Below are 116433 nucleotides of genomic sequence, written 5' to 3' on the forward strand. Positions count from 1 at the left end.
TAAGAGATATGATCCTAGTGCTGCATTGCTTAACGATTTGGCTTGTGAATATAACCTTGTGGATGTGGGGCAGGAAAAAGGCGACAGTATTCATTTCACTCATTTTCAGTTCTCCTCTAATGCCCGCCTTGACAGAATTTATGTTTCTGCAGACATGTTAGCAAATTTGTTTGGTTACTGGGTGCGGCCCATCTTCTTCAGTGACCATTGTATGGTGTCTCTTCAGGTAGGGAGGTACAGTCGGCAGATACTTCACCCTCGGTGGGAACTGTGGAAAATGAATAATTGTCTGCTCTCAGAAGAAATCTTTAAGCGTGCTGTACCTACTTGTTTGAAAGACATATGGTCACGCCATGATCTGTCAGTTTTTCAAAAATGGAACTTGTTCAAACAGGAAACCAAAAACTTAGCAATTGAAGCCTCTGCAAGAATCGCGTTCCTAAAGAGACACCACCTTCGTGAGCTTGGGCGCACTCTAACTGAGCTCCATGAGCTAGAGAGGGTTAGCCCGGGTGCCTATGTTGAAGAAATTAATAACGTAAAGGCAGAGCTTCAACAAATTGGGACGGAAAGATACAAGGGGGCCCTAATAAGATCTAGGACTCGAAGGTTTCTTGACGAGCAACCTTCACGTCAGGCCCTCAGTGATGAAAGAGAGAATGCTCTTACGAAGGAAATATTGGAAATTCAGTATGGTGGTTGCACATATAGTGATGCTCCTAGTATTCTTGCTGCTTTCCATGATTATTATCGAAAGCTGTTCGGCAGTTGTAAAGATCCAAATCAGGGTTTCGATTATAATTTCTTACTTGAGAACTTTCCTCGACTAGACGATGAGAAATGTGCTGTAGTAGAGGGACCCATCACTTTGGAAGAAATTAAACCAGCCATTTCAGACCTTCAGAACCAGAAATCTCCTGGCCCAGATGGTATTACTAGCGAATTTTATAAAACATTTTCGCCTTGCCTAACGCCTGTTTTGATGCAAGTCTTCCAAGCATCTTATGATGTGGGTTTCCTGCCTCCCACTTTCTATTCAGGCCACACAATATTAATACCCAAAAGCAAAGATACTAATCAGTTGAAAACTGTTGAAGGATATCGTCCAATTTCTATCTGTAATGTTGATTACAAAATTTTTGCCAAGGTCCTTTGTTCTCGTTTGCAGCTGGTTATCATGGACTTGATAGGTTCGCATCAGGTATGTGGTATCAGAGGGCGCAGTATTCAAACACACATCCATATTGCACGTTCAGTAATCGAGACAGTATCAGATGAGACAGGCCAAGTAGCTCTGATTCAAATTGACCTGGCGAAGGCGTTTGATAAAGTTCGGCACAATTTCTTGTTCGCGGTCTTGGAGAATGCAAACATTGGTGACGTTTTGCTCAAAGGCATAAGGCTGTGCTATATGAACTCGTATACAAGACTAATTGTTAATCAGGAGCTAACGAAACCAATACCACTGGAATCATCTGTTCGTCAAGGATGTCCACTGTCTCCACTATTGTTTGGCTTATATCTGGAACCCCTCTGTCTCAGTATAATTAACAGTGCAGCCATCCGTGGTTTCTCTCTGGCTCAATGTGAAGTTAAGATTTTAGCTTACGCGGACGATATCGCCCTCTTTTGTTCTGACAAAAAGAGTGTACTTGAGGCTTTACACTTGACTGAACAGTTCTGCGATGTATCAGGCGCGGCGCTTAATTTAGATAAATCCAAAGGTTTTTGGTTGGGACACTGGGGCACTAGACCAAGCCAGTTTGGAGGCATATGCTGGGACTGTAGTCCTCTTCAGTACCTAGGGGTTCCGCTGCAACAAGTTCGTAACAGCGCAGCCTACTGGGATTCGCAAATCGTGCCTATGCGGCGACAAACGCAGGCTTGGATGGGCAGGGAACTCTCAGTGTTTGCTAGGGCACAGGTCTGTAACATATTTTTGTTTGCAAAGCTTGCGTATGTCCTTCAAGTCCTGCATTGTGCGAGGAGCAAAGTACAAGTTATACACAGAATATTTGCAACATTTGTGTGGCGCTCTCAATGGGATTAATACCGTTTCTTGGGCTAGTTGGTTCATATTTCTATTGTGAAAAACTGCGACGAAATAAACACACCACAAGACAGAGGACGTCCTCTGTCTTGTGGTGTGTTTATTTCGGCGCAGTTTTTCTCAATGGGAGCCCATGCGGCGCGACAACTTGTTTCTTCCCTTAGAGTCTGGTGAAGTGGGCCTTGTTCACTTGTTTGTGCATCAACTTGTCTCCCGTTTTTTCTTTTTCAAATCGGCAAACCATCCGTTTCTTGTAACTGTGCTCATTAGGCGCCTTAGTCCCATTTGCCTTACTTATTCGCACCAACTGGGCAGGCTCGTGAGGGGCGTTTATGGGGATTCCTTAAGGAGGTTGCTGACACTTTCAATTTTCTCACTGTGCGTTTCTCTGTAGATTACCTGTATAGCCTCTCGAGAAAGCAGATGACCCAGGCTCTCACTGAGTCTTTGTTCCCTACACCGTTGTATCGGCAGCCTTATCTGGGGTTTTTGGACACCACTGTTCTAAAGCGTGTTAGGCAAATGTGCATTCAGGCAGCTGCAAAAACGTTCTTTTTCAAATTACATACAGCGACGTTGCCTGTCAAGACATTTCTTCACAATAAGGAGATGTTTGTGCCCTGGTCGGTAAATTGTCGTCTCTGTAACGTGCCTGAGACAATTGATCATTGCTTTATTCTGTGCCGTGATGCCATGTTCTTTTGGGACATACTACAAAGAACTCTTAAAAAGGACATTGAAATTACGCCTTATACAGTTAGATTTTTGCCTCCTGACAAAAACTCTGTCGTGCCTTACGATCTATTTGTGTTGATGGGACTGTTCAGCCTTTGGAAAAGCCGCATGATCGACAGGCATGCAGAGCCACCAAGATCGTCGAAATCCGTGTTTCGGGAGCAGTGTGCTTTGGTGAGAAGTGTATATGCTGCAAGTGAAGAACCTCCAAACTGGATGCCGTATCTAGACGCATGTGTATGTCTCCCAGACTTTTGATGTTCTGATGATTGTGCATGGTCGGGTTGAGGATATGACGGGCTCGTATTAAGCAGCCCGGTAACTTTAGGCATGGACATATTTAAGTAAGTGTTGTTGTTCCTTTTTACGGGTTCTTTTTCATGCAATAAAGAAAAAAAAGGCGCGGCGCAGCCGAGCGGTTAGCGCCGAACGTTACGGAGCAAGCAGTAGCGAGTTCGAGTCTTACCGCTTCTGGCGTTGTTTTTTTTTTTTTACAAATCGAATTTTTTTTTAACCTTTTGTAATGTATTTCTGGTGCTTCGTTATTTTTAGTTTTTACTTTTTACCCAAGGCCCTTTTTCTCGCCGGGCGCCGAGCGCAATATATCGACGCTCTCCTTGGTATGAGCGGCAAGTATGCCCCTTTTGTTTACGACGCCTGCAAATAGTATGTTGAAGGTCTTGTTGACGCAGTATATGTTGGTCAGATGTGCCATGATTTAGTGAACAATTGAATGATAATGCGTTTTTTCCTTCAGTACTTAGCATATGTATGCTTTTCGTGGCGTACGTAGCTGCAGTCAAGCGGTCAGGTCGCAGTCGAAGCGGCAACGGCGGCGATATGTTGGCGCAGAAGTGTGAACGAAGGAGTGTGTCGGCGGTAGCGGATTTTGCTCGCTCGTGCCTCCGAATGCTCAAATGGGAACCATCAAGGCGCATCTTCTGCTCCAAGCTCGTAATTCAGGCGCTGCAGGTTCAAACAAACTATCCGAGTGCGCACGAAATGCCTGAGCCGAAACATAACCAAAACTGAAGTGGGCGCCTGTGGCGCCTCCAAGTATATTTTTGTATTTGCCTTGCAACGTTTGCGTTGCCTTTTCGCCGTCGTTTACGTATGATAAAAGCATGTTATCATGTTTGAGAAAAAACGTACTACCGCATTCAAACATGCAACGTAATTCGCATTTGTCAGCCTCCGGAATCCCTAGCGCGTCACGTGATTTGTAGTTGCGAGCCTCGGCCGTTTGGCTGTGGTGGCGATACCTGTATTTCTGTTATTCTTTTTTACTACCTTATAACAGCTCTGTTTTCAGTAAGAGTGGTCTTTTTGTAATCAGGAACTGGCATTCTATCGATGCAAACCCACTTCCTTTCTCTCTTTAGTGTCCCTTTAAAGTAAGCTCGCATTTTCAGTAAATAGCACTTTAGTGGATAGAATGTAGTAATTTATAATAAAAGACAGCTTCAGCTTGTCCTCAATGTCCTTTTATTACCCTAAAGCTGAACATGAGCTATGATAGACATCATGATGCAGAGCCCTCTTCCACAAAACTTCTTCAAGCTATGCAGTGGCACCAAATGTTGGCAAATTTGCATTTTGCCTATATCAACAGGCCACAGGCACCATTCCACTCCGCCTTCTCAAACTCAACAGCCAAATGCCATAGCCAATAAGCAACGGCAGCAAGCAAAGAAAACGCTGAAGAAACCTAAATGTCAAAATAAACATGAGGGGTCACAAATGCAGTAGTGGGTTAGGCAAATAAAAACTACACATGCTGAAAGATGTCTTCAGTACTTACATCAATGTCCTGCTTCTTGCCCACCACAGCACAGCACAATTCCGGCAAAGGGTATAGAGCTTGAAGGAGCCATTGCTTACGAAGCCACATGGAACTTGCTGCAAGGTAAAAAGTACCATGACCCAACAAATTAGTGAAAGCGTAATATGGTGCAACACATACATGCAGAGGCTTTGTGAGCAAGAAATAAAGGCACAGAGTAGGAACACCACAATACTGTTTTTTTTTCTAGAAATGATGCACGACATGCTGGTGCAGGTCACTGCATGAAATTTGCCTCTGCCTGCTAAATAATCTTAAATTATTATTTTTTAATTTAAAATTTCACTTTGGGATTCAATTAGTTGAAGGGCGATTGCCTACAATGCCAGAGAAGAAACAATGTTGACATCACCTGAGACATACCAACAGTGAAATAAAATAGCTCCTTTCACTCCATCTCGTCGCCAGCCTGGCAAAAGAGCAAGTCAGGCATCACAGTGCCCCTAGTTGCAAATAAAAAGCATTTACTTGACTTTAACTGCAAGTGCATTTTAACAGCCTATCCATAATCCACCAGTTCCCACTAGGTTCGAGATCAGACAAGCCCTCCCTTTTTTATGCTTTACATCGAGCGAGCACCTTAATTCGTACTGCAGGGCCTAATGCATGCCTGCAACTACAATATTACTTTTCTAAGAGATGTGGAACATCATTAAAATTCATTTTATGACCGAAGTACCAAAGATTGTATTTTATCTTGAAAGAAGCAGCAAGAAAAAACAAGGGTATGAAAGGAGACAATACGGGCACTAGCTTACAACTAATGTTTATTGAAGCACACATGAAATATATAAAGAAGTCGAGCAACAACGCAAACCACTCACTCACTGATAAGCAAAAAGAAAGACATGAATCACTAAAATTTAAGAACAGTTCCCTATCTAGATAACCCAACTCACTGCATGGTAACACGATGGATGGCTCACTAACACATTCATTACCTAGTTGTAAAATGTGTCTAGCTTCAATGATTTCCCAGCTGATTTGCAATGGATGACAGCCAGAATGTGCACAGCAGAAAGAAACTGAAAGCAACCAGTGCATTCTTTACAATGCACAGCCAAGTTGACCTCTACCTATATCTACTCAAATGGAACCGTTCAGAAGTTTTAGTGATTCATGTTTTGCTGTCTACGTATTGGTGATTGAGCGGTTTGCGGTGCTGCTTGGCATTATATATTTAAAATTTGCATCAATTTACTTTAGTTGCGAGTTAGCATCTGCTTGCTTCTTTTCCCGTCCTTGTTTTTTCGTGCTGCTACTTTCAAGATGACACCTTACCAACTAACCCAAATTGCCATCCTTATGATAGCATTTTAGTCAGTGAAATTTTACTTCATGTGACACTAATCAACACACATGACCACGTTTCATGGAACTTAAAGGCAATCAATGAGAGCCTCATCATAAAGCATGAAAGTTGGCTCAGATATGCAGCTCTCCATGCCAACACAGCTTGCACAGACATGATTTTCTGTGGTAAACAAAACACTGGGCTGCTGCAAGGGTGGTACAGAGCAAGCAGAGGGTGCTCTGACACTGAGAAGAAATGTGGCATTGAATCTTGCTGTACATGGGGACAATGTTTTGGGGCTATGCAGCCGAGTCTAGGTACGAAAGAAAAGGAGAAAAGTTTCTGTCCCCTTGCCGTGAAGAGTGGTTTGCTCACTATTTGGGCTAGGAGTGAACTGAGCTGAAGGGAGGAAGTTGGAGAGTTAATGCAAGGTCACTAGGGCTGAAGTAACCCACTCTACATTGCAAGGCGAAAGAGGTATGTTGCCTCCTCCTTTCTGCCTAACTTCAGCTGCATAGCCACAGTTATCCCAGAGTATATTGATGTGCTACCGTGATCAAGACTTGTAGAACTGAAAACTGAAAGTAACAAAGGAGTATGGCATGATTAAAATATCTATGGTGTCCAGGTGAATAGCACGCTGCACTCCAGTGTTGTTGACGGCGTATTTACTTATTTTATATAAAAACAACAGTAGTTAGTGAACCATAAACATAATACTTCTGCTATTGTGAGGATTCCACATCTATGTAAACTGAATGAAGAAAGTGAAACTATCAATAGCTTGCACTGACAACTCACCAGGCACCCACTGGTGAAATAAGTGGAGCAAAATGTCACCTGCATTCACCACATTCATCATTAAGGTATTGCAGACACTAAGCATAGTTCACCATCATAGCACTTCTGATATCATATCCAAGCCATCTATAAAGCTACCTAGCTTGTCGCATGAACATTTCAGCAGATGACTTTTCCATGGTCATATGACTGAACCAATTCTCATGAAAAAAAATGTTTATGACCAAATCAGCACTTTTCTCAGAGTTCACTGCATGGGAGTGAGTTCGTCAACTGCTAGTGTTTAAGAAAAAGGGGTCATCAAACTGTAAGTAACCTGCGTTGAGTTGCAAACAACGAAATTTCGGAGAATGGTGAGGGGCAGACTTTGTGGCATTACGAAAGTCTCGACTAACGCTAACAGTAGGCAGCCTTGATTTGATGATAGGGTTCAACATGCCAAAGAAACTTAGACAATGAGGGTCAGCAATAGTAGGTAGCTCTGGATAATTTTGACTATCTACACTTCTTCAATGTGCACTGACACTGTACAGCACATGGGGACTTAGGGTTCTTGATAAAACCAAAATGTAACCACCCCAGCTCGGACCGAGCCCGCGTCACCCAGCTCACTAGTCAAATGCCCTAAACACTGAAGCCACCACAGTAGGGTGCAGGCAGCCTTGAAGAGGGTTACATTTTCAGGCATGTTTTGTACAAGCCAAGCTTATATAAGCTGGGTATGGCCAAGCTGCGGCTAATGAGTAACACGAGGCTCCTTGCAAAGTGCAGATCACGACAGCTTGGCACCTGTCCACCACCCACCATTTGCAGTATTTCTGCCTCTACAGCCAGCTTCTCTGTACTTTCTCCTTTAAGTTCCAAACCACCTATTGTTTAGAATTATTTTGAACAATGAAACAATAAGCCACCCTTATGGACACACATCTAACAGAGCTGCTCACAACTGCAACCATGCTCATTCGGGAATTTCAATATGCTTGCTTTACAAATGGGGCAATTGAGGCATATTAACAGTCGCAAGTAGGTGGTGCCCTTGAATTGACAGAAGAATTGCCCGTTATTCTGTGTACTAGCCCGTGCTTCGTCTACACGTGCCAGCTGTTTTTAAACTGTAATAGGTCTGCATTTCTCCTGCTGCTTCTTGGGATGGCATTGACATCCACAGTTTATGCCATTCTTTCGTATAGCAGAGTGCGGGCAAACAGGGCAAAATTTCTTTGGCACTATTCTCAAATAAAAGGAAGTCGCAGTTCACAATTTTCACTGTTTCAAAGTTCAGGAATGGCTTTAAGATCATGAATAGCACATAAAGATGGTTTCTGCACAAAGTCTTCCAGTCACACTCCGAGCTGAGGTCTTTAAAAAAGATTATTGCATAATACTACTGCTCTTAGACTTGCTGTCCTCAAGAGTAAGCACTAGTTCATGACAGCAATTTTCATTCATAGAAGCGGCAGGTAATGATCATCTATTATGGAGCACAGAGGGCACAGTCAGCACAGCAGAGCATGCTACTGGAAATGGAAGGTGCAGCTCAACAAATACTCAAACAAACTTCTGGCCGGTTCTGTTGATTTCGGCAGAGCAATCCACTGCTCCAGGGATTGATCTTGGCTCAGCAATCGCTCCCCATCTGCATTGGGAAGATGGGACCTGCGTTCTGGATCTGCATTTGGAATACAGTTACTCCAAAAAGAGCAGAAAATAATGTTCTGTAAGTCACTAAGCCCTGTGATTGAAATTGACCATTAGTAAAGTCTTGTCATCTATCACCTCTATCTGCTCATAATTTAAGTAGCATTATAAAAGTCTGCGATTCTGCAGGAACCTCTGATCTCACACCAAGAATTCAGTGCCCATAGCAGGCACAACGCCCATCTAGAGATGCCAGGTAATGTAACTCGTAAGAAATGTTATGCTAACTCTTCCTTACATACTAAGAGAGCAAACAGTATTTCTGTCGCCGAACCTTCTTTTAAACACTATTTCACGGCAATGGCAAAAGGCATTTCCAGTCTAACCTAGTACAGTGGCGATGAACGAGCCCCTGAGCCTGCCATATGCCAAGGCGTAAATGCGCTTCACTGCAATGTACGAGTAAACAAGTGGAAGGCTGGAAGCTTGAACAATCTGTTTCCAGTAAACAGTCACGTTTGGGTGGTTAGTTTTGAATACCAAGCAAGCACTCTGCCCATACCTTCATCTACTAGATTTCCTCTCAAAGGTATAACCAGCAATGTCTGCAACTTAAGCCAGGAGTACAATTCTAGCATGTTCTGAATGTTCTAAGACTTCGATCATCACACTGACTTTTTAATCATGCCAGTCACCTCAACATCAAATCAAAGCAATATATGTGGCAGCTTATGGAACCTTCGCACATACAAAACACACCGAGAAATGCAAGCCAGTCAGTCTAAAGGCAGCCTATCATCAGCATATTGTTCATGGCCTTCACAGTGACACCACCATGTTTGCTCCCTCACCACCCTATAAACATGCAGTGTTTGCACCCCAACTCAGGTTACACAAAATGTGACGGCTCTTTAAACGAAAGAGGAGCAGTCCACCAAGAAATGCAAAAGTTCGTCCCTAGCTCCCATTATGTCAACTGAAGAATGTGCAGAGTCGGACCAGAAATATGGATTTCTGAAAACATGTATTCTGTATAGAAATATGAGTGATATCTAGGAATCTAGGAAGATAGTGGTACCAGTGCAGTAAGCAGTCTGCCCCTTGTGCATCATGAAGGGCCAATGCTCTCGAACTTCCAAACCTTTTATCATGCCAAAACATGCTCACCCGATCAATTATGAATTGTGAAAGGCTACACACTCTAAAGTGGAAACACTTCCATGCAAAAAAGTAAAAAGAAGCCAAATGCAGAATGTGATGTGACTGTTCAAACAATGTCTGGAAGTGCATGTGGCAACCAAGAAATTCATAAATGTGGTAGCCATTCATAATCTAGATTCAGACACAACACTAATTCCATATCAACATCTACCGTTGCTTCTACAAAACATGCATAAATTTAAACAAAAACACCACAACTGAATGATACTTTAAGAAGCAAAGGCTTGTTTTGCTTGGAATTCTGCATACACTCATTTTGAAACCTGCCTGAATTTCATATTCCCACATCTGTGATGAATCAGTGGTATACTGAGTACGGAAAAACTGCACACATTTTGATTCACATTTCATATTAGAGAAGATTCCAATGGGGCATCTCAGCCCTAAGTCAGAATTTTTTTCGCTTCATTTGTAAATAATTAAACAAGAAAATCAATACTATTGGTACTGTTGAATGCATAATTACCTCTACACCTTACTGACATTTCTGGACTGAAGGTCTGAGTTTGGTGTCTGTCATTAATATGCGCTTAGTAGTTTTTGGGGATTACTTCAGTCACGACCAAAGTATGAAAAAGAAAATGTCAAGCCCAATACAGGTGAAAAAATTCAAAATAGCTCAAAGTTTTTTTTTTCCCCCTTCTACGACCCAAGGCTCGACAATAGATTTTAAGTACGGTTGCTGCTGAATCATACTGCCGTCGCATGTTCGCCGGTTCCATATCTCATAATCCGCAATATTTATGGAGCATATAATAATGATCTAGCCCTGTTGTAACGCAAGTAGGTTTTACCGTTTATTCAATCCGTGTAGTTGCAACTGCACAAGCGCCGGATCTTCAACTGCTGCGCAACATAAGGCTGGGGTCGAGGCACTTGGAACTGGCCCATTCTAAATTCTTGCAGAAGGCTGAATTGCAGTAGGCGCCAGCATCGTGCACCCCGCAATGGTATTACGAGTGATGATTTGTACGGCATATTCTACTCTGAGCGTGCAGCCCCTCGAACTAACTGCCTCTTTTCCAAGGTACTGCAAACGCATTCACCCTTCCCTCATCAAAAGCAAACTACCGTATGTTATAATGACATGCGCGTCTTGATGTTTACGAACTAGCGCTGTGTTGGCATGCATCATCAGTTCTGCGCAAAGTTTTTAGGAGAATGTACAGGGAAGATGGAAATTAACTTACCTCCGAAATGTCAAATGTATGCCGGGTGGTGTCCGCCCTCCAATAGTCCCGTCGTCATCGTAGTGTTTGCAGTGAGAGCGCACAAAAGAAACGCACTACCTGTCGGGCACGCGAGCACTCTTTTTGCACAGGTATGCACACAACCTTACCACGCTTCTGCACATCGCACGAGCTATTTTGTTGCGCTCTGTGCCTCGTATATCTCGAAAGAATGAAGCCGCAAGGCCCCCAGCAGCACACAAGAGAAAAAGGCGCGACGCCACCAACTCATAATGGCTACGGCTAGCACTTCGATCCGCTTCGGCTGCCTCGTCTGGTTTCGACTTGTTTCGGTTTCGGAAGTCGCTTTAACTTTGCTGCTCGCCGAATAGTAGCAAGCACGATGTCGGGCGTCTACGCGCTAACGCTGCATGTTTGTCGTGTATGCGCGCCTGTAGTTTGTACATTCAGAAATGTAGCAGTGCTAGCGAAAGACCACCGTGAGTTTCGCTTTTCTCTCTATGCTGGACAAACTAACTGCGTGCTTTGCTTGTCATGGACGTTAGGTTGAGCGCGGTCTTCGGCGAATCGTTGCTTTGGCCCAAATTCATTGCCAAGTTCCTTGCGAAAACTCCTGTTCATAAACAGTTACAGTGGCAATTGTTTGTTTGTTAATATTGGAAGACTATACGGCGTTTTACAGATCAAGGGATTTGTTTGGAAACAGAAGATGCTGAATTGTGCTCGCTCATAAAGAACAGTGGGCGAGCCCAATTCGGCTCGCCCGCTGTTCCTTTATGGGCGCCACATCTATGGCTGTCACTTCAAACTGGTCACCTGAGAGCGATCATTTCTTGTGTGATATGTGCCTCACTACTTCAGTGTCTAACTCTGAAATGGTGACGAAATTTTTTAATGCCTGTAGCTTATAGCAAAAGCAAGGACAGTTGGGTGAAAGCCTGAATTCTTAGTCAGGAAAGATATGTGATATGCAGAAATCGCTTACCGGTCAAGCTTCAAGTGAAGGCAGTGTGGGGTGTTTGCATGCTCTTTACTTCAATTAAGAAACTGACCATACAAATATTTCAACTTATCTCTGTGGCCTACAGCATACAGTAAAGAAGCTAAAGCAACCAAGCTGCTCTTTCCACGCAGCATAATGATTATGCACTGCTGGTGGAAACTGCACAACATATATTCGTGGAGTTACACGTGCAGCTTTCCTCAATGCATGTCGCGTGACGCAGCCTACAACACTGAAAAATATGCCATCTAAAAGACATTTCCTTGCAATATGATGATTCAGCATATATGTGCATAGTGTGCATAGCTTCAAGATGCAATACATACTGTTGGTATCACCTCTCATAAAGTACCAGAATTTGTGTATCTCTTCATTAGTCTAAGATCACCGATTCAATCCTTTCTTTTTTTTCTTTTTATTTGACAATGAGACGGACAGCATTTGCAAGTGTCATTACGCAGCAGAAAGCTTCAATTCAAAGTAGTGCAGTTCAGCAAATGTTTCCTATAGTCTCAGGAAACTTAAAAATGGCGTATATAGGTGTAGATATGCAAGTCAAAACTCAAAAGGCTGTAGGAGCTGTTTTGCTCAGCCTATCCTTGTGCTGAAAAAGAGAGTCAGGCTGGTTGGTTATAATGAGTCGATTGAGTGAACAGTGCTCTAAGACAGTAAGGGAGATAAAGAAGCAGAATTGTCATCTTCTCTCCCATCCCATCTGTTAGTGCTGTTCAGTCATTTGAGAATTGTATTTTTGTGGTCATTACAAGTGAATATGAGCACGTGAAGTTCAGTACTGGAGTTAATTTTCACATTTCTGCTATCACATTTACTTTTCCTTCTACAGATGAAACCCCAAGCCAGTTCTTCATACAAACTTGTGATGCCTGATGGTGGTAAAAGTGTGCAGTTATAGTGCGTTGCTTCCATTCATATGCAAAACACAATGTAAGGGAGATTTTGATCGCCAGTTTGACCGTCATGTACTTGGCAGGCAACACATCAATGTTGTGCACACAGCCTTTGTCGTGCATCTATGGCTGCGTCCAACTTTCAGAAACGAATGGTTGAAAGAGAAGCAAATGATGCTATTAGATCTAGTTGAAGTATCTCGCTTTTGACATTGTTTTACAGTGAGCTCGATATGTCGAGCTGTTGCTCAGCATGCATGTTGTCATATAAAGATTTCTGCATAATGAAATTAAGCAAGCACTTTTCTACTAATGTTGAAAATGTGCTGTAAGCCAAGACCAAAATTGTGAAATATGAAAAAGTGTACCTGTCGCAAGTTATAATGAAGTAATCATTAGATGAAAGCTCTAACTTTGACCTCTTTCATATTGGAAGGATCTACACAGTCTCAACGACTAAATTTTTAGCATGCAAGCATGTACATGGCCACATAGTTTGCATGCTCTCTTAGAGCATCTGTTCACGCACTGGCTCCATGTGCTTCTACAAGCTCGCACAAATACGTGACCAGCTCATTCTCATTCAATCTTGCACAGTAGCTGTGCGTTCTTCTGTGAGCTCGCTCATAGGCTCATTCAAACTCACAAGAACTTGTACAATCTCATGCGTTCCTGCACAGTGGCTCTACATGCTCTCATAAATCCACGTTTAATCTCCCAAGAACTCACATATTCTTATAGATTCTCATTCACTCTCACACTTTCTTGTACAGTTCACATACAGTTTTTTCAGTTGGGAGTGGTTTGCTCACTATTTGGGCTAGGAGTGTGCCGGGTTGAAGTGAAAGGAGGAAGTTGGAGAGTTAATGCAAGGTCACTAGGGCTGAAGTAACCCACTCTACATGGCAAGGGGAAAGAGGTATGTTGCCTACTCCTTTCCTGCCTAACTTCAGCTGCATAGCCACAGTTATCTCCTAGTATAGGGATGCGCTACCGTGATCAAGACTTGTAGAATTGAAAACTGAAAGTAACAGAGGGGTATGGCATAATTAAAATATCTATGGCGTCCAGGTGAATAGCACGCTGCACTGCAGGGTTGCTGACGGTGTATTTACTTATTTTATGTTTAAAAAACAGTAGTTAGTAAACCATAAATATAATACTTCTGCTATTGTGAGGATTCCACAGCTATGTAAACTGCATGAAGAAAGTGAAACTATCAATAACTTGCACTGACAACTCACCCGGCACGCACTGGTGAAATAAAAGTGGAGCAAAATGTCTAATCTGTATTCACCACATTCATCATGAAGGTATTGCAGACACTAAGCATAGTTCACCATCATAGCACTTCTGATATCATATCCAAGCCATCTAAAAGGCTGCCTAGCTTGTCACATGAACAGTTCAGCTGATGACTTTTCAATGGTCGAATGACTGACCAAATTCTCATGAAAAAAAATGTTTGTGACAAAATCAGCACTTTTCTCAGAGTTCCCTGCATGGGAGTGAGTTCGTCAACTGCTAGTGTTTCAGAAAAAGGGGTCATCAAACTGTAAGTAACCTCAGCTGAGTTAAACAACAATATTTCGGAGTGGTGAGGAGGGGCAGACTTTGTGGCATTACGAAGGTCATCGAGGCATTACGAAGCAGGGTTTCGGAAACAGTACTCTAATATCGATCATATCCATACCATCAATCAGGTGATAGAAAACTGCTCGGAATATAACAATCCCTTATACATACCATTCATTGATTACGAAAAAGCATTTGACTCGGTTGAAACCTCGGCGGTGATGCAGGCATTGCGAAATCAGGCGGTAGACGAGCTGTACGTGAAAGTGCCGGAAGTTATATATAGTGGCTGCACAGCAACCATAGTAGATCTGCTTAAAGAAAGTAACAAAATTCCCATAAAGAAAGGTGTTAGGCAAGGAGACACAATCTCCCCAGTACTATTATCAGCTTGTTTAGAAGAAGTATTCAGATACGTGGAATGGGAGCAGTTAGGGATAAGGGTAGATGGAGAATACCTTAGTAATCTTCGATTTGCTGATGACATTGCCTTGCTAAGCAACTCGGGGGATGAACTGCAAATAATGATTGATGACCTAGACAGGAAAAGTAGAAGGGTAGGCTTGAAAATCGATATGCAGAAGACTAAGGTAATGTTCAACAGCCTCGGGAAGGAACAGCAGTTTACGCTAGGTAGCGAAATACTGGAAGTAGTAGGGGAATATTTATTTATTTATTTAGTTCAGTACCCTCAGGGCCCGAGGGCATTACAGAGGGGAGTGGGTATAATAAAAGAAAAAAAAGGAAAATAACAGCAATCAGTAATAAAACAAATATGAACAGTAGTATGGCTGGCACACATAAGAAAGTTACAACAATATAAGAATACAAATTATTAGCTGCTGACACAGACATATGAGCGAATTATGTAAGCACACAAATATACCACGTGAGCAAAACATACAATTTTACTAGCAGGCAGGAAACAAAGTTGCTGAAATATACCATCATGCACGTAATCAGCAGCACAATTCGGGGGAAAAAGAGAAAAATAGTTTATAAAAACAGCAGATGAATTAAAAACAACAAACAAATGGCAGTGTGGAAGAATTCAATGTTTTATGTTAACATCAGATTAGCTAAAGCAGATTTAAACGCAGAATGGTCACTCACTTCAACAACCGATGGGGGAAGGCGATTTCATTGTGCCGATGTGCTGGAGATCAATGAGCTGTAGAAGTGATTTGTTTGGCACGAAGGAATACCAACTTTATGACGGTGATCGATCCGAGCAGACATGTAGCAAGGTGGCGTAATGAATTTTCGCTTAAGGATGGGGTTATTATAGTACATCTTATGGAATAGACAAAGACGGAATATATTTCTACGTTGAGACAGTAGTGACAGTGATAAGCTTGATTTCATAGCACTGACACTAGAATTACGATGATAGAGAGAATGAAACGGGCCGCACGGTTCTGAATAGATTCGAGTTCATAGATTAGTGTCTCTTGATAAGGGTCCCAGATGGATGAAGCATACTCCAGTTTACAACGAACCAACGATTTGTAAAGGAGCAATTTTACGGAACTGGAGGAAAGACTAAAGTTACGACGTATGTAGCCTAGCATGCGATTAGCGTTGTTGGTTATGTGATCTATATGAGCCTTCCAGTTAAGATTATGGGAAATAAATACACCTAAATATTTATAACAAGGCGCAGACTCAACGCTACGTTATTAAGAACGTATGAGGGTAATGAAGAGTTACGACGAGAGACACGCATATATTTTCATTTGTTAATATTTAGTTCTATGTTCCACCTGTTAGTCCATTCAAGGGCATGATTAATATCGGATTGAAGGAGAGCAACGTCAGAATCACTGTTAATTGCACGGTATATGACGCAGTCATCTGCGAAAAGATTTATTGTTGAACATAAGTTATCAAGTAAGTCATTGATATATATAAGAGAGAGATGAGGCCCTAACACAGAGCCTTGTGGCACGCCTGATCGAGCTGGAGAAGTGAAGGACGATGTGTTATTAGCAGTGACAAGCTGTGAACGATCTGTAAGAAAAGAATGCAGCCACCCGAGAAGGTTAGGGTCAAGGATAAGTTTACTTAGTTTCAGAAAAAGCAGTTGATGAGAGACCTTGTCATAATCCTTTGAAAAATCAAGAAATATACAGTCGACAACGGAACCCCTGTCAAAGAATGAATTTAGATCATGCGTGAAGGTTAAAAGCTGCGTTTCACAAGAAAACAACTTTCGAATCCCATGTTGACTGTCAATAAAAAAATTATTAGAATCAAGGAATTATGCAAGGTGAGAGGAAATAACATGCTCCATGATTTTACACGGAATGCTTGTTAGTGAGATTGGTCGATAATTATGTGGGGAATGTTTATCTCTGGACTTATCCAACGGAATCACATTCCCGACCTTCCAGTCCACCGGCATGCAGGCTGTTTGAAGCGATTGCTGAAATAGGTTAGATAGTATTATTGCGCTGTACACTTTGGTTTTAATCAAGAACTTGGAATTAATATTATCAACACCACATGATGAAGAAATGTTTTGTTTTTCGATTATTTTTTCCACACCAACAGAATCAAAGACAATACAATCCATTGGGGAAAAAGTCAGCACTGGTATATGCAGGGCTTTCAGAACGCCCATATTTAGAAAACGCTGAAACGAATACACTGTTAAGGACATTTTCACGCTCATTTGGGTGGATTAGCTCGTCACGAGAGTATTTAAGGCTGATGGATGAAGTGTCGTTTTTGTTAACTAAGCTCCAAAATTACCTAGGGTTATTGAATAAGAGGGAAGGTAATGTGTCATTAGAAAAAACATCCTTGGTGTTCTTGAGTGCAGTTTTATAATCAAGGGCCGCGGCCTGATAAGTAGTCCAACGTTCTTGGGAACCGGTTAGTTTTGCAGAGCGGAAAATGCGTTTTTTCTTATTGCAAAGCCGTTTTAACGATTGAGTGAGCCATGGTGATTGTTGATTAGAGGTGATGGCTAAACGTGGAACACATTTTTCAGTGAGCGCAGCAACTTTTTTTTTAAACAAGCTCCAGTTTGTATTCATGCAACGATCGTGAAAGCTTGGTAAGTAATCATCTAGAAAAACAGCGAGTTCATGGTTAATGGCATCAAAGTCAGCCTTCTTGTAATTACGGATGTGCTTTTTGTGGTTACGTTGATGGGGAACAGTGCAGGTCAACGAAAAATGAAGCAGAAGGTGATCACTTAACCCTGGCAAGTGAGATATGGGCTGGAAAAGATCAGGCGTTGTGGTGAGCACCAAGTCGAGGATATTAGAAGTAGTAGGCGAAATTCGAGTTGCCTGCATTACAAGCTGGGATAAGTTGAAATCACTGCAGAGATTCAGAAATATGTCACATTCGCTCGAAACGGGATCACAATAAGAACACACATTAGACCACACTATGTTGGGAAAATTAAAATCACCCATTAAAATGAATGGACTGTTCGGATAACGGACTGTAATCATATGGATGACGTCATGAAGCTCGTTAACGAAGGTGGGGGAAGCAGACGGCGAACGATAGCAAACGCCCAATATCAATTTCTTAGAGCACTTGCGAATTTTGACCAGCACAAGTTCTAACGCGTTTACAAAGTGAATCGGGAAAGACATAACAGTATCTGTAACAGCTACAAGCACTCCTCCGCCACATCTAGACTCCCTGTCGCACCGATAAATGCTTTAGCGCTTCTTACAGGTAAGAACCTCGCTGCTATCTATCTTTACCGATAGCCAAGTTTCAGTGTGGCATAGGATGTCAGCACTGCAAGCATCGATAACAGAAGAAAGATCATCGCGTATAGGTATTAAGCTACGAATCTTTGTGAATAAAAATGAAAAGGGGGTAAAGACCGGGGACTTCATTCCACTGCCCCTCGCGCAATGCTATTCAGTTAGAGTATCAATCGGTGGCCCAGAGGCACTATGGGTTTCATCCACAGAATCCTCAGAACGTTCGGTCGGTAATGGGAAAGGGCTCCGGATTTCATGGACGGAATCGTCAGTGTGGTTGTAAGCGTAGCACTTGTTATTTATGAAGAGCTTATTGAAAAGAAGCTTGAATGTTAAGGGCTGGGGTTTGCCAAATTCGACCAGTTTTTTTCCTAGCGTGACGAGTGGCGGGAGAATAGTTCTCACTAAACGTAATTTTTTTGTCCTTGATCTTAGAACTATTGACCAGTATTTTCTGTTTCATCTTGAAAGATGAGAATTTGGCAATAATCGCTCTGCATTTATCTGATGCAAAACCGCCGAGCCTGTGTGCTCTTTCGATCAAAATTTTAGAGGACGGAATTGCCAAGCAGGATGAAAGAACACTAACTAGTTTTTCTTCTGACTGAGCCCAGGACTCTGACTTCGTGTCCGATATACCATAGAATAGAAGGTTTTCGCGTCGCTGCCTGTCTTCGAGCTCAGCCACGCGTGCGCGCAGTTGGGAGTTTTCACTTGAAATGTGGTCAATTAACTGCTGAAAAGGCTGTACTTCCCGCTCGACTACACCAACGGCAACCGTTCTGCGCTCAACTTCCGTTAGTCTTTTGTTCACTTCTGTCAAATTTTCTTCTAATTTCAGCTGGAACCTTTTAGGTTCATCAACGGACCTAATAATTACGCAGTGCGCTTTTTTACAGCTTCTAACAATGCAAGCATATCTTCCAACTGATTAGACAGGGCGCCAGGCAGAGGGCCCTGTGTCTGGGCCCTCGTGTTAGGCCCAGGGTTCCAGGGTTCAAGGCCCTGAGTTCCTTGCACTGCCAGAAGATCAAATCAGTCGATATTGTCGACCATAAACCCTGACTGCTCATTGGAGGGTCAAATTCTAAAGTTAAAGCTCAGCTACTTTGGTCATTTGATGAGAAGAGAGGAGTCGCTGGAGAAAGATTTGATGTTGGGAAAGGTTGAGGGTCGCCGGAGAAAGGGTAGGCAGCGAATGCGATGGTTTTATGGCATCTTCGAGGCACTGCAGATGAAGTTATGTGATGTTAGGATGATAGTGAGAGACCGGAAAGAATGGCGTGACATGGTCCATAGGGTCACGAAGAGTCGGCCACGACTGAACTGAACTGTTAGGCCCAGGCTTGAGCTCGACTTCCCCAGACAACACCAGCAGTTAGTTTGCAATATCACAGCACCCAATCAACTCAGAAAGTAGGACTCCCGGGCGTGGGAACAGCAACAGGCTTACGTCATTTGACTTTTTAGCGTACAGGGAAGTAACCGGACTAACCTGGATGAAGCAGCAGAGCGGATTAGGAAGCCGCATCCTTATGCTATTCTCACGCCCACTAAGGGCGCCAAGGTACTGCCAGCTCTTCATATAGGCAGCAGAAGATGATGTCGCTGTTGATCCGCTTCTTTCGCTTGATTCAAGGACGGCCATGACAAGGTGCTTGTCTAGTACGCACGTGGATCCAAACGTCTTGTTTAGGTGGCAGGGCAACTTGCTGATGTCACAAGCAGATGACAGCGGCGCGGTGCTGAAGGTAGACCATGCCGTAACCTGGACGAATAAGCAGAGCGGATTAGGAAGCCGCATCTTGATGCTGTTTTCACGCCCACGCCCCAAATAGTTGCGCCGATGTGGCAGTGATTCGTTCCGCCATCGGGCAACAATAAGCCCGCCTCGCGCGGCAAAAGCACATTATGTGGCCCTTTTTTCGGCACGGCCATTGCAGGCCATTGTTGTTCGAAACTAAGCCCTCGAAGGAGCATAGCAGGGTTAGCAGAGCCTCTTCCAAACGCACACCCCTGAAAGAGCCGGGCGCCGGGCCGGGGGACGCATGTACCCAATTTTACCGGTGGGTGTCCGGCGGCAGGTTTCGAACTGACTACCTCCCGCAGCCGAGACGGGCGCGGTTACTACCTGTCTACTTAGGACAGGTAGTAACCGCAGATCCGGACCATGAAAAGGAAATAACAAGAATAAGATTGGGATGGAGCGCATTTGGCAAGCACTCGCAGATTATGACTAGCAGCTTACCGGTATCGCTCAAGAGGAAAGTATACAACAGTTGCATCTTGCTTGTAGTCACCTATGGGGCTGAAACGTAGAGGCTAACCAAGAGAGTTCTACTTAAGTTGACGACAACCCAAAGGGCTATGGAACGAAAAATGGTAAGGGTAACATTAAGAGATAGAAACCGTGCAGAGTGGATCAGAGAAATAACTCGTTACCGACATTCTAGTGGAAATTAAGAAGAAGAAATGGACCTGGGCAGGACACGTAGTGCGAAGAGAGGATAACCGATAGTCGCTGAGGGTAACAAACTGGATTCCAATGAAAGGAAAGCGTAGCAGGGAGCGGCAGAAAGTTAGGTGGACGGATGAGATTAAGAAGTTCGCAGGGGTCAAGTGGATGCAGCTAGCACAAAACCGGGTTAAGTGGAGAAATATGGGAGAGGCCTTCGCCCTGCAGGGGGTATATTCAGGCTGATGATGATGATGATGATCAAGGTCATCTACTAACGCTAACAGTAGGCGGCCTTGATTTGATGATAGGGTTCAACGTGCCAAAGAAACTTAGACAATGAGGCTCAGCAATAGTAGGTACCTCTGGATAATTTTGACTATCTACACTTCTTCAATATGCCCTGACACTGTACAGCACATGGGGACTTAGCGTTTTGCTACCACCGAAATTTAACCCCCCCGGCTCGGACCGAGCCCGCGTCACACAGCTCACTAGTCAAATGCCCTAAACACTGAAGCCACCACAGTAGGGTGTAGGCGGCCTTGAAGAGGGTTACATTTGCAAGCATGTTTTGTACAAGCCAAGCTTGTATAAGCTGGGTATGGCCAAGCTGCGGCTAATGAGTAGCATGAGGCTCCTTGCGAAGTCCAGGTGCAGATCACGACAGCTTGGCACCTGTCCACCATTCACTATCACCATTTGCAGTATTTCTGCCTTTACAGCCAGCTTCTCCGTTCTTTCTCCTTTAGGTTCCAAACCACCTATTGTTTAGAATTCTTTTGAACAACGACACAATGTGCTACCCTTATGGACACACATCTAACAGAGCTGCTCACGACTGTGACCATGCTCATTCGAGAATTTCAATATGCTTGCTTTACAAACGGGGCAGTAGAGGCATATTAACAGTCGTGGCATGAGTTCTTCGCAGTGACCACCAGCTTTGTTAAATGAAAAAAAGTCATTCTTATCATTTGTTTTGCTCTTTGTAAAATGTTGCCTTTTTAGTCAAGAGTTCTCCTTAAAGGTATAGCAGCAGTTGCTGTAGGCCCATAGCTAAAGAGCTGTCTGACATATGCCTGCATTGCACTAGCTTGCTTGTACATGGAACTGAGCCTTAGCAACCTTCGCGGTGATGCAAAGAGAAGTTTGCTCATGCTAACATCTCGGCATTTCGATAATGGTGCAGATCAGTGTCGTCACTCCTACTTGTGCTATGAGCATTGCTTTCACTAGAACATATTGAAAGTAAAAGGGATGACAGCAGGCAATGCGACATATGCCAGCAGAGACACGTTCACCTGCTTTTCCTCTGCACATACAGTGAATTACAATCCCAGAAGTAAAGTGGTTTGCCTGCCCCGCAAAAGAGCACCTGCGTCCAGTATAAATTGTGTCCCGACTGCGTTTGTAACTCATGCCAGTGCAAATAGGTGGTGCCCATGGACGGACAGAAGAATTGCCTGTTATTGTGTGTGCTAGCCCGTGCTTCGTCTACACGTGCTAGCTGTTTTTAAACCTGTAATAAGTCTGAATTTTTCCCGCTGCTTCTTGGGATGGTATTGACATCAACAGTTTATGCCATTCTTTCATATAGCCGATTGCGGGCAAGGAGGGTAAAATTTCTTTGGCACTATTCTCAAATAAAAAGAAGTCGCAATTCACTATTTTTACTTTTTTAGAGTTCAGGAATGGCTTTAAGTTCATGAATAGCACATAAAGATGGTTTCCGCACAAAGTCTTCTAGTCACACTCCGAGATGAGGTCTTTATAAAAGATTATTGCATAATACTGCTGCCCTTAAACTTGCTGTCCTCAAGAGTAAGCACTAGTTCATGACAGCAATTTGCATTCATAGCAGCGGCAAGTAATTGTCATCTATTATGGAGCACAGAGGGCACAGTCAGCACAGCAGAGCATGTTATTGGAAATGGAAGGTGCAGCTGAACGAATACTAAAGCAAACTTATAGCCGGTTCTGTTGATTTCGGCAGAGCAATTCACTGCTCCAGGGACCAATCTTGGCTTAGCAAGCACTCCCCATATGCATTGGGAAGATGGGACCTGTGTTCCGGATCTCCATTTGAAATACAGTTGCTCCAAAAAGAGCAGAAAACAACGTTCTGTAAGTCACCAAACCCTGTGATTGGAATTGACCATTAGTAGAGTCTTGTCACCTATCACCTCGATCTGCTCATAATTTAAGTAGCATTAAAACATTGTGCGATTCTGCAGGAACCTCTGATTTCACACCAAGAATTCAGTGCGCATAGAAGGCACAACGCGCCTCTAGAGATCCCAGGTAATGTAACTCGTAAGAAATGTTATGCTAACTCTTCTTTACCTACTAAGAGAGCAAACAGTATTCATGTCATCGAATCTTCTTTTAAACTCTATTTCACTGGAATGGCAAAAGGCATTTCTCGTCAACTCGAGGTCTAACCTAGTAAAGTGGCGATGAACGAGCCCCTGAGCCTGCCATGTGCCAAGGCGTAAATGCACTTCGCTGCAATGTACGAGTAAACAAGCGGAAGGCTGGAATCTTGAACAATCTGTTTCCAGTAAACAGTGACGTTTGGGTGGTTAGGTTGGAATACCAAGCAAGCACTTTGCCCGTAGCTTCATATACTAGATTTCCTCTCAAAGGTATAACCAGCAACCAATGTCTGCAACTTAAGCCAGGAGTACAATAACAGCATGTTCTGAATGTTCTGAAGACTTCGATCATCACATTGACTTTTTAATCATGTCGCTCATCCCAAAATCAAATCAAAGCAATATATGTGGCAGCTTATGGAACCCTCGCACATACAAAACACACCGAGAAATGCAAGCGAGTCAGTCTAACGGCAGCCTATCATAAGCATATTGTTCATGGCCTTCACAGTGCCACCAAGTTTGCTCCCTCACCACCCTATAAACATGCAGTGTTTGCACCCCAACTCAGGTTACACAAAATGTGGCGGCTCTTTAAACGAAATAGGAGCAGTGCACCAAGAAAGGCAAAAGTTCGTCCCTAGCTCCCCTTATGTCAACTGAAGAATGTGCAGAGTCGAACCAGAAATATGTATTTCTGAAAATATGTATTCTGTATAGAAATATGAGTGATATCTAGGAATCTAGGAAGATAGGGGTACCAGTGCAGTAAGCAGTCTGCCCCTTCTGCATCATGAAAGGCCAATGCTCTCGAACTTCCTAACCATTTATCATGTCAAAACATGCTCACCCGATCAATTATGAATTGTGAAAGGCTACGCATTCTAAAGTGGAAACACTTCCATGCAAAAAAGTAAAAAAAAGACAAATGCAGAATGTGATGTGACTGTTCAAACAATGTCTGGAAGTGCATGTGTCAACCAAGCAATTCATAAATGTGGTAGCCATTCATAATCTAGATCCAGACACAACACTAATTCCATGTCAACATCTACAGTTGCTTCTACAAAACATGCATAAATTTAAACAAAAACACCACAACTGAATTATATTTTAAGAAGCAAAGGCTTGTTTTGCTTGGAATTCTGCATGCACTCTTCATTTTGAAACCTGCATGAATTACATGTTCCCGCATCAGTGATGAATCAGTGGTATACTGAGTACGGAAAAACTGCACACATTTTCATTCACATTTCATTTCACAGAAGATGCCAATGGGGCGTCTCAGCACTAAGTCAGATTTCTTTTCGCTTCATTTGTAAATAATTAAACAAGAAAATCGATACTATTGGTACTGTTGAATGCATAATTACTTTTACACCTTACTGACATTTCTGGACTGAAGGTCTGAGTTCGGTGTCTGTCATTTATATCCGCTTGGTAGATTTTGGGGATTACTTCAGTCATGACCAAAGCATGAAACAGAAAACATTAAGCTAAATTCAAGTGAAAAAATTCAAAATAGCTCAAAACTTTTTTTTCCCCTTCTACTATCCAAGGCTCGGCAATGAAGTTTAAGCACGGTTCTCGCTGAATCATACTGCCGTCGCATGTTCGCTGTCTTCATATCTCATAATCCGCAATATTTATGGAACATATGAATAATGATCTAGCCCTGTTGTAACGCAGGTAGGTTTTACCGCTTATTCAATCCGTTTAGTTGCAACTGCTCAAGCGCCGGATCTTCAACTGCAGCGCAACATATGGCCCGGGTCGAGGCACTTGGAACTGGCCCATTCTAAATTCTTGCCGAAGGCTGAATAGCAGTAGGCGCCAGTATCATGCACCCCACAATGGTCTTACGAGTGATGATTTGTACGGCATATTCTACTCTGAGCGTGCAACCCCTGGCACTAACTGTCTCTTTTCCAAGACACTGCAAACGCATTCACCCTTCCCTCATCAAAAGCAAACTACCGTATGTTATAATGACATGCGCGTCTTGATGTTTACGAACTAGCGCTGTGTTGGCATGCCTCATCAGTTCTGCGCAACGTTTTAGGAGAATGTACAGGAAGGATGGAAATTACCTTACCTCCGAGATGTCAAATGTATGCTGGGTGGTGGCCGCCCTCCAATAGTCCCATCGTCAGCGTAGTGTTTACAGTGAAAGCGCACAAAGGAAACGCACTACCTGTCGGGTACGCGAGCACACTTTTTGCACAGGTATGCACACAACCTGACCACGCTTCTGCACAGCGCACGAGCTATTTCGTAGCGCTCTGTGCCTCGTATATCTCGAAAGAATGAAGCCGCCAGCAGCAAGGCCCCCAGCAGCACACAAGAGAAAAAGGCGCGACGCCACCAACTCATAACGGCTACGGCTAGCACTTCGATCCGCTTCGGCTGCCTCGTCTGGTTTCGACTTGTTTCGGTTTCGGAAGTCGCTGACTTAACCACTTTGCTGCTCGCCGAACAGTGGCAAGCACGATGTCGGGCGTGTACGCGCTAACGCTGCATGTTTGTCGTGTATGCGCGCCTGTAGTTTGTACATTCAGAAATATAGCAGTGCTAGCGAAAGACCACCGTGAGTTTCGCTGCTTTTCTCGCGGTGCTGGACAAACTAACAGAGTGCTTGTCATGGACGTCAGGTTGACCGCGGTCTGTGGTTCGGCGAATCGTAGCTTTGGGTCAAATTCATTGCCAAGTTTCTTGCGAAAACTCTTGTTCATAAACAGTTACAGTGGCAATTGTTTGTTAATATTGGAAGACTATACGGCGTTTTACAGATCAAGTGATTTGTTTGGTAACAGAAGATGCATGCTCGCTCATAAAGAACAGCGGGCGAGCGCAATTCGGCTCGCCCACTATTCTTTTATGGGCGCCACATCTGTGGCTGTCAGCTCAAACTGGTCACCTGAGAGCGATAATTTCTTGTGTGATATGTGCCTCACTACTTCAGCGTTTAACTCTTGAATGGTGACGAATTTTTTTAATGCTTGTAGCTTATATCAAAAGCAAGGACAGTTGGGTGAAAGCCTGAACTGTCAGTCAGGAAAGATATGCGATATGCAAAAATAGCTTACCGGTCAAGCTTCAAGTGAAGGTAGTGTGGGGTGTTTGCATGCTCTTTACTTCAATTAAGAAACTGACCATACAAGTATTTCAACTTATCTCTCTGGCCTACAGCATACAGTAAAGAAGCTAAAGCAACCAAGCTGCTCTTTCCATGCAGCATAATGATTATGCACTGCTGGTGGAAACTGCACAACATAATTCATAGAGTTGCACGTGCAGCTTTCCTCAATGCATCTCGCGTGACGCAGCCTACAGTGACACTGAAAAATATGCCACATAAAAGACATTTCCTCGCAATATGATGATTCAGCATATATGTGTATAGTGTGCATAGCTTCAACATGCAGCACATACTTTTGGTATCACCTCTCATTAAGTACTAGGATTTGTGTATCTCTTCATTAGTCTAAGGTCACCGATTCAATACTGTCTTTTTTTCTTTTTATTTGACAATGAGACGGACAACTTTTGCAAGTGTCATCACGCAGCAGAAAGCTTCAATTCAGAGTAGTGTAGTTCAGCAAATGTTTGCTATAGTCTCAGGAAATTTAGAAATGGTGTATATAGATGTAGATGTGCAAGTCAAAACTCAAAACGCTGTAGCAGCTGTTTTGCTCAGCCTATCCTTGTGCTGAAAAAGAGAGTCAGGCTGGTTGGTTATAAAGAGTCAATTAAGTGAACAGTGCTCTAAGATAGTAAGAGAGATATAAGAGCAGAATTGTTGTCTTCTTCTCTCCAATCCCATCTGTTAGTGCTGTTCAGTCATTTGAGAATTGTCTTTCTGTGGTCTTTACAAGTGAATATGAGCTCGTGAAGTTCAGTACTGGAGTTGGCTTTCACATTTCCGCTATCACACTCTTTTTTCCTTCTAGAGATGAAACTCCAAGCCAGTTCTTCATACAAACTTGTGATTCCTGATGGTGGTAATAGTGTGCAGTTATAGTGCGTTGCCTCCATTCATATGCAAAACACAATGTAAGGGAGATTTTGATTGCCAGTTTGACCGTCATCTACTTGGCAGGCAACACATCAATGTTGTGCACACAGCCTTTGTCGTGCATCTATGGCTGCGTACAACTTTCAGAAACGAATGGTTGAAAGAGAAGCAAAAAATGCTATTAGATCTAGTTGAAGTATCTCGCTTTTGACATTGTTTTACAGTGAGCTCGATATGTCGAGCTGTTGTTGCTCAGCATGCATATTGTCATATAAAGATTTCTGCATAATGAAAGGAAGCAAGCACTTTTCTACTAATGTTGAAAATGTGCTGGAAGCCAAGACCAAAATTGTGAAATATGAAAAAGTGTACCTGTCGCAAATAATCATAAAGTAATCATTAGATGAAAGCTCTAATTTTGACCTCTTTCATATTGGAAGGATCTGCACAGTCTCAACGACTAATTTTTTAGCATGCAAGCATGTACATGGCCACATAGTTTGCATGCTCTCTTAGAGCATCTGTTCACGCACTGGCTCCATGTGCTTCTACAAGCTCACACAAATACGTGACCAGCTCATTCTCATTCAATCTTGCACAATGGCTGTGCGTGCTTCTGTGAGGTCGCTCATGGGCTCATTCAATCTCACAAGAACTTGTACATTCTCATGCGTTCCTGCGCAGTCGCTCTACGTGCTTTAAAAAATCCACGTTTAATCTCCCAAGAACTCACATATTCTTATACATTTTCAGTCACTCTCACACTTTCTTGTACAGCTCACGTACAGTTATTTCAGTAGGAGACCCATGCGTCACTGCTGACTTCGCACTCATATTTATTTTAGCAAACATAAAAACTAGCAATGTTGAGAGATGTGCAATCATAGACACCGCTGAGCAATCAGTTCCCGAGGATACAACGTGACAACTACCACCCGTTAAAGACAAGGATTTGAGTACGATTGTGAGATATACTGCGCACATTGTTGCAAATCACTGTCATGAAATCGGCGCATATTTCATTTAACTCAGCTCAGCGCGAAGGAACCGCGCGTGTGGCGCCGCGTAGAGGGTTCCAGAATATTGGAAAAACTTCTCTTTTTCAGTGTGATAAGGGCTTGAAGCCTTGCACGAATCGGCCACACCCGTTCCTCATCACTCGGCAGGGATGAAAACTCACCCGGCCGGAGAAGCAATCGGATTTCTCCAGAAATTTTGGCCCAGCCGACCAATGAAGATGCGCGTCTCGGCGGGAGGAAGAGAGCACGCGTGCATATAGTGAACGTTACGCGTATCTATGAGCCTACCGTGCCGCGTTGTACAGAGAATGGCGGCGCGCCCTCTTCATTTAGATCTCGTCGCTTCGGCAGGTTAGCGAGCTCGACAGAGTGAGAGCCAGTGTTGCAGCGAGTCTTGCAGCGATTATAAAGTGCTACGGATTGGCTCCAGGCGTCAACCCCCTTTCGGCAAGCCCAGTAATATGCGAGCGAAGGGAGCACGTCTACAGGGCGACCAGATCGGGATTCTCCGGATGTCGGTCTACTACAATGTCCGGTGAATAATTTGGTGTTTATTCATTCGGCCTTTTTCTTGATTCGTTCAGTGTTGCAAAGCCGATTTCTTATATTAAAGCCTTTTTATTTGCATCATTTGCATTGTCTTTCTGTGAATATCTTGTCTGCATATTTTAGTGTTAGCATGAATTCCTTTGTATCGTCTCTTGATGTATAAAGCTTGTTTTGCTTGTTATTTGTGCCTCCGACTCTTACCTTGGCTTGAACCGGCGAAAGCCGGGCACCCAACGAATACCCCCTTCTTTCACTACAGCTAGCTGACGTCCGGCTGAACTTGCCACGAAAGTCGAGGGCATCTTCGTTGATATTGGAACAGCTACCCCCTACACTATAAACGTATCTGTGAGTGCGCGCATCAATAGTGGCGCCTAGTTAATAAATTGTATTATTAACGGGTGGCAGTGGCATAATTACAATGCCCCACAATATCAGCAGAACCCAGGTGCATGTTGTGCCTTAAATTAGTGCGTCTAACTTGGAATAGAAGTCTCCTTGAAGGATTAGTTGTGATCGAAGCCTCCTATACCACTGAGTGGCGAAACCCGAGTTGCTAGTGCCTGCCATCTCAGTCATCACATGTGTTCCGCTGGCAAGGAAGCCTAGACGTTGCGAAAAGATTCGTTTTCACAGAACTAAGGAAATGAGCTTTCCCACTACTTAACTCACCTAGGCAGCTCCGTTATTATGCTTGGTTACTGACCTGGCGTTCCCGAGTTTGAATCCAACCGAAGCTGCCGCGATTCAGTGGAGGAAAAACGCAAATGCCTTCATTCGCAGTCCTGTCTCAGTGCACGTCAAGGAACCCCAAGGGGTCGAAATAACAGGAGTCCCCGAATATGGCGTGCTACTTTGAGGTACTGCTTTGAGGGGCTATTTCATATAAGCCCGCTATAAATCATCGTCCCGCCGCTTTGAGGGTTTGCCATCTTTACACCACCTAATTCCTTTTCAGCTGCACCATTGCGATAATGGGACTATGGCAATCATGCAGTGATTGAGCGACCGTATCTTTTTGCCAACAGTTCATTAATATCCTGGCTGCAGCCAAACACCACCTAAATATTACAGGCACCGGTGGTAGTTGTATGAAGCATATCACATTGTCAAGCAAGAGGTGCAGCGGTGCCGTAGCGGTAGAACATCCGCCTCGCACGCAAGAGGACCGGGGCTCAAATCCCGGTGCCGCGCAATTCTCCATTGGATAAAAAAAATGAAATCCGCTGTCGATGGAATTGCATAAACAGGTTTGAGGTGCGACCTGATGCCGATGAACACCTCCGGCAACGCTCTTCCTCACCAGAACAGGAGTTGGCCACCTTGGTGCAGTAACTGGGTACAACCGCTTATGATTAGTTCCATAAAACTCCGGCCCTCAGTCACCAGCGGCTGCGGAACAACTGGCCACGGCGGCGGTCAGACCTGTGACGCAGCAGGGGGTGCTAAGAATTCCTGGCTCCGCTGGACAGGCCACCATTAGAAACTGACCCTGGCAACGTATAACGCTAGAACCCTAGCTAGTGAAGCTAGTTTAGCAGTGCTGTTAGAGGAACTAGAGGGTATGAAATGGGATGTCGTAGGGCTTAGTGAGGTTAGGAGGTCGAATGAGGTATATACTGTACTAAAGAAGGGGCATCTACGGTGTTATTGAGGTTTACCGGAGAGGCGAGAACTAGGAGTAGGTTTCTTTGTCAATAAGTATATAGCGGGCAATATTGTTACGGACAACAGGGCTAGATGTGACTATTTTGGTGTCGGCGCAGGGTATCGATCCCAGTATATGTCCCGAACTCCTCCGCATACCCAGGATTCAGGTCCTGTGCCAATCGACACTGCTGTTCACCGCGCTAGCCGGAGGAACCTAGGCCTACCACCTGAGCACGGGCCGTTGGAGTTCAACACCGCAGGCGCCCCTCGACCGGCTATGCAAGGAGCTCCAACATACTACACCCTGCAAAATCCACGACTGCCTCAGCCCTTCCACGGCAGTCAGAGCGAAGACGTCGAAGACTGGCTTATCCAATTTGAACGGATCGCCTCGTTTAATCAGTGGGACGACGCCGCCAAGCTTCAAAATGTCTTCTTCAGCCTGGAAGATGGCGCTCGTACTTGGTACGAGAACCGAGAAGACGCCCTAACATCATGGCGTGAGTTCTGCCGACGAATTCGTGAGACTTATACCAGCGCGGATTGGCGAGAACGCGCAGAAAGGGCTCTACAGTCTCGTATACAGATGCCAAATGAGACTGTGACCATGTATGTGGAGGACATGACCCGGCTCTTCCGACGTTCTGACCCGGCCATGACCGAAGACAAAAAGGTGCGACACCTTATGCACGGTATTAAAGGGCAACTGTTCGCTGGCCTCGTGCGTAATCCACCAAGGACTGTTGCTGAGTTTCTTTCGGAAGCTGTCACAATAGAGAGGATGCTCCAGCAGCGGTCCACCACTTACGACAGGCCGGGGGTCGCCGCTTCGGTTGTGGAGCCGTTTTCGACCTTCGGGGCTACCCCGAACCTACGCGACATCATCCGCTCAGTTGTACGCGAAGAGCTCCAGAAGCTTTTTGGTGCTCCACAGCCGATGGTCGGCTCTGTAGCTAGCATTGTCCGCGAAGAGCTTCAAGCGTTGAAGCCCTCGGTAGCGTCCGCTGATCCACAACCTTTCCCCACGGAGGGCCTGCGTCCAACTTATGCAGGTATGGCGCGACGCCCTGCCACTGCTTCGGCGCCATTACCGCCACCCGATCAAGGCTCACTGCATTCCGCACACACTGAGCCGTTCGTCGACAACCGACGACCACCCCAGCGGAAGGCGGACCTGTGGCGCGCCCCAAATCGCCAGCGCCTGTGCTTCCATTACGGGGTGCCAGGTCATCTCTATCGCCAGTGCCCCTATCGACACCTTGGACTTCACGGATTTCCCATCGACATGCGTCGCCATCCAATAGGCCAAAGACCCCGGGAGATTGAAGACTACTTAGCGCAGCAGCGCATGGCGCCAACTTCTCAGCGGCAGTCACGATCCACGTCCCCACGCCGACCATCGCCGCAGCACGGGCCATCCTGGACGGCGCAGCGACGCTCGCCATGTCCCCACCGGGAAAACTAAAGACAGCGACCTCCGGGGGCGAGGCCGCTTGCAATCGACGTGATGAAGACCACCTGACAAGGAGACCTGTGAGCGACCTGGATTTTACGGCACCGACGACAGTTCCTACGCATGAACATCGACTCTCGCTGGACATACCCGTGCTTCTCGACGGCCATAAGGTTAGCGCATTGGTGGACACTGGCGAGGATTTTTCGATTATAAGCGGGAAGCTAGCAGCGCTTCTAAAAAAAGTCATGACACCATGGTCGGGCACGCAGATTCGCACCGCTGGCGGACATGTCGTAACTCCTAGTGGCCTGTGCACGGCACGAGTTCAAATTCGCAGCTCCACGTTTATTGTAAGCTGCCTCGTTATACCTGACTGCTCACGTGACGTTATTCTTGGGGTTGATTTTCTCCGAGAGTATGGAGCTATTGTCGATCTCCGAAAGCGCACAGTGACATTTTCAACCGAGAAAGCTGCTGATACTGACGTCAAGAATCGCCAACGCCGCGCCGCCCTTCGAATTTCCGCCGAGAGCATTTCGATTCCACCACGCGCCAGTGTTTTTGTGACTGTTACTTGCGACGAACTGCGTGACGGGCATGCGGTCGCGGAAGGCAACCATTCACTTTTGCTCACCCACGGCATCTGTACAGCGCGCAGCCTCATCCACCTCCGCGACGGCCGGTCTGATCTCCTGGTGACTAACTTCACCACCGAACCCCGGAATCTTTTTCGTGCTACTGCCATCGCGTTTGCTGACTCCTTAGCGGATGTTTCTGAATGTTTTACGTTTGGGGCTGTTAGCGCTGTGCAGCCCCCACTTGACCGTCTTAATATTAGTCCGGATCTCTCGGACACACAGAATCGTGAGCTACGTGCCCTCCTACTAGAGTTCAGCTCTTGCTTTGCGTCCTCATCGAAAGTACGGCAAACGCCTCTCATGAAGCACCGCATCATTACTCCTGATGACGCCCGCCCTATCCGCCAGCAGCCGTACCGTATCTCAACGACGGAACGTGAAGCGATTCAGACACAAGTTCAGGAGATGCTTTGTGATGGTGTCATACAACCATCCAACAGCCCGTGGTAATCCCCTGTCGTGCTGGTAAAGAAAAAACATGGGACCCTTCGCTTCTGTGTCGATTATCGAAAGCTGAATGCAATCACTAAAAAAGACGTCTACCCGCTGCCCCGTATCGACGATTCGCTCGACAAGCTTCATCGCGCCCAGTACTTCTCCTTCATTGACTTGAAGAGTGGGTACTGGCAGATTGAAGTTGATGAGCGGGACCGCGAAAAAACAGCTTTTGTCACCCCAGATGGACTGTACGAGTTCAAAGTGCTGCCTTTTCGCCTATGTTCAGCGCCGGCAACTTTTCAGCGCATGATGGACACCGTCCTCGCCGGCCTCAAATGGCAAATCTGCTTAGTCTATCTCGACGACGTTGTCGTATTCTCTGAAACCTTCGAAGAACACCTCGAACGCCTGCGCGCAGTATTAGATGCCCTCCGGTCAGCTGACTTGACGCTCAAGCCCGAGAAGTGCCACTTTGGCTACAAAGAGTTGAAGTTTCTTGGTCACCTTGTGAGTGCCGCAGGCGTTAGGCCAGACCCCGACAAGACTGCTGCTGTCGCCAAATTTCCCGTTCCTGCAAACAAGAGAAGTTTGAAACGCTTCCTGGGTCTCTGCACGTACTACCGCCGCTTCATCGCCGATTTTTCCAAAGTTGCCGCCCCCCTGACTCGCCTCACGCGCGATGATACACAGTTCGTGTGGGGCGCCGAGCAACAAGAAACTTTTGCGGAGCTGCGCAGCCGACTGCGAACAAGCCCTGTTCTTGCGCACTTTCATGAAGACGCCGACACCGAAGTCCACACCGACGCCAGCAATATCATCCTTGGCGCTGTACTCGTTCAACACCAAGCTGGCGTCGAAAAGGTAATAGCGTATGCCAGCCGCACCCTCTCCCGCGCCGAGACAAACTACTCCACTACGGAAAAGGAATGCCTTGCGATTGTGTGGGCAACCATGAAATTTAGGCCTTACCTCTACGGCCGCCAGTTTAAAGTTGTCACCGATCATCATTTCTTGTGCTGGATGGCTAACCTCCGCGACCCATCGGGGCGCCTAGCACGATGGAGTCTTCGCCTCCAAGAATTTGAGTACACCATTGTGTATAAATCTCGCCAGAGGCACGAAGATGCTGACGCGCTGTCGCGCGCACCCGTCGGTTTAGTCGATGAAAGCACGGACGATGAGAGCGGTTTTCTTGGACTGGTGAGTGCTTCAGACATAATGACCCGACAGCGAGCTGACCCGGACCTTCGACCTGTCATTGACCACCTGCAGGGTCGCGCTGCTGATATCCCTCGGCAATTTGCTCGAAACCTGTCTGCTTTCTGTGTCCGGAATGGCGTTCTATACAAACAGAACTCCAGCACTGTTGACCGAGCGTTCCTCCTCGTAGTGCCAGCCGACCTCCGTGCCAATATCATTTTTGCCTGCCATGATGAGCCCACCTCCGGCCACTTGGGCTTTACACGCACACTCGCCCGAGTTCGTCAAGCCTATTATTGGCCTAAACTCGCTGACGCCGTTCATCACTATGTCAGAGGCTGTCGTGAGTGCCAACGTCGCAAGGCGCCACCTCTCAAGCCAGCGGGTTTGCTCCAACCTATTGCGCCTCCCCGAACATCGTTTGACCAAATCGGCATCGACCTTCTGGGCCCATTTCCGCTGACATCGGTCGGTAACAAATGGATTATAGTCGCGACCGACTATCTCACACGGTATGCGGAAACCAAGGCGGTGAAGCGTGGCACGTCATCTGAGATCGCCCAGTTTTTTATGCAGCAGATCGTGTTGCGCCATGGCGCACCGTCCCAAGTAATCACCGATCGAGGCACGGCGTTTACGGCACAACTTATGCACGACGTATTTGAGCTGAGTCACACGAGCCATCGCAAAACCACTGCTTATCACCCACAGACGAATGGCCTCACGGAGAGACTCAATAAAACGATCGCTGACATGATTGCAATGTACATAGACTCCCAGCACAAGACCTGGGACGAGATTCTCCCGTACGTCCCAAATGCCTACAACACTGCCATCCAAGAGACTACGCGTTTTACGCCATTTCGCCTGCTCTATGGACGCGACGTTCAGACGATGTTAGATGCCATGCTTCCGTGCTGCACGGATAATCCTCTCATCCCAGACGCTGAGCAGTTTGCTCAGCGCGCCGAGGAAGCACGTCAACTTGCCCGCATCCACATTCAGCAACAACAGGAAAAGGATGCGCGTCGCTACAACCTCCGTCATCGACACGTCACATACCAACCAGGAGAGCAAGTTTGGGTGTGGACACCGGTGCGCCGGCCCGGCTTGTCTGAAAAACTGATGTCGCGATACTTTGGACCTTACAAGGTTCTGCGCCGTGTCACAGAAGTGACATACGAAGTCCTTCCAGCGGGTACTGTGCAGACCTCGCGTCGGCAACCACGCTCCGAGGTGGTGCACGTTGTCCGCATGAAACCGTATTTCACGCAGTAATGTGCGGTGTACTATGCACTTGTTTAGTTGTGTAGGGCACCGCCTCTGTTTTATATTCGTTTTCTGTACTGACTTGCATCGCCCATCGCTCGCGCCCAGTCTGTGATTTCGTTTTTTTTTAGGAGGGGGAGTAATGCCACCTGGTGTCCCAGATGTTTTTAGGTGGCACCTGGAAGAAAAGGACGCCGAAGTTGTCTCGCGTGCTGTGCGCGGAACTTTGCCTGCTGGTTGAGCTTCGTCCCGTCGTCTTAGTCACACCTAGCCCTGTTGTCCGTGATAATATAGATGAATTTTATAGTATTAAGGAGCAAGTGGCAGGCGTCGCATTTAGGCATAATAAGTGGTATAAACTGAAGGTTGTACAGGCCTATGCACCTACATGCAGGTATGATGATCAGGCAGTTGAAAGTTTCTACGAAGATTTATGATCGGCAATGCGAAAAGTACAGACGTTGTATACTGTACTAATGGGCGACTTCAATGCCAAAGGTATAGGGAAAAAACAGGCAGGAGACCAGGCAGTAGGCGACTATGGCATTGGTTCTTGGAGTAGCAGGGGAGAGTTACTAGTTGAGATTGCAGAACGCAATAACTTACGAATCATGAATACTTTCTTCAGCAAACGGAAGAACCGGAAATGGACATGGCAAAGTCCTAATGGGAAGACCAAAAACTAAACTGACTTCATGCTGTGTTCAACCCCAGCCAATATGAAAGACCTAGAAGTAATTGGGAAAGTGTGATGGAGTGACCCTACGCTGGTGAGGTCCCGAATCAGTCTAAATCCTAATAAGGAGCGCAACAGATTAGTAAGAAAGAAGTCCATCAACAAAATAGCGGTGCAGGGGGAGGGCAGAAGATTTCAGGATCTCGCTACAGAATAGATATTCAGCTCTAACGGAGGATGGCGACATTACCTTAGAAGCAATAAACAATAATTTCAGAGATATTGAGTATTACTGAGTGCGCTGTAGAAGTGGGCGGTAGGATAGTTAGAGAGGATACCGGTAAGCTTTCTAAGGAGACGAAAGATATGATTAAGAAACGCTAGAGTTTGAAAGCTTCCAAAGCAAAAGACCAAATAGAATTGGCCGAGATATCACAGCTAAACAATAAGCGCAAGGTGGCCGATATAAGGAAGTATAACATGGAGAAAATGGAGCATGCTGCAATGAACAGGGGAAGCCTTAAAGCGGTTAAGAAGAAATTCGACATAAGCAAAAAACAGACGTATGCGCTAAGAGACAGGACGGGCAACATCATAACGAATATGGACAAGATAGTCAGATCTCTACAGTAGCCAAAGTAGTCAGGACCGTAATGAGATTGGCGGTAGGGAAAAACACTAAGGCGGTCCAACAGTACCGACGGACGAGGTCAAGAAAGTATTAGAAACTATGAAAAGGGGTAAATCAGCTCGAGAGGATCAGATAACTACAGATATGTTGAAGTACGGGGGAGATATAGTGCTAGAAAACCTGGCCACCCTGTATACGCAGTGCCTGGTGTCATCGACGGCACCGGAGCCATAGAAAAACGCATCATTACCCTCATTCGTAAGAAAGGGGACGCTAGGAACCTTAAATATTACAGACCGATCAGCTTACTGTTTGTCACGTATAAGGTATTTACTAAGGTAATCGCTAATAGAATCAGGACAACCTTAGACTGGAATCAAGCATAGGGTCAAGAAGCTTTTCGGAAACGGTACTCTACTATCGATTATATCCATACCATCAACCAAGCAATTGAAAAATGTTCGGAATATAACCAGCCCTTATACATAGCAATAAATGATTGCGAAAAAGCATTTGACTCAGTATAGACCTCGGCGTTAATGCAGGCATTGCGAAATCAGAGGGTAGACGAGCCATGCGTGAGCAGGAGGAGGAGGAAGATGAGGAGGAAAGGTAGGGAGGTTAACCAGTAAAAGCAACCGGTTTACTACCCTGCACTGGGGGAAGGGGATTAGTGGATATAAAAGTTGTGAGAGAGGGATAGTTGAAGTCAATACAGTCACATAACAGACACGTGAAAGTGCTTGATATGTATATATAGTGGCTGCACAGCAATCATAGTTCTGCATAGAGAAAGTTACAAAATTCCCATATAGAAAGGTGTTAGGCAAGGAGACAAAATCTCCCCAGTACTATTCAAAGCTTGCTTAGAGGACGTATTTAGAGACTTGAAATAGGTGCAGTTAGGGATAAGGGTAGATGGAGAGTACCTCAGCAATCTGCGATTTGCTGAGAACATTGCCTTGCTATGTAATTCGGGGTATGAACTGCAAATAATCATTGATGACCTAGACAGGAAAAGTAGAACGGTAGGTTTGAAAATCAATATGCAGAAGACTAAAGCAAGGCTCAATAGCCTCGGAAAGGAACAGCAGTTTACATTAGGTAGCGAGGTACTGGAAGTAGTAGGCGAATATATCTATTTAGGACATGTAGTAACCGCAGATCCGGATCATGAAAAGGAAATAACAAGAGGAATGAGATTGGGATGGAGCGCATTTGGCAAGTACACGCAGATTATGACTAGCAGCTTACCGGTATCGCTCAAGAGGAAAGTATACCAGAGTTGCATCTTACCTGTACACACCTATGGGGCTGAAACGTGGAGGCTAACCAAGAGGGTTCTACTTAAGTACAGTTTGCGAAAATTGACACCATATGATGGTTCCGAACTCCGTGGAACCAGTGACCTCCCTCTGCGCCCTTTGGCGAAGTTCACCATACCAGTTGTAATCGACGGCGTCCGCCATGATATGCAGTTTGCTGTGCTCACAGCTTGTGCCATCTGAACATTTTGGGTGGGATTTTTGTCAAACGCTTCAGCGTTAACTTCTTGTGGCGACCATATCATTGATATGAGAGACAGTGATTTTTATGTAACTTTTCAGAAGGACATGATCCTCTCATTTTTTAGGCCGCTGATACTGCTTTGCCTCCTCAGTGCGAAAAACTACTTACTGTTGTTTCTTACCACATCAGTGACTGGGACGTACTCATCGCACCATTTTATTGTCATCTTGGACGTGGCATTGCCTTCCCGTCAAGTTTTGTCCGGTTCCACAACAGCTCAGCGATGGTAGCGGCCACTAACACTTCACGTGAATCCCTCGTGCTCCCAAAAGGAGCTTCTCTGTCTTGTATGGTGGATGCTCAGCCTTAGTCCTGATGGTGCTCCCACCCCTCTGCCTCAGCAACGTGTTTTTTAAGACGTCTGTTTTCTTGTTCTCACAAAGACTATTAATTTGTATCTCACGCCGAACCTCGCCAGGAATTGCTGACATTGCTTCGACGCCACCAAGTTGTTCTTGGCGCCACTTGCCCACCACTGGGACGGACTAGTGATGCACACCACCGCATCTTTACTGAAGCTAACTCTTTCGTTCGCCGACGGCCCTATTGCGTTTCTCTCTGAATGAAAAGTGAAGAAAATCTAAATGACATTCTCCGTCGCAATATTATTCTTGCCTCAACAGGACTTTGATCATCACCAGTAGTGCTAGTAAACAAAAAGGTATGGTTCAGTACGCTTGTGTGTTGATTATCGCGCAATCAACAAAATTACCCTCCAAGATGTATACCCGATGCCGCGAATTGATGACGCCTTTGACTGTCTCCAAAGCGCCAAATATTTCATGACCATGGACCTCCACTCTGGTTATTGGCAAGTGCCTATAAAGAAGAAGGCATAGAAAAAAAAAACGCTCTCGGAGCTCCCGACGGACTTTACGAATTTAATATTATGCCTTCCGGCCTTTTTAAAGCACCAGCGACATTTTAAAGAAAAATCGTCACCGTACTTTGTGTCCTAAAATAGAGAACCTTTTTATGTTACCTGGACGACATTGTTATCTTTTTGTCAACCTTTAACAACCTTCTTACGCGCCTCAATAAAGTTCTCACGTGTCTCGCTACGCCTGACCTTCAACTCAAAACCAAGAAGTGCCTCTTTGTACAGAAGGGAATTAAAATATTGGGACATATAGTTAGCCACGATGGCATTCGTCCGGTCCCTGAAAAAATCATTGCGGTCCTGAATTTTGCTCGTCCACAACAACTGCATATTTGCGCGGTTTCCTCGGACTGGTTTCCTCGGACGACACCGCTCCAACCTTCCTGTCGCGGTCTCGGCTCTCTACTTCTGCAGCGCGAAGCAACTTCCCGTGAGAAAGTGATTACCTTCGCCAGCCGGACAATAAAGAGTTTTAGTTTAGAGGGGTTTACGGTGATTGCGGGATTAGCGGAATAGCGGAACGGAAATGCGCATGCGCTGAACGCTACCATAGAAATAGCGCTATCGCGTTCACGCAATTTTGAGAATTTAGCGATCGTCTTTTGCGCATTTAGCGCGAAAACATGGCGCCGTTCATGGATCGGGCAGCCGTCCGCTTCAAACGAACAAATAGTCGTTGCAGTTCCGGTTGGCACGTTTACGGACAACTACTGGTACTGGTAGTAAGGTGGAAAGTTGGGCGAGTTGTACTGGTACTGGTACTGGTACTGTCATCATTCGATTTGACTGATCTTGGTTCGACGATCATGTGCAGGGTGTAAAGAAGCTTTGTTGTGGAGATTCGGTCTGGAATCTAATGCTCCTAGGCCTAATGGGGTCGCCTGCGACGATGCATCCACTCTGAACGCAGCGAATTGATTTAAAGCCTCGTTTTGGCGGTTACTATATTTTATTACTAATTTTGGCTATTATATAATTACATATTTTATGCGAGAATATTGAGCTCGTTGTGAAGTTTGCATTGCATCTTTTCTACGTTCAAAGTCTCACTTCAAGTGGGCATGCAGGCGAGGTTCTTGTAGCATACGTCCATCAATCTGCAGAGCAGACGAAAGCAGACGACAAGCGCCGTAATCAAAATGTCCAGTGCCAGAGTCGGAGCACTGTGCAACGTAAATATGCGTATACGGTTCACTGCTCATGACGACGTCGCAATGCTGCGAGAAGTACGGAACTTGAATCCGTTTAGGGACTCGTCGCTATGGCCAGAAATTGCGAGCAACGTACAACAAGCTAGGGAGAAAGCGTTCACAGCTCGTGGTATCAAAGACCACTGCGACTTGTTGATGGCTCAGTTTGTAAACGAAGACCGGGCGAACATCCGCAGGTAAGTTATTTTTGTTACTTTTCAGCGCTACGCGATTCAAATTATACTGGCTTTTTCTTATAGATCGAGGACTGAAGAGGAATACGATGAAAAAGCGCATTTGCTGCAAGAAATCATCGATGTTTCAAGAGAGTTTGGATACAGGGTAAAGAGCCGAAAGCAACTAGCGCGTGTTCAAGTTCAAGGAGGTGCATCTTCTGCCGTACGTTGCGTACCTCCTAACGCACCTGGTGCGCTCGAGTCTGCCTACATCGATATCGAGAGGGCGACCATTCCTACTGACTGTAAGCCATTCATTGTGAAGACTTAAAAAATTCTCCCACCTCAACCGCTAGCATCGTTTGGTATGAAACTGGCGCAGAGCTCGCGCACTGCAATAACTTTTGTCCCGTAGTAAGTTTGACAATCTCACTTGCCTGGTTCGGCCGCGCTACTTGGAATCGTCTGTATTGAGCTCGAAAAAGCGAAAGCTGGCAACGCAGCGTGGCAGCCAATGGGTGGTGCTAGTTGGTAGACAGTTCAGAAGAGGCGAACCATCGCGCAGAAAGCGCACGCAATTGTTCGTCTGCTTCCAAAAGTTTCGCTTTGCTCGCGAGTTGAAGATGAGTTCGTCTCGGCTCGCTGCGGCTCAACCTGCGGCTCCGCCTTGTTTCATTTCAGTCAACACTTTGCTACCAGGTAGCGCTGGCAAGCACTTCGAATATATCCTCAGCTGTTGATACCTCCATACAAAATAGATTGTGTGGCGTTTGCTAAACGCTATACTAAAACTCGGTCCGACAGGGAGTCGTTCGCGGCACGCTAACTTTATATCCGTTAGCACCGCTATTTACGCTAACGCTAAACTAAAACTCTCTAATGACTCGAGCTGTGCAAAATTATGTCAGTACCGAGCAGGAATGTCTCGCCTTCGTTTGGGTGGTCCATAAATTTTGCCCTTATTGATATGGTCTCCATTTCACAGTTGTCACAGATCACTATGCTCTTTGCCGGTTGTCTTCGTTGAAAAATTTGACAGGCCGACTTGGTCTTTGGATTCTACGCCTGCAAGGGTACCAGTTGGACGTGGTTTATAATTCGGGTAGACGCCACCAAGATGCCGACGCGCTTTCTCGCTGCCAACTTTCGCCATCAACCTGTTTTTTTTTCTACGCAATACATTTCCTTCTCTGACCAGAGCCGACACTCTCTCCATCCGACCCATATCAAGCAGCTTTTTTTTTACGCCTCTGACAAAAAAGCTCTATTCTCGCAGCAACTAGCCGACGCCTACTGCCGTCCCATCATCGATCGCCTTCTCGGCCTTTTAACCCACTCAGTGCTAGACTCCACCGAAAGTTAAGCAACATGAAGCTCAAAGAGGCCCTTCCACTCCGCTACGTGTATCATCCTGATGGAATCCGCTGGATCCCAGTCGTTCCGCGTGGGCGTCGCGCACCTATCCTTGTGACTCTACACGATGACGCTACTACAGGTCACCTAGGTTTTCTCAAAAACTACGACCGCGTAATGAGACAGTTCTTTTGGTAGCTAAATACGTCGCTTCCTGCCCCCTGTGCCAATGTCACAAAAGGCCGACGTCTCTACCGCTGTCGATGGAATTGCATAAACAGGTTTGGGGTGCGACCTGATGCCGGTGGACACCTCCGGCAACGCACTCCCTCACCAGAATAGGAGTTGGCCACCTTGGTGCAGTAACTGGGTACAACCGCTTATGATTAGTTCCATAAAACTCCGGCCCTTAGTCACCAGCGGCTGCGGAACAACTGGCCACGGCGGTGGTCAGACCTGTGACGCAGCAGGGGGTGCTAAGAATTCCTGGCTCCGCTGGACAGGCCGCCATTAGAAACTGACCCTGGCAACGTTTAACGCTAGAACCCTAGATAGTGAAGCTGGTTTAGCAGTGCTGTTAGAGAAACTAGAGGGTATGAAATGGGATGTCGTAGGGCTTAGTGAAGTTAGGAGGTCGAATGAGGTATATACTGTACTAAAGGAGGGGCATCTACGGTGTTATTGAGGTTTACCGGAGAGGCGAGAACTAGGAGTAGGTTTCTTTGTCAATAAGTATACAGCTTGTAATATAGATGAATTTTATAGTATTAAGGAGCAAGTGGCAGGCATCGTATTTAGGCATAATAAGCGGTATAAACTGAAGGTTGTACAGGCCTATGCAGCTACATGCAGGTATGATGATCAGGCAGTTGAAAGTTTCTGCGAAGATTTATGATCGGCAATGCGAAAAGTACAGACGCTGTATACTTTACTAATGGGCGACTTCAATGCCAAAGGTATAGGGAAAAAACAGAAACGGGCAGGAGACCAGGCAGTAGGTGACTATGGCATTGGTTCTTGGCGTAGCAGGGGAGAGTTACTAGTTGAGATTGCAAAACGCAATAACTTACGACTCATGAATACTTTCTTCAGCAAACGGAAGAACCGGAAATGACATGGCAAAGTCCTAATGGGAAGACTAAACAATATTGACTTCATGCTGTATTCAACCCCAGCCAATATGAAAGATCTAGAAGTAATCGGGAAAGAGTGGTGCAGTGACCCCACGCTGGTGAGGTCCCGAATCAGTCTAAATCGGAATAAGGAGCGCAAGAGATTAGTAAGAAAGAAGTCCATCAACAAAATAGCGGTGCAGGGGGAGGGCAGAAGATTTCAGGATCTCGCTGCAGAATAGATATTCAGCTCTAACGTCGTACGGCAAATGAGTAAGATATCGTCATAAAAACACTTTTAGAGGTGGTGTTTTAGAGACTGAGTGCTCAGGAATTGCGCTTTGAGGGCCGCCATGAAAAACAATTCTAGAGGGTACTTTGGACCACTAAAGTGCAATGAGGCACCATTATAGCGCGGTGGATCTTAGCTCTAAACTACGATCTCACTATCTCCCTCTCTTCTTTCACTCGCACCTTCCTCCCTTTCTTTTCGGCGTAGTATCTGTGTCGTCCATGGAGAATTGTGATAGATACTGCAGTTTTTCTATCCAGTAAATCAATTAGAAATGCCGCTCACGCCTGTTGTATTAAAGCCTCCTAGACATCTGGGTCTGCTCCTGTTTTCTGTGTGGTGCGGCGTTTGAGGAAGCAGCATATGAAAGACTCCTTACGGTCGCCTGGATCGGACGCCCGGCGGGGTCGGCTTCGTATATGCATGAATTGCCTGGTGACGTCTGACCTGTCGTGAGGGTACATCACACGCCCCTTGCGAACACAAGCAGCATTTCATTGAACGCATCAAAGTTCACCGGCGTTCTGTTGTTGTAGCGGTTATTTTATTATATATACAAAAAAAAAAGGGACAGATGTTTGCCAGCTCCTGTATCTGCTACCTGATATTTGAAGTACCTGAACTGGGATGGCGGAAATAAATGGATAACGAGGATGGGGTAGAGGAAATCAGAGGTGAGCCATAGGGAGAAAGGATAGGGTGTATAATTCGTTCACGGGAAAGGAAAGGCGCGCTAAATTGTCCTCGCGGAATCCCGCTATCCTGCTCGCGGTAGACAAGGAGAATTACAAAGAGCGTTTCACGGTTCGGGGCATGGCGCAGTTGGTAAAGCACTGGTCTGGGGATGCAAGGGATGGAGGTTCGGTTTCCGGTGAAGACAACGCTAATTATTTATTTTTAACACTCGCTCTCGAAAACGCGATACCTCTGCTGACCACCTTCTGTCGACAACGATGGGTCATTAAAAGCTTCCTGAATTACAGTGTATACCTGAATATATTGTCATAGCCGGTGCTATCTCTGTTCCCATCGCCGTACCATTAATTTGAGGGTAGTGCCTTCCTTTCAATTCGAAGTTATTATGAGTAAGCACTAGTGTAAGATTAGTGGAGAGGGTTTCCTTATCCCGGAGCACCGGGAGTCCGTCCTTCGGTATGCATCGACTGCCGCATGTCTGAATGGGGGATATTCGTGTGCAAGGGATGTTATGTCCATTGCGACCAAAAAGCTTTCCTCCGGAATTTCCTGGTTGGACACGAACCTGAAGAAATGATTTTTGTCATTATTGTAGGCAGGGATAGTTGGTATAATGTACTTAAGAGGAAGTAAAGAACGGCGGAAATATTTTGTTAAGTATACCGTTACTTGATACAATTGGGTACCCGGAAGGGTTGGGTTTGTAAATTTTCGGGAGGAGGTAGAATCGCCCAGGAATTGGTTTATGAGCTTGATTGCTTTAAATAAATCCTTGGTTATTTATAAGTTTTAAAGTTGAGATTATAAATGATTGTTGATTTTAGTCTGGAAATCTCTCGTGGAATCGGTAGCCAATTTAGTGTAAAAACTGTCATCTTCCAATTGTGGGAAACGTTCTGTTAAATATTCCAACTTGTCCATATATATTTCTGGCATTGTGTAGTCATGGGCAAAATTTTGCGTTATGCCGAAACACTGTTAAAAACAGCGTTGACGTCACTAGGCAGCGTTGGGGTAGAGTCGAGGTTATGCTTGGTGATGACTATGCTCATGCGCGTCCTATATTTGCCGACTGGCTGGCATGATAGCTCATTTATCGTGGGCAACTACGTTTTCTGAGCTTGGCCGCGGGCGGCAGCTTTTCGCCGTTTTTACTGGTCAGCTGCCATTTGGCCGGCATTCACTGCGTCCGGCCCGGCGTCTGCGATGAGGGGAGCACTGATGGCGGCCGTCGCGTTAAGGCCTGCTTTTAGGGCGATAATTAAGCGCTGTTTTTTCTTCCTAATTGCAATCGTAATCGAGGGCAAAACATGCCTACTAAAGCTGACTGTTTGCAAAAACCCGGCCTCACACAAAGAAAGAAGTTCAAAATGATTAGCGAAATTTAGTTCCTAAAAAAAAAAGGTTGAATACGATCGGCGCTATGAATGCCTCTGTCATCGCAGTAGTTGGGCCGCGCGCTAAGTACAGCGGCCATATGGCGGTTGACGAGCGCGAGCCGCGAAAAGCGGCCGTCCACTGCCAAGCTCGAAAAAAGCAGCTGCCCACGCGAAACGAGCTATCAGGCTTTTCAGGCGGGCGAGTATAGGATGCGCATGCGCCTAATTCTCACACAACGTAGCCTCGATGCTATCATATCGCCGCCTAGTGACACCAACGCGCAGTTTTAAAACGGTGCTCCGGTATCTCGCAAAAGTTTGTTTATGACTCTGCAAGATCTTCGATTTTGTAGACATTTTCGAAATTAACGACAGTTCTCATATATGAATACATTATTGCACTACATTGCCATTCTTTTTATTCCAGACACTCTTTGAAGTGTTCTTGCCTTATTTCACTTCATTTTTTATCTTTGGCAATTCACAGGCGTCGTTTTCCACATGTTTCTATTACTGCTAGCATGCTGTCGATTTCAAGTGATATGTCCTGAGTATGCTTGTGTAATGCATATTTTTACAGGAAACGCAAAGGATTTAAAGTCACCGCAATCTCTGAAATGGCCAGAACTAGATAGATTAAATATTAGATGACAGTTTTTTATCAGTAACATGTTCCGAGTGCCTGCAATTGTTTCCAGTATAATGAAGAAGCGGATTCTTAATTGTTTTTATATTGACTGTGACAGTCACGTGGAAATAGTAAGCTGCCAAAAAAATTTATTCTTCGCGCGATACACAACACGAGGCTTCATTTTGACTCGATAACAGTATCACATTTTCCTTGTTCGCAACAAGCTTTGGGTTTCCGTCGAATAAACGTAGAATCTATAGACGGGAATATATGCTACACACACAAAGGAGACAGCACCTGTCAGTTAACTTGTAAGAGACTCGTCATGCGTCATCGGAATTCATGCGTCCACACTCAGCAGGGTATTTTGCAGTATTGACATAAGCTCAGTTTTGGCATTTATTACTGCTATAAAAGAGTCGTTGTAGGCGGTTATGTGCGCTGAAATATTCACGCATCAAGGAAGGAGAACATAATTGGCAACATTTTATTGAACAAAGACATGCAGAGTGAGTTTTCGAGCCCATCGCTGGTAGTGTGATGAGCTAGTCCCAGCGCCATTTTTTTTGTTAGCGCACTGCAGGATATAGGCTCCGCTTGGTGATGTTCCTTTTTATGCAGGCTGTAGCAAGTTAGCCCTCAGGCAATAGTACAGGGGACAAGTGCTTCTGTCAACTGTATCAAAGCTTGGCGAAGTGCCACTCGTGTACCAACAGGTCTGGTCTCAGGTCCTCCAGTGACCGACATCCTGCAAATGTGGAAAAATCAGGAAGTAACGCCTTAATTAGTATTACAAATTCCGAGAATAGCCTGATAACGGAGCACACTTTGTCATTTTATTTAATGAAATAATCTAAATAGCCATGCGATTACCAAGAGCGCGTGCGAAGCAATTAATGGTACACACATCCATGTCACTGAGCACACTAGAAGCATTCTTTCACAAAATTATTCATTATATTCCCGTCACAATTATTATTCTAATGTAGACCAAACACTTTCCTTAGTGTTTGTGCACGCTTCAACCATTTGCGCGACTAATTTGCCTGCGGTGCTGCCTTAACTTGACACCTCCAGCTCAAGGGTAAATTTCTGAGTACGTTATCCACTTACAAATTACCTGAATTTGTGCGCAGCGAGGAAATTTCCGTCGCTACCAACTATTAGCTTTAAAATCCTTTTGTGTTTCATTTTGCGTTCCCATCAGTAGAAGAAGTCGGTTGTACACACTTCAACTGTGAGAAATCGGCTATTGCAGAATATTTTTGCCACTATCAAGAACATCGAAAGTCCAAATAACTTTTGCACAAGAAGAACTGAGGATAACCAATTCTTCTTGTTACACAAATGTTTCAGCGCGTTAAGTTGGAAGCCTATTGCGCTCCATATTGCCACGTTTCATAATACGTCGGTTAACATCCTTCACGTTGCGATCCACTGCTTAGCCAGATAACGTGTTTAACCGCGAGGGCGGCAGCCACACTTCGATAATTTATTTATTTATTTATTTATTTATTTATTTATTTATTTATTTATTTATTTCCAAATACTGCAGGCAACAGCGCTGCCCAAGCAGGAGAGGGGTTACATGTTCTGCAATAACAGTTCAGCAAACATATTTTCATTGGTGCATTCAACAATAAATTGAGGCAAACGGTTCCACTGATGCGTTGTGAGGGGAAAGTATGAATTCTGGTAAAGTTTGGTCATGGCGAAATATGGGCTTACTACTTTGGAGTGGTTCAGTCTAGTAGATCTCTGGGGTGCAGCAAAAATATAGGTATCACGTGAGAAACCAGACTTGTTACACAGCATGTGAAAGAATTTCAGCCTAGAGACCTGACGGCGTACTTTAAGGGGTTCTAGCTTAAGCTGACTCAGCATGTTAGAGACCGAAGATGCTGAACGGTAATCAGAAAAAATAAATCTGGCTGAAAGACGCTGGATGCGCTCTAGTTTGATAATATCTTTATTACAGCAGGGGTCCCAAACTACCGAGGCATACTCGAGAACTGGTCTGACAAGAGAGCGGTATGCTTCAAGTTTGACGCCACGAGTAGCGCCTTTTAATTTTCGGCGAAGAAAACAAAGCTTATTGAATGCCTTCGTGGTAATATTGCCAATGTGGGTGTCCCATTTGAGGCTGTCTGTAATCGTTAACCCTAGATATTTACCAGCTGAAACAGAATTAATAAACTGATCCTGTATGTGGTAGTTGTAACCAAGGGGCTTCTTCTTTCTTGTTATTGACATAGATACAGTTTTTGCAAAATTAATCTTCATACCGCTCTCCTCACACCAGTCCGCAAGTTTACAAAGGCTTTCATTCAACACAGTTTGTTGTGAAGCACTGTCTATGACACTGTACAAGACACAATCGTCGGCAAACAATTTCACGCTTACACTTTCATCGACGTTTTCGGCAATGCTATTGATATAAATTAAAAATAACAAAGGACCTAGCACAGATCCCTGAGGCACTCCGGTCAGTACATCAGAATAAGCAGATCTATATCCTGAACATTCCACAAATTGGGTTTTATTGCTTAAATATGCCTGTAACCATCTAGTCAAATTGTCTGGAACCCCTGCTTGTTTTGCTCTCTCAATAATCAAAAGGTGCAACACGCGGTCGAAAGCCTTTGATAGGCCAAGAAATACGGCATCAACCTGCTTGGCACCGTCAACGGCCGAAGCAAAGTCATGAATGACCGATAAAAGTTGCGTGACGGTTGACACCCTTTTTCGAAAGTCATGTTGATAGGCGACGAAAAAGTTTTTTGTTTCGAGGTGGTAAGATATGTGATGGGCTATAACGTGTTCTAGTATCTTACAGCAAGAACATAGTAAATAGATTGGTCTATAATTAGCAGCAATAAATTTATTGCCCGATTTGAATATCGGAATTACTCTAGCTGTTAGCAGTCGGTTGGTAAAGAACATTGCTGAAGAGATGCATTAAATATAACAAAACGATAATGAGACATTATTTCAGAATATCTTTTAAGAAATGCGTTAGGTATGCCGTCAGTGCCGTGTGACGACTTTACTTTCATATTTAGCGAGAGTGAAAATATCCCCTCACGACTAAGCTCTATGTCGGGCATTACAGCAGTAGACGGGAATTGGACAACATTCGGGGCTCGCACATGCGAGGAGCCTGGTCCAGCAAGGGCGAGCTGGAAGCTACTGCTCAATTCATTAGCAATATAAGTGAGGTTGTCAGTTATGCTACCATTTATGTTCAGCTGTTCCACACTTCTTTTGGTTTCAGAGAGGAAGCGCCAGAACTTTTGGGGCGACTCTTTTAAGAAATTTGTTCACGTTTGGCCATAAAACTTGCTGTGTGCATTCCTTAATTTATTAAGCAGTTCGTCCTTAAGGGCAACCAGTTCAGTGGAAGCGTTTCCCTTCGTTTTCTGTCTTCGTTCAATACGGCGCTTTAAATGAATTATATCGCGGTTAATCCACGGATTGCGACGTTTTGCCGTCTTATGACGTAGTGGAACAAAACTTCTGATGCAGGATAGAATTATTGCTTTAAACTTATTCCAAAGATGCGAGACATCTGCTCTCTGGCCGACTTCAGAAAAGGAGAAGTGTAAATTATCAAGAATGGACTCATCGTCGGCAGCTAAAAAATTACGAAAGGTTTCGCTACAATGCATGGGTTTTTTACTGTCTAATTTCACATTTACGTGAATGAGCTTGTGGTCCGAAATTCCATCTGTAGTACTAACTGCGTAGTCATCGGGCATGTTTTTGAGAAATACAAGGTCAAGAATCGAATGCGTCGATTCAGTAATGCGTGTTGGGTCATGTACAATTTGCTTAAGATCATGAAAAAAATATGGTGTCAAGAAGAAGGCATCTTCGGAACCCGAGACTGAAAAACTTTTCCAATCTATGCCAGGTAGGTTAAAGTCTCCAGTAAACACTAGCCTATGATTAGGTTTGAGCGTGGGCTCTAAATATCCTGCCAGTGATTCAATAAACGATACAGCACTCTTAGGAGGGCAATAAACCACGCCGAGCAAAACGGAAAGATTTGGAAAGTTGATTGTGCACCATAAGCTTTCATGACCGGCGATTCCTTCCAGCTAAACTAAGGGTATATCTTTTTTGACTATCACAGCCACCCCACCTCCTCGTCCTTCGCGGTCACGTCTGATCATTTGTGGGATGGTGGAATAATTTCAAAATCAGTAATATTAGATGAAAGCCACGTTTCCGTGACAGCTATAATGTGCGGATCATAAATAAGAATAATCTCTTCTAAGTTACCTGACTTATTGACAAGACTTCGTGCATTAAGCAAAATAATGCGCAACGCTCTCATTCTGCGTCAGCAATATTCACCACTTGGTTTGTCGCGCGATAGCTGAACTGGTTGCGAGCTAGCCTCGTCCCACGTATATATGGTATCATCCACGCGTAGACGATCGTAGTCCAGTGTGATCTTTTTGGCCTTATCTTTGAATTGCTTTCCAAATTTCCACAAGTTAGAGCGTCTATTTAGTGTCGCTTTGCAGTAGTCTTCATTAACGGAAAAGGCTGTATTCTTCAACTTATGACAGTTACGTAGTACTTCTATTTTCTCATTAAAATAAAAAAAGTTAAGTATTACTGGTCTGGATTTGTCACTCCTTTTTGCTCCTATCCTGTGTACTCGTGCAACAATTTTTGCCGAGACTCCAAGTTTTTCTTGGAATATGTCATCTAAAACCTCCTCTCTCAAACTCGTTGTGTCCTGGTAAATGGTAAAACGCCAAAGCATCCGTGCACTGCGTGGTATTAATCTTCGCCTGGACACAGACGAAGACATGTCCCTGTCGAAGCATTGGCTCGGTTTCGGAACTGAAGCTCCCCCTCAACCGTAGTTCAGTTTATTGGTCATTCAGGTGGCCGAAATTATTCTAGAACAGTCCACTAAGGCGCTGTTCATAGTGAATACCGATTTCGTGCGTAAAAACTCATACTTAAGAATCCAGTGCCAAATATCATACATAGCGTTTATTCCGGTCGACTGCTATGCGGCATCAGCATCCTTCTATGCTTCGAGCCATATTATCGGCGTTTTCTACTTCTTTATTTTTAGTGCAAGACTTCCATCGGTTCAAAGATTAGTGGCTCATGAAAACATTTACATTTAAATCGGCAAAGACCAAGAAGCATGACACATTCAGAATAGAATCAGCAAAACCACTTCTATAAAGGCATTAAGGTTTTATAAAATTGTCTTCGCTGGTATTTCTTAAGTAAGGTAATCATTTTATTACCTTACTTTCTTGAGCAAAACCACTTTTAGCTTTTAACCAAACACGACCGCTCCGAGAACTTAAAGGTTTATTTGCTCAGCAGGACCAGGCTTCAATCGCGGTTTGGATAAATTGTATATTTAATTTTGGCTTAACGCGGCCTGAAAATGCTTGTTCGTTAGCTACTGCTTGACCGGATGTAGCAACAGTGTGGAGATATGTTGTAATCCTTCTTTTATAATACATATGAAATATTTCTACATAATATCGGTACAATTTGAATTTTATTGCAGAGATTTTCGGCTGCCATGCAGATACGGAATTTTCGCTTCAATACGCACGGCTGTTACGCTTTGTGTTCCGAGAGAGCTATAAATAGCTTAACTACCACGCTTCAGACTTTAAAATTTTCATCTTTCAGGGCAGGCACTCTTGTTTATTATTTAGATTATGCTTGCGTGCTCAGTGGTAAGCCTTACTGATGATTTGCAATTGGTTAGTGATATGTGACGGAACCATTGTTAGTATGCGATGAAGAAACCCTAGCAGTTAGGACGTAATGTTTCATGAGCCCACCTCCGGCCACTTGGGCTTTACACGCACACTCGCCCGAGTTCGTCAAGCCTATTATTGGCCTAAACTCGCTGACGCCGTTCATCGCTACGTCAGAGGCTGCCGTGAGTGCCAACGTCGAAAGACGCCACCTCTCAAGCCAGCGGGTTTGCTCCAACCTATTGCGCCTCCCCGAACACCGTTTGACCAAATCGGCATCGACCTTCTGGGCCCATTTCCGCTGACATCGGTCGGTAACAAATGAATTATAGTCGCGACCGACTATCTCACACGGTATGCGGAAACCAATGCGGTGAAGCGTGGCACGTCATCTGAGATCGCCCAGTTTTTTATGCAGCAGATTGTGTTGCGCCATGGCGCACCGTCCCAAGTAATCACCGATCGAGGCACGGCGTTTACGGCACAGCTTATGTACGACGTATTTGAGCTGAGTCACACGAGCCATCGCAAAACCACTGCTTATCACCCACAGACGAATGGCCTCACAGAGAGACTCAATAAAACGATCGCCGACATGATTGCAATGTACATAGACTCCCAGCACAAGACCTGGGACGAGATTCTCCCGTACGTCACATATGCCTACAACACTACCATCCAAGAGACTACGCGTTTTACGCCATTTCGCCTGCTCTATGGACGCGACGTTCAGACGATGTTAGATGCCGTGCTTCCGTGCTGCACGGATAATCCTCTCATCCCAGACGCTGAGCAGTTTGCTCAGCGCGCCGAGGAAGCACGTCAACTTGCTCGCATCCACATTCAGCAACGGCAGGGAAAGGATACGCGTCGCTACAACCTCCGTCATCGACACGTCACATACCAACCAGGAGAGCAAGTTTGGGTGTGGACACCGGTGCGCCGACCCGGCTTGTCTGAAAAACTGATGTCGCGATCCTTTGGACCTTACAAGGTTCTGCGCCGTGTCACAGAAGTGACATACGAAGTCCTTCCAGCGGGTACTGTGCAGACCTCGCGTCGGCAACCACGCTCCGAGGTGGTGCACGTTGTCCGCATGAAACCGTATTTCACGCAGTAATGTGCGGTGTACTATGCACTCGTTTAGTTGTGTGGGGCACCGCCTCTGTTTTTTATTCGTTTTCTGTACTGACTTGCATCGCCCATCGCTCGCGCCCAGTCTGTGCTTTCGTTTTTTTAGGAGGGGGAGTAATGCCACCTGGTGTCCCAGATGTTTTTAGGTGGCACCTAGAAGAAAAGGACGCCGAAGTTGTCTCGCGTGCTGTGCGCGGAACTTTGCCTGCTGGTCGAGCTTCGCCCCGTCGTCTTAGTCACATCTAGCCCTGTTGTCCGTGACAATATTTTGAAGTCGTCTGTCTTGTACTACATCGGTTATCGAGTGTGTGTTAGCGTTCTACATTTTGGACCAGCGATGTTTTTAAAGGATGAAGTGGTGCTGCAGGTGCCAGTGAGTGAGTGAGTGAAAAAACTTTATTAAGTATATTTAAGGGAGGGGGATGTGTAGGTGGGGTCCCTAGTCCGGGACTCCAGCGGCTGCCGCTGCTACCCGCGCACGTGTCACGAGGGCCCGTTGGGCCTCTAGTCCAGAGCTGGATAGGGCAGCCTCCCACCCCTCAATTGTTTGCACTGCATTCGGATCATCTGGAGGATTGTGTGGGCAGGTCCACCCCATGTGGTGCAGGGCTGCCTTTTCCCCGCAATATTTGTATTTGGGGTCGCAGAACCCGGGGTGTATTGTGTCAGTGAAAAGCGCCCTGTCCGGCAGCGCCCTCATAGTTGTCTGGGCAGGGCGTTTCACCCTCCTATCGAATAGTTGTGCCAGTAGGTCTTGGAATGGGTCAATTCTGCACGTATTCGGCTGCTGCCGCTCTTTCTGTATTCGCGTGCTTTCTTCCTCGAGCGTTAACTTTTATACGTACGTATGCTTCAGAAAATTAGGAAAATTTCGTGGCGCAAATGTGAAAAAAAGAAAAAAATCATTGCATTAGTTCCAGTCCGTGAAGAAAATTGACGAAAGTGTCATATCCGTAACAGTGCATTTAGTGGCGGAAGTAAGTGCCAAGATCCTTTACGACGTGTAATTCGATGTAAATATCTTTTTTGACATAGTCATCTCAATATTTTTTTTTTACCAGCCGCCGGCATGTGGTCATGTCACTGTAATTGTAGCGCATGAATCGATTATATATACTTTTTTGTTCATTCTCGTTGTCGCGATAAGCGACTTTATCATTTCCTTTGTTGCAGAAGATGCTTCAAATTGTATTTCAAAAGATTTCAGCCACGCGCGTATGTACAATGTTCCAGGTTATGCTAGCCACCGTTTGCGGTTTTATCTCGTCGTAGCTGCCTTTAAACCGAGCCCTGTTGTGTGAAACCGGCATTCGTAGATCGACGACCGCTGAGCACAATTGTTGTTATCGCCACCGCCGATTGCTCAGTTCTTTTGCGGGCGCAAGTCAGCACAAAACAGAGTTGATTCCTGTGAAAATCAAGTCTTCCCTGTAATTGTAAACAGTGAACAAGAACAACAAAGACATGCGAACGACACGTTTTTGTCCACCGTTGTTCGCACTGTTTTGCAAATATTGTTATCAGCAAACCCAAATCAACATTCTGCAAGTGTCCTCATTTATTGTCAATGTCAGTGTCAATACCACGTGACAATACGAAATTAATTATTCCTTGGCTCAGTCCGGTGTAAGCAATTTCGCCGACCGAATAGCCTGAATTTTGACACTTTTTGCTTCGAATAAGAATGAAAGTTATCTTGAATTGATAAGGCGATATGCGAAGCTAAGAGAAAAGAAGAGACCATCCAAACATTAGGCCAACTATGCCTACCAGCTGAACGCTCATTGTTAACAGAAAAATACCGTATACTTGGTTATTAAGTATCATATAGATAAGCGGCTTCTTATTTATTTAATGCTAACGCAACGCACACGTATCCCCAAAACAACGTGTTTGCAAATCATAGTTGATGTGCAAGGAAACATTCTCATATTTAACTTTTTTTTTCTGAGATTCGGTCGCATCAACAAACAGCACAAAATAACGCTAATACGGAAATTCCTAACTTAATGTTGGTATTTCTGGCAAAAGTTTGATAAGTACATATGCCTGGAATAAACGATGCCTTAATTTTTTATTAGGATTTTTTTAACGTTCATGACTGTGCCCTCTAAAGCAACAGCTTAAAGAAGCAGTGAAAAATGCACTTAATAACAATTGGTTCACAGGAAGGAAAAGGGAAAGCATCTGCCATACTTGTTGTTGTGGACACCTAATTTGTGCAGTAAGGGGAGGGAGGAAGATGGAACTGATAGCAGATACAGAGAAAAAGGTGCAGTAGAGGAGGGCTACGAACGAATTTCGAGCACCTGGGGATCTTTAACGTGCGCTGAGATCGCGCCGCACACGGACGCCTCTTCGTTTCGCCTCCATCGAAACGCAGCCGCCAAGGTCGGGATCGAACCCGGATATACTCCCGCACAGTAGTCTGGTAACCACTGCAAGTTTGCAACACCGCGGCGGGGAAGAAATGCACTAGCAAGGCTTCCATGCTGTCATACTTCAAACCTGCTGCTGTTGTGCGATTTCAATAAAAAGAACCAAAAGTAGCCGTTGCGCACCCCCCATGACACAATACCTTCCCTCTCTGAACGCCTTGGAACGCCAGCCAAGCAGGCAGCGGCCAGAAACATCTCTTCTATGCACCTGCCAGTAAGATGGCGCGTGCACATTAGAAAGGAGAGGGTGCCAGCAGCGCGCGTACCAGTCGCGACGTTAGTGACTCAATGCGCTCTGCCTTCAAGTGAGTGAGTGAGTGAAAAACTTTAGCTCTAGATTGGCTTGTCTTCTGCGGTTTTCAGATGGCTTCGTCCATCTTCTAAGACAAAGGTCGGTTGCCCTTGGTCCAGGGCTCCGCTGGATGTTTCTGCCAGTTGTGCTCGCCGAATCAGACCTTCTTGGTCGACTCGGCGATCGCTGGAGAGCACTCCCTCCCATTGCTCCGCACTCGGGTTTCTTATAAGGGTACCACGCTTATTTCATTTCATTTCATTTATTTTTCCCTTAAAGGCCCGAGGGCATTACATAAGGGGAGAGCAAACTCAATATACAATGCGAACAAGAACAGGAAAACATAAAAATAACAAGAAAAGAAAAGAAAACAGAAACAAGAGAAATAATGCAAGGGTTAGACGAAGTAATTTTTAAAAAACAAAAAGAACAAAATACCGTAAGTAAATGGCGCCGAATATGTTATACAAGAGAAAAACGCTTTCACGAAACTGGTGAAACTTGAGCCGGTCGGTACGTCATCGATGGCAACGTCAGCACAACTACACACACACGTAAAAAATGTCAAGACAAGGTAAGCGCTGCCTCCCCCGCGCGCCCACAATTCAGCCGACGTCATCAGCGATTTCTTTACGAAAGATGGTTGTTTAATTTTATCCTGAATGATTTGCGATCAGTGCATGATACGATGTTTGGCAGGGCGTTCCACAGTACTATTGCGTCCGGAAAAAATGAAGAATTTAATGCTAAGGTGCGACAGTTGATGCGTGCAATGCTATGATTATGGTTTAGGCGGCTAGATGTCCTGTGGGGGGGGGGGGGCTGTAGCTTTGCATGTCTCGTACGGGCATGATAATAGAAGTGATGTAGAAGACATAGGCGAGATATGATACGGCGTGACATGAGCGATGGAATGGCGATGGATTGTCTCAGTGCTGTGATACTGGTTTTCTTTGAATAGCAAGATGTTATAAATCCTCTGGCATGCCCACATTATATGGTACAGCGTGGGTGGTTCTTGGCACCAACGGCATTTGTCAGTGTACTGTGTGGGATACATTTTGTTGAGTACGTGTAGGTTCGGGTACGAGCCCGTTTGCATCTGCCTCCACGCGACTGAGTCCTCTCTGCTAAGGGAGTTGTGTGGTGGTGGGTACCGCTTTCTGTAGCCCTTGTAATGGTTTAGTATCTCCGAATAATCTTGGGGTCATGTTCGTTCCCCTCGAGGTCGCCCACGTTCCCTGATTGGGGCTGGGACAGATAGGGCACCGCCGCTTGCGGCGGGGGCTTGCTTGAAACCAAATTTTTATCGGTTGTAGGTCGTCATTGAACCCGCCACTGCTTCGGTGGTGCACGACGGCTGTTGTTGCGGCGCGCGTCTTTCTCTCCCTCTTCCTATTCTTTCTTTATTTTCTCTTCTGTCTGGCCCAGCCGGGGTGGCGCAGCGGTAAGACGCCCGACTACTGTGCCGGAGTACCCGGGTTCGAACCCGACCTCGGCGGCTGCGTTTCGATGGAGGCGAAACGAAGAGGCGTCGTGTGCTGTGCGATGTCAGCGCACGTTAAAGATCCCCAGGTGGTCGAAGTTACACCGTAGCCCTCTACTACGGCTCCTCTTTCCCTCTTTCCCCTTCTCTCCCACCTTCATCCCTTCCCTTACGGCGCAGTTGAGGTGTCCACAGAAAACAAGTGAGACAGTTACCGCGCCTTTCCCTTCCTATAAATCAATCAATCAATCAATAAATCTCTTCTGTCTGCACGAGACAGCGGAGGTGGCTCAGCTACAGTGCCAGTAGCAGGCCCGTGCATTTTCTTTTCCTTCTTCCTTCAGCCACCACAACGACGACGTCCCCGAATAGTAGTTCAGAAATTACCGCAAGGGGAGAAAGGCGGCTTTGGTGCAGTAGACGCTAGCTTCAGGAGCGCTTGCTTGTAGTGACAAACGTTTTTGGTAGTTATCCAAATAAAGGTTTCTGGCTGCTCTGAGCAACGCTTTATTTAGATGTGCAAGGTATCAGCAAAATAAAGCCGCCAAGGCACATGTACTGTCGTCGAACAATTTCGAAGCAGTTGGGGATGGTTGCGACCTTTTAAGAGAAATCTGGGACAAACTAGTTTCACAGCGAACGTTATACAGCCGCTTCCTGGTTGCACTATCGGTTTTTAAACACAAAGAAAAAAGCTTCGTCTGAAATTATAAATGCAATTAAGTTCGAATTGTAGTGTAGGCTCGCGCGTTCCTAAACCTTCTGAACTGCACAGTACATTTTGTCTCTAATATGCTAGAATCTTTTCAAAATACAGAAGAATATGAGGAAGAAACGTTCGTGCAACAGCTCTATCTCAATGGTTGCTTACCCAGGAGGCCCATAGCACGGTCGAGCTCCGAACGAAGAATGGCCAGTACATGGTCCACACCTTCCTTTCCCTGCAATCGACAGCCAAGACGCGTGCAAATTGGTGGCAGCTGCTCAACCCATTATATTTCAGTTGAGTGGCAGAAAGCGTTCCTTTTAGTAATGTATAGAATGTGTTCGGGAAAACAGGAGTAAAACGTGTTGTCAACGATGACAACACAAATTCAATAGAAACCGAGCAAGAGTTGAGTGGGAGACTCAGTCCGCTAGCCGACGTTTCGACGGGTTGAGGCCCAATTCTAACCTTGTTCGGTGTAGTTTGAGTTTGTGAAGAACAAAGAGTCTCAAAATGTCGCTTGTTAAACACAGTGCCATATATTTTACCTTTGTGTATAAAGGTAATGGAGGCCTATTCCGTGGTCATGTGTTTACAAAAACCAAAGTGATGTGCACATAATGAAACAATGTAACCTTCACATACTGTAAAACTATACTATAATCTTCAAAACTTGCAAATACACAGGAAGCTTAATTTGTACACGATATAAGGAAATGGTTTTGCTGCATGTTTCTTGGAAAGCAAAAGTGAGTCCTAGATTAGCCTCCGCAAGAGCAAAGAACAGACAGCTATAATATATGCAGCATTTGTAGTAATGAGACTATACTCTTCATAGTTCAAATAAGAAAACCTAAAGCAATAAGTCTTGTTCATTCTTGATAATATTTAAAATGACAGACAGAAATCGACTACTAAAATGGTAATCAAAACAGGAAATCTACTGCGCCGAATTGGAAACACAAACAGTGCAGAAGAAATTAGTGATGCAAAAGGCAACAAATATAAATCAGATTATCCATTTTTATAAATTGCTAGTTCCAAAATACCGCATTCGTTTCACAATTATTTATTTATTTTTGTCTCGGTGCCATATCATTGAAGGGAGGAGGGGTAAAAGTAATAGAAATGGAAAGAAGAGAAGCTGGACTTGTACAGGAGTACTACATTAGGAAGCAAAATATAAAGTGATATGATCGATGTTTTTTTTGAAAAGGCTTGGGACACATACATCCGCACTGCCTTGATTGCTTTACATGAGAAAAAAAAGTCTTACTTTAAATATCCTGTGTTTTATTCATAACTAGGCAGGTTTTTATTGTTGCTGGTTAATGCGTCTTACGTGTTAGATTAAATTTCATCCTCTTTTTCGCTCTTAGCCTTGTTGTCCGTCTGTTTACCCCTCCCGACTTTTCTTTTTCTTCGAATTGATTTAAAGTGTTATGCATTCTTAATTGTTGCTCTCGGTGTATTGGTTTTTTAAACACTGACCATGTCTTTTGTATGGAGATGATTTAGACGCCATATGCAATCCTCTATTCCTCATTCTTCATAATGTTTACATGCTCATCTTTCCTACAAGTATACGCTCGTTTCCGCCATTGCGATGGCAGGGGCGCATACCTAAACTCAGTTTATTGTCTTGCTTACGGATGTTATGAACCGCACAATCAAATGATATTTTTTTTTTCGACTATTGCAGTCGGAATCGCGGGTGCTGTCTTCTGTGTCTGTGTTTTTGGCGTTCTGAAAAGCTAAGATCTCACGGATTTTTTTCCTCTCCTTTTCTTTGGCTGTTTTTGTCACGTCTTGATTGCACCCGTCTTAAGTGTCTTTTTTTTCGGTTTCTAAAAACGATTAGGAGATTTTTTTTAGGCGTTCCCTTTTATTGCTGTGTGACTGGCGGTACTTCGTGGTTGAATGTAAACAGCCTACAATGTGCTTGTTCAACGTGGTAAATTGGGCGTGTTAGTACATGTCTTGAGCAAACATATGCAGCGCAAAGAGACAAGGACAAGACGAGGTGACAAGCACGGCGCTGAACTTCCAACTTTTATTGCCTTTATTGCGAACGAATCGTGTGAACATATATACGCTCTGAACTATTCGGCGTCATCGTCAATGTATGCCCAAATCAGTCAGCTTCTTTAATAGCTCGCGCGCAAATTAGTGAAAAGAGCTGAGTTACTTGCGCATGAGCTGACTTATTTGCACATGCATTGAGGATTTAGTAGCTTAAATCCCAATATCTGATTATTTCGCTGGGAAGAATACTTATTAAGTTTGGTACCGAGGACAACGCACTGTGAAAGCTTCTAAGAGGCGGGACAAAATGCAGTCGTGGGCAAAATGTTTATTGGGAGCGGTTATGCACGTTAATAAAGTAAGGACAAACAGCAGCTCTAGCACTAATTCGGCAGAAGATTATATATAACACCACAAAGGTGAGAACTACGTTTGTTAGGGGTTGCCTATATACGTGCACAGACAAGACACTTCCTAAAGTTTAAATTGTTCCAGTTAGATTTAAAATAGCTCAATTTAAGAAGGCGTTGTGTATGGTAAATGGTGGTAGAGTGAACTAAAATGGATTAAATAATTAATAAATGCCCAGTTTGAACGCAAGGATTTTGAGAAACGTTACGGCTCGGGTTCCATCTGAATAGAATTTTTAAAAGCCGCATTCCAGAATAAAACCGCTATTTCCAAGGAGAAATATAATGAGACTAAAAAGAACATGCTCCAGTTGGGTCTGCAATGAGCACTGCATGAATATCATCGGACATCACACAAACAGTGATCACGTTTCCCACTTTCTAGTCATCGCAAGTTCAGGACATTTGAACTATGCGGAGAACATTTAATATTAATCTCTAAATACCCAATTCGACGTTTTTCAAAGTACCTGGCTGCTATTTCGATAGCCTTAAAAGTGCAGAGCTGCATTTGATCAAGTATGCCCCGATTTTAATAAAGTCTATAATAGCACAATGTACAGTTTTGCATTAAAACCGTGAAAGTATTCTACGTATTATCGAGAGGAACGCTGCTCGAAAAAATATTAATGAAAAGACTTCATTTGATAAAATATACCAAATTTTAGGGAGAGGGAGACTAAAGTTTATTTCGATTTGAGCAATGCGTGTGCTTCTTGTCACCGTCGTGGCCATCCCCCTTAACATTGGTCGGGGTTTGAGGCTAGCATCGACAGCCACGTACACTTGAAACACGTTCATTTGACTAATACATGAGTTTTATTCCATGCCTATCTGTCACTATTTTAAGATGCGCTTTTTTCGCAATCTCGTTTCAGCATAATGTGTCGATTTGCAAGTTAGTCAAACTTTGGTTGCGGTACCATCTACAAAGCTATTGTAGTCTACGCTACAAGCTGCTTGTCACAAGCATTCATCTAAAGGTGCTTGCTTTCTGCCCATGCATGGGAGCACTTCTGGCGTACATGGAAGCCGAAAGATTGTCTGAACGAAAATCAAGAGCTATCCTTCCATATACTGTACACTTGTAGCGCCACAGACGCATTATTAGACAGCGGAAGACGACTAAAGAAAAGTCCCCTGGGATATATGCGTACAATAAAGGTCAAATGATTAACATTCTCTCTGCGTGCATATCATCAAATAAAAGAACTGCCTCGTAATACTTGCTTTAATATTTTGCTCGCTGATTCCAGGTTCATAACCTTTCTTATCAAGTTAGTGCATGATCCCTAGTTCAGCCGCATAGAATTGGAGCCAATCCGCACTGCCTGCCCAGCGGATTCGCTTGTCAACGTACCTTGTACGCCAGACCCCAAAGCACAGGCCTGCCTACGAACACAGCCCGAGCTCCGAGGCACAGTGCCTTTACGACATCGGTGCCGCACCGCACACCTCCGTCAAGGTACACCTCGCAGCGTCCGGCCACGGCGCGCACCACCTCGGGAAGGCACTCGATCTGCGTGTGAAAGGGGAGTTTGACAGATAGTTTCTATCTTGTTCTTTGCATACGAGAGAAGCAACTCACGGACGTCTACAAGAACTAGACTTCAGTATAGAGCGAGTTAGGTTATTTGTTCTCTGTGGTATGTTGTGGCCAGCCGTTGTGTTGTTAAACTCCCTCTGCGTGCGCTTTCCAGTGACACCGCAACGTCAACCCTGAAAAAGGTGTTCTCTACTGCCGACCTCAATATACGCTTGCGTTGTATACCAGATGGTGTAATATTTCGGTTCCTTTGCGTGCCAGTGAGATCATTGTATTTTTTAATTTTATGGCGACTATACTCTTAGCGCTAATCGTGGCATTTCATTCTCCACCAAGAATATCAAGATTCCGTACATAATAAGAGCTGAATAATCAATTTTCTTAAAGCGCTTAAAAAATAATTTTAAGTAATTTATATTGGTGACCGACTGTAAAAAAAAAAATATAACGGGTTTATAAAAAAAAAAAATAAGCAATATAAGCAACTGAAACGAGACTGCTACGAAAAGTAACAAATGAACATGTAAGAGCTGGGAATTCCTTTTTTATAGCAACTCACGATAAATAAGGCGAAAGCAATGCTTTTCAAAATAATACTGATTATCATTGGAGCCACCTTTTCCATAACTATTACGGAAGCTAAAACCAGAACTGCAAAGGAATTGAATAATTATTAATATGTATGATCCAGCAATAATCGTACTATGCTGCGGCGCCGCAGTATGGAAAAAAAATTGTGGAGTAAAGCTTGCATGTTCTAAAGGCGCTACTAAATATTCTGAGAGAAAATAAAGCGGGAAATTCGTATGATGTTTGTACAGCCGTCATTTCATGCGTATCGAAAGCTAACGTTTGCTTCTTAAAATGTCCAGCATACAGAAATTTTCCCAATCTCATGACGTGAAAGGGGGCGAGAGCGGCGTATCAGATCCGGACATGGCCATTAAGACATGTAGGCCAATGCCTACATGAGCGCTGCCGCATCACACGAATTTAAAAGTCATTTGTACGACTCGTGAAGGCCGTCACGAAAGAACCGCGTCTCAAAGCTGAATGCTCTAAAATGCATAGACTTGCGCTGAGGGCATATTTTACAGCATTAGAGCGATTTTTGTTTTCTAAACGCTAGTAACTTCCTTTTTGAAAATAGTCGCCGAAAAACTAACACTTTACCTTCTTCGAATCTCGTCAAGAGCTTTTTGGTTCGTTTCGAGCAACGGAGCGTGCACTAATGCGTAACAAAAAGACGGGCATTTAATTTTCAGTCCGATTGCCTGTAATATTTGCGCTGTCTTACTTCTCGTCAAAAAAAAAAAGTAGAGTTTTGTTCTCTATTAGGGCAGTGATTAATGTTCTGGAAAGTGCAAAAGAATTCTAAACGGGCTTCTTTGGTTCGACCTGAACATTTTTACGTTGCGAAAGTATGATACTAAGCTGTATTAACCTCTCTTTGGCAGTTGTTCATGCACATTTCAGCTCGGCCTTAATTTCAGTTCATCTGTGAAAGATGTTTACTAACTCCATTTTGAGACGATGCCTCCCTGGCATTGCACATTCTTTGAACCACAAATATGTTTTGAAGAATTCATATTCTTTTAGTCGGATACACTGATTACAGGAGACTCACTAAGATTGCATTCATTCACGCTGTTGCAGACATGGTCTTGTGTATGAAAAACGTTGATAGCAGCTTATTATTGCCTTATTACTTAGGTGCAAGAACCACGTTATTTTCGTTGGCTTGAAAATTCCTCCTTTCTGAAAATGTGTTTGCCTTGTTCATTTTCTAAATTGCTGGTGGACCGCCACAGAGAGGGAGCAGCAAAAAGCGTATTTCAAAACGTAACAAATGCGAAGCATAAAAAAAAAGAACATAATAGATTCCGTGTGTGAACTTGTTCAATCCCAATATTTTATAAGGAACTAGGTCATAAGACTTGGACTAGATTCTGTTGGTGTGCGCCGTAAGTTCTAAATTTCACGTGATCCCACTGTTTACGCCCACTTTGTTCTTTAACGTACAAGTTATTTTAGTCGATGGAAGCAGATAAGGAAACATTTTGCCGGAAATTGGGCCACGTCGATTGCAGCTCCTCTTTTCGAATTAGTCGCTCCCGGCAAGTTTTTTTTTTCGCTTCCTTTCTTTACATTACACATCGTTCATCCCATCAGAGCAATCTTGAAATCTTTTCAGCATGTTTTCAGGATTTTCCCCATATGGCGGTTGAAGTAGGCGGACACGCGTCACTTCGGCTCCGCAAATTTTGACCGATTTCACCGGACCAACGCTTTTTCGCCACCGGATTTCATTCGGAACTGGAAGACATCAAGATCCCCTAGATGCCATATTTCAAGCGGTAGGACCATTTTTGTCGGATCTTTACCGGGCTTGAAAGTTCTAAAGCGGGCGCCAGCCCGCTAACCATGACGGGACGCCCAGCACGACATCGAGAGAGCATGGGACGCTAGGCTTATTGACGACGGCGGCGCCTACCACCGACGCTTCTTCAAAGAGAGACTAAATGGCAGGGCCAAGCCGAGCCCCAAGTGCGTCGCCACAACCACCAAATGCCCTCCTTGACGAATTCCAAGGGATGGGTGAAGAAGACTTTGGAGACGCCGAGTCAGGAAGCGAAGACGTAATCTCGTCAGATTCCTCATCGGAGCGCGTCGGGTACAACAACGATGCCAGTTGGGAGCGTGTTGAATTCAAGCGCCAGAAAAAAAAAAACTTCAGAGACAAGGACAACGGAAAGGCACGGGAACCGGCCCGGACGCCCAACCTCATGATGGAAAATCACTGGGTAATGCGACCGGCTGCAACAAGACCGGACAGGTGGAGCAGAGGAGGCCTAGGCGAAGACTGCGGCCACTCCCCAAAAATGATATCAAAGTAATTTTTCGACCCAAGAAAGGACTCATGGTGAAATCACTCACCACACACCAAGTAGCGCGCGCCGTTATCATGGCGTGCGGCCAACAATACAAGGACGAGGACATACTTGAAAGGCTTCGTACAGGATCAAATATCATTATCGTTAGCACCCCACATGAAGAAACGGCTCACCTGGTGCGGCGCATTACCCGCCTTAAGTTCGCCGGAATGTCTTACGAGGTCAACGCTTACGTGGCAGCTCCGGAGGACGTCTTTCGCGGCGTAATATATGGTGTTGACCCAGGTACGTCTCCCGAAGAGCTGAAAGCACACCTACGAGTCAGAACTCAAGGAGTAACCATTCTCCAAGCAAGGATGCTTGGAAAATCCAAGACCGCCGTGATCACGTTCGACGGCCCGATCTTGCCGAAATTCGTAATATACTACTGAGGTGAACTACCATGCTACCAGTACCGCCCCACGAGGCAAGTGTGCTACGTCTGTTTCCAGCAAGGACACCGCTCCGACGTGTGCCCCACACCGGACATTATTGTGTGCGGACTGTGCGGAGATAAAAATCCGACGAAAGACCATGTTTGCGAGCTCAAGTGCCTAATATGCGGTGAGGCACATCGCACCAGATCCAGAGTGCCCCGAGAGACTGAAAAAAGCAAGACCAAAGCCCACCGGGGAAAGAGGGCGCAGTGGCCAACGCGGGCGACCACGCAAGCGATGGTTCAGCTCAGAGGGAGAGACCTCGAGGAGCCGATCAAGGTCCAATTCCTTCCCACCTCTGTCGCCGGCCGATTCACAGGTGGGGAACAAACAAGAAAAACAGAAAAAGAAGCTTTCCCAGAGAGGCGGCAGCAAGGTAAGCTGGGCATCTACCATTGATCTGCACTTGGTAGAAAATAGTAACACAAACAATACAAACAACAAAAATATTTATGTCAAAGGAGCTAAAGACGCGCGCAGTGATGCACTCAGACGTGAGCTTGAACTCGCTCGACTCAAACAAAATGAGCTCGAACGCAAGGTCGAGGAACTAACAAAAACACTAAAGCACAACAGCGGGAGCTTGAAATCGCTAGAGCCTTTCCAAAACAGCATCCAACAATGGAGAACTTGAAACACGAATGCAACAGTTGATGCAGCAGATGATGCAGGATATGATGCGACAAATCCAATCTCAAATGCAAGAGATACAAGCACAATTTCAGGGGCAGATCTCAGAATTCAAAAGTGCTTTTCGAAAACAAAGAAATAACGAAAACATTAGGGAAACAGCGTACAACCGTCCAGCGTTACCGGCGTTCGCTGTCGAACAAGGCAACAGCACGAACACGTAAACATGACCAAGACGCGTCAGCAAGACCAAGAAAAGTTAGAAATTTGGCAATGGAACTGCAGAGGTTACCGCAAAAAACAGGCCCTACTAAAACCATACATAAACACACAGCTTACACCCCCCGATGTGATTGCGCTCCAAGAGACTGGACCCAGGCCCTCTTTACAGGGGTAGGATGTTTACGAGAGCCAAAACGGAGGTAAAGCAGCCGTTCTAGTCATCAAAACCATCACCGCAATCAGGCACAATACTATCGCCGACACGGACATCGAGCACGCGCTTGTCGAAATCATTCCGAAAAAGCGAAAGGGAAGGAGCACATTCGTACTGAACGTGTACAGCCCGCCAAGACAAATAAAAGCAAAATTCTTCGAACTCTTCCACGGAGCGCACAAGCTGGCCAAAGAAAATGCACCCATTATTGTGAGAGATTTCAACGCCATAGACACGAGTTGGGGATACCGGAAACAAGATATCAAGGGAATAACATTAGCGGACGTTGCCGAATATTTTGGCTGTAAGCTAATCACAGATCCCGCGACCCCCACGAGAATCGGTAATAGTGTGAGCACGGACACTTGCCCGGACCTCACGTTCGTAAGGAAGAGCAAGGAGTCACAGTGGGAAAACATGATGGAAAACCTAGGTAGCGATCACTTTATCCTCCGGACGCGAATAGCATCGGAAAGGGTAAGATGCCGGATCGGAAAATCAAAACTCACGGACTGGAACGCGTTCCGCGGTGCTTGCAAAAAATCTGAAGGCGGCATTCAATCACTAGAAGACTGGAGCGGCATGTTGACAGAAACGCGAGACAAATCCACAAAAAGTGTAAGACGAACAAAAACAACGCCCGAAGTAGACGGGCACCTTCTGCGACTATGGGAAGCCAGACGCAGTCTCACCAAAAGATGGCGGAAGCAAAAACACAACAGGAAACTAAAACTAAAGATAGAAGAAGTTACGGCAAAAGCTGAAGAATACGCAGCGCAACTCGCGAGACAAAATTGGGAACAATTCAGCGACTCGCTTAAGAGAACCTTAGGCACGGCCAGAACTTGGAATCTCCTAAGAGCACTAATCGATCCGACCAAAACAAAATCAGAAAACAATAAAAGCATCCACAGATTCATCCACTCCTTCGAGGGTTCGGACACAGACCTTTTAGAGAAGGCACGAAAAAAATGTTTCGGTGATTTCAACCCCTCACGATACCAAGGAACCTATCGCGGAGCCGAAAACGAGAGACTCGACCGCCCAATAACTGTGGAAGAAGTTTATGCGGCCATAAGGAATACGACCAGAAACACGGCAGCAGGAGCCGACAGAATCGACAATGCCCTGATCCGAAACCTTAGTGACGACCTCATACAAGAGCTCGTAAGCTTTCTAAACAAACACTGGGAGGCGGAGACGGTTCCCGATGACTGGAAACACGCCGAAGTAATTATGATACCTAAACCTGGCAAACAGCTACAAATTGAAAATCTCAGGCCATTCTCGCTCACGTCGTGCATAGGCAAGCTTTACGAGCGGGTGGTTATGCTCAGACTGCAATATTTCATGGAAGATAATGAACATATACCCCATACCATGTTCAGCTTCAGAGCAAAACTCTCGACGCAGGACGTGCTGCTTCAAATACAAGAAGATGTGCTCCGCAACGTACCCGGAACAGGTGGAAATGTCATAATGGCCCTTGACATCAAGAGAACATTTGATAACGTCAGTCACAAAGCGATGCTTAGAGGCCCAGACGACCTGGACTGCGGACGCAGAATCCGCGGGTACGTCAAAGCCTTCCTGTCAGATAGAACTGCCACCATCGGCATGGGAGGCCTTCGATCGAACAAAATTCACGCGCCAAACAAAGGAACACCACAAGAATCAGTCATCTCACCTATCCTCTTCAATATAGCTATGATAGGTCTAGCACGAAAATTAGAGAAGATCGAAGGCATCAGGCACGCCATGCATGCAGACGACATAACAGTCTGGACGAACACCGGTTCCCTCGGGGAGAAGGATGAAAAACAACAGGAAGCGGCCTCCTGTGTACAGAAATATCTCGGAGAAAGAAGACTCGCATGCTCGACCGAGAAATCGGAACTGCTTCGAGTGTGGAGAGGCAAACAAAACCGGACCGTCCCAACCAGTGAGAACCTGAAACTCAACATCTACCTGGAAGGAATGCCCATCCCTGAAAAGACAACAATGAGAATGTTAGGTATGTGGGTTCAATCGAACCAACGCAGTAGTCACACTTTTACCATGCTCAAAACAAGAACGCTACAAGTGACACGCATGATCACCCGCATCACCAACAGGCGGCGTGGCATGCGCGAAGAGCACACACTAAAACTAGTTAGAAACCTGGTAGTGAACCGAATTATGTACAGCCTGCCCTACCAGTGCCTCAACAAGAGTGACATACAACAAGCGGATGCCCTGCTACGCAAAGCGTATAAGACGGCGCTCCGATTACCGCGCAACACGTCTACAGAAAAGCTCATGGCGCTTGGATTGCAAAGCACATTCGAAGAACTACGCGAGGCGCAGCTTGACTCGCAAAAACTCAGGCTGCTGCAGACAACAACTGGAAGAGCGCTCTTACAGAGACTCGGATACTGTGAGCAGATGCGAGAAATAGCGAGGACGGTAACGATCCCCGACGAACTTCGCAACTCCCTCAAGGTAGCTCCCATCCCGAGAAACATGGACCCTAACCTCCACCAAGGTAGAAGAGAAGCAAGGGCCGATTTTATTCAAAAAACATACGCTCCTCAAGACACGACTGTGTATGCAGACGCGTCCTCGAGAGGAGGACACAACAAAATTGCAGTGGCCACGGTGGTCAATTCGTCTCTACGCGAAGTGACCAGCGCCTCTATCCGACACTGCACAGTAGCAGAGGCCGAGGAAGTAGCCATTTCTCTAGCGGTGGCTTAGGGCTATAGAGCTGGGCGGTCGCTAACGATACTCACGGACTCTCAAACAGCCTGTCGAAATTTCATGAATGGTAGGATTGGTCGTCACGCGCTCCGTATACTCCTCAAAGCGAGCGACAGAATTAAAAACCACGAAGAAAACAGGACCAGACACAAAATTATATGGGTACCGGGGCACAAGGAGGTGGCAGGGAACCAGGAGGCTGACAGCATAGCTCGAGCATACACTACTTTCCGAGCATCCGACGGGTCCGCGGAACTTTTGCCAGCAGCCAAGGCATACTCAGCCAAACTAGAAAACTATAGAGGAAGAAGAATGCGATATCCCCCACCACACAGTTCTCTCACCAGATAGGAAACTGTCATATGGAGACAATTACAGACGGGTTCATACCCAAACCTACACATACTAAACGAAATGCACCCTACCATATACGCTGACAGATGTCCGTGGTGCGATGAAAAACCAACACTATATCACATCACATGGGCATGTCAAAACATAGATGTGGTCCCCAAAATTCGGAACCCGAGTGCGGAGCAATGGGAGACTGCTGTCCAGCGACCGCTGCGAAGACCAGCAAGGTCTGGTACCCAACGGGCGGCAGCAGCCAGCGGAGCCCTGGACTGAGGGCAACCGACCATTGTGAAAAAGTGGACGAAGTCGACGGAGAAGACTCTTGTGGATACAACAAGCAGACATATCTGAAGACGCCCAAAAACCGCCAAATAATATAGGGCTAAATAAAGTTTTTCCTACTCCTCCTCAGCATGTTTTCCGTAAGATGGACAGCGTCTCAATCCTAAAGTGTTCTTGTTTGTTTCCCCCGTACACCAACAGGTATTTGGTCCTATTAACGGGAGCTAATGTGTGCAACCCTCCAGTAAATATGACAATATTGAACACTTATTCACGATATTTAATGCATTGTTTCAGAGATACACAATTTAGCTCAAAAAGAAAGGCGTAATATCATATCACGACGAAGTGAATATTGTATACAGAACACTTGTACTTTGGTGCACAGTGATGAAGGCATTTTGTCTGATCCAGGGGAGCTCTTTTTCTAACCGAGGTACTCACAGTTCACCTGGTTTTCGGTTTATTATTTTATCATGATGTGCACTACATTTTATGGCTAATTTCTTGGCAAAATACATGCTGTTAAAAATTGGATAAGTAATCCGTTCTCCGCTGCAAACATACGCAGCGTACGGCTATGGCGAAGGCGTGATAAAACGATGGGGTTGCGTGTGTACCGCGGGTCGTAATAAGCATTAACATTATATTTCATAAGTTTTATAATCGTCATTATAATCGTCGGCTGCAGCAGTAGCCGGATTATACCTACAGCAGGGTAAGGCCACTCCCATATTACTCCAGCCAACCTGGCGCAACGCTAGCTGTATAGACTATACCCCGGCGAACTTCTTAACCTCATTCCCATCTAACAATCTTCCACCTCCTGCTATGCTTTCCTTCCTTTGTAATCTAAAGTGGTGCAGTGGGTAAGGCTCGACTACTATTCCCTAGAATGCGGAATCGAATGCCGGCCTCGGCGGCCACTTTTCTATGAAGGCAAAAAGCAAGGCGCACGTGTCCTGTGCGATGTCAGTGTACACTGAAGAACCGAATTAGGTCGAAATTCCGGTGCCTTCCACTACGGCGTCTCTCATAGTCTAAATCGCTTTGAGGCGTTAAACCCCGTAAACCAAATCACTGGCAATCATCGGCTGTCCTCTCTTCGCCCCACATCTCACTGCCCTGACTTCTCTAAATTTCTGGGCGATAGAGTTTTGCAATCTCCCTTTTTTGAGCTGACAGATGAAAATGAGGTGTACTGTATTTTAAAAAGCCTCAAAAATACGACAAGCTTGGACTCTTGCGATCTCCAAAGTCATTCAATAAAAATTGTCTTGCCTTTAATAGTTCCATGTTTAACGCACATATATAACACTGCGCTAATTACAGCAAATTTTCCTGCTGTATGAAACTTGCTAGGGTGGCAGTAATCTTCAAAAAGGGAGACAGAACTAGTTTGAGTAATTACAGGCCAATATCTGTCTTACCTTTCTTCTCCAAGGGACTAGAACGCATAACTCATTCTCGAACGCATAATTTCCTTCTAAAACACTGTATTATAAATGACTGCCAATATGGGTTTACCAAACATAGGTCCACGGAGCATGCATTACTTGACCAAAAAGAATATATATTGGGCAACATAGGATCCCAGAAGCTTACTCTTGGAATTTTTATAGATTTCAGTAAGGCGTTTGATGCACTAAATCATAATACCCTCTTTGCTAAACTCGAACATTGTGGTATACGTTGCCATATGCCCTCAACCTTCTCAAGTCATATATGTGCTCGGGATCCCAATATGTTGTTATCAATAATTATCGTTCCGATGTGCTACAAATTTCGAATGGCGTGCCGCAGGGCAGTCTTCTGGGTCCTATACTCTTTAACGTATATATTAATGATATTGTTAATATAAGCATCGAGATAAAATTTATTATTTACGCTGACGTCACCAGCTTATTCTGCTCCTTTACTGATAATAATCAACTAACGGACACTGCGAACATTGTACTCGCCTCTTTGAAGGAATGGTCATGCTTAAATTCCTTTACGGTAAACAAAAAAAAAAAGGCAATAATATTTAATGCTAAGGGCAAGCTATTAGGGAATGCGTCACCTATATTTTTCGGCGGCTAAAGATTCGAACATGTCCAATCATTCACATCACTTGGCATAGATTTTACACCCACAATGTCATGGGATACTCAGATAAACAAGGTCTGCACTAAGCTTTCTAAATTAATAGGTATTATCTCACGTAATAAATATATTCTACCAAAGAAAACGAAACTTGACCGCTACTATGCATTATTTTTCTCCTCTTAGGATACTGCTATTTGGTGTAGGGAAATACCACAATGTCCAATTTGCAAAACCTTTTTGTTCTGCAGAAGAAAATGCTACGCGTTATAACAAATTTCTCCTATGACGCCCCAACCCGTCATATACGGATGAAATACAAAATAATTCTAGTGCCTAAGCTGTTCGAGTACAGGTTTGCTTGTTTTTATAAACAGCATACCGCACGAAATCACCCCTTTTTGTCCCGCATTGTACAGCTGGTGCCACACAACACGCCCTATGCTACAAGAAACCCTGAAATGTTTGAGGTATCCAGATGTAGAACAAACTATGGTTTCGCTATGTTGAAATATATACTGCCAATATGTTTGAACGCTTTTCTTTACAGCAACATGAACAAAATGACTTTTGCTTTCCACCGAGAAGTGTTCACTGATTAGGTTGTATTGATAAGGAATGCGTCAATCGACAATTCATATTTTTACTTTTTCATTGTCACTGTATAATTTTTCTTCTGTTTCAAAGCACTCTCATTTTGTAACGCGTGAATTGTTCATTTTATATCGCACAAACTGCCGCTGCTGTTCATAATCGACTTTACGGGTGGCGATGCCCGTCAAGCGGTCACTGCGAACTGCTTTTTTTTTTCCTCACCCGCGCTTTTTGTACGACAAAAGCGGAAGAAACATTCATTCATTCATGTCCTTCCCTTGGATTTCCACTGTGATGTCAATAACTCGGGTTTTTTCTCTTACTCACTCTGCACGCTTCCTATCTTTTGACGCTACCCCTAGCATTTTTCGTTTAATAGCTCTCTACGTCTTCCTCAACTTACGTAGATCCCTTTTCATTAGCCTCAACATTTGAGCCCCGTATATGAGTAATAGGAGGCCCCTGTTACATACTTTCCTCTTGAAATATAACAATAGGCTGCTGTAAGCTGTCCTTCTATATGGGCATATATTTTTTATGCAGAGTCGTTATCCTCTATGCGTGCAGAAAGTTCATGCTTGCATCCTTCTTATGGTACTGGACACCTTGATCCAGGCACGCCTCTAGCGGAACATTTTACGGCACGATATGCATATTTGGCAACGTACTCTAAAGGCCATTAAAACACAAAGGCGACTGCAGCTTTTATTACCATTCCGTTGACACCGTTAGACAATGACGCCAGTTGTAGGCTAATACAAAATTTGCTTTCTTCCCCACGATTTCTGGACGTGTAAGTCTGAATAATCCTCTATTCCGAAATCGGCGGAAGTTTGCAAAGCTGCTACGACACCAAATAAAAATTGCCGCAACACTACAGTGAATTGGGAAGCATTCGTGAGATGTCTTCTCTTGACGTGTGGAGGTCACGCACCCCCACGCACAAGACACGGTCCTATTTTCAATTAGCGTGGTTACGGCCTGTGACGGACCAGCTAAAAAGCAACTCTTTGTTGACAAAACATCTTGACGTATTAAATGATGATGTGCGCGTCGAAGGAAGGGTCAAAAGAGGTTCGCACTCTGAATATTCCTCGTGTACCCACGCCTAACTTTGAGTGACGCGACCAAGAGACGCGGCGCGGACAACAAATAAAGCAGATACGCGCAGGAAAATGATATGGACGAACAAAGGCTGGACACGGACACGGACAAGGGTCTACGTGAAGTATGCATAAGCGCCTTGTCGGCGTCCATTCTTTGTTCATCCTGTTGATTTTGCGCCTTGTATCTACTAGTCATGTATCGACTATCCCAAGTTTCAATTCTTTTAAACTATAAATAAAGATCACCTAACGTCGCGCATCAGTTCATGCCGCAGTCATACTTATTATAAAGCCTTCTCCATAACTTTCTGTGTAAGCCTGCTAATAAAACAGGTATAGATCTGTGAGGCAGCGCTCGCTACTCTTAAAACCCTCTCTATTGTGACGCTGCGGTGCTCATACTGTTATAATAGCAGTAATAACAGTGAATAATTTGGAGTTTATTTTTTTCCGTTCTTAGACATTTTCACACACATTTTGTTAGACTGCATTAAATTTTCTACAGAGGGGTGGCTTACGTACTTTAGACCGATTGGTAAACATATTTATTCTGGATATTATATTGTAGGCTGGTACAAAGCAAGTAAAAAACAAGGGTGCCGAGCCGAAACCGGAAGAAGAGCCAAAACGGGAACCTTACCCGAATTCTTTCCGCCATTTGAAACTGAACACACACTGGACAAAAACGGGGGAACCGTTCTGAACAGGTTTGCGGTACGGTTCCGGCCGTATTTTGCTGGCAAATTGCATTATTTATTTTTTCTTTCATTACTGCTTGTAAAACACTTTCCTCTCTTATATTCAAAGCCCCACTTCACACCGCAAACATCACAACTATATTGAAAAATTGTCCGTTGCAAAAAAATGACAAGAACAGGGGAAAATATATTGCCGCCTGCATAGAACCAATCTCCCATCTCTGTCTATTGTTTCATCTCGAACACGGGTGGCTGAAGCACTGCGCAGTGGTGCCATTCATGGAGAGGCAGTGAAATATTGGCAGATAATTCGCAGATTAAGCTAGATATTCGGGTAACTAAGTATATTGTGGCGCCCATAAATAGAGACAAAGGAAGATGAGGTCGATGAAGAAGCCGCTTGTGCTGGGACTCGCAAGTGGACACAGCTGGGTCTTCGACGCTCGTCTTGCGTCAACTGAAACCTCGCTTGTAACATCTTGGAGAGAGGCGCAGGGTAAACAGTCCCCAGAAACACCCAGCTTGCACCGCGCCGAAGTCGCCGTCTTGCTGGCCTGCCGCCATCTGAGCCTACGATGTCTTAACAGCGTCGCTCCGAGGTTCGTGCCTAGCAGCTCATGGCAGCATTATCGGGAGCCGCGTTCGTTCACGAACTCATCTAGAGAAGACGTGGATGATTGGCTCACTGACTACCAAAGGGTGAGCCGTTACAATAAGTGGGACTCTTCCGCCCAGCTAGCTAACGTAGTCTTCGCCCTTAACGGCATAGCCCTAACATGGTACGACAACCACGAGGGCACTTTTACCACATGGGACCACTTTGTGGAAGAAATAGAAAAGTGCTTTGGAGATTCTGACTCAAAGAAGAAGCGAGCTGAACAAGCGCTCTCTCAAAGAGCTCAGCTTCCTAGAGAAACATGCACCAAATACATCGAGGAAGTCTTGAAGCTGTGTAAGCTTGCCGATTCTCTACGACTTAAGAGGACAAAGTTGGCCATCTACTTAAAGGGTTTGCCATATATATTTATTATTTTCCTTAACGGCAAATTAAGTCTTGATTCAGAGGCTGACATGATCCAGCATTGCCGCACGCTCGAGACGCTGAAAATGCATCGTTTAACACCGAAGTTCGGACGTTTAGCGGGTGTTACGTCGGTGGCCGCTGCTGACGCTGCTGACGTAACGTCGTCTGGCGATCTGGCTTCCACGGTCCGTCAGATCGTTCACGAAGAAGTGCGCCGGTGCCCAGAACTAGCTTGGGGCTCCTCAGCGCTGCCCCCATCGCATCCGCCGTGTCAGCCTCCTACAACCGCCTTTAATGCAGAGGACTTCGATCAATACCGGGAACCGCAGCAGCGTCGGCAGAGCCACATACCGGTAACACCCCCAAGGCAACAGACCCGCTACTTCCAGGCGACACATAACAGGTATGAAAGCAGTCGACGCGACGCTCTCAGTGGCGACTACTTGCCTGCGCCATCTTTTCGCAGACCTCCTGTGTGCTATCGCTGCGGCCAACCAGGCCACCTCTCAAGGTCACGTTTTCGCCGTCAAGCATCGCGTTACTACTGCGACTCCATGAACTACCCTGAGCAGCAGGGTTACAATCCTGGCTCTTCTCGTCGTTCTCGTTACCTTTCTGATTCCGGCGGCCCATGGCAAGCACCTTTGCGGGATATTTCACAGGCATCGAACAGAAGCATGACACCACCTGCAGCTTCCCGCACGCGCCGTTCTACATCGCCCCGTCGCCGCTCACCCTCGCAGGAAAACTAGTCGGCGCTACCGTGGGGGTGAGGTCGCTGGAGGTTCGCTGTTACCGTTGTTACCGCTGTGACGTTCGCCTGTGCTGATGTTACGGAACTAAGTCCACTGTTTAGTTGATGGTGCTCCTGTGATGGCTTTAGTTGATACCGGGGCCCCCATATCCGCAATGAGTGCTTCATTTAAGCGTCGCCTCAGAAGAAAAGTGTTATTTAGGTGGAATAAAAGTGTTCTGTTTTGTGGTGTGAGGGGCGAACCATTGCTTGCTGTTGGAGTGTGCAGTGTTAAAGTTTCCTTGGGTGGTAAAGTGTTCCGTACGGTAATGGCAGTGCTCGCCTGATCAACTCAGAACGTCATTCTTGGGCTGGACTTTTAGAAGATGTGTGGCGCCAATGTCGACTGCCAAACTGGCGAGCTTAGCGTCGGCAAATGTGTTACCTCTGGTCTAATGGAAGGCTGGTGTAGTGCTGTGAGTGCCTTTTGTGTCTGTGAAGATGACATTGTGCCTCCATCGTCGGCTATATGTGTACAGGTTTCCTGCCTCGACGCCACCCTCGACATTTCTAAAGCGACTTTAGAACCGGTGCGCCCCACCTGCATTAAGAAAAATGTCTTGATTTCTCATGCTTGGTGTCTGTTTCCAAAGGCCGCACTGCACTCTGGGCAGTGAATTGCTCTACGGAGCTTGTCCTTCTTCCCACAGGTGTGAAACTTGCATCCTGCAGTAATGACCCACCAATATCTGCTGACTTGATTACCGACTTCCTAGACAAAGTAGTGACTGATATCCACAATGAATCGCGATTGCTTCGCATCATTGTCTTCTCGCTCTTAAAGGAGCGCCGTGCACTGCTGGCTATTCTAGGGCGACACTCCTCCTTGTTTGACTTTTCCCAACCAGGTGGCCCATCTTTGATATGTCGCCGTCTGAACGAAATGCGATAAATGAACAAGTGAACGAGATGTTAACGAAGGGTGTTATCCAAAAGTCGTCGAGTTCTTGGACTGCTCTAGTGATTCTTGTCAGGAAGAAGGATGGCACATTGTGTTTTTGCGTTGACTACCGTCGTCTAAATGCAGTCACTAGGAAAGATGTGCACCCTCTTCCCCGTATAGATGACGCCATTCCCTGTCTTTTTTCTGCCTCCTACTTTGCCACCGTTGACCTCAGATCTGGCTATTGGCAAATACCTCTCGACTCGGCGGACAGAGAAAAATCTGCATTGATCACACCCGATAGCCTTTACGAATTCAATGTGATGCCATTCGGCCTCGCTAAAGCACCCGCCACCTTCGAACGATCCATGGACACGATACTACGCGGTTTAAAATGGGAGATGTGTGTGTGTTACTTGGACGATATTGGGATTTTCGGAAAGACGTTCAGCGAGCACAATGTACGTTTAGCTCTTGTGCTGGACTGTATGTGCAAAGCTGGCCTCATACTGAACTCAAAGAAGTGTTGTTTTGGAGCACGCCAAGCTCTACTTCTCGGACATCTTGTCGATACGGACGGCGTCAGACCTGATCCCGCAACAACAGCAGCGGTTGCCTCTTTCGAGCCACCCCAGTCCGCCAAAGAACTACGGAGTTTCCTGGCTTTGTGTTCGTATTTTCGCCGTTTTATTCACCGTTTTGCTGATATCGCACACCCCCTGACAAGCGTCCTTCATAAAGATGTAGCTTGCGAGTGGACACCTGAGTGCGATTCCGCCTTCCACCACTTGAAATTTCTTCACTTTGATCCTTCAGCGCCCACAGAAGTGCATACTGACGTAAGTGGTGTTGGAACTGGCGCTGTTCTTGTCCAGCGCCGCGAAAACAAAGAGCACGTCGTGGCGTACGCGAGTCGCTCCCTTAGTAAGCCGAAGCGCAATTATACTGTCACGGAACAGAAATGCCTCGCTGTCGTTTTCGCCATACAAGGCTTTCGCTCGTGTATTTATGGACGCCCGTTTACAGTTCTCACAGATCACCATGCCCTCTGCTGGTTAGTTAATCTCAAGGATCTGTGTGGCCGACTTGCACGATAGGCCCTACGGTTATAAGATTATGACTCTACAGTCACATACAAAACTGGCCGTAAGCCCGCTTACCTAGACTGTCTTTCGCGCTTTCCTCTTACGACGAAGTCTGACGCCGATGATTTCGAGAACTGCGTCGCGTCAGTATCAAAGGCTTTTCCTGACATCTTCACGTTTATAGAAGAACAACAAAGAGATCCCACCTTGGAACTTCTCTTTGCAGCGGCTCAAGATCGGTCAGGTGGACATCGATTTTGTGTGCGTGATCGCCTGCTTTGGAAGAAAAACTGTTCCTCAACAGGTCCTCGTTTTGATTACCATCGTCTAAATGGAGTCACTACAAAATATGTGTTGTTCTGGTTGTTCCGAGGAGCCTACACCATCCTATATTACAGGCCATGCACGCCGACCCTAGTTCCGGTCATCTTGGAACTGCAAGAACGGTCCACCGTACTCAGGAGCGCTTCTATTGGCCAAACATTCGAACAATTACTGAGCGGTACTTTTTTTTTTAATACACAGCGCAACAAACATAGGACAAGCGAGTAGACGGGAACAGCGCTGACTATCAACTGCATGATTTATTGAAAGAACACGAATATATGCAAAAATGCTCTGACAACCAAGTGCGCATGTTGGCAGATAAAACAACATTTCACTTTAACCAGTTTCGTCAAGATATGAGATTTCTCGAGGATGAATGATAACAGATGGGGTGCTTACGCATGTGTCAGAGTTCTTGTGAATGAGATAGGCTTCTTTTAATTCTCGTGTTAATTTCTCTGTGTTTGTACAACACTGAAGTTTCTTTGAACAGGGGAGTGCAAGGTGGATGCAATGGGGGCTTTTGGCTACATTCCTTGTGGTGTAGTGCCAGGTTCGATGACGGAGCTTTTTCTAGGGAGTTTTCATGTTCTCTTAGTATTATGTTAAGGCACCTTCCTGACTGACCTATGTAATCTTTTCCGCAAGTAAAAGGCACTCTGTATACCACTCCTTTTGTGCACGGAAGAAAAGCTACATTATGTTGTACCTGGCATCTCCCCCGGCCTCCGCGTCGTTTTTGTCTTTTATTTTTCGGTCTACTTTAGCGCAAATGCTGCCAGGTTTTATGGCCGCAGAAGAAAAAAAAAATGAAGCACCAACTAGCTCAACTCACAGTTCTTTTCCAACTGAGCGGTACGTCGCCAGCTCGAGGCTCTGCAGATGAAGTTATGTGATGTTAGGAAGGTAGTGAGACCGGAAAGCGTGGCATGACATGGTCCATAGGGTCACGAAGAGTCGGACATGACTGAACGATGATGGACAGTAATGTGTATTGCGCAAAAAGACGAGACAAAGAGGAGAAGGGGACAACGGCGGCGCAGAACTGACAACAGTTCTGACAGTTGTCAGTTCTGACAGTTCTGACAAGAACTGACAGTTGTCAGTTCTGCGCCGCCGTTGTCCCCTTCTCCTCTTTGTCTCGTCTTTTTGCGCAATACACATTACTGTCCATCATGGTTCACCAACTCGCCCAATCAGCCGTTCTTCTACATGACTGAACGACTGAACTGAACTGACGTCGCCAGCTGCACCCAGTGTCAGCGCTACAAACGTCCCACAAGCATCGCAGCGGGGCAACTTCACTCCATCACCCCACCCCATGCACTATTTGAGCAAGTGGGCGTTGATCTCCTTGGCCCCTTTCCGGTACCCCATAATGGGGACCGTTGGATCATTGTTTGCGTGGACTACCTCCCTCGATACCATGAGACGGCAGCCATACCCGCGGCCAACGCGTATCATGTCTCCTGCTTTATGTTGTGGGCGATAGTTCTTCGTCATGGACCACCACGAGTTATTATCAACGACCGTGGCCGCCAATTTACAGCCGACATCATGGAGGAGATGCTCCGTTTATGTGCCGGTCATCTTCGCCATTCATCACCTTTAAATCTACAAACCAACAGTCTAACTGAACGCACCAGCCGTACGATAACTAACATGCTGTCCATGTACGCCGACGCAGATCATAAAAACTGGGACAGTATACTACCGTTCATTACCTACGCGTTCAACACCGCCCGTCATGGGACCACTGGTGTTATTCGATTCTTTCTACTCTAAGCTCGCCACCCACGATATACCCTGGACATCATTCTCCCGTTTCCAGCCACTAGGGATGAAGATACCTCGGTAGCCGAGGCAATCTGCTTTTCGAAGAAACCCGCCGGCTTGCCCGCCTTCGCATCTTCGCGTCCCAAGATCGCTCGAAAGCACGGTACGATGGCCACCATCGTCACGCTATTTACCAGCCTGGAGATTCGGTCTTGCTGTGGCGACCTATCAGGAAGCCGGGTCTGTCACAAAAGCTGCTGTGCCACTACGATGGACCATTTGTCGTTCTTGCCGAACTTCGTGAGCTCATTTATCGCATCGCTCGCCTCAACAAGAGCGGCAGTGCTCTGCAAAACGTGAAGTCGTGCACGTCGTTCGTTTAAAGCCGTATTGATCACTCGACAATGCTTAAGTCGCCCTGCGGGCTTCAGCTGCATAGGGAGAAGTGTGGCGCCCGGAAATAGAGACAAGAGAAGATGAGGTCGATGAAGAAGCGGCTCGTGCTGGGACTCGCAAGTGGACACAGCTGGGTCTTCGACACTCGTCTTGTAACAACTGAAACCTCGCTTGTAACGATATACCCATGTTCAAGCAAAAATCTAAATGAGCGTGGTAGAAAATCTCACGTAAATAAATCATTTTTTTATCGTTCAACGACGTCGCAATGATTCATATGGCACATGCATAGCAGTCGTTCGCGATGCGACGCCAGCAGATGTAGTTAGGTTGACCGAGACTTCAGAATGATAAGCTGACGCTCATGGTGTCAAGGCCTCCTTAAGCAGCAGTTTAGCGGTCTCGTCTTGACTTATATCAGAAATTAGCCCAAAGATGATTGCATTAGTTTATTCTCCTTTTGTCTTCTCTATGGTTTTTCCTTAGTCACGACTGCTTGTTTTAGTTCCCTTGGCAAGTTAAACAGCGCCAGGAATGGACTTCCGATGTTCAAATTTAAAGGCTGGGTGGAGCAATTGATCGAGCGGATTAACCAATATGACTATTATTTCACAAACGCTATTTGGTGTGCTATCGTTTCGACCCGCACAACTATTTAGTCGAAAGAAAAATTGCGTTCCATCGCTTTCTGCACTCTCACTGATGCGAATACCGTACATAGTCTAGAAAAGTGCCACTGAAAACTACAAGGGCACTATTTGGAGTAGAGGGAAATTATTGTCTTCCACACACATAGGTACTTGTATATACACACACACGCACTGTAGTACATACATGGGAGGACAACGAAAGATGCGATACTAGCAACAGTCACATATTATAGTTATTTCGTGTTCATCAATGCAGAACATAAGCTTGAAAAAGCGTAACCAATGAGTAACCTGGCCTACACGTTGTGCGGTGACGAGGGTCGTCGGGAATTTGAGGGTCTCTTAGGTGTCTCTTAAGAGGAGAATGGCGAAAGCCTACCCTTTCTCTCCTATCAGTTGCCTCTCATTCTTTGTCTCTTATCGGCGTTCGTTGCAATAATACATATAATTATAATTGGCTTACAGGCAACAGAAGGCACAGTATTAGTCACGCTTTCTGCGGCAAGTGTGAGTTTGGACGGCACACCGTCACTCCTGTCGCGTGGCGTTCATTGGCGCTTCGTTTAGGCGTGGGATTTCAGCTGGCAGGAACGCTAGACAAGGAAAACACATCTCGCGCACAGATCCAACGCCTCCTAATAGCTGGGGGGTGGTGACAGAGTTCGCACACAAATATCGCTCACAACTCTCATGCACGAGACAATTCGCTCCATGAGCCTAGAAAGGTTTCAACTCAAAACCTTGGAAAGCAGAAAGAGGGACAAGGTCAAACTGACTGATGGAGCCTCCTGCTAGGTCCTAAGAAAAAAAAACTAAAGAGGGAATGACAGTAATTGGGCAACTGGTAAACTGCAGCGTGAGACCCTTGATATCATGCGATATTGACCAAGGAGGAAGGGTGCCGAGAAAAACAGCATTTGGTCACCACATGAAATTTGCTTCGTAAGATAGCTGGCAGCGATCAAGTACCGCGGCAGGATCTCCCCCTTAGAGCTTAGAAGCTGAGGATGAGCTTGAAGCGTTTCTTATGAAAAGAGAAGAAGACTGGCTGCATGGACTCGGAGACAGCGGCAGCTCTATCAAAACTGAAGAAGCACAGAGCCTGTTCTATGCATTTGAAAATGCTCCCAGAATAAGTAAACACTCAAGTGTTTTCAAAGTTTGGGAAGAGGCGAAGTTGAGACCAGAACAGTATTCACTAGCCTCAGTAGCGCTTGCTCTGCTACATCGACAACTCAGCGTCGAGAGAGCAATTTCTGGTCTAAAGCATATACTCTCTTGTCATCGAACCAGGATGTCTTCAACAACCCTCGACAATGTCCTCTTTCTTCGGTGTGTCTATGCTGAAAAATAAAAGTTGCAAAGCAGTTAATGAGCACATAATTATCTTTGAGCAGCCATGATGTCTTGGCATGGTTGGCGTAAATTAGTCGACTAAATATGCAGGTCTAGCCTCGAAGTGTTTCTAGAAGATATATAGTGCGCCTATGCAGCAACCATGGCGCATAGCGTCGCGCCCAGTTGTTGGACAATTAATTAATCCGGTTCTCTGGCGAATACAATAATGACTCCAACCCCAATATGTGACGGTAGGGACTTTTTTCAGCGCTTTTCAGACCCCAACACAGGGTTGCCTCTGCTTTTCACCTCCCCAGAAACGCGAAATGTAAAGGCGTCCACATGCTGTGCGATATAAAGTCACACATATGGTACATGCATCCACGGTGGAAGAAAGGTGCTCCGACGTCGCCGCGAGGAGCGGCCGCTTAGTGTGACTTTTACGCACGACGCGGCCGCCAGGGGCAGCACCAGTACTAGGGGCCTGTCTCGTCGCTCGTTTTGCTGTTTCCATGGGCGCGCCCCGCCGGGGTGTCTATAAACGTTGGCCGGGGTGATGCAGTGGTAAGACGTCCGACTACTGTGCCGAAGTACCCAGGTTCGAACTCGACCAAGGCGGCTGCGTTTCAATGGAGGCGAAATGAAGAGGCGTCCGTGTGCTGTGCGATGTTAGCTCACGTTAAAGATCTCCAGGTGGTCGAAATTACTCCGAAGCCCTCCACCACGGCTCCTCTTTCTATTTTTCCACTCCCACCTTCCTCCCTTCCCTTAGGACGCGGTTAAGGTGTCCACGGAAAGCAAGTGACACAGTCACCGCGCCTTTCCCTTCCTATAAATCAATCAGTTTCTATGAGCGCGCCTAGAACGGGCGCTCGATTTCCACACCTAGGGGCGTTGTCCTGCTTGAAACAATTTTTTTTGTTGCATGTATGTACCTTTATATTTCTTCCCATTTACTTGGTTATGAGATTATTTTATATTATTATTATTATTATTCGGCTCGGGGCCGCATGAATAATTTCTTAACTAATATGCAGCATTGCGGTTTACGACAAACACGAGTAATACAATATTTCCTGAAAGCACTTCTGTCAGCGGCGCTTAAAAAGCATCCAAAGGAGTGCAGTATGACTATGTATGCCTTCATAGCTGCCAACATGTGCAAAGTTTCATGTACTGCGGCGCAGAAAAAAAAAAAAAAACGAACACAGTTACGTTCGCGCCTCCGCTGTTAGAATTTCTTCTCGTCATTCTTTTTTTCCGGTTGATGTCAAATCCACGCTAATGTACTGATTTTTTGCATTACCGACAATTGTAGAAGGGTTTAGCTAGCACCCCAAATGGAAACATGACGCAAGAAATTTAAACAGCAGAACCCGTAAGCTCATCTTTGCTCCCATTTCTTTTTATTCCCATGTACACGTGCGTGTCGTGCATTACAGCACAATTTGAAGTTAGGATGCTACAGGGCGATCTCATATAAGATCAAACTAAGGATGGTCGGCCGACCCTATAAATTCATTTTAAAGTTTGATATATTGTTGCCCGATTACTGGAAAGAAGTTATCTGCAATTGGTTTAGCTGCCTTTTTTTTTTCGGGGCATAGGAAATTAATAATTACGAAGGTGTGGAGTGCCGCGCTTATGTTCTCAGCTGTTTTTGACAACTTTGGTTATTGATTACAGAAAGTATAATAAAGTTAGCTGAAAATGGTCTCACTAAAATCATGCATGCTTTTGTTTGTATACAGATAATTTCGGCCTTTTGGGAAGTGTAGATTTTTTGTATTTACATGAACAATAAAGGAGTGGTTGGTGCTGAATGGCAGTTCCGGCTACTCCTTTCTACCGAATCTATAAGAAACGCGTGGTCTGTTTTCATAAAAATTATTAAAGTGTAATAATTGATTCACTGGAAAGGAAAAGTGCAGTATCCGTCACTAATGTTATGTGGACACCTGGCCCGCGCCTTAAGGGAGGGTAGAAAGGTGGGAGTGAAAATGGAAAGAGCGAAAAGGGGATCTTTAACGTGCACCGAAATCTCGACACACGGGCGTTCTAGTTTTTCACTTGCTAGAGAAAAACGGCCGCTGCGGCCTAGATCGAGCTTGCATCATTTGGCTCAGCAGCACAAGGCCTTTGGTCAGCATTAAACATTCCAGCAATCAAAAAGTGTCACCAAAGTGTACTTGTAATCAAGCATGTGATCGTGATAAGCTGTCGTCCGTGCAAATCATGTGCGGATCTTCTTTATCCTTAACCTCCACAATATGATCGTCGAAGCAAAATGATAACAAATGGAAGCCAACGATTGAAGAACAGTGTGTCTGACATTTCAAAATGAAAAGAAAAGATATTCTTGTTCCAGTGCACTTTCTCGTCTTCGCCGTACGACACCATTGTGAACTCCTTCCTTGCGGCGATGCCTCTCTGATTGTATTTTTGACGCATAATAGGTACCTGCAAAGCCGATTGGAAATGTAGACAACGCATAAACGCCCACGGATAATTAGTTGGTGATTATTTTTCTATTAAACCTTCAAATAAAAGGATCACCAAACTGAGAAAGCCGCTCATGCATTCCGCACCAGGCAATCCCGCGACCGTAATACCCCAACATGCGCCGATTGGTCGTTTCGGTTTTCTTCCGGTATAGGACAGCACTTTGGTATAAGGCATATAGATTACGCGGCGGAGAGCGAGGATGCTTCGGTGCGTCTGGCGGACCCACATCTATGTTATGATTCGTGAAGCTCGACTTATCGGTGGCCCGTGCGGAGCTTCGCAGCAACGGCGATTCGGCGGCGCTGCTCGACGACATGGCGCTATCTGCTTCACCACGAATGCCACAGTTTGCATTATGCACTGACCACCGACGAGGTTAAATTTCGACGACATTCACCCAAGCCGCGCATGCCCTGTACACTTCAGAGTAGCCACTCCCCGCCCATAACAGCGCAACCCAAGGCGGTCATGCAATTAAAAATGATGGTTTACTTCTTTTTTTTTCACCTACTGCGGCCCCAATGGGGCTATAGCAGGGGTGGGAATATGATACAGTTTAACAGCAGAGAAACACAGCAACAGACATACACAACTAAAAAGGTTAGAACCGATAATATTGAAGTATAGACAAAAATTAGTTTAATGGAAGGGAACGATCGGCGCCAGGTTGCGAATCCAATTGTTTTGGAAAAAAACTGTATTTGAAGGAGTTTGTACACGGATAAAACGGTCTAACCTTAAGCGATGATATCTCCTGCTAGATGGTAATTTAGTGAAGGTGATATATCGGTCACTGGATAGGCGACAGGACGAGTGATGCGATAAAAATGTGAGTTGACGTATCGTTTTAACGCGAGAGATATGTGACTGAGCATAAAGCGCCACAGCGCATTTTTGCCCTTTATACGCACATTCTGTTTTAAAGGCGCAATATCAAAATACTGTTTTGAAAACTGTCGAAGTTGTGCTTGCCACATTAAGTGGTGAATTGCTTGAAAATGATTATTTTGTTTTTGTACTAGTCTGGTGAAATGTGAAAACGTCACTCATTTAAGTCTTCTGTACCTATGTATTCACGGAGAGGCATCGTATTTTGCTAAATTATAAATATGCTTTTGAAAAACTAGTTTACATGCTTTAGCAGTCATGCATGTAGGCACCAGTGGAGTGAGAATATGACAAATTGCTGATTATACATGAATATTTCTGTGTCCACTGAATTTTGGTTTAGGCTTCAGGACTAATCACTCTTTGTAATGTTTTTCCAGTAGATCATTTCCTGCAACTCAGTATGGAAATAGTAAGGTTGTGAGCATTGAAGCTTCTTGATATATTTGCGCTCAGATTTCAAAAAAATTATAATATTTCAGTGCAATTACGATCCGCTTTGATCACAATAAAATATGCTTGCTCTACATTCGGTTGTTTTACTTTATAATTAAAAGCAGGCGCCGAAAAATATGCATGCGCCATATATGCAAATGCCCGAGAAAGATCTGGTGACGAACGTCCGCAATGAATGTCTGTTCGCGGATGTTCATCGGACGTTCAGAACATCCGAAACTGACCTCCGTCGGCTGCGAGAAGGATATTCGTGTTTGCTTATAAGGTTAAAGTGCATAGTTTGAACGCGAAAGAGAACACACTCTCTAAATCGGGGCCGCTTTCTAGCACTACGCAAATAATATACCTGCTTTTTGAAAATTCCACGCGTCCAAGACATTTACTTTATATGTGTGATCTTGGCGTCCTGAAGCACAGCTCACAAGCATGCAATACGCTGTCCCGGAGCGCCTCATCTATTTACCGCACTGCATCTGGTCGTATGTATCGGACATCGTCATTAATAAAGGAATTATTTACTACGGTAACAAAGTTGGCTACCACTATACTTCACGTTGGTATAATGTTATATTACCAATATGACGCATTGCCAGTACTCACCGTTGATGGTTCTCCATCGATTTGCCGGGCGCCATGGTTGGAGACAAGTATCGCGGCAGCACCGTGGTTTACAGCTTCTACAGCATCGTCAGCTGGGTAAAGAAGAATGAGACGCAGATGAAAGGCGACTAATGTAAACGCATATGCTGTGTCTTCGTAAATTGAGTATGGACTTTCGCAAAGCATTTGGCAAGGTATCACATAAAAAAGTAATGCACAAACTAAACTATTATTTAAAACACGACCAGATACTTACATGGATTACGGCATACCTCTCGAACACGTGTCAATTTGTCACTCTAAACAAGACTTCATCTAACAGTACCGAGGTTGTGTCCAGCGTCCCCCAGGGATTTGTATTGGGTCCACTTTTATTTATAATATTTATTAATGACATTGTTACAGGTCTTTCAGTCAATGTGAAACTGTACGCGGACGATTGGATTTTGTACGAAGAAGTGTCTTCAGTTAATGGCCAAGTGTGTCTAAATAATGATTTCGCGAAAGTGATTGCGTGGTGCAATGAATGGTAGATGTGTGTAAATTTTGAAAAACAAGCAGTTTTTATGAAAATTACACATAGGAAAAGGCCTCTTCACTTTGTGTACTTTACTCGCAACATGTCATTGATGGAGGTAATAGAGTATAAATATTTGGGCCTACGGATTACTAGAAACCTTTTCTGGACAAAACACATAGATACTGTTGTAGCAAATTCAATGCGCAAACTCTTTTTTTTTTAGGCGTTCACCGAAGAATGCCGCCCCCAGTGTTCGTCTAATAACATATCATTTTCTCATCCGTCCACTCTTAGAATATACCGTAATTATCTGGGACCCTTTCACATTAACCAACATTCATAAACTAGAGCGAATACAGCACAAGGTAGTTATGTTTTTGTTTAACTCATACGGCTGTGCATCTGTCAGTGAGCTCGTAAAACGTAGCGGATTATCCCCAGTTAGTGAGCACAATTGTGTCTGCCGAATAAAGTTTTAATTTCAGTGCATAAAAGGTCACTATATTATTAATACTTCTGGTAATTTTGTTTACTCCTCAGGCTATAACACGAGACAAAGGCACGATCTGACAATAGCTCCCTTAAATACGCGAAATAACTGATTCCTCGGGAAATTGCTGAGTGAAAAGAACTTAACAGAGAGACTTACTCAGATTAGTGTAGTAATATTTGAAAAGTGCCTGCAAATATTATGAATTTTATGAATTTGAAATATGTTTATATGCTTGTATTTCATTTTTTCCCCAACCTGCTATGATCTGTTGGATCGCAGTGTCTATAAATAAAATAAAATAAAAATGTACACATAGTGTGCACCAGTAGCTGCACGAGAGGTAAACGTACATTTGAAGTGATGAACCAAAATCATCAGTCCGCTTCGTTGATACTTTCGGAGTCCCATCAAGTCTGGTTTGGTTTGGTTTGTGCGGTTAACATCCCAAAGCGATTCAGGCTATGGAGACGTCGTAGTGGAGGGCTCAGGGGTTCATTAACATGCACTGAAATCACACAGCACACGGACACCTTGCTTTTAACCTCCATCGAAAAGCGGCTGCCGAGGCCGGGATTCGATCCCGCATCCTTGGGCATAGAATTCGAGCGCTGCAAGCACTGCATCACACCGCCGGGACCCGTCATGTCTGCGTTTACTGATTATTTACTATAACATTGCAAACGCACTGCAGATGCGTAAGAATGCGCCATTGCCTTTGTCCTTCGTCATATCTCTCCTGAGGCTGCATCCGTTTCTAGTCGCCCATTTATGGCAATATATCGGCTCGTAAACAAAGGGCACTCAAGTGCCCTGTATTTTTAAAGCTTTACCCTCATCTAAGGCAAAAGATGCAGCAGGAGCTCACAGACAATTATTACTGCTGTGATATTCGGGAACAATAATATTCGTGTTGATATCAGTGTCCTTCATTGGCCCCTGGCATTGTGCTCTGGATTCCGGAAGTTGAATGATCCATCTTTTTTAATTCCCAGGGATTCCTAACTGCCGTCTCTACAAGGATACATCTCAAGGTAAAAATCCAATACAGAGGCATACAAAGATAAACATCAAGTAGAAGAAATGTCATTTCTAAAGTCACAAATTTCATGTGTCTCTACTATCGCTTTTCACAAATATCGCTTTATGTCACCTATGCATTCGTTGCTTGTGACAAAAAAAAAACGTCCTGACCTTATTCGCATTTTACGCGCATTATATACTATTGTTCCTCCATGATAGTCCATTGTACAAGGAGCGGTACCTCAAATTTTTTGCGCATCTGCTTTGCCGCTTTTGCAACACATTACTTCGCAACGACTGTTTTATGAATTGATAAGCGATATTAGGCGAACTGGGCGAGCTTTGTGCCACACTTCAGCAGGTTTAGAATCTTATTATAAGTCATTTTTGTCACTGTCCGCAAATTTATATTTAGGAAAAACTAGAAATCGTACACCTCTGCTGAATGCGCAGGATAGGTTTAAAGCAAGGTGGTCATGAAACACGCAATATAGCCCAGCGAGTAGATATAGATTAACTACAAGAACCAATCAATCTTTTATTGTCCGAGGACTAATATTTGAAAGCAAAAGTTTGGCCGTTGATATCGTCGGCGGTGTATCCCGCGTTTAATTTCTCGCATTCGACCATGCGGTTCAGAACATCGAATGTTAAAATACTGACATTAATCTCCTGATATTGTTATTCGTGACAAATATACCATATAACGGTTAGTGTTTCCAGCATAATCGAACACATAAAGCGTCTCTACGTGGTCACTAACAGTTCCCAAATGTACTCTTTAGTTTTACAGGTGCAATGCCGGAAAGCCAACTAAACGCCATTTGAAATGCATATTTTAGACGTTTGATATTTGTAACTACGAAAATTAAGAAACAGAACAAACAATTCCTCTATGACCGCAATAAATTTCATGATATTTGTTGCACAAGAGATAAGAAATAGAAAGTTGGCAGGTAATTTTTTGTCTATTACCGGTGGAACCATTGGGCTGTACTGTACGTTACGTCCGCGTTTTAAACCCTCGTGCACAGACTGCACAGATGCATTTGTAGCAGTTTAGCATTTTTTTAAATACAAGTTTGTAAACAGTTGAGAGATCGCCCGCTGTATCCTAATCATTATCAACGAAATGAAGTTCATATCGTGGAGACGCGACCCCTGAAACGTGCGTAGTAGTTTAGTTATTAGCGCATAATAGACACTGATGCATGTTTCATTATCATGTATAAACTATGATAACCTTATTATGACTTATATGCAAACTCAAGAGTACTTTATTGTTTTATTTGTGGAGCATGTTTGGTATGAATGTCAAAATTAGCCAAGCCTTAAAATAATACCATAAATGTTCGTGCCCACGGCCCAGACTCTAATGTGGCTTATATATAAGTGGTAATTCTACTGACAAACTTAATATATACGCGGTGAAAGTTCGGAAACGTCTGAATGAAAACGGCAAATGAAAATAAATGAAATGAAAGGCACCAAGCAAATGATCCGGATGCATATAAGTCAGGGTTTTCTTAACCAGACCAGCAAGCAGAGCGCGAGTTTGTAACGCACTTCTCACCATATCCAAACGCGTCCATAGAATTTTGCAATTTCAGTAGTTTTTAGACCACTTCGCCAATACAAATTATTGGATAAAAGCAACAAATCGCAATTTCAGAATTCTTCATGAAGAATAACGTACTTTGACTCTCCATACTTCCTCTTATTTTGGCCGAGGTATGTATACGCCGATAGCTGATGTTACGGCAGGAACTAGTAGCGGCCCTGTAACTTGCGAGGTGTCTCAATTAAATCGCCATCGATCAATTTGCAACGTCTGAGTTCACCTTCTGAGGGAGCGAACGTATTTGCTTCTGAAAAATATTTCAGTGTCGTAGAGGGAAACGATATATCCCCATTCGTAGCTCTGCTATAGCCCGCGTAAGAAATTGGTAGCAATGAAAACAATACATCTGCGTAAACTTTGGCAGTAGGCCATCCCTGAACAACTGAAATGTACTTGTAATTGGAGCGGGTTGGTGCATATTAAGGAAGATACGGGAGATTCAAAAACCTACACGACACAAAAGTGGAAGGGGATATACAAACGTTCTGAACCCCTGACTGGTTATTGTCATATCATTTCGTTATCGAAAGAATGTGAACTCCGTTTACCTCTCAGGACGCCTTTTACAACCACGGGCAGATGTGTGATGCTTCGTAGCCAGTCGAGGTCTTTCCATGTAAGAGACGGGTCGAAAAGTGTGGATGCGTAGTCCGCCAATCCGGAACCACCCTTGGCAGCTGTGACGTTCTGGAAACCGGCCTCATTGAAGTTCGCCATTCTGCGTTACACACGATTAATTAGAGAGGTATTTCCGCCGCCCTAATATTTGTGCGAATAAGCTCCTTGTAAACTATCGTCGCTTCAGTTCTCATCGACGCTTGCGAAGCTGCGTTTCTGTGCCACTTAGGTGAATGCTGAGCGCGAGAGCGCCCACAGAATTTGGCGCTGTGCCATCGGATGTAGCGGAGCAAAGTAAGTACGTCTGAGACGACTCCGTTACAGGCGGTAGTATATTATGTCTATAAAATTCCCTCAGCCATAACCAGCGATTTAGATCCAATGGCACATGTAGGTATGATCGAAAACATTTTGCGCATGCTTCGGCACTGTTTCTTTCTTATGCATTCAGTATATAGTGCACAATAAGCTTTTGTACATCTATACGCAAGCCCAGCATAAACACTGGCAGCATATTTATTTTACCTACTAAAATTGCGAAAGTAAATGTTTAAGAATCTTGATTGCATTAAGATATCTGTAGTGTTATAAACAGCAGTCTTCTTTTTTTCTTTCTGTGAGAGCCCCTTCTCTAAGATGTAATTAATGCTATGATCATCTAAGGAATGACAGGTGTTTTCATAGATTGCTATTTTATTTATTTTTATTATGTTTTTGTAGATTGCTCTTTTTTAGCTTAAGAAAATTCTCATTTCATTTTTATTGGGTTATATTTGTCTCTTTAGCGCAAACTAAGGAGAAATTTCGCCACTTTGAGATCTGGCGTTCAGACCAAAGCTAATCATTTCAACGTTGAACTGAACAAGTACCATAAATGTGACTCCGTAGAAGCGTCAAGCATAAAAGATGAAATCTATTCCTTCAATCCTTTTATTCTCTATGAACGTTTAACGATATCTTCTTGATCGAGTATGATTTTCTCTAAAGGCGTCTTGGAGCAAATTGAATCAATTACTGATTACTTTTGTGTAAGAAAGTCGTAACCCTTGTGCTGCAATACCATACCCTTTCCACAATGTGTAAGCGGCCCTTAGTTTGGCGGGTGCTTACATTATCTGTTCTTTTCGAAGCACTTTCGCCCTAAGTTATTAAGATCTGATGCAGAGATAAGATTTCTTTGTACGTCTGCACCGCAGATAGGAAGAAATAATTTTGTAACGCACGCTTGGACACAGCTTCTACAGATCTGCCGTTGGTAAAGTACTGAGCAGAGCCGTCCATATACCATAAATAAACGCCCGAAATTTTTGTCAAACATGAATGATTGATCAGGACTCGTCAAAAAATTTAAAAGGTTGAGAAATGAGGAACAGATAAGAACAGCATACGACCTAGATCAATAGAGACGTCATTTGAGCAGCCGGATTTGGTGCCGTTAGCGCATGGATGCACAAAAACTTACCAGGTAATAATAGCTTTCTTAATCAGCATCTCATAACAAGGAAAACGAACCACACTTTTGAATGTTTGTGGTTTATGTACAACTTTTTTAGAACCTCAGCTTCCAGCAGCACAGTCCAATACACCTGTGCACATGGCATACTCGATAGATCGGACAGTGACAGATGTTGCACAAACTATACCGAAAAAAGCCTCATTCCGTGTTTCATTTGTATGAACTGCTGACTGGTGAGAAATGAAATGACACAATGTGGCAAGCAAATTTCGTAAAGTTTTCTGAAAAATCTCACCGTTTATTTTTTTTTTTTGGTTCTATTCTGCGCCGAATAGTATTTTCATCCGCCGCATGCATTCTTGGCTTTTTATATTCTAACCTGTACCAGAAGACGTCTGTATTCTCCCTTTTTGCATCTCCTCCAAGATTACCAGTCGGAGGTTGGTGTCATCATCAACCCTGCCAATCTTCATGGCACAGCACTCTTGGAGAAAATGGCAATGAAGCTGAATGTATTCATCATGCTTTGTTTTGAACGCTTCTTCTCAACTTCAAAGTGATATGTTTTATTTATCAGATGCCACTACTTAGGTAGTTTTTTTCATTAGGCAAATACGTGATAGTTTAAATAAGTCGCCTTAATAATATTTGACTTAAAAAGGAGAAACTGAATCACTCTATATCTGACGGCACTGCTGAACTCATTTTTTTTTCCGAGACTTTCCTGCTCATCTGTTGAATGAGTGAAGTAGACGTTGTATGCGAGATAAACAGTGGGGACTCACTTGAGCCCAGGCGGCAGTTCAAATTTATTCTTGACGTCCGCCACCCGCTGGCCGAAGTAAGGCGTGTCCACAGTAAGTACCAGTGCCGAGTATCCAGCCTCTTCAGCGCGCCGGACCAGCCCGCGCGTGATGTCACGGTCCCGGTACACGTACAGCTGGAACCACCGGCGACCGTCCGGGGCTGCCTTGCGCACATCCTCCATTGACGTGGTTGCAATGGTGCTCAGGATCATCAGGGTTCCAGCGTCACGAGCCGCTGAAAGTGGTAGGTGGCTGTATTGGATATATTATGTATACTTGTGTCTACACAATAAGCGTCGTGTGCACGAACTTTTTATACGCACGGTGGTGATGTGCTCAATGCCGTTAGGGTTGTGATTTCGCCAGGAGCTTCGAGTGGTAGGTAGTGATAACACATGTGCTGAGTTCGCAAATCGCCATCCACCAAACGAAATCTTGGCTTCCACCATAAAATATTACAAATACCGGCTTGGAAAGCTAGTCAAAAACAAGCATACGGCAAAAGAAGATTCCTTTGAAAAATAGCTTTATTCGAGTATTATGTAAACATTACGAACCGCGTCAGTTCGAGCATCAAAAGGCAAAAAAAAAAATATAGAACAAAGTACAGCACGCAAAGTTTGCAAAACAATCTGTTAGGCTCAACAGTTAGATCTAGAAATACCCACATTGAGAACAAAACGTTGAAGGCATTATGTGATTTTTACTAGAGACAAGGTGATATTTTAAACGTTTGAAACTTTCATTTTTACGCCCTGCGACATAACATCTGGGCGGTAAGTGAAAAGTTTGTTTGTAGCAAGGTGAACATTATGCAGACAAGAGAGCTTATCGGATTGTTACTTACCAATAAATTGCTAACCAACTTTTCGATCTCTTTTGTATTTTAGGAAAATTTAACATTGGGCGATTGAAGGCTGACAGGTTAAAAAGAAAACCTAGATTTAGGGGTTCGGAACTGGCCGGGTGCCAGAAATGTTGAATTTCAAAATACGCAGTTTAAAGCGTATTGAGTTCGCTTTGTGGACTACGCGTTTATCAGCTTGCACCTGCAACAATATTTAAGCCTCAAATTATACGTCCTTTAGCATAAAATAAGTCCGGCGCAAAACACAGGAACAAATTAGAACAAATTGGAACAAAATGCTAATTAGAACCAACTGGTCGTATGAACTAACTGGCCCAAAGAGCTATTTTACGTCCTTTGCTGCTTCTTTCAACAAGGTAGCATTCGCCTAGCGAGGATACGATGCATAATGAAGTAACTTTACTTACAATGTGCGGGAAAGCACAACACATTGAGAGTTTAAATGTGCACCATCGATAGTCAATATTTACAACCTAAATGCCGAGCAGAAAATAAATACGAGGCTCAGGTGTGATGATAACGTATTAAGCTCGCTATAATTCTATATAAATTGCGCTAATCGTATAGAAGGCATTAATGCTACTCCTTCGTTGAAAGGTAAATAGGACAGTTTTTATGCGCGCAAAATGCCCGCCTGCGTTATTTATATACTATTTCCTTGATTTATTCTCAACACCTACTACCAACCCTGAGTCATCTCTATATCAATGCAGTTTTAATTGTTTGTTCTCATGCCTTTTATGTTTGGTTGCCAGTTATAATTTTTTTTTAATATAAAATGGCAGTAACCACCTGATTACCGCCCAACATCGCTTGCGGTTATGCCTTATCCAGTTCTGAGGCACACGACAACATCAATGTTTACTCAGTCTGCTGATTGTGTTTCCCCCTTCCTTAACCGTCGCAACCGCGGCATAGATCCATGCACTAAATAGAGCAGCGATGCGCAGATGTAACTAAGCCTGCAGCCCTCGGTCCACCTTCCAATTGCAAGGGCTTGTGACTAGCTCACTCCACATCCAAATCTGCCCGCTCCCTTAACGCCTATGACTACAGTAATTTTCTGGCCATGTGGCCAAGCAATGCTGCTTATGCAGCAGTTTTTGTCCACAACATCGTGCTTTGCCTGTTAAGCAGCCCCATTCACTGCAGTATGGCCGCCTATCAAACTTAGCGAATAGACTCACGAAACGCCTGAAATAACAGTGACTGATAAATTCTCCAGGTACGTAGGCCTGGCTTTTATCAGTACTGACATGTTGTCCAGCCATAAAGCACGTTTGCGTACAGTACTGCAGTGCAGGAAACGATCGGCCACACGCTTTTCTGCCTTGTCCATAGATGTGAAATGACCATCATGTTACATGCGATGTTTCTTCTGAAGGGAACACACGGCTCCATCTCGAAACGAGCACAATTTACGAAGCTTGCGAAAAATTCCATCAGCTGGCCAGGCTTTGTACCAAGATGCAACAAATCTCAGTGATACAACTGCGGTTACTGGGGTGTCGACAGCATCAATGTGACGATGTCTCGGTGTACACCCCCGTCGATCACAGATGTCATTCCGAGAGACTTGCGTTCATAATTTAGGCTTTATAGGTCTTTGTTAAATGTTAGTGCCGGGAATCATGATGTCATTCCTGGAAGGATCGAATATTACTCTTCTACACCACGCTCCTCAGCCTCACGTTACGACGTTAGCATGGTGAAACTTTAGCACTAATTTAAGTGCAGAGTTTATGCGTTCTCCGCTATGCTTGCTTTGTATTTCACCTTATTTTTGTTCTTCCCTCATGCTTACTATAATTTGGTTCAGTTTAGACTTGGCACGATTATTTTTCTCAGGAGGCGGGGATATCACATCCTTTCTGTGAACGTGGATGGTATCGGGGTTGCTTCTCGGTCTGAAGTCGAGAAGTAGAAAGAGAATTATTCCGCACAGACTACAAGCGAAACTAAATTATACACTTTGCTCGTGGAATATTATTCCCTCTTTATTAAAATATGATGGCCAAATAATGCTTTCATAAATATTTTACTAATTATAAACAATTATTACGAGCACGCCCTCCTTAAACCCTGCCGGCGCGACTCTAGCAAGGTGCCCCTCTTAGTTTTTAAAGCAATCTTTCTAAACGGTGAAACGATCACGCAGTAAAGTATATATCTTTATTATTTGTATCCCTTCTGTATATAAATAGTAGCCGTGTTTAACCGAAATTCAATAATGAAATGCAGTTTTTTGCTTTTCTTTTCTCGATTATCATACCCCTCATTACACATCTGCTGCAACTGGCTGCGTAAGCGTGGAATATGCGCGGCTTGCCGGGTTTGCATGCAGAAGACCAGAGTTTGAACTCCAATGCCGACTAATCTTATTCATTGAAGCATTGAATAGTCTAATCTTAAAGCAGCGCGAAAACACAGGACTAAAAGGAACAGGGGACGACACAAGCGCTTGTGTCGTCCCCTGTTCCTTTTAGCCCTGTGTTTTCACGCTGCTTTAAGATGAATCCTATCCAACTCGCCCAGTTTTCTATACTTGTGAACTACATTTCTAGTACAATGGGCTCTGTTCCTTCTCTATGCGCTTGTGTCGTCCCCTGTTCCTTTTAGTCCTGTGTTTTCGCGCTGCTTTAAGATGAATCCTATCCAACTCGCCCAGTTTTGTATACTTGTGAATAGTCTAAACGCCATCAGGCGTTGCGAACGCCAACAGCCAAGGCAAACAAGAAAAACGACCACACAACCATACTTTCTCATATTATGTCACGTACTGTAGTACGTAACGCGAAATAATGCGAATATATTATCACTTTCTTGTACTGCAGCACACTGAATCTCAGCACTTGTCGTATTAATTTACAGGGCAGAGAAAAAATGTTTCGCAGCAGAGAAAAAAACACGCTGTACTAAAATGTCATCATTCCAAAGCCACGAAATGGCATGCTTGGAGACTTTAACGGCAATAAATTAGAGGAGAAGGAATATACGAATAAAAGGCTTGGTGTTCAGGTTGTCTACGCAAACATACCAATCTGTCTAATAAAATGAACGCAACTCCTGCAATAGAGCCTCTCCAATGCTCATTAAGTGTCAAAATAATTCTATACACACGCATTCCTGCAGGACAACGCACAGATTTGATGTCCAATTGAATAGTACTATGTTTCTTGTCACTGCCTTATTGAACTGTAGTCTGGATAGGAGTGGAATCACATTTTTGAATTTTTGCGCACCTCAAAATCCTTTGCACTAAAATGTTTCCATCAGAACGCAAAGAGATTTTTCTGTTGGCAGTCCTTGTATATTTATAGGCGCCCGGGGAACAACAGTCACCAAAAATAAAAACCTTTCCTAATATTTTCAGAACAATGATTGTTGACAGTGCATCGAGAGGAGGCGCACCCGCAGTGAGCCATGAATCTGAAATTTAAGGGGGAAGGGGGGGGGGGGGGGGGGGGGGGGGGTCACTCTCGCTGAATATCACCATCAAGAAAATAGCGGGCGCTTAAGTTTCGCCTTTAAGAATCGAGCACCGTTCTTTGTTCTTAAACCCCAATGCTCTGAAGGCGATTAATGCATGTATAAAGTTTACTGGGAAATTTACACCCTAATAGTATGCTTGTTGAGAAATTACGCGAAATAGCGACTCTAATGTAGTTTTAATCCATTTACAACCTCTGGCTACTAGTCAATAGCCTTTACAAGTATTGACAAAGTGTTTTTCAGAAAACCAAGAAATAAAACGTAAATTTTAGCAGCTAATACATTTGTATAGTTTATGGGGCTTACATCCAAAACATACAGGATATGAGCGATGCTTTTGGGAAAGGCTCCCAGTTTTTCGAGTGACTGTAATTTCTCTAATGAGCTCTGATACTCACAGCATACGGGCGCCTTACTTTTCGCCTTCATTGAAAAGCTGCCGCCGCGGCGGTGGTCCTATCCCGTATCTTCGGGTACAGTAGCCGAGCGCCCTAACCACTGCACCAACGCAGCGGGTGATATTCAATTGAATTTTTAACATTCTCCTTCAAAACATGAGGTAGCCGTCAGTAAGCCAATCCAAAAACCAAAAACGTTTGAGAGTAAATTTTAAGTCTCAGAGTAGGCATGGGAACAGTGACACCGGCATGGTTCCAATGCTTCGTTTTTTCACCGTGCAAGCAGTTTTGTCGCTCATTGCATCAAAATGTTGGGCCACACCCCTGTGACTCGGCGCGTTTCCTTTGTCAGCCGGCTTCATTTCCCGAATTTTGCTACTCCGTCAACTTCAGCTCCGAGCCCGGTCAAGCTTTCGTTCTCCACGAATCGCTCAACTACAGTCGCTCAGCGTCATCGACAATGTCATCGACGTCGACCCCCCCCCCCCCCTCCCAAATCGGATTCAAAAAGCCAGCGCATCGGCCTTTTCTGTTCAGTGGACACAGAAGCAGTGACACCGGAATTTGCTCCGATGCTTCGTTTTTTTTTTCCGCGAATATCTTAAAGAAGCATTCTCTAACACGCAAAAAAGAGCGATGATCGCTGTTTATTGATTTTGCCGTTCCCACTGGTCTGCTTTGATATTGCTTGTGGTTGTGTTTAACTGCCTATCCTGTTGCTTTTTGGCGACACTCAATCGAACCTGGGTCCCCTTAAAACTCGCTCCGGATATCCATTGACATAGATAGCCTACCAGACGATACTTCCGGACATATGAAAGCTAGTTTCAGCTCCTTACATATGTATGCACTCTTGTACGCTGGCAAGTGCTAAATTCAGGCCAAAATAGCGGCTGATATAAAATTGATCAAAAATAGCCAAAAGCATTGAATCGAAGTTAGCTGGCACGTACAAGAGGCTTTGTGAAATCGAGGAAAGGGCCGTGAAGTTTGACAACATCCGCGAAGAGCTTTCATGTTTAAAAAGCGATGGAAAAGCAACGTACTAGAAATAATTTTCAGCAGGCTTGCCTTGACGAGGCTGGAGATAGATCACGGCATGAAAAATCTTTCATGGTGTGCCAGTTGCTAAAGAGCCTTGGGTAGACACCGAATCAAAACTGCTGAAGGCCTTGACTGGGGTCGTCGATTCATGCGCTGCTCTTTCCCTCCAACGTTCACAACGTTGGCGTTTTTTCACATGAATAGCGTCGTGCGATTATAGCCAACTCTGTTGGTTCAAAAATGGAAGAAAAGGTACTATGGCTCCATAATAAATTTTTGCCAAAAACATCTCTATCACCGAAGATTTCTCACCTTGAAAAAGAAAACAGTTTGAACACATGAATGACCACGCTGGCTCTCGCTCTTTCAAGATACAGTACGACAAGTTATGCTTCAATAACAAATGATTTATGTATAACGCTAGAACTGGCACTGTCGACAAGATGGAGGCAGGTGGCAAAACCAGCACGCCAGAAACTGTGATCACCCACACTATTGTCGAATCAGAGATAAGTGGCGAAGCCAGCAGTTTAGATCAGTCCTGTATCTCGACCTGAATTATAAGGAATCGCGAGGGGTAGTAGACAGTCGTTATCATCTGTGTCAGTTATTTTATTAACATCAGAAACCTTGTCAATAAGCATACTTCCTTATCTTCCTTATCACATTGTTGCATTAACAGAAACCTGCCTCCCATCGCATGTGTCTGAAAATGAAATCTTTCATGGCGCTCATCGTTAATCTGTACTGGGCGCGAGGAGATACCGTGGTGCCACCTCTCGGATGCGCCCGCGTGACGAACTAAGTGGGATAACGCGCATTGAACTGCTGCTGTAGGACGGTTTCTTAGAGAGCTTAGTAGCGCGTTAGTATTATGATAGTTATTTATTTATTTATTTATTTATTTATTTGTTTATTTATTTATTACACATCTCGGTCTAGGCTTTAAGAGCTTAATTTGAGGTACCAGAGCCACTCAATCGGCAAGAAAAGACTTCACGAAATCAGTTACCGAAGCTAACGAGTTTTGACGACGGCGGGCACCGGCAACAGCGTTGGTGTTCCTCTTATGTTAAAAAAAAAAAAAAACTGAAGCTGCCACAAAACCAATCAGATGTAAGCGGTCCTTGAACAGGGATTCATCCGCTAGAGCAGTGGAGCTATAAAGTGCTTGATAGATTCTGAGCGCCTTCTAATTGTGCCGGCGGAAGCGGCAGTTCTCCTGCTCCCTTGGAGGATACGTGGAGAATACGTGAATGAATTTGCATATAATGTGTGAACAAGTAAGTTCCATGCAGCGAATTCGTGCGCAATGCGTCATTGGCATTCTTGCTTCAAGAGGATGTTTGTTTTCACTGCGCAAAGTAGTTTTTTTTTTTTTTTGCGCATACCTAAACATACCACAACACGCACGTAATGCTCTATTTTTCATTTATTCACGTACACTGTCATTTGAAATCACTACAGTTCTGGATACGCTCGCTGCCTGAGACAACTCACTATGCATACCGCTTCCCTTGGCGTCAGAATCTTCTAGTTCATATCAGTGAAACTTCCGTGCAAACGCCTTCATTGTGAATAATTTGAGAACTTCTGGCTTTCGCACGATTTTTCGTTTTTTGGGAGAGTACTTCTCCGTGAAGGAGCCAGCATCGTCTCCATTCTTCCACCTATAGGATCCTTAGCTTCACAAGAGATAAGCAATAAGATGCGCGCGCTGTTCATCCTACCCCTCATCGATCTTTTTAGCGCCAAAGCCATGTACGACATCTTGCCCGCCTAAATGTGTGCTGCACACATTATAATGACCACTCGCTTCTTTTCCAAATCAAATTTTAGTTAACGAAGGTTATGTGAGCCGATTTTTTGGGTAGCACTGGGAGCTTTCGCCGTATTCCGGTCGCTTACATCGGGATAAAGAGTAGCAACGGACCGTAGCAACAGCTGAAGTAAACTTCAGCAGCCTCAGCAACTAGGCAAGATCAAAACGTGCAACGGTTGCAGTCGTTATACACCAAAACTACAAAAATAAATGCAACTGTTACCTTTAACGCACAAATTCAATCAAGCGTCACACGTGGTCCCACTTACTCCACTAGATGGACGCTGGTGCCGTTCGCTCAGGGCTGGCGTGCGCGCCCAGTATCATTGCAACAGAACGGCAAGACGTGATGGTGCTTTATTTGTCATTTCACGACACATTCCATTTTCATGCATGCAGATTAATATCGAGTTAGAACTATTTGTGTCAATAGTAATATATCACCTCAAAAAATTATTGTCGTCTGCTACCGTTATCCTACTTATTCTTCCACATTTACTAAAGCCCTTCACGATACCATCAACTTTGTTCGCACATGGTTCTCCTTATGTCCGGTTTTTCTTTTCGGAGACTTTAAATTCCCTAACAATTTGTGGACTGTCCAGCCAGCATATTTATTATTGCATTCATCACATTCATCATTCGTCGACCTGTGTACACTGTTTTCGCTAACTCAGTAACGCAAGCCACTAAGAGTGCAACACGTGCTGTGAGCACCCTTGATCTAATTCTATTAACTAACCCGCTGTTAGCTACAGAACTAACACATCTGCCAGGTATCAGCCATTACCTTCTGCTTAATTTCGGCATTTATACACCGCGTCTGAAAATGAACAAAATTAAGAAAACGATTTTAAATTACAAATGTGCTAACTTTTCCGCTATCAATAACGAACTATGTGCAATTATTGATTACTTTCTTAAAGATTTCGATACTCGCTCTGTGGAAGAAAACTGGGTATTATTTAAAACGAAGGTACTTACATCAGCTACCCGATAAGAACATCCCTAAGCGCATCGTGTCTTCTATTCCCCAAACACCTTGGTACAATTCTCAAATCAGGCGATTATCTAACAAAAAGAAACATTTATACCGCCTTGCTAAACTTTCGCCTTCTAGTGAGCGACGGACTACGTACAGATCTGCTTCTGATGAATATGTGAAATCGCTTAAACTCACAAAGAATACATTTTTGTCTTCCACGTTATCAACTATTCTGAAAAGTAATGGTAAAACGTTCTGGCGCGTTATACACATTCGCATATGATTTTTCGATTAAGTTGCTAGATACCTCCGATAACCTTATACCCAATGATCTTTTTGCTACTTTACTAATGAATGCATTCATTGAAAGCTTTTCCTCGAGTTCGAATAATCATCCTCCCAATAAAGAGCATAATGAATTCTCGAATATGTGTCCTATATATGTGGATGTACTTGGGGTTACTAGGTTAACTGAGTCTTCAAAAATAATTTTCCTCCTGGAGCTGATACAATAGTTCCAAGTTTTTGAACAGTACTTGCGCTTATAGTTCAATTATACTAACAATACTTTTTCAGCAGTCACTCGACTCTTCAATCCTCCCTAACGATTGGAAAATTGGTAAGGTGGTTCCACTTGACAAGTCCACTGGTAAGCCCGCGCCTCAAAATTTTCGTTTCATTTCACTTACTAGAACATGCTGCAAATTATTAGAGCATATAATCTTTAAATACACCATTGCCTTTCTTGATGACAATTCCTTTTTTTACAACTGCGCAACATGGGTTTCGGCAAACATATTCCTGTGAAACAGTCACATTCATTGCGTGATAAGTTACATATCATAATTACGAATCATCTGGCGCAGACTGAATTTTTTATACTTCTTTGATGAAGTGCGTCATCAATTGCTGCTTCACAAGATAAGTAATCTTAACCTCGAGCCTAATGCATTCCGATTGATTGAATCTTTTCTTCTTAACCGATGGCAATTTGTATTAGCTAATAGCACTACCTCACTGCTTACTAACTTACTGTAATATCCGTCTTTTCACAGACGACTGTGTAATTTTCCAAAATATAAGTTACCAGAACGACATTGACTCACTCCAGTGTGGACCTAATCTTGTCCCTAACTGGTGCAGAGAATGGAAAATGAATTAGACGTTAAGAAATACAAGCTCATGCGCGTTTCCCACACCTCAAACACTTCGCCTTCATATTATCTGAATAGCATTCCCCTTGGTTCAGTTAACACATATAAGTATCTAATGTCAATACCGCATGAAATATATGATGGCGTACCCATATCGAATGCGTGATTAATAAAGTTAATAACATGGCAGGGTATTTACGTGTACGTCGCAACTTCACCGCTCTGTTGTCCGTACAACTTCTAGTTCATAAAACACTAATATGTCCCAAAACGTGAATATGAGCACACGACGCCTCTTCGTTTCGCCTCCATCGAAACCCGGCCTCGGCGGCTGCGTTTCGATGGAGGCGAAACGAAGAGGCGTCGTGTGCTGTGCGATGTCAGCGCACGTTAAAGATCCCCAGGTGGTCGAAATTACTCCGTAGCCCTCCACTATGGCTCCTCTTTCTCTCTGTCCACTTTCATTCCCACCTTCCTCCCTTCCCTTACGGCGCGGTTCGGGTGTCCACAGAGCAAGTGTGACAGTTACTGCGCCTTTCCCTTCCTGTGAACCAATTTAATTTTAAACATCAATATGAGACCCTGCACATGATAACTTAGCATAATATATTGAGCTTCTCTAAAATAATTCCTTCCGCTTCATTCTCTCAAATTATAAGCGTACTACGAGCAAAACAGCCATAAAAGCTAATCTTGCTGTCCCATCCTTACAATTTCGCAAAAAAATTTAACTCTATTTCATATGATATAACATCCGACACGATACACGTCGATTTCATCTCACCACTATGATACATTTCCCTTTAAATCGATCATCGTTTCAAAGTCGGAACTGCTAAATGCCGTGTCAAAGCTTTTTTCCTGGCTTACCTTTCCCGGACATCCGTCGAGTGGAACTGCCTTCCCTCCGACATTGCAGCCAATGAAGATAATCAGCGTTTTCTCGATGCACTAGCTACTTTTGTATATTCTGAAGAAAATTAAGTTTGGTTTCACTGTATTATATAACATTCACTACATTGCATTTACTGTTCTCCTCTATGTAACCCACTTCCCTCTGTAGTGCCTTTCGGAGGGTACAATAATTAAATAAATATACTGCACCACTTCCTGGGAGTCTTACGAACAAGTAATGTTGATGATCATTGCATAATAGATTAATTAAGTACGGAATTTGATATTCATATTTCTAATTTTCCAATTTTTAAACTAATTTTTTCGCCATTTGCAAAGTTTTTAATTCAGAAATATAAAGCCCTATAGAGAAGCCACTCTCTACTTTATTACTGGAGAACTGATTTGAAATCAACTTGAAAACTTCTAAAAAGATCACTCGGGTACCTATTAGTGCTTAGAAAGGTATGTCCGTGATGCCTATTAGAAAGGAGGGCTGAAAAATCGCTATTGTTTGGCATCGCTACTTGACTAAGCTCCACAGTTATTTGACCTAAAGAAAGTAATATAAAAGTATTTTGTTGCGTTCTCACAGGTAAAGTTGTAAATTTTATTCGCAATGCCGAAGGCGACAAAACTTTTGTGTGCATGCAGCAGGGCGCCAAATGAAGCAGTGAAAGTGAAAATTTCAACCTGCGCTTATATGCATTTTTCTGATTAATATCTAGCGGATGTCGTCAAAGTAGCTTTATTTGTTTTCTTTGATACAGTTGCTAATCACGAGAAAGGATTTTATTTACAACAAAAATAAACGATCATGGGGCCTACGTTGCCGTCCAAATGAGGCTGTTATGTTGAACTGCGTCACACTTTAATCGTCCATTTAATCCTGGATTCGAAGCAACGATTGATATTGAATTCGCGGGTAACGGAATGGGATAATCAAGAAACGGACATTACCGCGCAGAAAGTACGCACCACCATAGTGCGACGCCATCGAGCTTTGGAGATGAGACACCCGAGAGGAGCAAGTATAAAACCTGATTAACTTCAAACTCAAAGTCTCAGTTTTAAAGGGAGGCCAAGTTCCTCTGAAGGGCAAGTCCATATTTGTCTGCAATGCAGTCGCAAACAGGATAAACTTTGTTTCAAACTCACACACACTCTGGGCATGCAAAAACGCAGTGGAGCAGTTTTTCCCAGCAGCAACAGCTGATTGTGATATGAAGTCGGGTCGTAAGCGTCAATAAAATAATTGTGGTGTGACTAATGGGCGTGGTTAATTTAGGAAATGTACAATTTTTATCGTCCCTCTCAAACATACTGATATGCCTGACATGTGGGCGGCACTTAATCTTGAGCGCTCTTTGACAGGCAAGCAATGGAATCACGAGTGCGTTGTAGGGAGAAAGCATCCTGCTGAAGTGCATCAGGCCACAATTGATCCGGGGCGACTTTAGGCTGCCGGCAGCTGTTGTAATCAAAAGCACTCCTTCACATGCGGCTTGCGCAGATTGCCTGACATCAATAACTTTCATTGTTGCTGTTATGAATAGATTCGACCATTCAGGACCCGCTCAATATCGTTTCTGTTCGATATCTGTGGCCAGCATAACGGCATGAATATTGCTTTACGCTAATAAAATCGTGAATGAACTACAGGCGCGTTCTTTATGCGCACGATCAACAATAGACCGACGCTAGTCTTCAAGCACTACTTGTCCGCATCATTGTGGGGAGTGATTGAAATCGGAACCCCATATACCATCGATGCAGTGCGTTCGAAATCAATTTCCCAATCAACATTGCCTTATGGCACAATTCTATCACCCCTTCGTGATGTCCCATTGCACCACGCCTCCTTCCACGCTATTCATTCCGTCAATTGTAAAAAAAAAACCGCCATATACTTTTGCATAATTGCGTATTGCGGTAAACCCATTGCTTTTGCTAGGCCCTGTTGGCAGCGATGACGACGTGAAGAAAATTTTCTCAATCATATTGATGAGCAGCCTGGCTTTTAAGCTTCCTATGGATAATGTTTTGTGTATTAGTTAGGAACGGGCATAAAATTCGATAATCACTTTTAGCCGGAGATTAGCAATTGTTTTAAGCTTTCGAAAATTATAGGAAAGTGACTATTCGCCTCGTTCTGGTTGAACAAATTTTGGGAATTTCAAGAACTATACAAAAATTCCGCAACCACAGTGCGTTAAGCCGTAGCCCGTCTTCAGATGCTGATGCAAGGTGCGGGATCCAAATGATCTTACCGCTACAGCCGAGCCAGGACATAAAAGGGCCGGATAATTTATAGATAGGGTTCGAAATACTACTGAACAGTTTAGTGGCACGTTTTTCTGCCGTCATTATGAGTAGCAACTTCAAAGGATATGTGCGATACCTTGTGCACAGAATAAGACAGAAAATGTGTAGCCCTAAATTCTTCCCTCTTATCATGTGGCACAGCCTTGACAACAAATCAGTACCCACCCCAAAGATACTTTATAATTGCACGCGCTGTATCACTTATATAATTTGCTCTTAAATAGTGTTATATTTGTGTTCAATATTCCCCGTTAACTGGTGAACATAACGAAACTCAGCCAACGTGTGGCCAGTCTTTCTCATCACATGCCCTTCTGACTTATCTGCTCACCTTTGGCAGTGGCCTCCTCTCCATCCCGGTGTGCCATTCTCTGCATAGCCGTGGGGGCAAATCCCACGGGGAAGGACAGACGCTCCCTACCGTCCAACAGTGTCACGCTCAGCTCACGACTGCTCACATCACGAAGCATCCGTGGCAAGAGGCGCAATCTGCGACACGCAAGAAAATCTCCTCTTGAATACATATCCCGCTTTGGTTTTTAGAAGCGTCAGAGGAGGCAGCACGAGAAAGGAGATAGCAGGGAACTTAGTCAGATGTTGCTAGTATATCAGTGTGTTCCTCAATTAAAACATATTTAATGAAATACTGGAAATGAACTGATCTCTGGAAGCTTCCTTTGCTTATTAAGCATAGCGTAATATATTTCTATTGTTAGATCGTAGGGGAAGAATCACGTTTTGTGTGATTCAAGATGAGGATTATATTGTTTTAATTTCTGGCGATAACCAAATGTCCTTCCAAATGAACACAGTAGGTGCATATAGCACAACGTTTACCAATAATTTCATTGCGTTTGGCAAATTATTAAGCGCATCATTAGTTTTGTGATGTATTTTACTTTCAAATGATTTCACTACTGCGTAGTCGGACCCTCATTCGGATTTCATTAGTTCACAGTAACGTGTTACATTAAATGCATGATCACATTTACCTGTATACTCTCACACTAAGTGCAGCAACTAGGTATCCCACTTTTAAACAATTGGTGCGTATTGATAGTTCTTACGTTATCATTTTTACGCGGTGACACCTGCGCAATGTGGTACAAAGGCACCGACCAGCGCTTTAAGCAAGTCTGGACTCGAATACGCATGCAAGGGCGTTGCTTGCCCTAATTAAGTGGTGGCCGCAAGTTAGAGCTAGTGGGGCTCAGATTGGCGAGGCACGCTGACACCGTTCGGCAGCATAACCTAGAATAATTTTAGCTTCAGATTCATACAATTATTTCGCCAAGTTATGCTACTGACGCGAATGCGCTGGGGGTCGCCTATCTCAAGAAGACCGGCGTCAGCGCAGTGGTTCACCGTTCAGGCTGATTTCTTTTCGCGGTCAACACGCTACAGGCATACAATTCGCGCAGAATTTTTTGCGCTTCGCAGTGTTAATTTGGACTTCTCGCCAACTATAGAGCACAAGCGATTAAAACCTGAGATGTAATTTGAAATTGCATTGCCGCATGTGTAAACCGTATGAACATTCAAGAATAATCAACTTAACGTAAAAACACCTCATACGAATTAAGTCGACGTCCTAGATGTGCGAGCCTAAGATGCTACTGTGTCGCCAATAAGCGACTATTTATAGGGACGCGTTTGGAGTGTGGTATTTTACATCAGGTTGTATCTTACAACTGTAAGATAAGACGTATATGGTTTAATAAAAGGGCAGCGCTTAAGATCCGATAATAAGGCGGGCCTTAAGAGTATTCCATATTTTAGCTAATTCTAAGTATAATACGTATGCTAATGGTGTAGCGCCACCAACATCGCTTCCAGCGCGCCTTAAATGCGAATGCGGAGATCATCCTGAAGGCACATGTGCCAACCAACTGTTCGCTTTCCTGCGAACAGCAATACATGCACACTGGAAGTACGGTATGTATTAGGGTATAGAACATTGCTAAAAGTTTAGAGTACATTATTTTTCGTCGAATAAGGAGACGGCTGGTTTAATGTTAGGATGTTTAGCTCCTATTTCCAGTATCAATAGTGGGGAGCTTTACTTATCGCACCTGTGCATTCTTTTAACGTTAATGCACAACATCACTGAGTCTGAAAGCCTGGTAACTAATCAATCTGTAATTTGTTTAAACAATGAACTGGATACCCACAAATAATTTGACTCTATGCACACAAAACAACGCGGTACTTCTTCAATTCCGATTGGAGCCTAGAGCCTAAACATTCTTGGCATACTTTTTTTTTATTTTGGCTGTTGTTTGAGCAGGGTGGCTGAACAACTGGATAGCCGAATCGGCGTCACGGATGGGGCACTCACCTCCGAAATGCCCGGGTGTTCTCCGCCAGCGTTTGCTGTTGGTCGGCCCCGCTCTGGTAGTAGCCCCGGGCACTGGCGTTCATCCTCGCCACGCCCAGGCGCTCGACGTCAGCGAGAGTAACCACAACGTCGGCGCCGTCCGCGTCATCCACTTTGCGTTCACCATGCGCGCAGGTCCTGCCAGTACCCATGGTTGACTAAACAGAGCGCGTCGTTGCCGAGCTTCCCAAGCAATGTCTTATCGTCACCCGCGCCGTCTGTTCCTCTTCTGAAGAGACTGATTTTCTTCACATCGACGGCATCAAGAGAGCCAAGATAAGAACTCCAAGACGGAGGCAATCGCCACTCGTCCGAGCCTGCCGCCATCTGCCCTCGATCACTTTTACCCCTCCCTTTTCCTCTCTCCTCTCGTGAGTTCGAGCTAACGCGCCGCCTCAAGCCATGTTTATTTTTTTTTTGTTCGTTGATGTTTCAAATAGTCTCTACACTAAAGCAGTGGGACATGTAGGTGGGAACGCGGAAGAAGTATTTTTGGATGCTCCAATCTTTAGTTTGATACGAATACAATTTTAAAGCATCTCCAGCCTTCCTAACTATTTATTTTCAGCATGACGGCGGTGATATACACATGCGCAAATTTTGACGCATTATATTCTCTCTAAGCCAGATAAAAGGGCTTATTCAAACTAGGATGCGTGTAAAGGCTGAAAGAAAGAAAATTCCTGCTCGGGCCAATTTAGTTTCTTTAAATTGTGATTTCGTACCAACTGTTCACAATTTGCATAAAGCAATACAAGTACAGAACAAAAATAATAAAGGTGGTTTCTCTCTCGTGTTTGCTAACATAGTTTCCGACAACTGGAACTTGCTTTTACTGATAACCATCGATCTCTAATATCACGGCTCGCGCAGTAACTGGTGCTGTTTTGGGCAGTGTGTTCGAGTGCTTTACTTCGCGCGGTGTTCGGCTGTGGTTCCTTCCCTGTGAAGCATAGCGGGTGCTCAACTTGCTTTCGTTTCACTGCATCTTATTATCTTGAAACCCCTTCAAGTGTATGACATAAGGTGTTGGGCAAGCATGTAATACATTTTCTATTCGCAGACGATGCGCGGCAACACTTTCACGAGGCATCAAGGGGCACCTGATGACAGTGATGGGTGGGGAAGGTAGTTCCAGTCGGCTGCTGTTTTGGGAAAGAATGACGTTGAAAAGGTGGCAGCACGGCCGCTTGAATATGTATTTCATTTTTTCACCCGGTATTTTTTTTTTTCGCGCCTGCTAATGCCGTATTTTTCTTGGTATTTCACAGAACGAAGGCCGCCGGCTTTTCATTAATACAAGCAGTTCAAAGAAGCCGCATCATATGGCAACTTACAAGAAATCTCGACGAGGGTAGACTTCACAATGATAAAAAGGTAATCAATCGTCGGAAGTAATAGCAGTATATAAAATATAAAACACCATATCATGCGTTTGCCGGGCTACAATGGAACCATAAAATATAGAAAAAATATAAAACAATCTCGCCTCATTAAACGTGGCTGCCTATGGCAGCAGGATGCAATTTCATCCGTTACTAGTTAACCTCAAGCCAACCAATAAAAACGATAGCTCTCTAAAGTTTATTGTAAAGGTGCAGTAAATCCATTGCTAGTTAATTATACATATCCACTTCTGGGATTCGAATTGCCAACTTTCGGATTGCTGAGATTGCTAATCTTAGTGGATTTCAAGGCCAAACAATATTTACTCAAAAGTGGTTTTGACTGCTATAAAATATGCTATCCTAAACTGGCTCTGCGACTGTAACCATGCCGTCAAATGGCAAGATTCGACTTTTTGTTTTTTCACTGTTACCACTATTTAGTTTCGATTATGTAGCTACTTCTCCAAAACTTCGCCCACCATTGGTAGAAGTCAAAATTCTGCCCTCGGCCTGGTACCACGTACTTGCGCAATGGAGCAATTTCACAAGTAATTGCTCTACGCCACCGCGATGAACCCTCGTAGTTATGGTATACAAGCTAGATGCCCCGTCTACGCGTCCCGTCGTTTACGTGGCTAGCAGCGCTGTTTACGCTGTTTAGAATGAAGTTGTAATGTACATCACCACTGGATTATTCACATCATGTATTTCAAGTATTTAAAGCACATGCAGATTCATCTGATCACCGCCATATATTGTGACAGCTCCATTGAGGTGATAGCAGCATTCGCACCGCATAGAAAAGGTCGGCGATACAAAAAGGTGAGCGTATAAAATAGCTGAAAGGTAGACTTTGGATCTTTGTTAAATGCTCTTAACTTCTTGTCCTTGTAGATGAGTGGCGGTGTGTAAAGCGTAAATCTCCCGATCTTCTTACGCATGCTCAATGAGGAGAGGGAAGCTTTTCAAGACAACGAATCGGCAGAAAACGTCGCATCTGCTCTAGAGTTTGAAGCTGCCGCTCGAACATTCACGCTCATCCACAACCACATTGACGCCCTTCAGGCGCGCCTACTCCTGCTACTGACTGCCGTTGCTTTAAGAAGACGTAAGGTTGGCTCCCTGCAGCAGCTACCTAGTCTACGAAAAAAAGCTTTACCGAAAGGGATTTTTACTACTTCTTGGAAGGAAAACGTGACTGCGTACAGGGCTGCTGAGAACACCTAGCCGATGACAACAGGCGTGATCTGCCACTCCACCAGTGCCCAGTTCATAATGACTGGATAGTGCCGTTCACTCTGGGGAAAAACGTTTCAATTAAGATGTCATTCAATGGAAAGGAAGAAAGCTACGATAAAATTTCGAAGAAGTGGAGCCGCTTTGAGATCCTTTGTGTACCGGCCCGATGAGACTTCAAGTCGTTCCAAAAGACGTCAGCCACCGAGCCTATTCTGGCCAAAGCCCACAGAAGCTTTTCAAGGCCTCAATCGCTGGTCACCGAACTAGCTTTCAACTTAATCGCCGACTTTGTCACTGAGCTTAAAGACACGAAAGTTAAAAAGTCCACTGCTGTAACACCGATCCAAGATTTCCGCTTTTTAGCCGGTTCCAAGAGCGTTATTCGATGAGTCCCAGTACACCGAGACATATCGAACGGTCACTGATAAGAATGATCATTTTAAATTGGCTCAGATTGACGTCAGCAATCACCGAGTAGCGGCTGCCGTACTGTGGGGTAGAGATCTGGGAGAAGCGTATTGCAATCAGGGGCATACTTAGACGAACCTCTTTCAGATTAAAAAAGCATCGAGGCAGTTAAAGCCACTGAATAATAATAATAATAATTGGTTCATAGGAAAGGAAAGGCCGAGCATATGTCACACTTGCTCTGTGGACACCTGAACGCGCCATAAGAGGGAAGGGAGGAAGGTGGGAATTAAAGCAGGAAGGGAGGAAGAGGTGCCATCGTGGAGGGCTCGGGAGTAATTTCGTCCACGTGGAGTCTTTACCATGCACCGACGTCGCGCTGCAGGGCGGGCAGAAACTTCTGTGCATTTTAAAAGCAACAATGTCTTCTTTCAGCCCACGAAAAAACGACAGAGAAATACTCCACATGTTGGCCAAATGCCTAGCAACGTGCACATGGAGCGATCGTCTAAAGTAATCGACTTTATCGGCCACGTGAGGTACGCGACTCACAAGGAGGAGCTTATGTAATGCAGCGAGTATCGTCTCGGACAGGGCCCTCAAAAGCCGTCAACAGAAAACGCTAGAAGTGTACTCAGCAACTCAGAGCAAGGCAGGAAAGATAGCGAACAGCAGAAATGCTCAGCGTCCTTCGAATAACTCAGTATAGTGTGACTTTTGAAGACCCCACAGGAGAGCAAGATGCCACAACAGTGACTCCAACTTACACGCCGACCTCAGTCCACCTTATGAGATTCCGAGTTGTAAAATGAAGAGCTTGATTCTGGTTCTAATAAACAAGAGAGAGAGAGAACACACTTTACTGATTCAAAGTGATTACGCGGGTGATTCACCTAGGTCAGGGAAACCATTGGCGAATACGGCCCTCCAGGCCTGCAAGAATGAGTGCAAGAAGTCTATCTTTTAACGCAGCAAGCGATTGTGCGGCACTGATAGCTGCCGAGAAAAGAGCGACTTATCGAGTACCCTAGAAAACTGGCGGCCACGATTTCACGAGCATATATGAAGAAAGACCAATGCGCAGGAAAAGAACACGCTGGAAGCTGCTCAGTGTTGGTGTCACAAATGTGCGTCTAGAGCTTAAATCAACCAATGAATAAATCAAGTTTGTTTTACTTGTGCACAATGTTTATTTTGCATGAGCACAGAAACTTCGCGCTGCAACTGTGAACTTCCAGCTTCGAGCTTCAGTAACTTTCTGAAACACATTTCACCTCAGGGCGCGGAGCTTGAAGATTCGCGCATGGGTCTGCAAGTGGAGGAAGAGGAAGCTATGGCATTTGGGGCGCGCTAAAAACTGACCGCCTTATCGACAGCCAGTGGGATAGGGGACTAATACTGGTTTCAATTGGGCGAACAGGAGCAAGAGCAACGAGCAGCCAGAGCAGCGCACGAGAGCGCTGGGGAGGCGCGTTCTCGTCTCCCCAACGTAACATTCACGCTGCTCGGAGAGCAGCGTAGCGAGGGGGAGCGCGTGACGTCAGGTGCCATGTGATCAAACTTTTCCCGCGCTCGCGTTGCCCGTATCCCGTCCCGACGTCAAAAACGTAACGTGACTTCCTCCGTTCTCCCCTGTACTCCGCCACTGGCGACGGAGCACCGAGGACTGCTCCGGCTGCTCTTGGGATCCCAATAGCGTGCCTCCTCTGCCAATAGAACACAACGCTACTGCTCCTGTTCGACCACTGGTAGGCGCCGAAACTCACGAGAGCACTTTTAGTGCAGCTAAAAGTGCTCCTGTTCGCGCGATGGAAACCGGTATACAAAAAGATATAGGCGGCCCTTCGTCTTCTAAACCGTGTGCGCGCTTGTACTGTATTCTTCTTTGTCGCCGTCGATATATTATTTTCGCTACCAATTGATAAAGCTTTTTGCTTGATGGGAGGCTGTGGGAGAAGTGAGTCAATTTTAACGATATATTTCTTCTTCCACGAGACGCGAGCGCTCTCTGCGCGCATTCTCCACTTATTCATGACTATTCTGCCACAATCACAAAACTGCTTTTTTTTTTTTATAGAACGGCCGCAGCCAATGTAAAATTTCATTTCGCACCCGCCTTTGAACTATCGTATCGCTACTACAATATAAGGAAAGATTCACAGCGGTAAAAATAAGCACTCACAAACAGAAAGGGTAGGCTGTACTACAATTATACCGGCAAAATTTTCGAATATTGCCAGCCTCGTACACAATATTTTGAACTAAAAACTAAATTTTGCTGACGAGTTTGCAGCAATGGGAGTGCTGTGAAGAACAGTTAGGCCATCATTTAGGCAGCAGCTGTACACCCTGCAGCTATTTGAACTGCAAAAATCAAGTTCTGAAATAACAATTAGAGTGCTATAGCGGGCACCTCGCAAGTGAGCTCGAAGTTCACTTGGATTGATTTGGCTTGCAAACTTTTTAGTCCTAAAAAGACTCACGTATGAGAAACGCCGAGTGAAAGTCTTGCGAAATTTTGACAATTTTTTTATAATGCGTTCTTGCATCGCACAGCATAAGGGCGCATTGGTTTTCGAGGCCGTTTTTATACTGGAGCAGGACAAGAAGTTTTCCACTGTAAATTATTTCGTTAATCCTTCAGAAATAGTTCAGTGCTTACAGAGTGTCGACCAACCGTTTTTTCCGTACCCTCTACATGTCCTCTCAGCTCCCGTGGTGATTCAGAAGTTGTGTCTATCTACGAATTCATCACGTGCCTCATAGGCTCTTTCAGCATTACGGCATTCTATTTCTTTTTTTTTTTCTGTGGTGTAATGTACACTCCTGAGTAGAAATGTATCGAAACACAAACATCATTTGATCACCTGAGAACGTGGATATCGGTATCAGCGGGAATACTTTTTTCTTGACGAATGAGGAAAGCCGTGCGCATTTTGATCGCAAAATACCAACATTTCATAGGCAGAATAACACGTACGCAGCATCGTGTTTCGTTCACTGCATTGCGATATCATCGATACATCGTACATATTTGCAACACTCACGTTTCGCCTGCCATAGAATGAAGGGCAGGGGGCTCAGTCGCTGTTGCCATGCGCTGCTAAGAATTCGCTACCTCCCCCAAGTTCGACTCCGTGCTTTAAGAGAATCCCTTTGTCCCTCTCCCAATACCTACAACTCCCCTTTATTATGTACTCCCCCCCCCCTCCCCCGTACCTTTCTCTTTTCCTCAAAAATGCACTGCCAGCGATGGGGGGAAGGGGGGGGGGTGGCATCTTTGAGGTTTTCCAGCCAACAGAGAGAGCTGGAGCTTATGCCTTACCAGTCACTGACCATGATCTCTTGTGCTTCCTCTCGAATTATATCGTTCGGGGCTGATTTTAAATGGAAGCGTTCGCGCCTAGCTCCGTGGTTTCACTAGCCAAGCACCTAGCCAAGTGACGGGTGTTTTCGCTCGTTCTAACAAAGTCTGCGATTTGATGCGAGGCCTCCAAGATGGCACCACATGTACAGCTAAAATTGCAGGTTCACGTGCTTTTGCATATAAAGAGATCATCCCTGCTTATTGTTTAACGCAATATATCCTTTGCACAATATTTATGGACCCTATAGAACATTTCCGAATTTGTACCTCTATCAATCTTTCAACACAAAAACAAGCAAGGCAAAAGGGTTTTATCGTTCTTTTTTTTTCCAAGCTCTAGTACTAGTTTATCAACGATCCGCGATTGGTTATAGGTTGGCGCAGACCTGCATAAACCCATTGTAAAGGTCTGCATATATTCGAAAGTAGAAGGAAGAAACGTGTAAAAATAAGATGAGAGACGTTAAAAGAAAAATGAGGATAGAAGCAAATTGGGATAGAAATTTCCTCTTCGCAATAGGCGCTAATAGCACGAGAAGCAGCGCGAGAAAAGCAAGACAACGAAGTAGCTGAACAAGGCTTTACAATTTACAATTTTATTCCTTTTTTTCATTGCTTTCAATTACATCGCCTCAAAATTTCAAATTATTTCAGCAACACTAGCTCCTAATTATTAGGTTATCTAGCATACAGTCAAATGGACATTATCAAAAATATTATGTCACCTACAACGAATTCTGGCCAATCCCCCACTGTGGGTATGTGCCATTACAACGAGGGAGAAGAAGAAGATCATTGGCTAAGAGTCAGATTCGACGCAAAATCCTGACAGCTGGCATGGCTGCCCTGTGGAGCGAGTCTCCTCGCCAGTCCGATTATGCGCAGGAAAACGCCGAGGCCTACTTGCTCAACAAGAACGGCTACATTCTGGGCGCTGAGATCGGATCGGGCTCGTACGCCACCATCGCGTAAGTAAACCAGATGCTCAGCATTGCATCATTGCCGTTGACGCACGGTCAGAAAGGCTGTAGTCTCATTGCAACGCTTGAACTCCGTTCGCTGCTTGCGGAATAATCGCTTAATGCGATTACCCAAGTGTCTAGGACGGTGAGCCGGCAGATCAAAGACGACCCATTAGACACAACTTCACTGAACGCATATTTGTATTTAAAATCCTGCTCTTGACGGTCGTCTGAGAAATTTATCTTGGAGATAAAGCTGAATTTTGAGTACTGTTCGGGGTACTTTATTAAACTTTGGAGCTGTACCACGTAGGACGTTGAAAGCTTTAGAGACATATAGAAGTTTACAAAGGGAACCACTTGCACAGCCTGATGGTGTAGTATTTTAACAAAGGGGAAATCGGCTGCGCCTATAGCTAGATAGTTTGATACTCAATTGCCTACAGAAATTTCTTGATTCGAATCCACTCTGTTGCGAAGTTTTATTTTTTATTTAGAACGAGCTCTGCACCAGGAAAGGCCAACAATCTTCATTCGGTTTTACCGTGTGAATACTACGTTCGCAGCAAAATTTACTTTTTACTTCTTCTGGCACTAACTGTGAGCAGCGGCAGCAAGTCTTGAAAATTATTGTATGTCGAAATTTGTGAACATGATGGGTTGACTTTATTGACCTCATTTTGTCTGCACATTTCAGGCTTTCTCTACTTATTTATTCAACTGGAAAGCT

The 116433-nt window shown here is 44.6% G+C and overlaps 1 protein-coding gene across 2 annotated transcripts; it reads right to left on the bottom strand.

Annotated features, from left to right (window-relative positions):
- Positions 1 to 46106: 46106 nt before the first annotated feature.
- On the bottom strand, positions 46107 to 108533 carry LOC146194782 (2-Hydroxyacid oxidase 1-like). Of its 2 annotated transcripts, XM_084596120.1 has the most exons (8): positions 108301 to 108533; positions 106294 to 106451; positions 92960 to 93215; positions 90649 to 90818; positions 86447 to 86538; positions 61246 to 61404; positions 57616 to 57685; positions 46107 to 46392 (listed from the first exon to the last, which is right to left on the bottom strand). In XM_084596120.1, exons 1-8 carry the CDS (start codon positions 108489 to 108491, stop codon positions 46325 to 46327), a joined length of 1164 nt encoding a protein of 387 aa, XP_084452246.1. In that variant the 5' UTR covers positions 108492 to 108533; the 3' UTR covers positions 46107 to 46324. The 2 variants fall into 2 exon arrangements, with proteins under 2 accessions (XP_084452246.1, XP_084452247.1); XM_084596121.1 differs by lacking the exon at positions 57616 to 57685.
- Positions 108534 to 116433: the final 7900 nt, after the last annotated feature.

This window comes from Amblyomma maculatum, chromosome 3 (assembly GCF_055883805.1).
Source record: "Amblyomma maculatum isolate TAMU_Amacu chromosome 3, ASM5588380v1, whole genome shotgun sequence".
Lineage (NCBI taxonomy): Eukaryota > Metazoa > Arthropoda > Arachnida > Ixodida > Ixodidae > Amblyomma > Amblyomma maculatum.

Bases quoted from the DNA above. Each gene is read 5' to 3' on its own strand.
- LOC146194782 (XM_084596120.1), bottom strand. From the start codon at position 108,491: ATGGGTACTGGCAGGACCTGCGCGCATGGTGAACGCAAAGTGGATGAC. The intron at 86,539-90,648 runs GTAAACGGAGTT...TTCTTTACCCAG, and splicing joins TGTAAAAGGCGTCCTGAGAG to CTGACGATGCTGTAGAAGCT. The intron at 46,393-57,615 runs GTAAGCAACCAT...CCACATTTGCAG, and splicing joins CCGTGCTATGGGCCTCCTGG to GATGTCGGTCACTGGAGGAC.